General features: G+C 49.9%; 1 protein-coding gene across 5 annotated transcripts; it reads right to left on the bottom strand.

Moving 5' to 3' along the window:
• Positions 1-49,222: 49,222 nt before the first annotated feature.
• On the bottom strand, positions 49,223-129,661 carry SEC16B (SEC16 homolog B, endoplasmic reticulum export factor). 5 transcript variants are annotated; one of them, XR_010072337.1, is made up of 28 exons: positions 129,603-129,661; positions 128,303-128,597; positions 127,099-127,205; positions 126,437-126,542; positions 126,202-126,316; positions 125,316-125,457; positions 124,800-124,957; positions 124,100-124,161; positions 122,691-122,826; positions 121,892-122,122; positions 121,189-121,286; positions 120,423-120,504; positions 120,188-120,305; positions 119,451-119,562; positions 119,099-119,204; positions 118,320-118,460; positions 115,253-115,366; positions 114,503-114,575; positions 112,022-112,276; positions 111,074-111,144; positions 110,580-110,726; positions 110,305-110,412; positions 109,325-109,406; positions 109,110-109,207; positions 108,907-108,975; positions 80,735-81,144; positions 79,527-79,696; positions 49,223-52,099 (listed from the first exon to the last, which is right to left on the bottom strand). XR_010072337.1 is itself a non-coding variant. In XM_063344793.1 (26 exons), the coding sequence occupies exons 2-26, from the start codon at positions 128,569-128,571 to the stop codon at positions 81,022-81,024; spliced, it is 3,123 nt and encodes a 1,040-aa protein (XP_063200863.1). In that variant the 5' UTR covers positions 128,572-128,597; positions 129,603-129,661; the 3' UTR covers positions 79,972-81,021. The 5 variants fall into 5 exon arrangements, 2 of the variants coding, with proteins under 2 accessions (XP_063200863.1, XP_063200864.1); XR_010072339.1 differs by lacking the exons at positions 49,223-52,099; positions 79,527-79,696 and adding an exon at positions 87,451-87,533 and having other exon boundaries at positions 81,080-81,144; XR_010072338.1 differs by lacking the exons at positions 49,223-52,099; positions 79,527-79,696; positions 80,735-81,144 and adding exons at positions 85,675-85,745; positions 87,451-87,533.
• Positions 129,662-134,478: the final 4,817 nt, after the last annotated feature.

The raw sequence follows: 134,478 nt of genomic DNA, 5'->3' as shown, positions 1-134,478 counted from the left end.
AAGCGCTTAAGAAATCCCCACAGGAAGATGACTTGGAACAAAGCATCCCTCTCCCTGTCCCTCTCCCTCCCTCCCACGTCCACCAGAGACTGACCCCAGTGTGTGCTAACAGTTTTCCCAGTGGCGGTTCATCATCTGCCCTCGGGAAGTCCCTTCTGGAGGTGCAGAACCATCCCTTCACCATCTGCTAATGGCTTCCCGACACCCAGGCTGAGCGTCCCCCAGCCTGAGCTAACAGTAGGAAATTAGCATTAAAATGATAGCTTGCTATTAGTGGTGCCTCGGCTCCCCATCACGCTCCAGGAAGAGCAAATGACAGGCTGCGATTTCCCTGCCGCGATGCAGGGGAGAGGGAGCAACGGCAGCCAAAAGCACTGAAGTTACCCAAGAAAAGTTTTAGGCCCATCTCTCCCACCCCAGCGGCCCCTTCCCTTCGCCATCCCCGTCGCACTCATCCACCGCACAGGCAATCCTACAAACAGATGGCACCTGGGCAGGAAAGCAGACAAATTGGCTCCCACCTGCAGGAGCAGTAAGAGCTTTCAAAGCAGATGAGCACTTGCTCGCCAAGAGCCCTGTGGTGTGGAGACACCAGAGGAACCTGCCATCGCTCGCCTTCCCCACTCCTGGCTGCTCAATGGCTGCTGCTGCATCCTTGCCTGGTGCCAGGAGGGGACGGTTGCTGCTCCCCAAATCAGGCGCCTGAAAGACATAATTCAGGCTGAGCATCCATGGAGTGATGCTTTTTTTTTCGCATGAGCACAGTGCATTGGTTTGGAGGGCTCACAGTTCGCCTGAAGCAAGAGGGTTTTCTTGGGCCCCCGCTGAACATCCATCTGCTTGTCAAAAAAACAGCTCAGCTCAAGATGCCTGCTCTCTCCTCCTGCCAAAGCAGGGGTCTGCCCTCCCAGGAACCTCCCCTCCTTGACCAGATAGCTGTGGCAAGAACACGGAGAGACGCATTTTCTGCCTGCCTGCTCCTCTGAGCCCACCCGGCTGAAAGCTTCTTCATACACTGAGGCCAGTGAAGCAGCTCACATACCAGACTGCAGGGAACCAAGAGGCAGGAGGACATGAGCAAATCCACGGGTGTCAAGGCAGGCTGTCATCTCCCTTTGGGTACCCGGGTGACACTGCAGAGTTGCAGCATCTGAGCATCTCATAGCTAGTGCACTCCTCCTTGCAGAGCCCCGTAGCTCTGGTCAGCTGCAGGGAAAGGGGATGCAGTGAGGCCAAGACGTGTAGGAGTGCTTGGGTGCTTGCAGCACTTCATACGTGGAGTCCCACACAACACTGCTGAAAACTTCCATTCAAAATTACATTTTAAGCCACTCGGGTAAGGTCAGACCTTACCCTCTCCTTCACTTCATCCTTACCTCTCTCAAAAAGACCAGCTGGACCAGCAAGTGAAGGCAAGTGTCCTCAAGCCCCAGCCTGGCAATTGGCTTGTAATGGATCTGGGAGGTGAGATACAAAAGGGAGAGGGAAAAGGTTGCTAGGAAAAAGCAGAGTGAAACGTTTACCCCTTCCCTGGCATTCTCATCAGCAGCTGAGATGTGGGAGTGAGGAAAGGACTTGTCTGATGATGGATGGCAGAGAACTGAACCTTGGCAAGGCAGAACAGGAACAGAAGGAAGCACTGCTCCCAAAGGCGATTCTCACACTTCCTTGGGATAAGAAAAACAACCATCAGAGGCAGCAGCAACGAAGGAAGGGAACGCACTCTTCTCCCTGCACGTTTGGTATTCATCTCCGGCCTGCCAGAGGGGGCCACAATCCAACCGCACATTTGTATATTCACTGAGCCGTACACCCAGCTCGGCGGACTCCTGACAGATGCAGATGGCAAAGCCATTTTTCATAAGGTGAGGGGGAAAAGGGAAAAAGAAAAAAAAATAACAAAAAAAAACCCCAGAACAAAGACAGGCTCAGGCATCAGCTGGAAAAGATGCAAGACAGGATCAGGGCTAATAGAGAACCAGAACCTGATTAGCCTCTTGGATCTTTACGTGCACTAAGAGGCCCATCTCCTGCCTCCGTTTTATAGCATGGCCTGGCAGCAGCAGCTACCTTCACTCTCTCCTCCATAACCAGCTGGAAAATGAAAGCTGGACCCAGAACAGCACTAAGGCTTTGCTGAACTGGCCCTCGAGAGCTGAAGGCTGGCAGAGGGGCTGCTGGAGCAGTGCGGGCACAGGCACTCTTCTACAAGATTAGCTCCCGTTTAGAGGAGATGAGAGACAGCCTGCAGAGAACATTAACCATTAACACGTTTGTCTGCCCCTCAGACCCTGACTCGGTTCAGGCCTGGCCTCCCAAGAATACGGATGGCCCCCAGGGCTCTGAAGGGACATCCCTGCCAGATGTCCTGCTGCTATAAGGGTGCCAGTATGACAAAGGACCACTCCGTGCAATGCTCTCCATGATGGCAAACACGGCAGCTCCCAATGGCCCTGATTTGTCTCAGACAGTGACAAAGGTTCGCCCTCTGTCCCTGGTCACCACGCAGCAAAGAGGCATCGGTGACACAGAGATGCTTACCGACACAGCAAGGAGAAGTGATGCTCAGCACAGTATACATCATCCCTTGGGCAGCATGTATGCATGCCCCGCTTGGCACTGGGAGCCAGCAGTTGCTGATGTAAGCCAAGGGGAAGGGAAAGGAAGAAGCACCCTCACGGAGGGAAAGATTTCACCTCTGCCAGTGACATTCTGCTATTGTCACCACCAGCCACAACATCACCCCCCTGATGTGAAATCTAAGTTGACAGTGAGACAGGGAAGGAGTGGAGGGGACAGCAAACTCTACCCAGCTCTCTTTGTAACCCCAAATCTCCCCTGGCTTCCAGCCTCTGCATGATGCAGAGCAAGAACCTCATGACCAGGTTACTAAGCAAGTAGACCCTCCTTTTCCAGAGCCATGGAGAATTCTTTCCCTGCAGTTATCCATCCTCTGGGCAGCTCTGAGGAGAATTTCATTTTGATCTCTGTTGTATCCTCTTCATTTTTGAAATGAGAAACACAAGCAGAAGCCGACACCTGCCTTGCAAAACAACACGTGCATTCCCTGAAGTCACCAAAGCCTGAAGAGTTTCTGGTGCAAAAGTCCAGGTGCTTTCAGACTCATCGGAGGTGCATCAAGCACCATCAAGCCCTGCTACCTGTGGCATTTCCAGCTGACGTTCGCTCCTCTTGCCCCCAGAATAGGCAAGCAGAGGGCTGGGCAGCGAGGCTTGGCGAAGATTACTGCCGGGACCTGGTAGAAATGTCATCCAGCAACATATGCTTCAAGAAAGATTCACTCCCAAGCAGCCTGGCTCCATAATAAAAGTGTCAGAGCAGCTGACTTGCCTCCCCCCAATCTCATTGCCTCCAGATTTATCCTGTCTCAGGTCTCTCTCCCTCCGTAAGCCAACACGTGCCTTTCCTTTCAATAGGCTGGCACCGACACTCAGCCAGCTGAGATGGTAGGAGAAAAAGGAAAACAATCCAGGTGAAGAGATCGGGGGGAAAAATGCTCAGGAGCCAGGTTTTCCTCTAATGTTGGCTGCTCTCTGTTCTGAAAGGGAGGAGAAGGAATTGTGAGGTATCTTCACTTCAGAATGCTCCAAAACCAGAAGCCACCCGATTTTGTGTCCCAAACCAACTCCCTAGCTGCCAGGTTGCGTCGCCTCCCTCTCAGAAAGCTAAAAGCACGTTCCTGATAAAACCCATCCCAGAAGACACGAACATCTCTGAGCCTGTCACCCTCCCACGCAGAGAGCCTCTTCTCAGGGAGTTGCGCACGTGGTGAGCACCCGGAGAGCCAGGTGTGGAGACGAGGTTCCTGCGAGCTGGAGCTTTGGGGAGTGCTGAGCCCTTGCTTACCTTCATCGCAGAGATGTGATCTTAATGCAGTATCACAGGCAGCCCCAAAGAGAGAATGGTCTTCAGAGAGTTTTGGGGTTTTTTTGAAAAAAAAAAAGAAAAAAAAAAAAAAAGAGAGAGAGAAAGGAGAAAGAGATGATCCTTTGCAAAGAGCTAAAAATACCCAGAACGGCCAGAGTTTCTGTTGTTTTTTTTTCCCTTGGGTTTTAGGTTTTTTTTTTCTTTTTTCCCCTCCACAAAGGAATGTGCCATATGAATTAAAACAATTTCCCTCCAACCTGCAAGATAGGACCAGGCAAGGCATCCTTCAGCTGTGAGTGAAAGGGACGGAGCCTGTCTTTGTCAGGAGCACGCCAGCCCCAGGGGGGCAAGGTGGGGGATGGCAGAGGCCAACTGCAGGGATCCTGACGGCTAATTCCCGGTAACCAGCACAGACAGGTCTGTGCCAGGCACCCAGCTGGGGCGCAGGGTGTGTTTCTCCAACACAACAGAGACATCAATGGCAGAAGTGAATCCTGGGCATCTCAACTGCCCCAGGGGACGCAGACTAAGAGCAGGTGCCTGCAACAGTGGGCTGTGGAACAGAGAAAGTCTTCACTACCACACAAAGGCAGCCCTGTAAAATTTGCAAAATGTGTTGCAGGAGGCAGAGCCCGTGACACCCGCTGGAACTATGGACCTCATCACCCAAGGACATCTTTTTCTGGCCCGTGCTAGGGTACCCACTCAGGTACACGGCTCACAACCTGCCACCCATTTCCTCCATTCAACTGACAGCATGGACTGAGCCAGTTTGCTTCCAGCAGCGAGTGCTTGTTGGTAGGCAGGAGAAAAACTAAAGCCACCCCCGCCAGGCTACAAAAGCACTGCTTCGCAGTGTCACAGCTGTTTCTCACATCTGGATGCAGACGGCACTTAAAGTGTTGCAGCTGGCACCAGCTCCTCAGTTAGCATCTCCTCATCCTGTTAATGCCATGCAGGGGAGAGGTCCGGCAGTTGAGGTGAAGGGGCACTTCATCTCTGTCGGGTTCTCCTCTGCTAATGAAAATGTTTCTCCAGCGTGTCCTCGGGAAGGTTTCCTTCGGCTCCAGCCCCCGCGTGATTGAAGGCTAATCTCTGTTACTCTTGGCTGAATGGCAGCCCACGAGGAGGGTGATGTATGCTGTTTCCCTTCAACTCGACATTTAACAGCACTGGCAAAAGAAGAAAAAGCGCCAAATGTTTCCAGGTGGTAAGTGAACTCCCCCCATAAGACAGAGGGAGGGTCAGGGCAGGAACAAGGGCCTCACCGACTGGGACCAGAGTGCACCCCTATAAATGCAAGCCCGCGTCAAAGGGCTTGCCTCCCTCCCAGAGGCAGTCCAGCTGATCACATGTGGCCACAGGAGGCAACATGTCCTGCAGCCACCCTGTGGGACATGGCTGGCCTCCAATCAGCTCCCTATCATCAGTCTGGCCAGTGCAGAGCCCTAGGAGAACGGCCAAGGTCCGGAGTGCACACTATTTGGGTCCAGGGAGGTGAGCACGTGACAGGGGCTCAGCACTCAGTGGTGGTGGCCTTGGCTCCTCTGGCTGGCTTTGAGCTAGTCTCTGAAGCCTCAAGATGTTAAGTTTTCCAATTTGTAGTGTCAGCTTCCTTTTACAATGCTTGAAGACCTACCGATAAAGAACAGAGAGAAAAAAAAATTAGGATTACAGTCCTCTTGCTGGTGTGCTGCTCACACTCAAGGAGATGTCTGGCTCCATGACACGCCAATCTTTCTCCTCTGCTCCAAAGCCACAGCTCTGCAAACGTGCTCCAGACCATCCCCACCAACTGTTGCTCTCCTGCTGTTTCTGCCCTCGCTGGAACAAACCAATTACCCATCATGGCACTCTCTGCACCCTCCACCTGCAAGGCTTTGCGGCTTTCATCCTCCTTTTTTGTCCCTAAAAACCCACCCGTGTTGTTGAGGACAGCCAAACAAAATATAATGCCTCCTGTTTGCTTTCTCTCCTCCCCCCCATCTTCTCCCAGTCCTGTCTGCCCTGGACATGGGGTGCTTACCATGGACCACACAAAATGCATCCTCCAACAGCTAAATCTGGAAGAGAAGAAGGAGAAATGAAGAAAACACACACGATGAAAAAGAAAACCCTTCCAATCACTGGCAATTAGCTCTACTTAATGCTTACTCACTGCGCACCACACCCCAGACACCAGCGCTCTGGTAGGTGAGCACACAGGGTGGCACACCACATACCTGCACGCGCAGCGCACAGGTGCTCATTGAAGGTATTTGAACCTATTTGGTTGCCTATTTGGGCACAAACAGCCATCACCCTTTTGGGGGCCTCCTGTAGCCCAGTCAAATCAGGGACAGTGTTTTCCTCTGCTCTCACGAGCTGTGGCCCAAGCCCTGGGGCAGAGGTGCTGGCTTGGAGATGAAGCCCAGCACGGGAAATCGCCTGAGGGATGTCCATCCTCATTGCCAGACCCACCTGCCCAGGTTATCTGACTGTTTTTAATTCCCAGGTGGGATGCCAGCCACTGACAGCACCACGGGCTGCCTGTTGACACAGTCACAGACAGCACAGCTCTTGCCTTCCCCTCCACGGGAGGACACGCTTTGCTCCCAGACAGGGGGAAGGCAGAGGCACCCAGCACGCTGCCGCAGAGGAGGAGGCACTCAGCCAGCCACTAATGCTTCCTCCTGTCTTGGAGCAAAGGGATGAATTAGCTTTTATTAGCTCTTACGAAGAGCACATCACTCCTGCCCTCTCCTCCTCGCACAAGGCTCATGCACGGACTCAGCTGTGCTGCAAGCGAAGCAGAACCAACTTCCCTCTGTGCCGGCGGCCCCAAACTCCCATTGAGTCTTGTATAAACCTTATAAATCTTAAATCTGGGAGTTAGGATAGAGCGATCCTCCTAAGGGTGCTGCAGGGCTCTTCCTGCCCAAAAGTACTTTAGAAAAGATGAATGCTTGGCTTTTACGTCCAGATCTCTGAGGTGGCACCCCACATGGCCCAAAGGAGGGCACATGCTCCACGCCAGCAAAGCCAGAGCCACTGCACAGTCCCTAGTGCTGACACCCAAACTCAGGGCCGTTATCTGGGGAGGCGGGGGGGGACACAATGACTTGGGGGTGGTCTGTGGTTTCCCCCCCCCACCCCGACCCGAGTACTTCTGCCACACGATGTGTCCCTGACCTCCAGCACCCGCCCATCAGCAGGGCTGAGGGATGGAGCTGCTCCGGAGAAGTGTCTCTGAAGTCGCTCTGGGGCTTGTTAGCGGGGTGATAAAGGGGATGAATGGCCTCAGAGAAATGCTCTGTATCCTGCTGTGGCATTCATTATCCTTCAGCTGGGCGATTCTTCACACCAGCCAGGAGCTCTGGGCTCGCTCGTTGATAGTCCTCAGGGGCCGTTTTCCACAAGAGGCCACACTCTGCGCTCCTGCTCGTCACCCCAGGCAGCTCGAACGTGCCTGCAGAGCCCGCAGCATGGCAGCCCGTGCAAGACGGCTGTGGGCAGAACAATTCTTCTCCTGGGTAGTCTCTGAGCTCATCGCCTTCCTCCCATACAACCAGCTTGCTTTCCCAAACTCGCAGTTTGGTGATCTGAGCCACCGCTGCCCCCCTACCCCGATGTGCAGGAAACAGAGCTGGGCACATTTTCAGCCTGATTTTCTAAGAAGTGCAAAGCATATGCAATCCTGCCACATCAGTCTGTCCTCTGCCCACTCCCCAGCAACTTCTGACACTGCAAACAGATTTCAACCTGATCTGACAGAGAGACAGAGGTCTCTGAGACAGTCAGAGTCTATAAATTTCATGGGAACAGACTGTCAAACAGAGGAGAGACATTATTAGCACCTTCTAAACTGTAGTGTATCATCCCTTATTATACATCAGACAATCTGCGTGGGAGTGAGAGATGCTATAAATATCCTTGTAAGGGGAGATGCTCCATTCAGCACGAGCAGCTTACTAGACACCAGATAACCCAAATTCACGCTATACATCCACGGGAGATGAGGCTTCATGGATCCCTCCGCACACAGTACTAAAAGGAGAAGGCTCTGAACATGTTTGGCTGATGGAAGAGCCAGACAGATAAAATGTCACTTCAGCCTTTGGAAAGCCTCTGGAAAGCCTCTGGAAACGGGCTGTGCGCTCTTCCCTTGCCGTTCTTCCAGTGACCAAGTCAAGGTCCCGCTGCAACTTCCAGCTTGAATTGCCATCCCAGACTTACTTACAGTTCAGATGCTCCCTAAAACGGAAGCTCCAAGGAGGAGAACCGATAGGCAGAGTGGCTCCCTCGCCCCCGCAACCCTCCTATCGCCTCTCCATCACACGGACAGAGATTTCCCCTTCCAGCGAGATATTTCATCCACGGGCTGCTACCAGCAAAAGCCAGAGGCAGCCCAGAGTCGGAGCAGCCACCCAGGGAGCTCACGGCAGTATCAATTACACATCAAGCTACCCATTAGCAGGTTGACTGATTAGCGGCACTTGGTACTGTCAGCGAGAGGGAGCCTGTCCCTCCACGCACAGGTCCTTGCTGCAGACCAGGCCCACTCACCAGCCGCAGTACAGATCTGCAAGCTGGTGCCAGCACAGAGCTGGCAGGCTGCAGCGTGGGCGCAAAGCTCAGCCTTCCTCCGGCAGGACAGAGGGAGCCCCAGTGACCCTTCCTCTTTTTCCTAAAGGGTCTGAAGGGGACGCAACGGCCTCTTTGTTCTCCTTTCAAGTCAACTAAACAGTTTGCACATCATGCGGTGTGATACGGCCTCCGGAGAGCAATTCCAAGGAGCCATTTACTAGACTGCTGGCTTGCTTTCCTTGCTCATCTCCTTTCAGTGACCCAATTAGGAGACCCTCATTACGCTGTTTCAGGACAGAATCTGGAATCACTCTTGTTGGGAACTCCCATCACTCACCACCACTCTCCGGTATGGGAACAATTGGTGGCAAGCATATGTTACATGGCAAAGCAGCAAAGGTGACCAGAGCTTGCCAAGGTTGAGCCCAGCATTTCAGTGGCACCTGACCCCTCTGCAAGAAAGCCAAACCCTATTTGCACTTTGGGAACAGAACAGGGTAATCCCTGTGCTCCTTCAGGATCTGCACTGGGCCAGTCATCATCTGTTCACAGGGTCATTTCCAAACTCAGGCATCCCTGGTAGTAATTGAGAAGTGGGAAATAGCCTTTCTCCCTCCAGCTCGTGTGTGACCATGGCCCAGCTGCTGAGACGCATTTCGAGACTTCTCTGATTCACCTCATAAAGGTCACGTCTCAGGAGGTGCCGTCAGTCCGGTGGATCACGTATCACATGTACCGGTGGGGCTTCAGCTCCACAAAAAGATAATTTAAACATGTGCTACAGCACATCCTTTATTCCAAAAAAGGATTTACACTTCAGGGATGCTTGACTCCCTGTTCTGCCCAACAAAAGGAGTGATGGGGATTGAATCCAGGCTTGCGTTCATTAAAAAAAAAAAATTAAAAAAATCCAGAAATCCAGTCACTCTATCCTAATTGTTCTGATCCAACCTTTCACAGCGTCGCATTGAGCTGAAGGGCCACACCTGAAAATATGCCAAGAGCGGCATGAAATGTTAATGTTGCAATTAAAACAATATGAATATTGCAGCACTGCTCTGCAGCTCCCCATCCACTGAACAATTCTCATTCAATGGAAGTCAAGTTACATATGAGGAAATAATGAAGTCTCCTAATTAAGTCTGGCCTAGGAAGACAGCAGTCTTACAAGGAAAAAAAAAATTCAGATCTCCCCAAAATGTATACATTTGCTGCTTATTACCTGCAAAGGGAAATCATTAATGGTGAGCAATGCCAGGATCACAGGTCAGTACCATTGTCTTATTGCACACATCTAGAGGAAATTATCTTTTTAATGACAAAACGCACAAGTCATGACCTGCTTTGTCCCTAGGAGCAGGAACTGCCAGGCTGACGCTTTCCATGCTCTGAATGCAGAAAGCAGGGACCTGACAGTGAACGCCAAATCCAGGCTGGGCTAGCGAGAGGCAGGCAGGGGCTCCGAGGGTCTGAAGGCAGCAGATTTCATCCAGCTGACACAAGACGGATCCCGGCCTGTACGCAGGGAAGGGGTTTTTCCTCCCCAGACACTGGCTTGAGGTGGTGGAAGCCACAGGGAAAGAGACCACCGGGTCAGTCCTGAGAGGACAAAGACGGGTCAGGATCGTCGCATGTTTTAACTCTAACAAGAGAAGCCCTTTCCTGCCCCTCACATCCACCAGTTGCTGTCCCAAGACACAAGAGTGTGTTGCAATAACATGAGGATACAGCAACAGCCTAGAAACCAGAAACATCAGGTCCAGGGGGCCCACAGGAAATCTGTATCAACACAGCGCACCCATAGCTTCCCCACAGTCTTGTCTTTCGTCATCTTCCCAAATTTCTTCATCTGTGACAGTGGCCGGGGCTGCCACCGTGTGTCCCACATTCTCCCCAGCACAGATAACTGCAGAGGGAGGTCGGGGCAGGGAGAGTCTGGCACCATGACTATTTCATGGGAAGAGGAGAAGGCCGAGAACAGGCCCACCATGTCTTCCTGCTGATTTGGCTGCCTTTTCTCTCTGTCAGTGTTTCAGGTGCATACAAGACCTACTCCTTCTCCACGCCCAAACTTTGCCATTAGACCCAATCCGACAGACCAGCATGGAGTTCTCTAGGGACCATAGAGCAGCTTGTTGCGTAAAGAGCAGTCTATGGCAGGCCAAACCTCTCCTGACACTGGAGCAACGCCCTTCCCTAACCTACTTCCCAATTCTCCAGAAGAAAATTCACCCAATGGAGTGGTGAGGGAGGGAACTCGAGTCCTGGTTCATTCCTTGGCCACTGCTGACACTCCGAACTTCAGCCTGTCTTTAATAGAATCATAGAATGGTTTGGGTTGGAAGGGACCTTAAAGATCATCCAGTTCCAACCCCCTGCCCTGGGCAGGGGCACCTCCCACCAGACCAGGCTGCTCAAAGCCCCATCCAGCCTGGCCTTGAACACCTCCAGGGATGGGGCAGCCACAACCTCCCTGGGCAACCTGTTCCAGTGCCTCACCACCCTCACAGGAAAGAATTTCTTCCTAATATCTTATCTAAATTTCCCCTCTTTCAGTTTGAAGCCGTTACCCTACGTCCTGTTGCTACACTCCCTGATGCAGAGTCCCTCCCCATCTCTCCTGTAGCCCCCTTCAGGTACTGGAAGGGGCTCTAAGGTCTCCCCGGAGCCTTCTCTTCTCCAGGCTGAACACCCCCAACTCTCTCACCCTGTCCTCACAGCAGAGGGGCTCCAGCCCTCTGATCATCTTTGTGGCCCTCCTCTGGACCCGCTCCAACAGGTCCATGTCCTCCTCATACTGAGGACTCCAGAGCTGGACACAGTACTCCAGGTGGGGTCTCACCAGAGCAGAGTAGAGGGGCAGAATCACCTCCCTCGACCTGCTGGTCACACTTCTTTGATGCAGCCCAGGATACAGTTGCCTTTCTGGGCTGTGAGCATACATTGCTGCCTTATGTTGAGCTTCTCATCCACCAACACTCCCAAGTCCTTCTCCTCAGGGTTGCTCTCAATCCATTCTCTGCCCAACAGGTATTTGTGCTTGGGAGTGCTGTGACCCAGTGTCCTGGTTCGTGCGGAGATAAGGTTAATTCTCTCCAGGCTCTGGCTGGGACACAGGTATTCCATCTCATGTGAGCCATGTGAAGTCTGAGCTGCCAGGGGAGGGGGGGCAGGGCACGGAGAGTGGTTCTTTGTTGCTGTCTGAGGCTAAACCACGACACCCAGGTGCATCCCAAGGTGCAGGACCTTGCACTTGGCCTGGCTGAACTTCATGAGGTTCACACGGGCCCACCTCTCAAGCCTGTCCAGGTCCCCGCGCCACACAGCTCAGTATCATCAGCAAACTTGCTGGGGGTGTACTCAATCCCACTGTCCATGTCACCGACAAAGATGTTAAACAGCACCGGTCCCAATACTGACCCCTGAGGAACAGCACTCATCGCTGGTTTCCACCTGGACAGTAAGCTGTTGACCGCAACCCTTTGAGTGCAGCCATCCAGACAGTTCGCTATCCATTGAGTAGTCCATCCATCAAATCCATGCCTTTCCAATTTAGAGACCAGGATGTCACGTGAGACAGCATCAATACAGACAACCTTCCTGGTAAGATCAAGACAGAGACGGAGCCACACTGACCAGATTTGGAAACACAAAGATCCAAATGAGGGGGAGCTAAAACCATCAGGAAGGAAACACTTCAATTGGAAGAAGAGAAAAATCCACATGAAAAGATCAGAAAGGACCTTCCAGGTCCTAGATTGTCCTAAGGGATTCACATAAAATTTCTATCCATCTGTGACCTCCTGGAGATGGAAGAGAAATAAACCTATTCAGTTATGAAGGTTTACCCAGGAGGATGTCCCCACCACCAGCAGCTCCCTGTTTTGTAAGAGAGTAGGTGGTCTCCTCCCTCCAGCCTGCTTGTTGCTGTATTTCCAGACGTACCAGCACTTGCTGCTACCAAGTGTCTGTTCTGCAATAAAGAGCAATAAACATGCCAGAGTAATTAATGTCTTAACAACTTATTACAATCCTCAGATAATTAATCACAAAAGCTAAACATGCTGTCTCACCCTCCTAATGTGTTAATGCTCTAATTATTATGCCTCAATTAAGGGGAAGTCAGCGCTCCTTGCTTAGAAGTGCATGTTTAATAAGGGTGCTTGAATGCAGGCAAGTTGAAGTGGGAAGGGAGGGGGTGACAGGGGTGAGGGAAGAGGACACCATTTTTAATGAGGTTTCACGGGTGGCTCGAGGTGAGGAATTGACAGCCCCTATCTGGGATCTCACACATGGCTGCATGTGGAACTGGGGGCCATTTGCGGTGGCTCTGTTTTCTGCTTCCCACTGGGCTATTTATAGGAGAAGGAGCCTGTGGGCCACAGAGAAGGCAAGGACTGGAGACGAGCATTTACGCTGTGGATCTGGCCAGCGCTAGACAGCGGAGCGGTCGGGGCAGCCAGCAACAGGAGTAGGTGGTCTCCTCTATCCAGCCCACTTCTTGCTGTATTTCCAGGCACACGGGCACATGCCACCACTCCTGTCCCAGGTGAAGCATCCCCGCTGCCCAAGCATTTCCAGCACAGTCCTGTTTCCATGATGCGCTTTGCCTCCAATCAAGCTAGCTCTGGGACACGCCACGGAGAGGATAAAAACAGAGCCCAAACCCCACGATTACTCTTGGGATGTGACAGAGCAGCTTATCTGATTTCAGCTGTTGCTTAGTGGCTTTCCACAACTCCTCATTGTACAAGGGAACAAAAAGCTGTATCTTGAAGAGCACGCTGTTAAAACAAGCATGTTTTATAGGTGGGGAAACTGAAGGCCAAAGAGAGATGTTCTGCAGGGGATTTTGCGGTGGCTAATGCCACTGAATCTGCCTTTCTGGTGCCTGGCTTTCAACCTTGATGGATGTTGGGAAACCTCAGAAAGAGGTTCTTGGTGGTAAGGAGCTTGAGTAGACGTATAACGATGGTGTAGGATCTAAACCCCTCACTGTGCAATAGCAGAAGGTCCCTGCTGCACTCAAGACATAGCTCTGCACCCATATGATCCTCGCTCTTGGGAAAGACTTTCCATACAAAGTACAGTCAAGGCAAAGATGGCATCACCTCCATCCCACTCTGCAGAAGTGGTGGCCCTACAGAGCAAAGGGCTCAACACATAGGACTCTAGAGAGGTGGCACAGCTCTGCAATGAAGCATGCATGGGAAGCTAGGACCAGGATGGCCAGGCTCCAGATCTTGGTACCAGACAACAAGGTGCGACAGAAGAATGGCCGGAGTCCAAGTATCCCAAACAACGCCTATAAATTTTTCTTTTTCCAGTAAAAAGCTTTTGAAACAACTCTGCCATTCAAGTGGGTCTTCAAACACAAGAAAGCTCTCCCCGGACCAGCCTGGTTTATGTTCCACACCAGCTTTTTTAAATTTCTCAGACAAATGAATCACCAGAAGCATTTCCAGCCTAGGTTTGACTGGAAAACGATTGCATTTCCTCAAGAAATAACACACTGTGTAGGCTCGGATGGTTCCCTCTGAGGAATAAGGGAGAGGGAATAAGGAACGAAACAAAACAAAGCAACTTGGAGGGGACATGAATTTTAAAACCCATGAACAGTTTTGGTTTTCAAATAACCAAAATGAAGAAATATTTCACACAGTCACTTCCACAAAAAATAATTCCGTCACTTCGATTCTTTGGCAATGTCTCATGTAAGACAAACTAAAGCTCTCCACCTCTACCCACCTCACCTGCAGCACCTCTGAGTCAGCAACCTGCTGGCAGTTTCACTGGAGAAAAGTTTGACCTACTCCAAAGCATCAAGTCAGTTGAGTATCTGGTGCCAGAAGTTTTGGAGAAGTTGACTGGCTTATGTTAGTACGCTGTGGGGCTGGAAAAAGACATTGACCCAGAAGAGCACAGTAACGCACAGCTCCTGCGCTACGGTGTTTTCCCTGGGATGCTCTGGTCCCTGTTTAGCCTGTACCAACCAGTAACCTGAGACAAGGTATCAAACCTGAGCCTTCCTCCCAGTACAGTTGGCCCACATCCCCAGTAACCCTCCCTCTGCCCAGCCTGAGCACACTCCCATTGGAGCGGACAAAACAGAGAAGGGAATCGCCATTCCCCTTTGCACCTTTTCCAGATGAACTCAGGATCAACTTCTTGGAGCAAGTCACTGTCCCAACAGCCCGAGGTCTACTCCAAAACACGCTCACATAAAACACCTGCAGCCAGCAACCACACGTGGGCACGTTCCCAGAGCCCTCGAGCAAGGCTTGAATGTTGAGGGCAGCCTCTGGAAGATGGCAGATAACCATTACGTGAAGAGATACAAGATGTAATGACCATCAGACGAAACAGCATCAATGCTTCCCAGAAAATGACAGGTGGATTAAAGTGCTGGAGCCCAGATGCCCCCAACCCCAAGCTCACAGCCCCCTCCAACAAGAGCTTTCTGAGCTCAGCTTACACCCTCCCTTTGCCTGCTGCCTTTAAGACAGCACGCAGCACAACAGCTGCAAAACCCAATCTGGTCCAAATTTTGTTACGGCCCTGCTGGTTTTTGTCCTTGTTTACCAGCATTAATTTTAATGGCTTTCCCTACATTAACTTTGTCCTGAACCGGTCGGAGGAAAATTCCTGCTCATTTGCCTTCTGGAAAACAGCCTGAGTAATTTTCCCTTGTCACATAATGGCTTGCCTGGGCTCCTTGGGAATGACAGCCACACTGCGTACTTTTTTGAGGGCAATAAAATTCCCAGGGCGGGGGGAGGAGGATTTACATATTCCCGAATACACTGTCTGTTCTTTGTTCAGTTTGGGTCTTGGCTTGTGCCGGTCCAGCAGGTGGAAATTTCTTCCTCCTGTTCAGCATGGGAGGGAACCACTGAACTCGCACTAAGGAAACATAATGCTTCCAGGCAAAGTGGCAACCTCCCCAAGCCTGGGCAGCTTTGGGCTTGGTTTGTCACTGGCCACCTGAGTCTCATTTTCCCCTGAAATCATTAAAAATGCCTACAAAATGAGGCCTGAAAGAGGTAATGGTTCTAGAACACGCATGGAGAATGTTTCAGAGAGGCGGGGAGCAGGAAGAGAGGACACTTTGTCCTCCGCACCGGCCCTCTGCTCTGCGATACCCAACTCGGCCCATGCTGGCAGAGTTGGGTATCGCCCAACAGGCAGTGCCCCTGTTGGTGCTGTCTCATGTGTCCCACACACCTTTACTCACAGCTGGGGACAGAGGTGAGGATGATGCAATGCCTGAGCCACTCTCTTCTCTCCTGTCCACTCTCCCTGTTCTCATCTCCAGCAATTTCCAGCCACCATCCTGGCTTGGCTCTGCAGGAGAGGAGGAGATCGTTCTTCCCTTTGCTCACCTGATGCTGTGAGCTGTGGTCCCTCTCCTTTCTCCAGCTCACAGAAAGGAGTGATTGCTCAGGCCATGGGAAGGAAGAGAAACACTCTTGAGAAGGAAGAGAAACTCAGGACTCTTTCAGCGCCTTTCTCTCCCCGTTAAAAAAAAATCAGGGCAACAGCTCTTTCCACCAAAGAAATGCAAGGGTTCAATTCACGCATGTTTCCAAAGTTTTCTGTCTCTGATAGCATAAAAAAGGAATATGGTTACACCAAGGGAAGTTATTTGATGTATCACATGACGTCCATACTTTAAAAGTACAGATGTTCCCTCCATGCTCCAAGGGGCAATTTGGAAGACAGAGGGCTCAAAAAATCCCTCTCTCTCCAACCACAAGCACCTGGGCTGCTGTAGAGAGAGTGTTGCCATGGGAAGATGAGGGAGGCAGCAGTTAGACGGTTGGAGTATTCCTACCAATTAACATGAAGAATTTTGACTGCTCTGCTGTGTTTTCTGCAAGAGCCTAGCAACCACCTCAAAAGTGTTATTCACACATCTCAGAAGGGTTTAGCAGGGTCACATGCCTAGAAAGATATGGAAGCAGGGAGAGACAGCTCTTCAGACAAGACCCCTTGAGCCTGGGCACACGGCATGTGTGTAGCTTGGACTCCTCAACTCCAGCTCCAGCAGGCTCACGTACTAGGTGCAAGCAGTCATTGGGTCACACAGGACCCCAGAGCCAGGGAGGAGATGACATGCTGGGGGTAAGACCACAGCCGCAGGGAGGAGAAGACCTGAAAAAGGAACTAGATATCCTGCCTTCATAGGGCAAAACAGGGCAGCTGGTCCTTGCTCAGTTCAGAGGTGCTGGATGGAGAATCCCCGTCATCATCAATCCCTTCTACAAGCAAACTTGTTAGCCTGCTGCATGGACTCGCTTCAGATGTACTGTTTCCACAAAGGCTCCTGCTACTCTGCCCTAATAAAAAAAAGAAGAAACAAGACCTCCAGGATACTTTGCAACATATCTCTACTAGCCACTACAGAGTGACCTGGAGTCAGAGGCCACAGCATCCTACCTTCTTCCACCCCCAAAGCAAAGAAAAGACAGTGCCAGTCTAGCCTCTTCCACAAAAGGGGCACTACAAACTGACAAAGAACAGCTTCTGCCCATTCATTAAGTTGCTGGCATTAATTGATTTCTCTCCAACCAAGCCATAAAACCGAAAGCTGCATGCAAGCAGCATCCTAAAATATCCTTGTAAATCTCAGCCACCACATTCATTAATTACAACCCAGTGATAGTTCAGGCCATTAGTTCTGGATGGTAACTTCATTTATTCCCACGTTAATGCTTGATGTCAGTGGTTATCTCATTACCACTCTATTACTTACCTACTTAATCCATCATTGCAACCCAGGCCAGAAGGGAGGAGCAGGGTTTGCCCTGCCTCTGTAGGAAGACAATGCATCAAGTGTGGAGCACCTAGGAATCACAAACAAAACACTTCTCTAATTTGCAGCTGAAGTTATACCTATTAAGAGGAGGAAACGACACAGATGAGTGTTGTTAGGAACAAAAACACCTTCCGACATTGAAAACTTGTGGATATTGCAGATTACGTTCCCTATTAAATCAGAACCAAAAGCTTTGGCAAGAAGGGAAACACATATTAGCAGTCACACACACAAAAAAATTACCTTAACTCTGCCCTCCTCCTCCTCCTTGGACTTTCCTTCCTCCAAACTCCGGGTTAGATTCAAACAGTTTCTGCCTTTTGCGTGCTAAATGCTTTGAAAACACAGGTCAACGCATGGGCACTGAGAGCCCCTACCTGCTGAATGCTCCAGGAAACATGCAGGCAGCGCTGCAGATACCACTAGCCCTGAGCGCTGATGAAAATAAACCTAAAGCCATGTAAAGACACAATAGTTACTGGCATTTCAATGTGTCCCCAGCTGGAGTTCCTCTGGTTTGGTGAGCGGGCACTTCCAAAAGTGTGCTTCATCGCGCCTGCTGCACTCCTGCTCATCTCAGGACTTACCCCACTTGCTGATCCACCCCCATGGGTTTGATCGGGGTGTTTCAGCACGGCGAGACCAGCAGCTTTCCACGTCTCATTTCCTCCTTCTTCCCCCTAATAGTTGTGCTGGAGACAGCATTTCCGTCTTCCCCTGCTTGACTGAGAAAAAGGGAAGCCCTTTTTACGTTGACGGGCTGTGAACCCAAGATGTGAGCTGGGGAAAGGGTTCAAAGGAACCTTTCCCTTGCATTAAGGCAGGTTCTCTTAAGAACAAGCAAAACACCTCTGCACTGCCCAGATACTATGCCCACACAAGACGGCAGGTGACTGTGTTTTTTACTGCTTCTAAGTGACGTTATATTGAAGGACTGAAATCCTCTAGTGTGGAAGAAGCCGATGCCACAAAAACAAGGTAGAGAAAGAAGACACAGCCCCAAGGTGATGTCAGGAGTGAAATATCAGTGTTTTCCTCTGTGATCAGTAAACCCCAGCCAGCATGCCTGTGCTGGAGAAAGTGGGCTCTAAATGGTGCTGTGACAGAACAACTGACAGGGCGAGCCTGCAAGATGCCACAATCAGCTGTAATTAAAATACCTTTGCAGCTCTGCTCTCCATCCCCTCAGTAATGAAATCCATTACAGGGTGTGGAAAGAAAATTGTTTAAAATGTCCCTGAAGCCGAGTTGTTGACACCAGCGTAGACAGATGGATTTTGATACACCCTTGATTAAACAGCTTCCTGCAGAAGGGAAAGAGGGCAGGAAAGGAGCCAGAGGACCATCCTAGAAAAAATGGCTATCACCCAGGGAAAGCGAGTGCTGCTGAAGGGAAAAGCTGCCCCGTCAACCATCCAGAGGCTAAAACAGCCTCATCCCCCTGGGAAGCAGGTTGCAACCCTCCGCTCCATTGCCAGGCTCCTGCCCCTGAGCTCTCTGCCCCGAGTCAGGCCAGCAACACCACACACGTCACTCTTTCCAGCCTCTCCTGAAAGGCTGCAGTGAAAGAAAGCCTCACCCAGTGCTCATCCAGTAGCAGAGCCTGCAATACTTCCATTTTCCATGGAGTTACACATCATGGGGGTATTCTCCAGGATGCAGTAGGCTATTGGCTTCAAGTGCAGTTTTCCCCATTCATAACGTCTCTCTCATCCTCAGTTCTCTCACACCCAGATGCTCTTGGACTGATAAGGATTGAACTCCCTTGGCATAGAGGGACAAAAATAAAGTCTTCTTGCTGGCCATCTATTTATATCAAGCTGATAGGAACTTGTTATCTTTAAGATCTCTGGCACGAACAGCTGCAACCAGACATCAGGCTAGAAAGTTATCAGGGGTGGGCAAAAGGAGCGATGAAAAAACACATTAACCCTATTTTCTCAGGAAAGAAAACGAAGGGCAAGAAGGAAGGGTGTTACAACTGGGTGTGGGCGGCTGACACATCCAACTCTTAGAGACCTCAGAGGAAGGGACCCCATGTAGGACAGAAGGTCAAACATAGCCCAGGAACTTGGAGCACAGCATGAAGCTACCCACTGTACCCAGAACTGAGGTTAAATACATCGAGCGAGTACACGAGCTCTGCAACCCAGGGTGCTGCAGGCATAGGGGTGGGTCATGGAGCTACGCAATCTAGTGACCACTGCTTACCAGTCCTGTGTCTGCGTAATCCTGGTCTACTCTGGTGGCCAAGAGCTCTGCAGTTGCCGTTACCTGATAGAGAGGGCTCGCAGGCACGTCCCACAAGAAAATGGGCTTTCCCATCAAATATTCCTCGGGCTTCGCATACAAAGATATTTGATAGAAGACTCCAGATCAGGAAGGAACTATAAATCAGAAAGTATAAGATACGCAGCATCACCAGCTCCCGCAGTTGTAAAGCCTCTGATTTTGCACAACATTCACCTCTCATTCCTGATCTACTGCAGATGGTTCAAACAAAGGCTTGAAATTTTTAATTCCCCCTGGACCCTCCCATGGCCTGAAAGAAACAGAGGCAAGCAGCAAGAATCCCATACCTAGCATCCACCTTATTATTTTCCTGTGACTTGCCTGCGAGCGCCCTGTGCAAACCTGGCACTTGGGAACCCTCGGCTGCTTGCTTTCATACACACTTCGAGACTTGAGCTTTTGGTCCCAGCTCTGCCCAATGCGATACTCAGAGTCCTGGCTCATAACCGCAGTAGCACTGATCTTTGGATCTGCAAATAGCTGAGGGGCAGCTGAGCTCCCTTCTGAGTCATCAGAAACGCAACCCCGTGCTAACAATTGCGCGGCCTGGCACCGCATCTTTACCTTCCCCGCAGCCATTTAGTCTGGGTAAGTATAATCACGTCTCCAACACAAAAGCAGGTGTTTTAAAAATGTGTCACCAATGCATTTCAATTAACAATGGTTTTAAACACCATTTCACACCCAACCCAAGTGAAAATGCAACTGCATATCAGACAGAAAGGAGCGCCCCTCCACAGGGTATCACAGCCACTTGTAGCCCCCATTTTTGCACCTGGGAAAGGACCGGCAGGGGGAAGAACCTTCCTGTTAAGGCTGCCTTAAGCAAAGTCTCACGTCTTTTAAAATAGGGCAAGCAGGTCACATTTACTGCTTAGCAATTCTCTCTCTCAAAAAGTCATCACCCCAAACTTACCACGGCTATGTGTACGTAGGCACCCAAGCACAGAGACAAAGAGGCAGCTGGTCCTTGCCTTGGGTCTCCGATAGTCTGTTCAGAAGCTGACATTTAAGCATTTTATTCCCCCTGTAAACAAAACATCACTTGAGCACTCCCAGAGAAGCAGTAGGACCAGAGCAAATTCCCAGAAAAAACCTTGGCAGCACTCCCCCCGCTCTGTGGCTCCGAGCAAGATGGACTAACAGAGCATGACACATGGAGCAACAGAAGCTGAACCACGCACGTGTTACTGCAAGGAAAATTAACAATATTGGGGGGGAGAGGGGGAAGAAAGCACTTGCTAACAAATACTTGTTAAAACACAATCTTATCCTCATCTGACCCTAATTCCCATTAAAGAAAACTAGACAGACTGGCATAGCTGCTGGGGCATTCAGGCGATATCGCTGACCATCCATGTATATGGATGGTCCAGGATGACCCACAATGGCCCCCTCGCCTTTCCTCGAACAACCTTAGATGCACCAGTTTAAGTCACCAGTATTTTTAAGGCCACTCAGCCCCACTCTCCAGGCTGCCAGAGTCCTCTGATGCAGTCAAAGCATCTTCTAGTCACCCCAGACAGACTCCTAAACAGCTAGCTCACTGTGCATCTTGTCCACTGTTGCCTGTCTTGGATACAAAAGGACACTCTAGTCACAAATCCTGCAAGATCTCCTTCTACGTATTTTTAACAAAGATCACCAAGGGATGCTCGTCTCATTGAAGCAAGCCACTGAGCAAGCTGGTATGCTCCGTTAAGAGGAGAGATAAATCTGCTGGCCCCAATAGGGTCTGGACACTTCAAAAGCCATCTAGCTTAGGACCCAAGCATGCCCACCCTACCGGTAGCTACACCACTACTTCACAAGAGCACAGGCAAGACCAGATTTTATTGTGCTTACGGACCATACGCCAAAGAAACCTTGGGAAAGCTAGACGTGCTCAGTGGTTTGACAGACCCGTGCTGACCACCCAGCAAGCAATGGCCTTGGTGCAGCATCCCTATCAGTCACTGTCCATCAAGCCTAATCACATGGCATAATAACATTCCCTAAATACATTTTACATTTAGAAAAGAATGAAAAAACAGGGGAAGAAAAAAATGCTGCAATGGAAGGGGAGTGGGGAAGTTCAACCATTGTAAGAAACCCTAAAGACAAATGCACGTTTCACATTTTGAAATCTGTAACAGCTGATTTTCTGTTCTTCAGCATCAATCACTTCTTTGCTAGTGACATTTGGCACCAACCCAGGTCTCCTGAGGAAGCAGAGGCAACGATTTTCCAAAGGATTTGTCACCCACGTCTCCTCCTGCCACACTCCCTTGGGGATTTTCTCATGAGCAAGGCTCTCCTTTGAAAAAAAATTTGCCTTTAAAAGACTAGGCCATGGCCACGAGAAACCCAAGAGCAACATTTCTGCTTCAGACCCAGCTCCAAGCACAGTGTCTGTCTACAAGCCCTGCTGCCCTCCACCTGTTTAAGGAGGATGTTTTCATTATTGTTCAATTTGCAATGAGTTTAGCTTCACGTCCTTCATTGGATTATTTTTGTATTTAATGTCCTCTCCTCTTCTACTCTTCTTTTTATAGACTGGTAATCCAAGTCCCTCGGTAAGGCTGAGTAATCTTGATCAGATTTTAATCAAAGTAAGCCAGATCCTCAGCTGCCAGTATTGATGCATCTGCCTTTAAATATTTGAACGATGCTGATTTACCCTGGCGAGGCTCTGGCCCCATCCTTTCAGAAAATTTAAATTCCTTCCTATGCATCAAGCTAAAACAACAAGACAGAACAAGCAACCTGCTGCGAAGGGGTTTTAGTTTATAAAACCAATACCCAGGATTTCAGAACTAAATGAAAATCTGAGATAATCCCTCCCCAAATCCAGCCTGGGAAAAGTAGTCTGGACAGATCAGTGTCAAGTAACTTCTTGAAACACACTTTTTCCTCTTGTGAAAGCTACTATCAAGTTGGAGTCAAAGGGAAATTACCCACAATGCTTCACTCCTTGACACAACACAAAGAATTCACGTTTTCCACCCGTATAGAAAAAAGCGTACTTTACACATGCAGGCTTCTTCAGGATGAACCTACTTCTGCTTTGTTCAGCATTGACCCTGTTATCACTGCCAAACCCCAGCATCCAAAATCAGCATATTCGTTGGAAAATAATGAGATTTCTGGAATACAAAATGTTGGCTCCATTTTCCTTACCTTTAAAGATGACATCTGCCGGCTTCCCTCACCAGATCAGAAAGATTAAAAAAAGCACTTAGATGAAAGAGAGTCTCATTCAATCGCCTGACTTCAGGAGACAAGTTTAAGGTGGAGATGGGGGCTGTCCCACAGAACTTGTCAGTATTCGGACTGCAAACAGCATCCAAGTGAAGCCAGAAATAGATGATTGCCTGCAAGACTCCGGTAAAGGCGAGACAAGCCAGTTGCACTGATTTACTTCCACATTTGGGGGTAAACTCCTGAGAAACACTGGGGATTTTGCAGGTTCTCTTTGGTCATTTCCACCAAGACAGAGGCTAAATCAAAGGCAGCGTGTCTTGTACTTACACAAGCGTAACCTGAGCAGTTACACCAGCGCATCACAGTACATCTGCATTTCCACTCTGACTGCTAGGAAGTCATAAGGTCCTCAGGGTTTGTCAGAACCACGCTCTAGTTTAGGGCTAGTCCTGAACAGGAGGAGGAGGAGAACAATTTGAGGACCTCAGTCACTCCCTCCCTCGGGAGGCTGAGGTTTTCTACTCACCCTTTCCAGCTGTTGGCTGGACCTGCCCTCCCTTCTACCTCCAGCTGGCTTAGCTAATGAGCCAACAAGCGGGCAGGCTGGGATCAAATCATAGAATCATAGGGTTGGAAGGGACCTCTGGAGATCATCTAGTCCAAGCCCCTCCCAGAGCAGGGTCACCCAGGGCAGGTGGCACAGGAACACGTCCAGGCGGGTTTGGAATGTCTCCAGAGACAGAGATTCCACCACCTCTCTGGGCAGCCTGTGCCAGGGCTCTGCCACCCTCAAAGGAAAAAAGTTCCTCCCCATGTTTAGGTGGAACTTCCTATGCTCAAGTTTGTGCCCATTACCTCTTGTCCTGTCACTGGGCACCACTGAAAAGAGCCTGGCCCCATCCTCCTGACACCCACCCTTTAAGTATTTATAAGTGTTGATAAGGTACCCCTCAGCCGTCTTTTTTCCAGACTGAAGAGACCCAAATCCCTCAGCCTTTCCTCATAAGAGAGATGTTCCAGTCCCCTCATCATCTTGGTAACTCTCTGCTGCACCCTCTCCAGCAGTTCCCTGTCCCTCTTGAACCGGGGAGCCCAGAACTGGACACAGTACTCCAGATGCAGCCTCACCAAGGCAGAGTAGAGGGGGAGGATGACCTCCCTCGACCTGCTGGCCACACTCCTCTTCATGCACCCCAGGATGCCATAAATCCTCTCCAGGATGCCAGGATGGCATCCCAGGATGCCAAATCCTCTCCTGCTAATGACTGTTATTGCCATCCTGCTCCACAACTAGATGTCTTGGTTTTGCTCTTCACACCCCAAAGTGAAGGTGTATCAAAGCTGGAAGAAATATAATCACCCCCTTGCAAGAGCCCAAGACATAGCCCATCCCCTGAACTCCACTTGGATCCGTACCAAGTCCTTCACACAAGTCCAGTAAAACCAGTGACCCGGTCAACCAAGCAAATACTACAGGATTAGATGCTGCCCTGCAGGGACAAAGCCATGGCACAGTGTCATTAAGATGTTATTACTCATTAAGGGGACCAAAGAGGAGTTGGGCATAAAAAACATGAGTCAGGTGATGGTTGTAAGGAGAAACTACAAAAAGGCAAAGAGCTAGGGATGAGGAAAGAGCGAGGAATTTGTTTCTTTCCCCATAGCTCCTTCACAGCTCTATGAACAGGAGACTGTTCCAGTGGACACAACCCCACCCATTTCTTCACATATGGAAGGAACACTAAACAGGCAGCAAAGCCCCAGTGCCATACCCAGGGACTGACCCCAAACCCTGCAGGGGGTTTACATTCAAGTCCCTAGTGGCTCCTCTGGTCTTTCGACTTGCCAGACAAGCAACCCACATGGCATCGATCCTGCTGCAAGAAGGCATTTGGTAAAGCTACGGCAAATAAGCTAAGGTGGGACTCAACACAGGTTGCATATTAATAGGCATCACATACATATCCACCTGTAAATAGTCTCATGAAGGAGCGCATACAGAGAGCATCTGCAGAGGGGTTAATGAGCTTCAGTTCCTGCAAGCAGACCGCATCTTTTGTCCTTTCATATTAGCTCACCCAAGCATCCCCGATTCAAGACACAGGTTCCTACAACAGATGGTCTTATTGGTGTCTGTGTATAGTGACAAGGAGACAACAACAGGTGGCCTAGACAGTAACTGAAGCTCTTCACCCCACTTGTCCCAAAACAGGTTGAAGATCATGCCAAGGGCAACCAGGATCAAAGCAGAAAAAGATGTCATGCGTAAGTGGTCCAAATTATCCTCACATGCCACTGTTAAGATATCAGCTGCAACACGTTGTCCAGTTTGGGATGCTCCAAGACAGTATGAACAATTGGAGACAGTCCAAAAGAGACAGACTACAGTGACTGGAAATCTATAGGAGATGGCTGGCAAGGAGAGATGGAAAGCATTTGTGATGCTCAGTCTAGAGAGGATGGAGACATGGTTACAGTCTTCAGACGAGCAAAAAGGAAATGGGCGGGGGGAGGAAACCCACCTTTCCCCACCTGTAGAAAGGACAAGAAACCCTACACTTAATTTTAAAAAAGGAACCTTTCAGTCAAACATTAAGAAAAACCTTTCCAAGTGTACGAACAGCAAAAGCACTAGACAGTTGTCAGATCTCCACTGCTTTCTTCAAAACATCCACAGTTAAATTAAACCCTTTGGGCTAAGCTACAGAAAACCCTATAACTCAGCCACGGGGCAGTCAAGAGAGTTACGAGCTCATTCTGCACTGTGACACGGGGAATGGATAGTCCAACACCTGTGAAAAAGAAATTAATTTCCAGCTCACCATAAAATACGCCAAAAAACCAAAAAGCCACCCAGCAGCTGCTGCTTAGAGGGACCTTTAAAAACCCATCCGGTGTGAAAAGGGTTTCCCTCCTAGCAGGGGAGGGAGCGGGTGTGTGCTTTGAGGACTGGCAGGAGCCGGGGGAATAGGGAGGAAAAAGCCACAGCAAAGCTGGGCCTGCTAGGGTTGTTGCAAACGGATCGAGGAGAGCAGAGCAACAACACCCACCTGCCAAAGCAAAGCCCTGATGAAGTCAAGAGGATGCTCCAAGAGCGTTCAACGCTGTACTCTGTTAAGTGACTCACTCACCACACGCTGCTCAGCTGTGCTATCGGCAAGAGGGGCCTCGTGTTGTCTCCTCCAGCACATGCACGCCATGCTTTTAGCGGGTGGCTCTATCATTCACCTGTGCTGAGACAGTCCTGCCTCCAGGTCAGGACATTTCCATGCCGTAACTCAGGACTGAGCCCCCAAGCTGACTGAAGCACTTTATGGGTGCCAACACAAGGCAGGACCATGCAGTTGGGTACTCTCAGCAGCCAAAGGAGAAAGAGTTTTGGGATGTCCATGTTTTTATCATAGAATCACAGAATGGTTTGGGTTGGAAGGGACCTTAAAGATCACCCAGTTCCAACACCCTGCCCTGGGCAGGGACACCTCCCACCAGACCAGGCTGCTCAAAGCCCCATCCAGCCTGGCCTTGAACACCTCCAGGGATGGGGCAGCCACAGCTTCTCGGGGCAACCTGTTCCAGTGCCTCATCACCCTCATAATGAAAAATTTCTTCCTGATATCTAATCTAAATCTACCTTCTTCCAGTTTGAAGCCATTGCCCCTCGTCCTATCAACATACTATCCTATTTTCGTTCATGTCCAACCAAATAAAACAATACATATATTTATACATATCCAATCAAATTAAATTGATATTTTTCTATATCCAACCAAATAAATCCCAAGTACAGAAATTCTTCAAGCCTGAGGCAAACCTGGGTGCCCCCAGACTCTCCTGAAATTTACTTTCCTTGGAACATTGGCAGGAGCCCAGGATTTGCACCATCCTCCTTGGATTTTTGTCCTGGCTGCCTGCTGACCTCTCGCGTGAGTAAAAAATAGAGCCATTTTATTCGCTTCCTCATCATGGGCCTGCCCTATCCCAGATACATTGGCTGGGGCTAATCCCCGCATCATATCTTCAAATTTGTCCAAGCCAAAACTTCTTGTACTCTGTGGCCCAAGCCTCCCTGGATTTGAGCCCTTCATAGTTTTTTTTGGCTGGATCTAGAGTTTAGGGAGCTGAGGGATGCTTGCAGGAACCAAACTCTGCCTATTTGCCTCGGTACTCATTGGAGAACGCAACTTGATACAGGCCCACGATAAAGCCTAACCGAGGGAGGGTCCCCTAGTGACGCAGACAAGGTTTGCAGCAGGTTTTGCTCCAGATCCAGCCGTTCGTGCATGCCAGGCCTAAATTTTAAGCCCAGAAATATTCCTCCTGAGTTTCTCCTCCCACATGGACCTGTGTTTGTGTGAGGCTTGGCTCAGACCCTCACACTCACTGCACTTGCAAGACTGAGTGCAGCCAAAGTCAGCTCACCTGAGAAGAAACTTATTGACGTCTTCCACCACTTCTTCCTCTGTTTGCATCACAGAGAGACTGCAAGACACGTCTGCAGTGAACTATTATCCTCTGCGCTCTTTCTCCCGCTTTGTTTAAAGAGAGTTTGAGGAGATTTGTGGGCCTGGTGATGAATTATAGGGAGGAAGACAAACATATTTTACTGTTCTGGGCAAGGAGTGCTGGAATCCCGCGGACATCTGGAGGAATTATTTGCAGAAAATTAACATTGTTTGTCATTTGCATGACGAACTTCTGGATCTCAAATGAATGATGGGAAGAAACCGGTGGGAGATGTTCATTATCCCTGATGGAGTGAAGCCCCTTGACATGATGCTAAGGTCGCCATGATCTATGGACCTGCTGATTGACAACTCCGAGTGCTCTGGAATTGAACAACAATATAACTGGGGGCGTACGCGATCTGCCACATTAAATGCCGAGGCGTTAATAATTGTTGCTTGCCTCTGATTGCCAGAGTTTCGGATGCACTTGTTCTGGCTGTTTCACAGGGCATGCATGTTAACTCCTTCGTGACTGATTTTAGAGGACATAGAATTCAGTCAGAGGCACCTGCAGCCAGGTATCCGGGCAGCCTCACGGATTAAGATTTCCAGGCTTTCTTGTTTATCTCTTCATGTGGCTTTCAGGAACGTGCTCTCAGCAGCTCCTTGACACAGATTCCCCACCTCTGCCTCTGTAGCAGTTACAAACCCCAGGCGGCAGCAGATGACGTGCCTTCAGCAGCCCTGCAAGGGAGACACTCGAATTCACAGCATGGCAGAGAAGCCCTCAAAGTTTTCCCAGTCCCACAGTGCAGCACACCTCGTTCCTCTGTACATTAATGTTTGCTGGTTGGGACTTAACTTCAGGTTTTTTCCTTGCGGCTCTAACATGCACCGATGCCAGGGAGCAGCTTTTCTCAAGAGCTGGGAGCACCGCTAGATGCAAGGCAGTGTGACGCACACCCAGAAGAATTGTGTCTGAGAAGCCTCGTCTCACTTAGGACGTGGTTCTTGGTCTCTCAGTATCTCGGTTTCTTCCTTTGAAAAGCCGAAATATGCTTTGATCTGCTTCTGAATTGTTGCTCCGAGGTCCCCTGACTCGGTACCCTCTGCTTCCCAAGGCAAGAGGCAGAGTTGGGGCACAGGAGGGACATGAGATCTCTCCAGAGAAGCCGTGTGGGTGCATCAGCCGTGGCAGCCTTATTAGAGAGGGAGGCAAGAAAAGCAGAGGGCACCTGGGCCCAGATCAAATTCACTCACAGAAGCTCTGCCTCAAGTGCTTTTGTAAACTCCTCTAAATTCATTTCCCAGTGCTTTCACCCCCCTACCTCTACGCAGAGAGAGCAGCGCTCCCCTTCCACGCAGGGCTGCTAGGAAGACAAATTCACAAACATTCCTTAGACAAGAAAGCAGGAGGGAAAGATGGTAATCAACACCCCAAATGTTGGCTCAGGACAGCACCAGGACCACCCCAGCGTCACCACACGACAAGGAAAGTAAGGGAAGTCCTCTGCTGTGGACTGCAGCCTCCCCAGGAGCGTGAGGGGGCGGGGATCCGAGGAGAGATAATTACACTGACAATATTCTCTGTGCAAAGGTACTGCAAAAAAATGCTGACACCTTTTCTTACATCAAACAAAGCGCTGCGCCGATTAACATGGGCAGAAAAATTCAGACCTTGCCTTTTCGAAACGTCTCCAGGCCATGACGTTATGAACAAGTGGATGGGGAGATGCAATTTAATTTCACATGGGAGACGGGGGACGAGAGCACCCTATAGATTTGGGGCAGGCGTGGCAGAGCCAGCATTGTACCCACCAGTGCTCTGTGAACGGCGGCCCGGGGGATGGCTCCGCTCCAAGCTCTGTCTCCCCTTCCTGGGACCAGAGCTGAGACAGGGAAGAAAAATGAGCATCTGGAAGTCCATATGAATAAGCTAATGCTGCAGGGCTGTCAGTCATGTGCTAATACCCTTAGCTAAAGAAACATATTGATCCTGATTGCCTGGAATTGCACTTGAAAAGGGCTGGGTGACATTTCCAAGGAGACACGAGCTACTTTCAAGTCAATTAGCGGTATCGGAGGATTCATGCCGAGGGGACACACTCACCTCCGAGGAATGCCAGGAGAGAATGAGAATTGAATTAAGCCTTTTCATACACCAAGAAACAAATCCTTTAATGGCCTGTAACAGCTGACAGGACACCCAGGGTTGCCAAACGCAAGCTGGCAGCAACTAGGTGAAAAAGTTTCCCCGTGATGAAGCCGGGGACTGCAGAGCAGCTGAATCCTTGCTAAGGGCCCAGGAGGGCATGCAGAGCTGCACGGGGTAATCCTCTGATAAGGGAGCAGAGGGAAGCAAAGTGGAAGTTCCAGGTCAACGACACGTGTAAAGCTCTTCACTCCTCTCTGGGTATCTGACCTCCCTTGGGGCTCAACAGGGACACCACCGCCAGCAGCATCTCATGTATGACTGAGCAGCACGCGACCCTTGCAGTACAGGCATTTAGATGAGGTCTTTTGCCTGCCGCCTTCCCCAGTAAAATCCCTTCCTCATGTAGATCCCAAAGACTCCTTCAGAGACAAGGATCCCAGGCAGGTTTGAAACCAGCAGAGAAATCCGAAGGCAGAGAAATTAGGGTAACTCCGCAATCCCTCCAGTTTTTCTTTTTGCAGGTGCTCTGACCCATATTTAGCTTCCATGGCTCCTTTTATGTTCCTATAAACCTGAGGCTTGTACCTGAATTCAAGGCTTTCTGGACAGCTTTACAGAGTCGATTTCCCGCTCTCTTGCAGCAACTGCGGTCATTCTGTCTCACAAGCCAAGGAGCACAGCCCTTCGATCCCTGTGCAGGAGGCCGAGGAGCTCCAATTAAAAGGCTTTCAATCCATTCTGCAAGGTGAAAGTGACCCCACCAGCTACCGAATGACCAAAAAGCCTCAGGCCTGTACAGGTCCCAGAAGTGTTTGAATCTTCGCGGGTATGGCATAGGAAAAAAAAAAAAAAAAAGAAGGAGAAGCCAGGCCGCCTGTTTTCTCCAATCTCGGTCCTGCAATGAGCTCTGCAAACTCTCAGGCACTGTGGGTTTCCGTGTGATAACATCTCTCAGTCATGAGCCCAAAGCTATCTTCAACATACTGGTGACATTCAGAGGCCTCAGAAATGCCAGCGTGTTGTTACGAGTGTTGCACCAGCCCAGGGAAAGCTGTCCGTTACCCCTACCTTCTAAAGTCATGCAGTTCAGCCTAAGCCTAAGAGCCAAATCATGTCCTCAGCCCCTTCCTCAAACACTCACCCACAGCAGGGATGCTGCAGCAAGAGATGGGGCTAATCCTTCTGGCAGGAAACCGCCACTGCAGTGGCGCAAGTTTTACTGGGCATGTAATCACAAGATTTGCTATCCATCCTTGCCACAATGCAGGTTTTCCTAGTTCGGCCCAAACCAAGACCCTGTAAGGGACGGAGTGTAAATTCCCTGCGGAGGGGCAGGAGGCCCTCCAAGCCTTCAGTGGAATGCCTCAAACACTTGCAAGGAAATAAATAATGCAGACCTGGCCTTCCAAGAACTGATAAGGCTCACACTTCTGGCACCTGAAAGTGTGGGAGACCTGTCTTGTGAAGACAGGATAGTTCTGCCACTTGTGTGGTGAGCTCGCTAGTTCTCAGCTCTCAAGGCCATTGTGTCCCACGAGTGACCTTTGCTTCATTATCTGTGAAACGCATGTGAAAGCGCACACCCCTGCATATGCTAATGAAGGTTATAGAGATCATGCTAAACATGTATGACCATGGCACTCGTCTCTCCACCCAAATCATACTACACATCACCTGGGAGAAGGGAGAAACCTGAGCCGAGGCTGTCCTCTGCAAGGGGGGTGGACCATGCTGATTCAGCAAACATAAAAGGGGAAAATAAGTGCCCCTAGGGGGGAACAAAGAAGAAACAATAAAAGAAGATAGTACCTGGGAAGATTCTTCCCAAGAAAGAAGACCATGCCTAGGAAGATTTTTCCAAAAAAGAAGATGATTATGCCTGGGAAGATTCCCTGACAAAGACGCTGGAACCAGGACCGGTGATCTCTTTATCTCTGTCTTTTTTGCCGTCTTTTCCTTCCTCTGTCCCTCAGTTTCTCTTTTCTCTTAGAATTGTTAAGTAACGGTTAGAGTTGTGAAGTAACGACCTTAAGTACCGCTTGCCATAAGTTGTCCTGTACCTGTTGTTCAGTAACACAACGCACACCTCACCACTTCCCATCATTTGTTATACACCTAACCAATTATCGTGGACTTGTTAAAACCTACACTAACTATTTTGGGAAGCTAATAAATGTTTCAATATAGGGACCTTGAGATTTATCTCACCTTAGTCCGCACCGTTGAGAATTTATGAATCTTAAGTCACATACCCCCCATCTTTCCTGGGAGTGGGACGTGACAGACCCTCTCGGTGCTCTCCTGGATTTCCCCACTCCCCTCTTCTCCCCGCTTCTGCAGTCCTGAACTGAGGAAGAGACAGCCAGCTCTGGTCCCACAGGAAATCAAATGGAAGTTGTTGCTTTCAACTCAAGCTGAAGAAAAGAGCCCCTGTTTATAAACCTGCAGGATTCGAGCAGAATAAATGAATCTTCTAACGGCCCCTGCAGACTGGAGCAGAGCTAGGAAATGGATTCTCCTGTATGTTCACCATGGAGCGTCCTCCGAGTTTTTAATCAAGCATTTTCTCATTGGAGATTATTGCATGGCCAGTGATTTTCCAGAGGGGAAAACGACACGCATCCAACAAGTCCTGCAGAGACAAAGCTCCCATTCTTCTGGTGACAGAGACTACACACACCTCGGACCACAAATGTCTACCCAAAGCACAGCCAAAAAGCTTAAGAAACACATTTTCACTAGAGCAACACCGTGCAGGCCGTCAGGCTCATTTTGCAAGGGCTGGTAGGAGCCTGGATCTCAATTAAAGCTAGCAGGGCTCAAAATAGCCTTTTGTGGTATTTCCAGCCTGTACCATAAAGCATGGGTCATATCACTGAAAGCACCTGAGAAACACAAACATCTGAGGCTCAGCTCCAAAGTGACCCTTGTTTCAACACCCGCATATTTTCCTCCGTGGATGGAATATGGTTAAAAGTGACACATGACTACCATTTAATACTAAAGTAGTCAACCAGACCACATTGATGCAGACAGAGGCTAAGCTTACAGGCAGAGAGCAGATGCACAGAAGTGACTTTTCCAAGGCTATACAGCAACTCCAAAGCACAACGGACCCCCCCAGATCTTCCAAACTCACCCTTTCCCAAACCGTTGCTCGTTTCTTTCTGCTTGCCATTAAAAGCCAACTGAAGGGATACTGCATGGACACGCTCAGCAACCAGTCCTCTAGCAAGAAGCACAACCCAGAGAGAGAATCCACTCCCTTTGTGAGATAGGAAGAAAGAGGAGGGGAACAGCAGGGCGCTCCTGACAAGATGGGAAGGAAAGCAAAAGGGGTTTTATTTTTTGCCTTTGCTGTGAAGAGATGTCTGCATTTCCCTTATTAACAGCAAGGCTCTGCCCTAGCTAGAGAACAGCAGGAGAGGCTAAAAAATGGTGTCTTTTCAAAGCTCCATTTCTCTATAAATATCAAGCAGGAGCTGTTGGCCCACGAGAGCAGCCCATTACATTGCTGGGGCTCTCTCACTTAGCCATGCAGGAAGCCAAACTGGTTGCCTTAATGACCATTTCTGGGTTTCAAACAAAAAAACATCATCCCCCTAACCACCAGCAGCCCAGAAAGACCCAGTAGGGTACTAAGCCAGCGTAAAACATGGGACAAAGTCAACTTTGATTGTCCCAGGGTCCGTGGGGGCAGAGGGAAGGGTTCAGCTCACTTCCAGGCCTGAGGGACCATCAAATAAACTGTATGGAAATGCCACTATGTGTGCTGGTGTATTTTACCTCTGGTTAATAAAAAGAGAAGTACTTTTCCCACTGCTACACGGCACCACGTGCAGGAGGGGCTGACCCAACTGCCCTTAGCTCCAGAAAGGAGTGTGCCACGATGCCTAGGGGGTCATGGATGCTCTAGGAAGGGTGTGGGGACAGACGGAGGCACCAGGGGTGGACAGGCTTAATTGGCCAGGTGATAAGCTGCTGAGCTAATGGTGGGGTCTCTGCTGGGTGGGCGGAAGGGAAGCAAGCAGGTGCCTGGGAAAGCTGGAAGGATGGGACAGGGGGAGGACGTGCATCGAGTTTTAAAGCTGTTTGCTCTGGCCCTGGTTGCCATTACGAATTTCTTCTATCCTTGGAAAGAAGATGCAAAAACTAACCTAGTACGAAGTTGGAGGAGGACTCGGGTCATTAACTTTTTTTCACAGCCAGCGTCAAATCTCTTCAAACCCCATTTCACCCCAGCAATCCCCACTGCAAGGGCCTCAGCGATTCTAACGATGCCAGGAGTCCACACCCCCACACCAGGAACGCGCTTAAATACACACACACCCCCGGGGGAAGATCTTCCCTCTGCCTTCTCACATCTCGACCTGAGGGCTCAGCTGTGTCTTCTTACATATATATTTTTATGGAGGCAGAGGAATTAAGTTTTATTAAAATAAGGGCCGTGATTGTCTCTGTCACATGCTCCCATGACACGGGAGTTCAACATGACATGTATCACCAGGAGGACGACCAGTAAAATTGCAAGAGCTGGCAACCGAAAGACCTAGGTTGAGGCCAGAGGCAAGGAAATGACACAACACGACAAGGGGCTGAACATCTCGTATTGCTCTCACGTGCGTCCTCAGGCCAGGTGCGGAGCAGAGACAGTGAGGCAAGGCAGCAATGAAACAACGCCGGTCATGTTTTCCTTGCCCTGCGCCATTCATACTCTAAGGCTGTTACAGCTGCAGCCACGTGCTCCCCACACAGCTACAGACAGAGAGCATTTTATTTTCTCTCTAAATCTAAATCTCTAATCCCAAAACCTATGCTTTTTATCAACAGGGTTTTTATTCATATATCCATAGAATATATGGACATATCCACAGGAAAGGAAACCACGTTCAGCCTTCCCCACCCAAGAACTGGCTGCACAACAGCCTGGGCGCCAATAGGACAGAGATAACGACACTGAAGTGGATAAAATCAATTGTTCTGTAAGAGCTTTCTGGGACCACTAGTTAATTCAGCTGCCAAGAGATAAAGGTCTGTATAAAGAGCTCTGATCACCTTCAGCACCCAAGATTGAAGAAGAGGAGCGGGTTTTGGTGCCCACCCCCTGCCTGCCTGCAAAATGCAAACCTATTCTTTCTCTGATTGCTCTCTACTTTCACAGAGCAGCAAGAGTTAAAAACAAATCCACACTCCTTCAGCAAAAGCAAAGACACTGCCAAGCACATGCACACCAGGGAGAAGGCAAGCACAAGCCGACGGCTTGCAAGCTGCCCAGCTTTATTATATCTTGAAACAAAGACATCACACAGTGCAAATACTTTTCAGGAGGTGCAAGGGATGCCGCACCTGTGATGCGCCCCTTCTGGATCCATCCTCCTCTTGGGAGCATCATTTGGGAGATCACAGAATCACAGAATGGTTCAGGTTGGAAGGGACCTTAAAGATCACCCAGTTCCACCCCCCTGCCCTGGGCAGGGACACCTCCCACCAGACCAGGCTGCTCAAAGCCCCATCCAGCCTGGCCTTGAACACCTCCAGGGATGGGGCAGCCACAGCTTCTCTGGGCAACCTGTTCTAGTGCCTCACCTAGTGAGGGTTCACAGGAAAGAATTTCTTCCTGATATCCAATCTAAATCTCCCCTCTTCCAGTTTGAAGCCATTATCCCTCTTCCTATCGCTACCTGCCCTTGTAAAAAGTCCCTCCCCAGCTTTCCTGTAGCCCCCTTCAAGTACTGGAAGGCCGCTATAAGATCTCCCCGGAGCCTTCTCTTCTCCAGGCTGAACACCAACTCTCTCAGCCTGTCCTCACAGCAGAGGGGCTCCAGCCCTCTGATCATCTTTGTGGCCCTCCTCTGGACCCGCTCCAACAGGTCCATGTCCTCCTCATACTGAGGACCCCAAAGCTGGACAAGCAACTTTTTGCTTTGCCCATCCTCAGCCCACCAGCAGCCACATCCATGCTTTCCCCATAGATGTTGAAGTGGCCTCATTCTTACCCAAAGAACAGTGGACCTATCCTGCCCGTGCTGCGCTCCGGTGGCCTCAGCAGAGTTAAACCCAGGCAGGGTCTTTCTAGAGAGCACTCCCCTCCACAAGGTGAAATGAAAAGGAAAAAGGGATTTGGAAGCCCAAGAACAGACGGAAGCAAAGAGGGACTGTTCTCTAAAGACCTTCAATAACAGGGCATTCTCATGAAAACCACAGAGCATCATGAGGTCCCAGCAAACAGGAAAGCCAAAGACTGCAATTACCTTTTTTAACACCCTTGGAGATGCCACAGGACTAAGCAGTGCTCTCCTCAAATCTTGCCCTTCCAAAAAGTGCTGGCTTCCCAGTGTACCTTTACCCTGCTGGTGACCCACAGAGTCCTTGTAACCGCATTCCCGTCCTTATGTTTAAATCTCACTCAAGAGCTGAAGCCAGAAGTTAAGTGGTTTACACACTTGTGCTGAGATGAGTAGCATCATTTTCTCCTGGCTCCCCACGTGAATTACAGCCCCCTCTGGGCAGTGCAGAATTGCTTTTGAAGAGCAGCTAGAAACACTTCAGCACTTTCTGAATAGATAAAAGGAGAGCTGTCAAATCCAGTACATTCTGGGGAAGAGAGAGATTTTCTTTCCCAACGGCTGTTTACAGCGCTAGCACAGCCCGGCTGGAACAGCATTAACCATCGTCGTGCTCCGGCAAAGTCACCATCACCACCCCACACTTGTATTTGCCATAGGAAAGAGCAGAGCATTACTCCAACAGCCTCTGGTTAACAGGTAAATCCCAGCAAACTCATACCCTCTCTGCTGCCATCCAGGTTTTCTGAGCCTCTGACCCCCAATGCACTCGGGTCAGAGCCAGCCCCTTTTTTACAGCCAGTTGGAGGGCAGAAGCTGTAAAGAGGAGCTCCAGGGGGAAGACACAGGCATGTCCCAGAACTTCTCTGAAACAGAGCAGTGGGATGGGCTCCTGGTATATTGCAACAGCATGGCACGGACCCATGGCAGTGCACCAGCGTCAGTGTGACCCCAACAGGGATAGCAGCACCCCAAAACCAGCAATGAAACCATGGGACTGAGCAGGAGCATTTTACCCCACCTCCCCCTGCCTCTTGCTTATCCCAATCGCACAAAGCCTTCCAGCAACACACAGCTCAGAAACACCTTTCATTACTTTGTTTAAACGCTTTCAAACCCATTCAATCTTTAGCATCCCCAGTATCCCGTAGCAATGAGTTCCACAGTTTGCCTACGCGCCACAGCAAGCAATTTCTCCTTTTGAAGCATCCACAAAGTCATTTCACTGCAGATGCAGAAGGAGATGAAAAAGCGGGAGGCAGTGTGGAGGAGAAGAAATAAAACCGTCACAGCTTTAGGAAGAAGAACTAGCAAGGAAAGGTTAAATGAACTAGGCTCATTCAGCCTGGGAAAAAAAAAAGAAAGGAGACTAAGGCACGGAGGCATAACAATCTTCCAGTAGCTAGCAGGTTATTAAGACAGCAGTCGGTTGTTCTCTGTGTTCAGAGTGGCAGAAGAAGAAGAAATAATTTAACTTGGAGCAAAGAAAGCTTAAGTTTAGACATTAAAAAAAGCTTCCTCACTAGAACAGATACCGGGGAAGTTGCAGGGTTTTTCACTGGAGACATGTACGGAAAGGTTAAACAAACACCTGTGCAGAGGGGAAAGGTGTAATTGATCTTGCCTCAATGCCAGCGTACAGAGCAGATCATCTGCAGAGGCTCGTTCCAGCCCTCTGCTCTGTGATACCAGCAACAAACTTTCAAAATGCTTTCTTCATGCATTTGTAATTGCATTTTAATTTTTTTTTCTTGTATAGCTTGAGACAAGTGTAAAAAAAAGAATCCGCGTCTAATAAATCAGAAATTACATGTTTTCCATTTCTCCAATGTAATAAAAAGATGTAAAAGTTCCAAATCAGAACAGATATATGTTAAGCTATACAGTCGCGTCAATAAATATGTATGGGTGTCGCATCCCCTTCTGCTTTGCCAAAAATAGTACCAAATTATGCCAACCAATGAGAAACTATGTTTCATTAGGAAATGAACTTTAAAATACAAGATTAAAACGTGGTTTTTAAATCAAGATTTCCTGCTTGTTCATTTAAATCATGATTAAAATGAGTGATTTAAATCAACCATCCTGAACAAAACATGCACCTTTCTCAAGTCTTCCGGGTGGAGAAGACAGTGGTACCCTGAAGATCAGTCAGGTAATTCTAGTTTCTACTGCTCTGCTTTTTCTCCAGCTAAGCCGTCCTACCGCGTTCATCTTCTCTGAAGAAAAAGCAGTTTCCATATCCGAGCCTGACACCTTCAGTCCCTTTCATTATCCTTCTCTGGACCTTGTTCCTGCACAGTTCTCCTGCCCAAGGAGCATCATCAAGAAATTTCAAGCTGACACAGAATCCGGTTCAAACAAACTTCCCGGTGACAATTATAATCAGATCCTCCCTGGATGCAAATAGTGTTTCTGAGCGTGGGCTCCAATCACGGCTCGTGAATAATTACGACAGGATTTCAAACGCCGACCTCAAGAACAAGTGGAACGTGGAATCAACATGCCTTCTCGTGAAGCTGGAAGTACGCAGACAAGACAGGAACTGTCTGCCAGCGAGACGTGGACCAAAGACCTCGTTACAAACGAATATTGGATATTTCACGCCAGGCATGCACTGCACCTTCACCAGACCCCAGCCACTTCCAGCGTGATCCTGAACATTTCAGCCAGGGGTAGCTGAGCATCTTGTCTAAGCCTTCTGTCTTCTTATTCTTCTCCCAGCAGGTATCTTTTTTGCTTCTCACCGGACAGGGCAGCCTGACACAGACTGGAGTTGGTCTAAGAGAACTTCAGCCTGTGTCTAAAGGAGCCATGAGGTTTATGGGCTGAAGTAGCTCTGGAAGCCCCACTGAGTGCGATAGCCTTACCTCACACTTTTGGGTGGCACACTGCCAAAGCCAGTCTCCAGCTTCAGGAACAGACACAACCAGGTACTTTCATCTGTAGGTCAGCCTCACCAAGCAAAAGGATGGTCACGGACAAACACAGCAAAAGAGCGCCACGAGGCATCACCTTCCTCAGCCGTGGTCTAGAGGTGGTGGCTCCACTCTTTTGCAGACAGCTCTGGTCCAGGGGAAGGCCACGTCTCCAAGGTCATGTCACAGTCTTCCTGTAGAAGAAGCTCCCCTAGTGTTCTGAGGAGAGCTCCAGACTCCAGAGACCATTTGATTTTCAGACTACTCCGCCAAGATCACCAATAGTGACAGAGGTGCAAAACACTGGTGTTTCAGCATGCCCTTGTCTATCAGAACCAGTTCATTTCCCTGGGGCCATGGACACAGAAGGGACTGAGGTAGAAAGCAAGGTCCCAGCTTTCTCTTTCCTCTCCTCCAAATCCAAGATCAGCCTGTGGTTCTGTAGATTCTCCAAAGGGCTTCCTACATTTTTATTTATTTACTTATTTATTTAACTGATCTGACCTACAGAGGAACAGAAAGATAGGAAGGAAGCTGAACTTCAGTTATTGCAAAGCCAGAATGACTCTCCAATCAATATAAGTAGAGATCCAGCCTACCTGACCGACCTCTATGGTCCACATGGAATACCCCAGTGCCAGAATCTGCCTTTCCATGTATAAGAAGGTGGAGGAAGGTACCCTGAGTTGAACAACGAAAATTTGCCAGTAGCAATGTATGAAATGAAGGCAACTTGGTCTGAGACAATAGATCTGGGAATCACAAAGATCCGAACCCCAATTAGTCCATCCAGGAAGGAAATAACTCATGGCCATTTTAACCATCTTGGTGGTGGAAATTTTAGTGGAACAGGAGTAGAAGAAGGTCATTAACGAGGATGGAGGTGGAAAGGAGAAAGAAAGACAAATCCAAGAAATAACCAGAGCTCTAAGAGGGAGTGGACAACCCAAAATTGACTTGAAATTTTCTCAGTGCATACTGAGATTTCATCAGAAACAAAGCAATTCCAAATGACATTTCAGCAGGAATCCATCAAAATTAAAATTTGGGATTTCACGACCACCAGCACAAATTTAATTTTCTCTGGTTTGCTTTTAAGAGTCAAAAGTCAAAGAATTGTCAAGATTTTAGATGCTTTTTTCTTCTTTATTTCTTTATTTCTTCTTAGCCCAAGCATTAAATGAAACAGAATTAATGACACCCAGGCGGGATTCACCTGCCTTTCTCTTCCCACCTATTCTAACTTGCCGAGACTTCCTTATTTTTTAAACAAAACATAAGGTGTTTGTGAAAGGAAAAGCTAGCTTACGTTAAAAATTGCATTTGCAAAAAGCCAAGGAATCTTTGAGTATGGGTAGAGAATAGAAAGGAAAGACAACAAAAACATTACTAAAAATAAGTTTTTGGCTTCCCATTAAGAGACGTCCCTCTCCTGTTTGGTACAATGGAACCCTTGGCATTTTTTTCTTTGAACCAATTGCTGTGTTGTTCCATTTGGGGTTGTTTACCAGTTTAATAATTTCCCTCTGCGTTAAGTTGGAGAGCACAACAGGGCACTGGGCAAATCAGGCTTGGGATTTCCAGTTTTGGCTCAAAAGCCAAAATCTGTTCTTGATCTCTTGGGGAGAAGAGCAGAGAGAGGCCAGAGTGAGCTTTAAAAACAAATCCAACACCTTCCACAGACTGAGCGGCATCTCTTTCTGTCTGTCATCCCGAGCAACTCTCCTTGCTGCGTGAGAAGCGGGCCAACACCTGAGCATATTTTTGCAGATCCTCCTGTGATTTTGCAAACTCACCCCCACGACACGAGAAAGCCGCACAGAGCTACGGTCTAGTCTGCCTTTCCTGCTCTCAGCAAGCAAACTGACTGCCTGGCCCCGGTTTCTGTCATTAGAGACAGGAGTCGTTAAGAATTCATGCCCACTGCCAACACTGCATTTTTTGGAGAGGTCCTGCACTCAGGCAGAACTAATGAGCAGGCAAAGCAAGAGAACGGCAGTTAAAGCAGAAAACACGCACACAAATATAGCCAAAATGAGAATGCAGACTTATCTGTAGGTCTTCTCCCCTCCGAGGTACTTCAGCAGCATCGCATAATGAAATGTTTACCCGGGGGAAAGAATGATTGTCATACCTGTTATACGGATGGGGAGGCTGAGGTAGGAAGGATCTAACTGTACCCAGACGTACTGGAGGGTCGTGTTCGAACTGGGGCTGGGTTTGAAAGGACTGATCCTGACATACTCATTCAGCTGAGGAGATCGCAAGGTGAAGACAGCGCCATTGCCTCGGTGGCTCTGAAGGCTGCAAATTCTCAGCTGTAAAAATAGGCCAGATAATACCTGTCTGAAGGGGATCTACCCTGCCGTGCTTGCAAAATACTTTGCAGTCATTGGACAAAGGATTTTATCAAAATACAGCCAGAGGCAGGACAAGATATTAACCTCCCTCTCTTCCAGCTACTGCAAAAAAAAAAAAAAAATCCTGCTGGTTTCTGGGAGCAGAAGGCAGCGCTTCTTCCTGTATTTCTGTGCGTAACAGCCATCCTGTGGAGCATGTGCTTACCGCTAATAAGAACCCTAACCGCAATGGAAGAGCAGAGAACTTAATCACATATAGGAATGGGACATGCAGAGACAGGATTCATGGAGGGACAAACCCTCTGCGCCCATAGAGCGATTTACATAACGAAGGATGCTCTTCAACGTATACATTTCCACGTACAGCTTCACTGAATCGTGGCTGCTGGAGAATCGGAACTAAAGCATTTCTCACTCCTATCTGTTTACGTTGTAAGCTGTAATGTTACTGCAGCATTTATTCCCTCTTCCCTTCCCTTTCTCTTCCCCTGCCTGCTTTTTCCCCAAGCATCCAATTTTTTAGGCCTAAAACCCTGAAAGTGATTAAAGTCTCCCATTGATTTCAATTGGCTTTTGTTTAAGGGCTTGATAGGAGAGAGAAAAATTGAATGATCACTCATGGAATGAGACAGATTTGGCCCAGTTCCCCAGCTGGTGCAAATCAGCAGGAGCCTATGGAACTCAGAGGCTCCCTGCCCTCTGCTGATGGCTTAGCCCGCTTTTGCGCACACAAGGAATTTTAATGATGCTGCCCCGCGCTGACAGCACACGGACTCAGTGTGCAGCTTTCAACGCTGCTCAACAGCTCCAACTCGGGGCTGCGCAGGCTCCCCCTCCTTCGCCGTCGGGACACCCCATGCCATGGGCTAGAAGACTGCATTGAAGCTGCCAGGAGTCCTTCCCTGAGGCACAAGCCTTTCCACTGCCGCGCAGGACCCCAGTCTACTGGATCTTCACTTCAAGCAAAAGGTAGAGCGCCCTGCTAATCCCAGTACTCAAACCTGGATGCTCTGGATATCTTACACCAATACTCTGCACTGCAGCACAGGAAAGGCGAGGAACAGGCACCTATTTATGTATTTATTTCGCCTCTCCTTACTCGCCAGAGGGGATTAGCCTACCTGGGATGAGAGGAGGCAGCCTGCACTGGCAGCAAGGTAAAAGGCACGGGGAGGCTTTGCAGCAGCACGTGCCTGAGGCAAGACAAGAGGCACACCAAGCACAACTCCTAAGCCATGCTGCTGCTGGAAATCCCCTGGAATTAGCTTCCCCTCGTGACGCAGGTATTCCTTCACCTTTAGTTCACCTTTAGGCCTGCCCAGCCCAAGCAGGGGGCTGCTGAGAGGGGTAGGAGGGGACCAGGAGAGGATATGGTACACTGCAGCACTGCCAGCTCAGGGCTAGCAGGAGATTTGGGGTCTGAATAGGAGCGAGGAGGTGGCAGCCAGGGCCAAACCTCTGACAAAATGTGTTTTTCCCTGAGTTCTCACTCACGTGATTAGATACATACTCCAAGAGCCAGTCTGGAGCAACAAGAGCCATTTGTCTACAGCCTCCAGCACTGATCAGCTGGATCCTTCTTCCCCCACAGAGGAGATGGCTATGGTAGTCCAGGAAAGGAAGGGAAAAGCCAAAGCAAAGAAACAATCAAGCTAACAAGAGGAAAATCTCTGCTGGCTGGCATGTCTCTTGCTCACCTTGATTAGTTGAGCAGGATATAGACATAAAATTACAATTGCTTCCCCGGTTCCCCCTTGCCCCTCCTTTGTGTGGGGAAGATGTTAAAAACGTCAGGCTTGATTTACCCTGACACTCCGACTGACTCACGACAGCTATAAATCCTCCCCACCAAACGCAATCTTCTCTACCTGCTGCATGGCTGTGGATGGCAGAGGGAGAGGAGGTGGGGAAATGCGGTCTCCTCCTCTCGCTGCGCACATCAAGCCCAGTAACTTCTTCTTTCACCCACCTCAAAAGAGGAGACAGGCAGCTTTTGTTCAGGTTGCTCACGCTTCTGCGCAAGTGTGTTTTAAACACGGCCATGCGATATCTCTTTCGCTTTGCAGCTGTCTGTGTTCATTTTTATTGATGCAAGAATCTGAGTATGTGCTGGAGCACACACGTTCAGCTCAATCTGACCACTGCCAACTGCAGTACAGCTCAATTTCACTAGGGTGATTAGCTCCAAAAGGAGAAAGGAGGAAAAAAGAAAAAAAAATAAACACCGACCTATCTTTGTGCAAACTTCCAGGCAAGAGAAGAACAGACGGCAATAGCTAAACTGTGTTTTGTATAGAATAGCAATAGAAAGCTCTATCCAGGAGGGAAAGAAAAGGGGTGGGTAAAAAGAGAGAGGGAAAGATCTAATAGGAGAAGCGGATCCGGTGCAGTCTGGGATACAGTTCTGGCATGTCTCCAGAGGTCAAAGCAGTTCCTACAGGATGGAGGTTTTCTTTTAAAAATACTAATGGGCTGATTTGCAGAGCTGCCTGGCTCCCAGGTCTCCCACAGAAACTACTCCTCAAACATCATTAACATGTGTGCACTGCTGAGAAAGCCTTCCAAATATGACCCCGCAGCCATGCTGCCTGACTGCGGCAGCCGACTCCAACAGTACCTAAATGAGAGATGAAAAGGATCTGTCTTCCCCTGCCGAGCCATCGCACGCCATCCTCACACGCCAGTGTTTGCCGCAGCACTATCACGTCTCATAGATGGGATGAGATTCACACGTTCAGCTCTTACCTCTTGAGCCTCAGCCTCACGGGCTTGTGGTTCTTCCACCTCTGCCCAGCTGTTTCTGGTCAGGACCACGATGTAGCCCAGCAGCATCATGGCCCTTATTTCATCACCTGCCCCGTGCTTCCTCATCCGGTATTCAAGGCCTCACATGGTGGGAGAGGACTCCAAGCTGGTGAGGGGTCTGGAGACCAAGTCATATGAGGAGAGGCTGAGGGAGCTGGGCACGTTTAGCTTGGAGAAGAGGAGGCTGAGGGGAGACCTCATTGCCATCTACAACTACCTGAAAGGAGGTTGGAGAGAGGTGGGTGTTGGCCTCTTCTCCCAGGTGAATAATGGCAGGACCAGAGGAAATGGTCTGAAGCTGTGGCAGGGGAGGTTTAGATTAGATATTAGGAAGAATTACTTTACTGAAAGAGTGGTCAGGCACTGGAACAGCCTGCCCAGGGAGGTGGTTGAGTCACCATCCCTAGAGGTGTTTAAGAAACGTCTAGATGTGGCACTTCAGGGCATGCTCTAGTGGCAGAGATTGTAGGTTGGTTGTTTGTGGTTGGGTTTTTTTTGTTGTGGTTTTTTTTTGGTGTGTGTATGGTTGGACTCGAGGATCTCAAAGGTCCTTTCCAACCATGAAGATTCTATGATTCTATGACTCTGAGGAGATCCATCCCTAAGGAGAGAAAGACTGCCCGTTGAACCACAGCAGCTACACCCTCTGGTGCTCAGCCCCTGTGCCCATTTCAAGACAAGAGGATGTAGCGGGCAGAACACAGCTACGGCCTTGCCAAGGGGAGGAGGGAGGAAGCAAACGAGTGACGGGATATCTGCGGCCCTCTCCTTGCTGCAAACCCCTCAGTTATATTCAGCATCCCCCTGGGATCTGCCTTCCGTGAGGATCTAGTACCACTTCACATCTATTTTCCTCTTTTGGACTCCAGTGCAGCACACAGTGATGAAACACGTATGTAACAATGCACTTCTGAAAAATGGACTTCCCTTCATTTGCTTCAAACTTTCTGCTTAATGAGTTCACCAGGTAACCCTCAGAACTTGAATCACAAGCCACTGCAAACAATCCTCTGTGCCACTTCTACTCCACTCTGGGCTGTACGTGGCTCTCAAATGCCTCTCTACTCAAGCAACACATCTCAATCTGCTTAATCTCTCCTTGCATAGAAGTTCCCCTCTACTTTTGATTAGGGCCTGTATCTTTTTGAGGTTTCCTATATCATTCCCAAAAGAAGGAGGTCACAACTCCAGTGGTGTCAATTAGAGAGAAAACATAACTCTCACTCTCCTGGTAACATGTCTGTTCCTCTTTCGACCACCATGAACATGGGTGAGACATCTAAATCCCATGCCAATGTTGGCAGGGAGCTAGCCACCATGCAGAGTTATTGACGGAGCTCAGCATCCCCTTGCCACGACTGTCCTGGTTTAAGGTAGAACAAAACCAATTTTCTTTTCAGGAATTTTTCTGTTCATTTAAGTTTCTTCTAACTGCCTGTACTCTCTGAAATTGACGGTATGTTTTTCAGACAGAGACTGCTTCTAGCAGTAATCTGATGTTGATAGTTAATACTATGGAATGGTCTGCCGACAGGCTCCTGCTTATGCTTATTCCTGCAACAACCAAGGTTAGCTTTCTTATTGACCAAGTTGGAGGGTCGGAAGCTGAAGAGTGTAGAGGGGTCGCACTCGCGGGGAGGAGCAGACAGGACAGGTGACACAAAACTGACCAACAGGGCATTCCAGCCCATCTGCATCACGCTCAGTATAAAGCTGAGAGATCAAGGGGGTCAGCTCTTCTTATTCAAAGGCCGTCGCCCGAGGAAGACTCTGTCCATTCTTCTGCCTTTTGATCCCGATCTGTGTGTTCCGCTATCCAATGCTTGAATTCAGTTCCCATCTGCCGCTCAGTCCAGTCCCAGTGCTGGCTGGTGACGTGATCATCATCGTGGGAGCTCGATATGGGGTTTGTATATATTTGTATATATTTCATTATTTTCTTATTAATATTGTTATCTTTTCTTTTTATTGTTAGTATTTCATTAAAGCTGTTTAGTGTTTTCTTCAAACCATAAGTCTCTTTTTCCCCTATTCTCTCTCTCTCTTCCTCTTATGGGAAGGGAGAAGGACACTCTGTCGTTTCTTCAGTGGCCGGCCCAGCCTAAACCTTGACAATGACTATTCCAGATACTGAAGGATCAACAAAATTGTTCATTTTGTACTTTCAGGATGCTGCTGGAAGGATACTTTGTCAAATTACTGGAGGGACCAGCAAGACCTATTCTGAAGCTTGGGGTTACTCCTATTTACTAGTAGAACCACTACTGAGTTTGTATCTTATCTACAGAAACAAACCCAGAAACCTCTCCATCCCAAGAGGGAGAAAACGCCATTTGTACAGTACAATACAACACAACAATTCTCAGTGACATTGGCACACTGAGCTCCCTTTTGCAATCTCCTGACTAAGAAAAGTTCCAAAAAAAAAATGTGTGTTGTGCGATAAACAAAAGCACCACTGCTGGAACTCCTGTGATATGGAAGCCCATTTCTCTGTAGTTATTTATAAATTCTTTCCAATAGTCGGTACCTTCATAAACTAGAGCAGATCAATGCACCTGAAAAGTTAGAGGCAGATCAGAGGGAATTAGATGACATGGGTGTATGCATCTTTAGAAATCAGAAGAGAAGAGCTGATCAAAATGTGTAGGTCAAAAAAGCCTTTTTTTTTTTTTTGCAATCAGGTATTTTCTTCATTTCTGAATAATTTTTTCTAGGTGTTTGACATGAAAAAAAAGCCTATTTTATATTTTATTCTCATCTCCAAACCCAAGTAATTTCTGATCTTTCACGTTGGAAAATGTCAGAAATCAAATTTATCATGGTTTTGGGAGGGCAGGAAAAAACTACTGACGTGGGTTATTGTATCTCAAGCATTATTTTTGTAATTTTTCACTCAACCCCAGTCACTGCCTGACTTCTAAGCTGTTCAGATAAAGAAAAGAAAAAGTTTGGTTTGTTTTTTTTTTTCCTCAGTGGAAGTACTGCAGCTTCTGGACAGATGCAGTTATTCTTTGTGTGCAAAAAAACTTACGGGGCTCCAGGCTGCTCAGACAGACCGGAGATCACCCCCAGCCATGAGAACGCAAACACAGCGTCAGGGTTTCTCTTCCGTGAGGCCAGACACCAATTCCAACTCTCCAAGTTGCCTCCGAGCCACTTCCCCAGGCTGTCTGCAGTCCAAATCAAATCTCATCTGACTTCAGGCCAAGCTCAGGAAACTTGATTATCTTTCTCCCCCTATCCGATGGGAGCTGGAAGGTTGAGGAGAAAGAGAAGGGAGGAGTGAAAAATTAACACAAGCACTTAAGATGTTATGAAACTGCAATATGCATCTCCAGCCTGCCCCCTGGCCCTCAAGCCCATACATTATTTAACAGAAAAGAAAGCATAAATGAGCCAGAACAATAGCTAGAGGGAGGGAGAGGAATATATATATATTTTTAATTCCTTAAACCATGCCCATTAGTTTTGTTTCTTATTTAGGATACTGCATTAATCATGCTAATATTTTACAGCCGGGCTGTACACTTTAGCCATTACTTTAATCAAACCCATCAGCGTACCCAAGAACACGCTACCAGGTGGGAATAGCTGCTACCGCTTGCTGTTAATTACTTTGCATTTTACAGCAATCAGCAGCAGGGGCTGAGATCATAATAAATTCATGACTTATGGGTCCATAAAATCATTACCGTAGGAAAATATGTTTTATCAGGCATTCGTCGGGCTGCTGCTCAGAGAGAGATTTCTTGAAGGAAATGACACCCATGAAATTAAACCAACCCTTGCAGTCAGCAGAAATGCTAATGTGGGCACAAACAGAGCTGAGGCTTGTGCGGAGCAGAGGGGTGGGGGGAGCAGAGGGAGGATTTCTCCAGCCTGGAAGGAGAGGGGGCACTGGGGGGAAGCCAGCACCCCCCGGGACAGGTGGGACGGAGGGAGGACAGAGCACCGGAGGGAAAGGAAAAAACCGAGAGCAGGACGCAGTGCTGCTGTGGGGTCCCAGCACCACCGCCGCAGCCTGAACATGCAGGAACATTGCTCCGTGGGACACCTAAGCACAGGGACAGAGGGAAAAGTTACACTCGCCCTTCTAACAGGAGGGATCCTTCCAGCTAAAGACATGCTGATGGGTTGACATGCAGCAGCTTCAAAAGCCCGGGCTATATTCCCTCTCTGATGGCAGTTTTCCAGAAGGGAATACAACACATTCATGACTAATCACGAAGCCTCTTCACTTACATGATACACCTGTGGTTTTGCACATAGGTAACATCAGCTGGGCCTGAACTTCCTGTCCCCAAATAGGGTCAGCCAAATCCGGATGCTTTAATTCAATCACCTAAAAGCCCACGCAGATTCCATGCGATGTTACAGATGCGATCAGTGCAGGACCCACTCCGCATCAAGCACAGCAATGCCATCACAGTAAAAATCAAGAGCGACAGTGAAATCAAGCAGTGTCAAATTGACATAAAGCAGCAATAAAGAAGCCTCAGGATTTCAGAAGCATGAAAGGAGCCTAAATGAACTTGCTGAATATTTTCTAAGTCTTTTCTGCACTCACAGAAAATCCCATGGCACTTCCAGAATCATTAGCCCTGCCATTTCCTAAAAAAAACCAAATAAGTTCACTTTTAAATTTTTTTCCTTTTTTATTTTTTATTTTTCTCAGTCTAAGACCAACTGAGTTTTCTTTGGCAAGAAGCCACTGGCTTTTTAAAGCTCTTGTGTTTCTTGGCCTGTGAAAATGACAAAGTGGAATGCCAACTAGAAAACACCCCCAAAGTGTTAAATTGTCCAAGCCCTCATATTTTACTGTTTGTTTCAGTTTGAAAATACTAAGGAAGCTCAGTCATAGCTGGTTTGTTTGGTTTATTCGCCTCTTCCAATTACACTGTGCAAACAGGGAACATTATTTAGTGTTATTTAAGCATGAAATTATAACAGATCATTTTAAATATCAAGGTCCTAAAAATAAATCTTTCTATCAAGGCACAGCAGGTCTAGATCTACCAGCTTGTTAACAGCCACCAAGGTGGGCAGATGGCAGGAAAACCATGGTGGAGGAGAGCTCACCACGTACAAGATTTGTTGCTTTCCTTTCCGGCGATCATGAAAACCTGGGCAGCTTGGCTCGAGGACCACACTTCTGGGGCTGGTATCAGAAGGGACAGGGGAGCAGAGCCAGCAGTGTGGCCAGAGCAAGCCTGATATCTCCCAGAACATCATCCTGCAAAGTGCCCTGGGCTCTTCCACTTCTATACAGACCAGAGGAGCAACATCAGCTGAGAGTCCTCCATGAGAGGTGGCCTGTAAGAGGGCTTTTGTTACTCCTTCACCCAGGCAGGTCTTCCTACGAGAAAAGTGTGCCGATAGCACCCTACACAGCTCTGTGTGGTACCTACACCCCCGTTCCACAGAGGATGGGTCCCCACACCCTTACGGTTCAACCAGAACTCTTGGACAGACCACATGTCGTGGTTTAGCCCCAGCTGGCAACAAAGAACCACGCGAGGAGAACTGGAAGGAAAAGACAAAACTCACTGGTTGGGATAAAGACAGTAGTAATACTGATAGAGGAATATACAAAAACGATTAATACACAATTTAACCCCTCGCTGACAGGAACCTGAAATGCCCAGCCCCCTCCCAAGCAGCGATTCCTGCCCCCCCGCCAGCTCCCCCAGCTCTATACTGGGCATGAAATCACATGGTATCAAATGCCACTTTGGCTAGTTTGGGTAAGCCTCCTGGCTGTGCCCCGTCCCAGCTTCTGGTGAAAATTAACGCTATCCCCACCAGAACCAGGAGATTATCCACCCCTTATTCTATACCGTCTATGTCATGCCTGGATCATACGCTTTCCAGTGAATGACCACCACTTTTCCCTGTTTTTGAAATATATATATATACACACACATACATGCACAGAGATCTCATTCCCTTAATCTATGGGCCATACCTCTAAAACGTCCATTGAGTTCATGGACTTATAGCTCCATCTGCCACAACAGTCTCTCAGGGCAGAAGAGACGGTGTGTGGTGCTGGACTGTTGCATGCTGTATCCAGAGCTCGCAGATGGTGTATCTGGTGTGACCCATGCCCACAGTCTGCAGGCTGAAGATGTTGATCTCAAGGGAGTTGCTGGGCGCCAGTTGCTGCAGCCAGTTCTGTTCCCATCACCGCTGCATTTTACTCAGTTGTCATCAAAGTTCATCCTTCATTAGTCTGGGTGAACCGTTCTGTACTACCATTGATATGGCACATGGCAATTGTAGTGGTGACGACACACAGTGGCAAGGTTATTTAGCAATTAACATCCTCGAATTTGATTCATTGGCTATTCTCACCCAAAATCAAATCCCCATCCCCATGAGGTACACATCAGATCTCCCCAACCTTCCGCATCACCCACCAAGTGCACCCATATGCACTATGGGGACTTCATCCCCTTCTACGGTACGTGGAAGTTTTGATTGGGCAGGGGCAGCTCTATTGGTAGATCCCCTGGTGTTAACTAACCAGGTAGCTTTTGCTAAATGTGTATCCCAGTGTTTTAAGGTCCCACCATCCATTGCTCTCAGTGTAGTTTTTAGCAGTCCATTGTATCGCTCTATGTCCCCAGAGCCTGGCGTGTGATAGAGAAGGTGGTATACCCACTCAATGCCACGCTCTTTGGCCCAAGTGTCTATGAGGTTGTTTCAGAAATGAGTCCCATTGCCTGACTCAGTTCTCTCAGGGGTGCCATGTCGCCACAGGACTTGCTTTTCAAGGCCCAGGATAGTGTTCCAGGTGGTTGCACAGGGCACAGGATATGTTTCCAGCCAGCCAATGGTTGCTTCCACCATTGTGAGCTTAAGGCACTTGCCTTGGTGGGTTTGTGGGAGTGTGATGTAACCAATCCGCCAGGCCTCCCCGTATTTATATTTCAACCTTCGTCCTCCATACCAGAGAGGCTTTAACCACTTGGCTTGCTTGATTGCAGCACGTTTCACATTCGTGGATAACCTGTGCAATAGTGTCCATGGTCAAGTCCACCCCTCAGTGACGAGCCCACCTATATGTTGCATCTCTTACTTGATGGCCTAGGTGTCATGGGCCCACCGAGCTATAAATAATTTACTCTTCTGTTGCCAGTCCAGATCCACCGGAGCCACTTCAGTCTTAGCAGCCTGATCCATTTGCTGGTTGTTTTGATATTCCTTAGTGGCCCAACTCGTAAATACATGGGTATCTATGTGATCTACTTTCACAACCAAATTCTCTAGCCGGGCAGCAATATCTTGCCACGATGGGGCAGCTCAGATGGGTTTGCCTCTGCACTGCCAGTTGCCCTGCTTCCACTGCTGTAACCACCCCCACCAAGCATTTGCCACCATTCACAAGTCAGTGTAGAGATAGAGCACTGGCCACTTTTCTTGATATGCAACATCTAAAGCCAGCTGGATAGCTTTCACTTCCACAAACTGAGTTTCTGTAACTCGTTGTGTAGGACTCCACCCAGCAGCCTTCCACCTTTGATGTTTTCCTACAGTACTACAGGACCCAACAGTGAACAGGGCATATTGCTTCTCATTTTCTGGTAGTTTATTGTACAGTGCAGCGTCTTCAGCACGTGTCACCTCTTCCTCTGGTAATATTCTGAAATCTTTGCCTTCTGGCCAGTCCATGATCGCTTCCAGAATTCCTGCGCAACTGGGGTTTCCCACTCAAGCCTGCTGTGTGATCAGCACAACCCACTTACTCCGCTCCCACATCAGTTGCATGATGTGTAGAGGGGACCCTCCCTTTGAACATCCAGCCCAGCAGCGACACTCAAGGTGCTAAGAGGAGCTGTGGTTCAGCACCAACCGCTTCTGAAGCAGCTCAAACCCCTTCGCATGGTGCCAATATCTCTTTTTCAGTTGGAGGACAGTGAAATCTATATCTGGGGATCTCTGTATCTCTGACTCCAAAGCCCTAGGGGTCAACCTCGAGGCCCCCCAGTGCTTTCTGCCAGAGGCTCCAAGTAGGGCCATTCTCCCCAGTTGCAGCATAGAGCACATTTTTAACATCTTGCCCTGCCTGGACTGGCCCCAGAACTACTGCATGAAGTATTTCCTGTTTGATTTGTTCAAAGGCTTGTAGTTGCTCAGGGCCCCATTTAAAATTGTTCTTCTTCCAGGTCACTTGATAGAGAGGACTATCACTAAGACTCTAATTGGGAATATGCATCCACCTAAGTTGTGTTTCCTTCTTGCTAGTCAGTGGAGACATAGCTTCTGTTTTGTTGATCAAATCTATTGGGATCTGATGGCATCCATCTTGCCATTTTATTCCTAAAAACTGGATTTCCTGTGCAGGTCCCTTGACCTTACTTCGTTTGATGGCAAAACTGTCTTTCAGAAGGATTTGAACTATTTTATTCCCTTTCTCCAAAACTTCTGCTGTGTTGCCCCATATGAAGATCATCAATGTACTGCAGATGTTCCCAAGCTTCACCCTGTTCCAGTGCCGTCTGGATCAGTCCATGGCAAAGGTATGGCTGTGTTTCCACCCCTGGGTCAGTTGATTCCAGGTGTGCTGGACACCTCTCCAAGTGAAAGCTGCCAAAGAAACTGAGAAAATACATCAGCACTATCAGTGCTGAAGGGATATTGCAGTAACTGAAGGGATACCTTTCCCTCATGCCTCCGGAGGCTGAGGGCTGGTGTCTTTTTCCCAATGGCCTTGTCAATGTCCCCTTTCCTAGACTGGGATCCCAGCTGCCTGGCTTCCCTACCCTCTAATTTCAAGCTACTGGCCCCGTTATCCCTGCATCGGAGTGGCCAGGTGACAATATGACCTCCCTGAAGACCTGAAATCTTTGTGCATAGCTTGCAGCTCACTCAGGGACAGGGATCGAGTGATTATCTCCGGTTCTGCCTCTTCCTCCTGTTCTCATGATGGCCCTGATCCGTACTCATCCCTTACTATGCAAACCGATTTCTTTGTGTATTTCCTCTTCTCTACAGGGGTGACTGATACCGGCACAGGTTGGTTTTCTGGTTCAGCTCCATCACCTGTCTCAGGGGTTGGAGCAGCCCCAGCGCCTGTCAGTCTGGTTTCCCTCTCTTTCCCCTGAGGGTGCTGCATAATATCGAGCAGCGTTTGGTAGGCGCTGGCCAGGGCCCAGCACAATGCAGTAAGTTATGCCTCTCTGGAATAGCCGCCACAGTGTTTTCCTTTCAAATATTCTATCACTCTATCAGGGTCCTGTAGTTGTTCAGGGGTGAAGTTCCAAACCATTGGAGGTGAAAAGTTCTCCAGATATCTGCTTGTATTCTCCCATGCGCCAGTGCCACCCATGACTATCCAGCCTGGGGGCAGATCTCTGGGTGGTAGTCTTAAATAGTTGTTTAACCGTAAACAAGACCTAAAACACATTCAGGAGACATAACAATAGGAACATGCCAGTTTGAACATCCCAAGGATATTCAAAACTCTCAAAAGCTGTTGGACCTGGCCCAAAGGAGAAAAGGGAGGTGAAGGAGCAGAGGAAAGTGTCTCCCCCTGTTTCCCCCTAGATTGGGTGCGATTATTAATAAATTCTGAGAGATGGTGCCCAAGGTACAGGCAAGACAGCAATGCTGCATAAACATAACAACTTATCCTCGTGAACACTGATGTTATCATATCATAAATCAATATTATAGAGGACAGCATAATGATAATCCTGATCCCCCTCCCAGAGGCGATAAACAGCACCACGGGGAGTACATAGTGCATCTAAGAATTTACATAACACAACCATGTGAACAAACAAAGTGCCATTGTGACTCATGACTATTTACCTAATATAATAAATGCACATAACAAACTTGTTTTAACCAGATCTGTCGTTATCTCAGCCCTTCGAGTCCCACGTTAGGTGCCAAAAAGGACTGTCGTGGTTTAGCCCCAGCCAGCAACAAAGATCACGTGGACGGTCTCTTACTCCTCCCCCCTGGCTGGGATGGGAGGAGAATCGGAAGAAAAAGGTGGAACAGCAAAGGACCAGCAAAACAACAACAATAATACTGATAGAGGAATATACAAAAACTATTAATACACAATTTAACCACTCACCAACTGGAACCCAAAATGCCCAGCCTGCTCCCAAGCGGCGATTCCTGCCCCCCCGGCCAGCTGCCCCACCTGTATACTAAGTATGACATCACATGGTATCAAATACCACTTTGGCTAGTTTGGGTCAGCCATCCTGGCTGTGTCGCACCCCAGCTTCTTGTGAAAATTAACCCTATCCCCACCAGAAGAAGGACACGTCACCATGGCTCCTTCTCCAGGTGTTGCACCTGGACTTTTTTCCTTTAAGGTCTAGGGAGACATGGGAAAATACAGAAAGAAATCGGACGATGATGGCCAAAAGGAGAAGGCATGGACCTACGCCACGGGAGATGCTCCCAGGTCTAGTTTAAGCTCACCAGAGATTTCCACACTATAGTCCAATAAGCCAACACCATGCAGAAATAACAGCCCCAGGACCACATTAGCCTGACGCCAACCTTCATCCAGCTTCCAGCTACCTTGTACTACATCAAGATGTCTTCAGTGCCATACCTGGGGCCTCAGTGCAAGCTCCAGGGCTCAGGTTCTAGAAACGCTTATGCTAAAACCTTCTGTGCGGCCCCATCAGCCGCACAAGACAACCACAACCCACCTCCCCAGCCCCACACAGTGAGCTCCCCAAAGGCTGCAGCAGAGCCGCCCACCCCCTTCTCCTCCTTCTGGACCAGTGGCGGATCAGAGGTGATGTTCAGACAAAAATTCTTACCCATGGCTTGTCTGACACAAAGAGCAGGTTGCGGCAGAGCGCTGCTGTCCCCAGACACACTGCTTTTTCTTTGCAAGCTGTCTTTACCTTAAAAAACCTCAATCACTCTAATCCCTGGGAGTAAATTGCTCCAACCACAGCCCAGACAGCTGCTCACTGCTCAGCGTCACTGGTCTGGCTTCAGTCCTGGCTGAGAGGGAGCAAGGAGGAACCAAGACCTGCAGCCAGATGCTCCATCAGCCCCTCCGGAACTCCTAACCACCCAGGGCAAGCAAGTCACAGCCTCTCTGTGTGATAAGCTGTTTTTCTTTGGGTTCAGCATCTCTAGTTAACCCCTTCCCTGCCTCCCCAAGGGACAGGAATGATCCAGACCACCCCTCAAGATCTCTCTGTGTCATTTCCCCCTGGCACGCCCCAAGTTTCAGAAGGACAACAAAGCATAGCAAGACATAGGTGAAACATTTGCCCAGAAAATGCCCCGCTCTGGCCAAGCCTACCTTAACCCTCCAGGAAATAGGCTGAATTACCTGGGTTAGACCCCTCTGTGTGTCCCAGGGCTGGACCCTCACCTTTTTACTTCCCTGTAGTGGATTCCAGGTTGGCTGTTACTATTGGGGCCATAAGTAACTGCATCTGACAGGTATTGCAGCCCAGAGATTTCCCTGTTATGGTCCTACCCAGCTATAAATATCCTTTTCTTCTTCAGGGAAAGAGCGTCTGACCCAAAGTGTATGAAGCTTCCTGACAGGCTGGGAAAAGAGAAGAGAAGAGGTTTAAATGTCAGCTAAAACAATCTTCATTTTCTTTTCTAAATTTGCAAAGCTCCCCGAGTCGCTGGAGTGAGGCATTTGCCTGTTTGAAGTTCAGGCTGAAAATCCTTTCGCAAAATATTTGCTGAAACACAATAATGTTGGAATTGGAGGGGATTAAAACAGCTCCTGTCCTTGCCCCATCCCCCCTGAAGCCCCTGTTTAAGAGGGTTTCTGTAGAGGCAGGGACTTAGGTCCCTATGTCTTGAAGGCACAATACAAAAGAGAGAGGGAAAGAAATAAAAACGTAAAGCTCCTAACATCACTATTATTGAAATGCCTCATTTGACATTTTGACTGTTTCAATTAGCTAACAAGGAACGCTCCACTTAATCCACCCTCAGATGCTGAAAGAAACTAAGTCTTTCCCTTCCCCCATCCCAGAACCCGCCTGGCAGCTACTTCCCAGCCTCCGGAGAAATCCCAGCCCCTGTGACGGCTCCTGCCCTGGGGGAGCCATCAAGCCAGAGCCTATCCAGCCCATTGCCAGCTGACATTAGGGAGCATCCTTCCCCCAAACCCTTTGAGCCTTCAGACACATCATTAGAAAGCCTGTGGAGGAAGCAAAAGGGGACTCCAAAAAAACCAGCCGGTGCCTGCCTCTTCTTACCATTTCAGGAAGCACAAGAGTAACATAGTACTGTTGGACCATCAAAGAGCTGGCCTCTCTCCCTCATTAGGATTAATCATCAAACCCTTGCTGGTTTGAACTGCAGCAAGCTGAAAAATTACCCGCAATGATTTGATACCTGCAAGAGAGGATGAAATGCTGCGAAAACATTCCCCACCTCCTCTGCATGGTCCTGGGCTAATTCGATTGGGTTCGTTTTATTTCTCCAGGATTGACCTGCCGCTGTGGTTTTATGCCAAGGAAGTTGAAGTGCTGGGAGCTCTCCTGTTGGCACACGTAATGGACAGAGCTTTCCTCCACAAAGCATTTTACCACCTTTAAAGACGCACACATACACTCTCCATCCCATGGGTGAGCTGCTGCATGCTGCTGGTTGGGAGGGGGGACTCATGGCCATTACAGGGAAGACACTACACACTCCATAAAGTCAGGGCAATTGCCTTCAGCTGGGGGAGCTCTCAGGGAGATTGATTACCCTACCGAGAGCACTTTGCTTGCCTTGGGCAGAAAAGCAATTCACCAGCTCTTCCATGGCCTGACTTTCACAGACGGCTCTTCAGGCACAATCAAGAGTATTTTCTCCCAAGTTTGGAAGCAGAGGAGGCTGCAAGGAAGGAATGACAAATGCAAAGCCACACAGAAGATGTTTGAGGTCCACAGGACAACAGTTCACCCCAAAAACTGGGGTCTTGGAGGCAGTAAGCTTTCACAGACCTCAATCAGGTGAATTGCACCTATTTGATGGGGTCGAGGGGCTGAGAACAAGTAGATTTAAGTGTGGAGAACTACCAGTGACTGTGCCTGCTCTAACTACAAGAACCTTCAGGTCCAAACTGGAAAGTCTGGCAGAGAGGAGCAGGAGGTGCCAATCAAGCCAAGCCTTGACAGACAGCAGAGTAAGGTAGAGACAGGGTGTCAAGAGTCAGAAAAAGCTGGGTTTTGGGGCTCTTCTCCCCTCCTGCCCATAAAGAATGCCTTGTGCACATGATGGAACAGATCCTGCCCATTTTACGCCAACCATGACCTCAACCTGTTTGTACTGTCCCAACCAAGGGCAATACTGTCCATGGGAGGAAGGCAAAATCATGCCCATTTGGAATAGCCTTTTCCATTGCTACTTAAGTAACTCCCATAACCCCTGCTTGCCATAACTATGTTAGCAAGAGATGTAATTTCCTCTATGCATGAGGAAAAATCAAAACAAATACAAGTGTTTCCAGGAACATCTTTCCCAGTACAACGTGCACTCCTTTCATGCAGAAACCAGACGCCTTCTTCAGAGCTGTGTCAGATGCCACCAGCTCCTAAATACAAAGTTAACTTCCATCACGTGGCTCTTCTTGGCAAAAGGCTTCTGCCACCGTTCAGGAAAACGTTCAGGCAGCACTTAACTGAGTGTGAGTCTCACGAGGCAGTGAGTCTCAAAAGGCACACGAGTGTGAGTCTCAAAAGGCACACGAACCATCATAAATAAGGCTAGCAAGAAACCCCACATCCCTGTATCCAGCCTCTGAGAGTGCTAGAGTCACATCAAGTAATTACTCCTGCCTAGCTTTGCTTTAAACAGTCCCAGTGCTTCCTACTCCACGACCACTGGAAGCGGGACCACCATGTAAAATGCAGGAGCCTTTTGCTTGTCACCAGCCTCCTGGATTCATGGCCAGTACGTAACTAGCTGTCCTTGTGCCAACATCTTCTTATTTTAAATAGTTCTTCTCCCTAACAACTATTTCTGACCCAATATACAGGCAGCACATCACCTCTCAGCCTTGTTTTTGTGAAGCCAAACTCTAAATACAATGGGATATTCGTGTCCCTGGATTTCTCTGTGGGCGTCTTCATATCTGCTACCATTTGACTTCACTGATGTTCAAAAAAGAGTGGCCAGAGCATCCCCACCATTCCTGATGGGGTCTCACCAAACGAGCCAACAGCAGTGCTGACGCTTTCCCCAGCCCATCAGGAACACCTCACTGGAGCTTCCTACAATCCCGATTACTCCAACCATTGCTGTATATCATTATGCTGGTGCCTCATACTCTTTAGGGAAAACTGACCAGAAAGTTAGGAATGTCCTGGGATGGGACCTCCTAGAAGGAAAATAAAAAAAAAAAAATTAAAAATTCTAGAGGCTGGGACTGGAGTTCCAGCCCATCACAGCTTTGAGACACAGGAGATTTACTGTGTCGTCCAGCTCCACTGGCCAGGCAAAGATAGGGAACACATGCCAGAGAGCTGTGCAGGATAACAAAACACTTCCCAGAGCAGAACCTTGGAGTGGCCCTGCAAAGAAAACAGACTAAAATTCTCATATCCACCTGAAACAGATTATTACTCCGGGACAGTTCTTCTTATTCCCTCAGCGTGGTGACACTCAGGCACTCGCACCTGCGTGCTGAGAAAGCCCCAGGCATCTGGGGCATGAATTTCCCTCAGCTCTTTCCCAGCATGGGCAATACCAAGTTTGTTTAGACAGGGTTGCCTCCTCCTAGCTTTCTTCCTTTGCGTTCCCACTGCAGAAAGGCAGAGTGGAGAGCTGGAAAGGTCCTTAATTCCCGGGAAGGGCAGCTGAAGTCCCCACCAGCTCAGCCCAGTGTCCGAGAGCTACCTTGCCCGTAAATAGAGCTGTCCCTTTGGAGAAAAAAAAGTACCGCTGTACCTGCAGAAGGGACCTGGCAACAACTTCTCCCTTCTAGGCAATTGCCCAGATGATCCACAGGCACAAAGTACCTGATGTATCCCAACCAGAGGCGCCTCTATTAATCACAGCCCTCCACAGTTAAAGTTATTTAATTCAGAGGTGAGAGAAGCTGCTCAGCTGTTTATGTCCAAGGGTTAAACTTGCCCCAGCCGCACACTAAACACATTTTTTACAATCTGGCAGTGATCCTTGCCTATTAAGCATCTCTGGCTTCAGAGAAGAGGTATTGATTTATTTCACTTTTATGGCTGGAGGTATTTATTCCTATTTGCTCTCTCGCTTCTTCACCCCAGCTGGGGTGGGGGGGATGAGCAGGAGAGAAAAAAATTACAAGGCTGGTGGAGCCAAGAGGTGATGACTCATGGTTTTCTGATGGAGGGCACAAAGGCTGGGACAAAGGAGGTGGGGACCAGCTCCTGGGCTATGCCAGTCCTGGACACAGCTTTTATTTTTGTGATTAAAAGAGGGAAATATGTGGCTGGAAGAAAAGGAAATCACATCAAACTTCAGAGGGAAGGCTCCTATCGAAGTTGCGTCCCCATAGGGTGCTTTGTGAGTTAGAGCTTGATTGATTTGTACCAGCTAAGGACCTCAGCAAATCGCTCCTGTGGGAAGAACGTCAATGCTTTCCCATATCTTAAAGCCAATCTGCAAAGGAAGATAAAACTGTACCGCCACAAAAGACAAGCATGGACTAACATCACTGATTTCAGCCCATTCCCCATACCACCGCAGGGACCCGTTCCCAGGCAAGACTCCTGCACGAGGCCCCCACTCCAGTTCCTAACACTGTATTTCAATCTCCTCCTGCTATAACTGATTTTGGAAAGCAGCTGGCTTTGTTCTGCAATGCCAGTACGAACGCAGACTTGCATTTGCACCCTTTACAGATGTTGTTTGCGCACAGGTGACGTGCCATGAGATGCCTGCGGATGTGACAAAAGCAGGAGGAGGACAACTCAGACCCCCCCAAGGCAGCAGATGCTCTGGCTCACTGCACAATCCCCATCTCATGTGTCCAGCCTGTTCTGCCTCCTAGTTGGGGGTTTGCTTCTCAGAAATGCCAAAAAGTCACTCACTATTAAAAAAAAAACAAACACGTTCATTTTCAGCAGCATCCAATGTCAACACATTGGCCTTAAGCTCTGCCACAGAAACTTCTCGCGACACAGGACCAGACATAAAGCATCCTGCTCTCCTGTGACTGCCTGGCCTATTTTGGTAGCAGGCGGGTTTGGGGAGAGGATGTCTTGCACTCCTGTATGCATGGAATGCAGACGCAACACAGAAGCCTGTGGTCTGTAGGTGCCATCTTAGGATTTCTGGAAACACAGTTTGTATCTTGGTTTCTGAAATCACTGACAGAAAGTGAGCAACAGCCTGGTTGAAGCATTGAAATGTTGGGAGAAGAAAGGGAGGTAAGTGCCAGGTGCTGTGGGGGAGAAGAGCCTGGGCACCTGGGCTAACAGAGAAGGAGGTCTCTGGGGTGAGAAGGGTCGGAGGTCAGGACAGTGTACACAGCAGCAGAAGCCCTGGAGCACCACAAGTCAGGGCCTATGATCAGGGACTGGAAAAAAAAAAATCAGTAAGTATTTCTGGGCAGAGTTAGGAGCTACTCAAAAAACCCTTCTTTGCACCCCACAACCTGCAAAACCCAGGGTCTCCTCCAATCAGCCCCAAGGTCCCAAAGACTGTAAATCCCCTCCAGATGCCTTGTACCTCCTCCAACACTTAGCCTACCCCAGGGAAAGGAGAATTTGAGCTCCCACTCTGTCTGCTTGTTTGCCGTCCCTCTCTCTTCAAAGAGAATCCCACATTTCTGATCGTCAAACACAACATGCAAATACAGAAAGAATGAAAGGAAGGAGTGGGCAGGCAGGCGGGCTGGTGGCAGATAGCACAGGAGCCGCCACTGAGCGCAGCCGGTTCACGCTTCATTAGCGTCCTCTCTCACCAAGCTGCGAGCACAGTCTTTCAGTCTGGCTACACACAGACAGAGAGGGAGGGAAGGATGCAAGGATGCACATTTTCCATGTGGAGCGCATCTCCCACCTTCCGAAACCTGGCTAACCCCCACTGAGGCTTCCATGGGCTCAAAGGTGCACACTTCTGCTCCAGCATCTCCTGTACTAGTTAAATATACCTTCAGGCAAACGTCAAGAGTGAGCCCAGTTTGAAACTTATTGTGTTGTCAAGATGACAAGTGCTCTGCCAGGCTGTTAGTCTCTGCTGCCCTTCCCGTGTCTGTTCCCCCTCCCTTTCTGCTCATTAGAAGCTCCCTTGATAAACCAAGGCTCCGTGTTGTTGGTTTGGTTTTTTTTTTTAATCATTTAAATGTTGTCTTAGCTTCAAAACATCAACAGCTGTGGGACAGAAACAAGAAGGATGCTTTCCCCTCTGATACAGACGGAGATTCAGGCCACTGCACTGCAGCGAGGTGGGCTGGTAGACAGGGCAGAGCCCCAGTGTGTTGTTGTCACAAGGCAGTAAGCAGGGGCCCAGCCTGTGGTATGGCTGCTGCCGGTTCATCCCAGCCTGGAGATCCTGCCGAGGGAGCAAGGGAGCCAGCCAGCACACCCTGCTGCAGCCTCACCTCCCCCAGCTCTCCCCATTCTCACCTCCAATATGATCTTCAAAGGGCCCCACTTCTGTCCTCCACGTGATGGCCTTCACAGGCAACCCAAACCCATGTTTACATGAAGCCAGAGCCACGGATGGATCCTGAGTCTGGATAACACTCCTCAGCATCAACAGCGCAAAGCAAAAAGTCCTGACAAAGGAGCCCAGGAGCCAAGCAGGAATCGTAGAATCATTTAGGTTGACTTTTAAGATCACCAAGTCCATCCATCTACCTAACACTGCCAAGTCCACCAGACTTACAGGGGCGCAGGCAGGGCCAGGCTGAACATCAGACATCTGGAAGTCCAAAACACAGGCTATGGGCAGAGCCCAGCAGCCAACCGCTCAGTCGTGGGTCTGCAGCGACCCACAGGACAATCTGTCTTGCTGTCATGAATGCTTCCCCCTACATCTACCTTCAGTAAAGTCTGCTTGCGGCACGTTCCTACCACGTGACCTTGCCAAACCTCAGGGCAAGGGGGAGCAGACCCTCACCCCTTCCTCCAGCGATGGCATGGGACCTCCCTCACAGGGAGAGGCACTGTGGGTTGACTCTGGACTTGGCTCTCTGCAGGACAGACAGAAGGGGAAGATCAATGATTTGGCACATGGCTTTCTCCTTCCTGGCCTGCTTCTCTAGTCCCGGTGCCTCCGTATCCTTGGATTTCTGCTCCCGGTTGCTGGATCCTTTAAGCATATCAGTTAAGGATGGAGTCAACCAGTTTTAAGAAGCACAAACCAAACTCCCCTTGAAAACAAGCTGGTGCACTGAACTTTCCTACAGGCCTTTACTATTGCATCCTCCTGCCCGAGTTCCTCCAGGCAATAAAATAATAACTCTCTTGCCCCTTTAGATGTGCTGAAAAGTATCTTGACTAGCAGCCCGAGCTCCTGGAAGAGCTTGCTTTAAGTCTTGTCCAAGCCACTGAATCAAAACAGTTTGAGAGGGGAGATGAATTAACCATTCTCCTCTGCCTGCAAACAAAGGCCTGGGGGTGAGGGATAGAGCCATCTGAAACAGAAGGAATCCACAAGACTGTCAGATGCTCTTCTTGCCATAATTTACCCTTCCCATCAAGCCATACTCCACAGTTAAAGCTTTCAGTTTTCACTTCTACCCTGGCCTCCTCAAGAAGAGAGGTTTATACAGCTGTGCAATGTGCCTCTCCACCTGCTTCCCCAACACATGCTCCCCATCAGTTCCGGGACCAGCTGGTGAAGGCAGAGGTATTGCAACAAGGACAACAAGTGGTCAGAGGAGAGATTCTGCCACTCAGAGTACTCTTTGCTGAGCAGTATGCTGGCTCCAATGGTCTCAAATGTCTCCAAGCAGCAGCAAGTCCTGCAGCTGGGGCAGAACAGCCATGGGAGTTTGCATGCCTCACCTGGGCTCTCCCCATGTGGTCAATCCATTCTCCGGGGCTGGCTCCCATTCCTTCTGAGGGCACACACAGCATCTGGCACAACAGGTCCCTAGCCTGAGCAGGGGCTTCTTAGTACCACTGACAAATAAATAACCGCTATTAGCTCCTCTAAGCGAGCATTCCCATCTTCTAATAAACATCGTAAAAAAGGAGAAATGAGACTTAATTCACTTTTATTGTCACAACTGACATGTTGCAAGATCTTAATTGGACTGAAAAGAGTTTCCAGTAAGGAGATGCTGCTTAACTTACTCATTAGCAGCAGTCTGACAGAGATGGATGCTCCAGTCGTAGAAGGAGGTGAAAAGGAACAACAGATCCCACCCTGCTCGTGCCCCCAGACACCGCACATCCCTCAGATAGTCTCAGGAAGGGACTCACTTTGAAGAATCTCCTCTTTAATGCAGACACACAGCAGCCAGTGTAGCACACACCCATTCAAACATCTGTCCTGTGTTCCCCTCCACCAATCTGCATCAGTCAATAACAATCCCAAAAAGGCAGCTGTGGGTAGCAAGGCTCAAATTGAAAATATTGAGCCCTTCGCAATTCCCATTCCTGTGCACTACTTACAGGATACTCAAAGGCCCCTGAGCAACATGGGCTCTTCGCAGGCTGTGCTTCAACCTCTTCTCCAGCACCATTTCCACTCTGGGGTCCTCTCAAGGTCTTAGGAAGGAAGACAAGGAGTGTAGCTCCTAACCTTTCTCCCAGAAAACAGGGACAGCTTTGCCTCACGTTTAAAAAAAATAAATCAAGCCATGGACCAAGTCAGATAAAACTTCATGCCCACAAGGCAAACTTTCCAGTAAATTCTGAAACACAGGGAGCTGGAATGGAAAACGTTGTGTAGTTGTCACTGTCACCCCAGCATCAGCAGCACCCAAGCACCTCAGACATGGACAGACAGACAGCTTTGTGCCAGCTGTTCAACACAGCAGGTCTGGAGCAGCTCCCGGCTGGTTTACTCCAGCTCTCTCTGTCCCAATGCAGACAAATTTAGTTTTCTGCGCCCGCTGCCGGGGGAAAAGTAGGGAGGGGGAGCTGACATCTTTCAAATGAGACCTTAAAAATAAGCTGTCTGCACGTCTGGACATTGAAGAATCCCAGGCAGAGCTCCGTCTGGGTAAGAGAGCTTGCTCCAGCACCCGAACCAGGTTGCACCCTAGCCAGGCTGCTACCCACACAGAAACAGCTGCACTTCAGTAGCATAACAATCCTTGATCATAGCGCAATTGTCATGACTAGCATTTCTTGCTGTGCCACAGATGCTCTGGGTGTGCCACCATGCTATGTGCTGCATACATGTGCAACGACAGTCCCTGCTCTTCATTTCTCAAGGTCTTCAGAGAGATCTGGAGTACAAGGGGCCAGAGCAGAGCCAGGAATAAAAGTCCAGATGGCCCATCTTCCATAGCTGTGACCCACTCCAGTCACTAGCCCGGCTTCCCTTCCAACAAGACGCTTGCTTTCCCTGGGGCTGAAAGCTGCTCTGTAAAGGCAAGGAAGCATTCGATAAAGAAAATAACAGGATGAATAAAACCATGTATTTGTACAAAAAAGCTTTTGCTCTGATCTTTAGTGCTGCAGTACGTTTTGACCTACTATTGCAAGACATAGCTACATCTTCCCTCTCTCCAAATGTGACAGAAGGCAAAAAGGAAGCCGCGGCTGATGCCGCAGAGCCCTGTGCTGGGATTCCAGCTGACAAACAGCATCAGCAGAGCTGCCCACGCACACACAGATTAAAACCCACACCCTCCACTCTCCTGTCACCTGCAGGAGGAAGTGCACACATACATACATACATATATACATACATATGGGTCTGATTCTCCACCCAGACACTTGGTGAAATACCAGCAGCCTCCAACAGGTTTGGGCACGAGCAGAAACACACCCACGATATATATTTCCTAATGAAGGCTGACATTTACCAGCTACCACAGATTCTGCATTACCAAGAATAAAACTTACAGGCAGAACCATCTCTGCTTGGACAGGATTGTTTTCTGGTAGCAAGCCGGCAGGGTGGAGGTGGGGGCAGGCTCCAAACAGTCCCAGTAGCGATGTCGTGCAGAAAACGCAGGGACCGCACAGCTGCCCAACACATATGAGGAGCTGAGGCTGATTTTGCAAGTGGCATCTGCTCTTGTGTGGCATCCAAGGGGAGGATCAATGACTCTAAGTGGCCTTCCTCATGCAGCCTCTCCAGGCTGTCTGGCTACCAGCAACCCTGTTGGCTTATCAGCTCTGTGTTGATACAGAGGGAAGAGGGCCACTTAGCACCACTATCAGAGGCTCACAGAGTGATTAAGACCCCAAAAAACACTAACAAACTGCTGGGATCTCACCCAGGACAGGATTTCAACTCAGAGGTTTGTTCCAGAGAGCTCCTCTTCAGCATGGGCAAGCCCTGAACCACACACAAACTAAGTGCATTTTGCAATGGACTCCACACTCTCGCTGGACATGCCTCATCTGATTTACTATCGCTGCCAAGGAAGATGGATGTACTTCCAAGTCATTGTGAGAGTGTTCACATGGGGTTTTGCCACAAGCTTTTGTTAAGCCAGGGCAGGACTTGCACACTGAAGAGCACTTCCCTCAAGAGGCATCAAGCCCACAGCGAGCAGTGGCCTTGCTCCATCACAGCGTGGGTTGCTCACAAGGTATCTCACTCCTGCCTAAATCTAGTGATGATCCTGCTTGGAGCTGGTCACCCACCTTTCACAGATGACACAGTGACAGAAGACAAGGAGATGACAAGTAAAAGAGGTCAGTGCTCCAAATTGTTCTTTTAAACTTCAAGCCTATCTTGGCATGCAGGGTGCGTGGCAGTGAGTTTATTTTTCAGCAAACGAGTTTCCATTCTTGCAATCAACTCAGAGGCAATAAGAGGTGTGTTTCAACATGGCATAAATCTGCCAGCAGCATATCGAGGCTTCGGAATAGCAAGGGCATAGACAATTGTCCGGTGGAAAAGAAAAAAGAGGTCAGAGCAGTAACTCTTGCAGTATTTGTTCCACAAACAGAGAAGGTTTACACAGCTTTTCTGGGCAATTATTGGGCAGGAAATAAATCTCAACAGAAACTCATCTTCTTCTCCCGCTTTGCAGCTGAATCTCTTTGCTTCACGCCCCTAGCAATGTCCCCAAAATGCTTTGCAACAAGATGTCAGTTACACAACCCAAGGCTGTGCCCCAAGAGCCAGTGGAGAACTGTATTAAATTTAATAGCATTGCTCCAGGTAATCTACGACCGCTTATAATCAATTGTCCATGCCCGCTGCAGCATGACTATAGCCGTCTTCCCAGGGCTGCAGGTGCAGGACTGGCAGAGAAAGTGCCTGCGTAGGCTGGAGACAAGAGTGAGCTCTTGCACGGCCTTGAGCACATGGAGAGGCTGGGAGGCAGCTCCCGTAAAGCTAGGGTTGAAGGTCTCTCGGTGGATCGGAGAACCCAGGCATGAGCACGCTGACTCCAAAGAGACTGTTATGCATGCCAGGGGGAAAAACAGGAAGGAGGAGCCACTCTCTCCCCTTTGGCATCAATTCAATGAGGCAAGAAAAGGATCACTGTCTCTGTTTCATGCAGCGGGAAGCAAAACACAGGGAGACAGGAAGAATTTCTCCTCTGCTGTGGCAGAGCTAGGAAATGATAAGCAACTCCTGCACCCCCTGACACCCCATACCCACTCCACGCGCTGTGGCACCAGCATTGTTCCACTGCTCAGGACTGGCTCCAGGGTCCTCCGCAGCACTGGTGAAGAGAAGCATGAGTGGCCCCGGGCGAGGAGCCCAGTCTGGGAGACTTAGGCCAGCCAGGCAGACGGGAGAGGGAAGGGATGGAGAGGAAGGGGAGAGCTTCAGGAGCAGGGCTGGCTACTCCCAGCCTTGCCACGTGGGTAGGACACGCTGTTGCACATATCTCAATGCTTCCCTCAGTGGAAGCGGCAGGAATTAGCTCAAACCACCACTAAAAGCCGAAGAAGAGGTGGCCCCAGATCCCAGGTCAGCTGTTATCACCACGCCAGCCAAGTTCAAGCAAGATCTGGGTCTAGCCTTTATTTCTGGTCCACAAAACAGACCTAGTCCTCCCAAGATGAGGGTATACTTGGATTCATAAAACTCTGAGGAGCCACAACATGTACAAAGGAGTCGCCTGATCTCTTGCTCAGACCTTTGCTGAATATGGTGCTTGGATGCCACCCTGCTCGGCTCTTCTGCAGACCTTGGCAAGGGGCTGTATTTTCTTGCCAGCTCCCAGGAGTTACAGGATGCCAGTGTACATGTGCTGCATTTCAGTGCCCAAAGGCAGGAAGACATTCCAGGCTCACCAAGTCTTCCTCTCCTTTTCTTGACCACAGGCGGGTTGAGCCTCTGATGGTTAGGAGAAGCCCAGTGAGCTCAGTCCCCTGGGAGCTGCACGGACTCCAGGGAAAGGCCAAAGGCACACAGCAGCTGGCTCCTCAGGCAACCCATCACCTGGACTGCTTTTGGAGGGCCCTGCAGTGCAAGCAAGAAACATTTTCCTTGAACCAAGGCTGTCCGTGCAGCCAGTGAGGGTCAGAAGCCTTCTGGTAGGCCTCCAAGCCTCTGTCCATCCTTTCTCCCTTTACACTAATGAACAAAGAAACTACCTGGCACACTGGCATGCAGCAGAGATGATAAACACGGGCACAGCCTCTGAGACGTAGTCTCCACCCAGCATCATAGCAGAAGACCTGGGAAAGGCAGAGGGTATTGAGCCCAGCATCCACATCACTCAGGCACTGAACAAAGATAGGTGCAGGGAGGAGGTAGGAAGTGACGGCTCTGCATGTGCAGGAGCAATTACAGTCCTCTCTCCAGCAACATTTTCCTTCCCTAACCTCCCAGCTCTTCTTCAGACCTATTTCCACACACGCGCCCTCCACACATGCACCCTCTGCACACACTGACTGCATCAGAGGGAGTCGACTCCTCCGCCTGCGTCCTCAAGCACATGTGGGAAACAAGCCAAGCATCAACAACACCAAGCCCTTTACCAGCAGCTCCCAGTCACAGTAAGGGACTCCCATCACGTCCAAAAATCTTGGTGCCCCCTCGGATCAAGGGACAGTTGTCTGAGCAATCAAGCCTGAGCCAATTTCTTCACACTGAGGGGAAGGACAGCCAGAAAACTGCTGTCCAGACTGCTAAAACCACTGGTCCCCTAAGGTCGCAGAGCCACTTTCACTGAGGAAGCGATAAGAGACAGCAGGGTACTAAGCTGTCCACTTCAGCCCAGCGTAAATCTCAGAGCTTCTCCAAAGCTCTGCACGAAAAGGAACATTACAGCTTGCCTGAAAAGCAGCTGCTGGTGTCCTGAACAGAAACATTGCCACCTAGAGGCCCCTTGCCTTGTTTGTGGAAAGGCTTAGGAAAACTTGGGAGGAATTTCCCCCTTCATCAGGCACCTGTGTGGAAGAGAGCTGTCAGCAGGGACAGGGAACCTGAGGTTTAGGAGTGCAGGATGGGCCAGACTTCAAGAGATTTCAATCGACGTTGGACAGAGAGCTTTAAGGGATGTTGCAACACTTGGGTCTGTCTTTTCTCCTTGGGAGAACTTGTCCAGAGCTTAGGCAACTGTTCCGCTGTTCCTCCTGCTTTGGTGTGTTTAAAGGCTTGCCTTGCCCTCAGCAACCCACTTGGAGACATGTGAGCTGGGGAATCTTCCCTACGCCCATGGGCAGACCATCCTAAGGTGACTGAGCTGTCCTTTGGGGAGACACCAGTGGACCCTAACTGGAGAGTCTGTGAAATGCAGACAGGTGTGAAAGTACCTGTTTCAGCTGTGGATCAAAAGCCCTCTCTGCACACAAAGAAGTGCCAACAACCCAGCAACAACCTCCGTAAATGTAGTCTCAGATCCCAGCAGTTCTCACTTTGGACCAGGCCCTGCTCCACAGCAGAGACATTCTCCAGAAGCTTTTTTGGCCCACACTCCTCTACAAGTTAACAGCCCCTCACACACTGCTCTGGCTCCATCACACGTGACCAGAGGCACGTCAGGCCACATAGTGCCATATCAACCAGCACCTCCTGGTCAGCAGAGAGGCAGGTCCATCACAGAGGAGCATGGTTCAGGCAGCAAACAAGTGTCCCCTGCAGGACTGCACATTGAGTGCTGCAGGGATCACACCTACACCAAAAGCCCTGGCAATCTGAGCCCCAGGAAACCTAAAGGACAGCACAGGAGACTGGAGGGGGCTGAGCAAGGTCTGCAGGTGGTCATGCAGGCTGTCAGGGCAAAGAGCATGTAAGAACAGAGAAGGTGCTCCCTCTCAAGCCCTGAAGGGTGCCAAAGCAAGCACTAGGAAGAGGGAGAGCATGGCAGCCTCTGTCCTTTCCAATGACACATTAGCCAGCAGGCAAGACCCAGCGTTGCTCCTGTGGCTGAGATGGTGGCCCTAACAGCAGGGGCAAGCTGGACATGAAGCTGAGGGTCAGCAAGGCAAGGAAAGCAGAGGCCTGAGTAGACCACAAGGGAGAAGATACACCAGGGAATTCAGATGAGGTCAAAGGTAACGTTCTTGTTTCAGATAAACTGAGGCTGGCCTGTTGAAATCAGCTGGCTTGCACCAGCAAAGAACAGGAGCTGGAGCACAGCCTCCAAGCTGAAGAAAACTCTCAGCCCTACAGAGCAGCCTGCATGCAAGATGCAGATTTCTGCAGGCTGGCACTATGGCTTCTGGTCTTACCCTCCAAAATCCCCAGCAACACCAAGGGCTGTGCCACTAGGCAGACGTTGTCATGCCCAGAAAGGTGGCCTAGACACCCTTAACTCTGCCCCACAGCAAGTACACACCCCGCTGCGAACGACCACCGTGTGTAGGATGTGTGTGGGACACATCCTGGTGTTATCTCCCTCTTTTCAAGCTCACCTGGGAGTGCCCTTCTCACACACCATCTGCAACTTCAAGCACGTCCTCAAATCCAGACCAGTGCTTAGTCAAGAAGCTTTTGTCAGCAAAGATTAATTTCTGCAGTTTGCAGCTTTCTACCTGAGCTACCTCGGAGCTTGAGCTGTCTGGGGAGGAAGAGAAAAGATAATAAAATCCCCTGAATGTGTTGATCAGAAAGAAAGTCTGGTCAGGTGTCCCGCGGTCTTCTCACATTTTTAAACTGGTGAATCACTGGAACTACTAAAGAAAAGAAAAAACCGCCCACCCCTGAGCCGAGGAAATCTCATCTGGGAAGGTGAGAGACTAGAAAAAACACATTTGAGCACAGGTTTTGAAAAGAAACCACTCTTCAGTCTTAATTAAGGCTGGTCCAGGCCAGGCAGCCATTAAGGTGCTTGTGCCGGGAGCCGCAGTTATTACCCACTAATGGATGAGTAAGAAGACACCCCAGGATTAAAGCTACCAGCGCCTCTGAGGACCGACAGCTGCTTCCTGGCAGCTTATTCTTCCTCTCCTCTGTGGTCAGCAGGTTGGTGATGGATGTCTGAGTCCCAACCCTCCTCTCCCACAGCACATCATTTGATTTGCCGCAGACCTGGGGCTAGAGGTCCCCGGCAGCGCTCTGCATGCCAGAAGAGGTCACCGTCTCTTTGAATAACATCCTCTTGGAGTGCCAAGAAGTGACATCAAGCTTTGCCCCTTGCCACCCCCTTGGCATCACAAGGACGCTAGTCAGAGTAGGGGTTAGAGGAGGCGTGTTCCCTGCCGTCTCTGGCTGCCCATGCATGATTTATACCTGCTGTGTCAGACAGACATTTACATACGTTGGCGTGATTGCACATGCTGCCTCTCAGCAGCGGTGGCACGGCTTACGGAGACAGCTGGTAAGACTAGTCTGCACCATGCCAACCCAAGACCTCCTCCATCCCAGTCTCCACAGAGGAGAGCTAATCCCCTGTACCCTGGCAGCGATGCTAGGCTTGCCTGGGGTAGATTACTGTTCACACGCAGGAGATGTTAGATGTTTGCAACACAAGATCATCTCCTGGGATGCTGCTCTGCAACGGACCATGTTGAACAACCCGAATTGCTCAAAAGATTTGATGCTGAGATCCTGAGACAACGTGAGAGCCAGCAACATGCCAGCACAAGGGACACAGCCAGGATGCAGATCTCACGGAAGGCATTCCCTCCCGGCACCCCTTTCTCAAACTTCACTCCCTGCCCCAGTACAGGCTTGCAAGTCTGCCTTCTGCTGCCTAACCCTGCTTTGACAGGAACAGCCGCTCCACAGATCAGCAGATCAGACAAACAAGCAAAGGCACGTGGCTCACAGAGCTGGGGAGGAACAGCCAAAACACATAAGAGACAGACCCAGCCACAGGGAGAGAGCAGAGGGAGTCAGCACGGTGAAACGGCATGGGTCCGCAGAGCAAGGACCCCTGGCCATCCCAGGATGTGGCTGGGAAGCTCTCCTTCTCCCAGCATTTCAAGTTACTAAGTGGTCTTACTTTAAAGCAACCCTGAACATCTCCTAGCAGGACAGGGTCTACGGCCATATTTTCTCCTTCCCACCCAAACCCCACCTTCGCCAGTGCTCACCAGCCCAGACACGAACACACGTGAACAGCCACCTACAAATATCACAGACTGCTCTGGAGTGAGTTAATATTTACGGTGGCATCTCTGCTGCCCTCTCTAGCTGGCAGGACTCAGGGGTGACAGGGGTGTTGAGGGCATCACTGCAAGTCACTCAACCTGAAATTGCAAATATTGTCCCACCACTGGGGTCACTCACCACAAGATCTTCCATCATCGTGGCCAGCTGGGACCATCAGTAATTTTTCAGCTGCAAAGTCAGCATTCAGACAGGGCTGGTGCTGCTCTCCCAGCCACAAACTGTGTATTTAAAAACCAAAGCACAGGTAGAGAAGCACCAGGGGGGTGGCAAGGAGGGAGATGTTCATTTGTCCTTGGCAGAACAGCATCGCGGCACCAGCAAACGCTTGGCTTTGAGGGCAGAGGAAAGCACTGGCAGCTACAAATTACTAATCAATGTCGGGTAACAACAACAGCAGCTAATAATGAAGGGCTGATCAGCTTACTACAGCAGTAATTATTCCTGACACCAGCCCTCAGAAGGAGCATCCAGGCTTAGCACGCTGTCTACCATGATGATAACCCAAGATAACTAGAGAAATTTTGTGCTGGAGAAAAGGGGGGGGAGGAAAAAACCCTCAGCAATTAGCAAGACTTGTGGTGCTAATTACACTGCGAGTGGTGTGCAGGCTTTTTCTGAGCTAACTTGAGCCTTCCCCACAACACCAAGGAGGGATGTGAAGTGCCAGCACACCTTTCACAAAGCAGCAGTGACAAACGGTTCTGGCAGCTGGTTATTTTTGAGAACAACACAACTCACTGCTGCTGACACTGAACCTGGCGCCAGATCTTTGCCATTGCAATTGCCTGGGGAAAAGCGCTCACCTCCATAGCACAGAAACGGCTTGGCTCTTTTCCAAATCACCAGGTGGTACTGAATCCACCTAATCTGGGTACAGGATCAATTCAGGCTGTGAGGCTTTTGGGACAAAACACAGCCAGTGTAAATTAGAAATCTTAATTTACTAATGTGCCCGAGGTGCGTACCACGCTGCCTTCACCCACGGCTACTCAGGACCCTGGGGCCACAACACTCTGGAGCGCTGCACAAAGCCCTGACACAAAGATCCCCATCCCTTCCAGCACAACTATTGGTCCTCCTGATGAAGAAAGTTGCCGTCAGTATCCGTTCACCAACAGAGGAAGAATTATTGCACCCGACAGGGGTAGCAGCATGAATGTGTGAACACATGCATGCTTCCCCCATGCACCTCTTACTGCTGGAATAGGTGAGAAAAAAATATAACAACCCCAAAGGCTTGCAATCGCACATGCCTCCTCACCCACTTCTCTCCCAAGCAGGCGTAATTAAGCACACCATTTTCTCGCACCCTTCATTCAGGAGGCTGCCAAATTGCTCTCTCAGCAACGGTATGTATTTTATAGACCTGAGCTTTGCAGGAAGGCAGCTGCTTCGGGGTGTGGGTCACTGCAGTAGCCAGCACACACAGACATAAGTTCTGCGAGTCCAGAGATGAATGAAGAGGTTTCAGCATTTCTCTGCACAGATCAATGCGGTTACAGCAGCAGCAAGAGGACTCTAGCCACTTCAGACCCCATCCTCCCAGGCTCTTCCCTCTGCTCCAAGGTTCGGAGGCTTTGGCACCTTACAGGGAATGGGGGCTTTACCTCGTCCACGGGGTCTTTGCAGAGCACCATGCAACCCACCAGGCACGTGAACCAGACATTTCACCAGCCTGGCAAGATCCAGCAATTCAAGAGACATCAGAGGTGCCCATCGGCTCTGTGTTCATGGCCTAAAAAACTTCCCAACACATCCCAAATGTGAGTTCTGCCACTCTCCCTCCCTGCAAGAGTGCCCCGTGCCAGCCTGCCTCCCCCCAGCCCGCTTGCAATGCAGTGATACAGCCCAATCCTATTACAGGGCAGCATCAGGGGGACACAGCAACCAGCCCTTGCGCAAACAAAATCCTATTACAATGGAGATCCTGATTCCAGCCTTTATTTACAGAAATTATTATTACAAGGGACCCTGAGGGAAATCACGGTTCTGGGCTTTATATACTGAATTCAGCATTGCTAGGGAAGAAGCCTTGTAACGCTTTGAGACACACTAAGATGCAACTACCTCCGAGTGGTATGTCATGGAGTGGGGAAGGAAAAGGAAAAAAAACTGACCATAGACTAAGCCATGACAGGAGAAGAGAAAGGGAATGGCATCCATATTTCTTGTCAGCCAGCCTAAGGTAATTTCCATCTGCAAGGTGCACTAAACCCTTTGTACCACTCAATTAAATTATGGCCGACGTAAGCACAGATGGTTGTTCTGCCAAAAAAGCAGTCCAGTCTCAGCATCCTCCACAGGGTGAACGACTGTGGCCCAGTAGGGGCACGTGGGCAGCCCAAGGAGGGCTAGGAAGATGCTGCAGGGCTGAAGCTGTTTGGAGCTGCCGCCACATGCGATATCGTAAGCAGTGCCGGCACTGACACCGAATGCTGGGCTGAAGCATCTGCTTTCAGCTGAGAGAATACAGATGAGGAAGTGGAGCAAAGTCCCGTTGCATCCTCCTGAGATGCCACGTTTGGATGTGCAGGGAAAAATCAAGGCATCAAGCACCGTGGGACATCTTCCTGCCTGCAACTCATGCATAGCCCAGCAACACCTGAGCTCCAACACAGTCCAGCGGTCAGAGCGTTCCCCTGTCGCATACCTTGACTGGTTGATACGAGCAAAGAGGGAAGGATTTTGATGTCTGATAAGGAACAGAAGAGAGGTCTTCTTGGAGCAGATCAGCCTGTCAGATGCACGATGTTCAGGCATACTGCAAGCGAGGAGGAGGAGGCAGCATCTGACCTTATGCAGATCTACAGGAATGGCTCTTAAAATTTGTCAGTGCGAAGCAAACAAGGCATCAGGGGAGAAGGGGAAGGGATCTGTACAGTGAGGTCCCACAACACTGCAGCATAGGTACCGTAGCACTGTCAGGGTTATAAATCAGAGAGCTGTCACCAGACTGATCGTATGGACCACACCAGGCACCAGCAGAGTGACATACACCCACTACAGAGAGACCTTCTCCAGCAGAAAGGTCTCCTTCACCCTGCAGGTGCTCGGAATAAACAACTTATCATCACTTTGCTGGTACAGAGACAGAAATTTTGACCTTAATGCCAGTTAAGCAGGCCAAGGATGCTCTGACAGTGCCCAACCTGTACACATTTTCAAAAGATGTTTCTTCTGTTGTTCCTATCGACCTGTACCTAGAAATTAGGCATTCCACTTGAAAATATCTCCCCAAGGTGAAGGGCCAAGGGAGGTGTACATCAGAGAAAGGCAAATCCTAGCAGATAACAGAAAAGTCCCACCAGCTGAGACCAACGGGTAACCATGGCAGCTCTGCAGGAGAGAATCAGGAGAAGTGGTGTTGCTCAGGGACAGCTCAGGTGTGACTGGTGTGTCACAGAGGGGACATCAGCATGGGGTGCCATCTCAAACATTGAGCCGGACTTACATAAATTGAGGCTGGAACCAAACTGTTCCTCCTTTGTGTCCTCAGTCAACTCTTATCTCCTGCTGCTGCCTCCACCAGGAAGGGAGGCCATGGTCTTCCTCACCTCTATGGACTGCAGCCAACGCAGCAGCCCTGACAATGCAGGGCAACAGAGGTGCTGGTCCCCGCAAAGCTGTTTGCCAGCATTTCAAGGTGAATCTGAGGACGCTGCTGCTTTCTTAAGTGTTAAGAACATGCTTCGCTCTGGCTTTTCATCTCAAGCAACACACAGCACGCCAAGGGCTGCTTGCCAAAAGCAAACATCACACGCAGGACGAAAAGCATCACCCCTGGGAAATCTGCATCCGAGGAAGGCTGGAAACCTCCTCCCCCCACGCAACTGACAGAAGAGCAAGGTTATTTGAATCCCTCCCCTACCAAGACAGTCTCTTTCAATTTGTTCAGTGGACAGATTTCACACCTCACCTGCAGAATGACTGTTTCCTGAAGGAGGAAGAACCATGGAAAAGTCTGAGCACAGTATAAAGCCAAACGTTGATCATGTCTCTTGGTTTTTACTGCTTCTGCCCCACTGAAGCAGGTTAGCAGCAATATTTCAAAGAAACCAACAATATTGGTAGTGTCTGAGCCACAAGCCAGGAACTGTAAACTGGAAGGAACAACATAGCTTTCTTCACGAACCAGTCTTGTTTCTTCTCTTTTCACAGCACAATTGGAGGCGAAACTCACACTCCAATACAGTGCTGGGGATGAGTCATCTTTGCTGCTGTCAGCTGGAACGATAAGGATGAAATTGCATCACTTATCAGTAATGAGCCAGCAGGGAGGTGGCTGCAGGACCCTCGAGATGGGCTGAGGTTTGCATTATGAAACTGAGCTCAAAACAGAGATGCTCTCAAAAGCCCGAATCTTTTGCCCAATTCCTATGCAAGCTCAGCATTTCTTCAAAGCCTAAAACCAAGTCAAACATCTGCTCGCAGAGACAGTAACTGCTTCTTGCACCTACCTACGGAACAGAAAAACTTTTGGGGGGCTCAATGACAATTTTATCACCAAACTGTGGCAAGTTCTTAATGTTTTCAAGTTGTGAGTCCTGCAGGGTCAATGTAGGTGGACTCACAGATGTCTCTGACTAATCACACCCAGCTCTTGGCTGTCTGCCTGGTTAAAGATCTGGATTACTTCAAGGGAAGCTGACCCTGATTTAAAGCCAAGCCTGCATTTTCCAGCTTCACATTGCAGCTGCTAGGCTCTACCTTACATACCTTCTTTTTGACATGGCTGTTTCCTCTCCCTCTTTTGGCCTGCCACCAAGAAGCAGGACCATTGGCAGGGTCTCATAATTGACAGCAAACCAGTCTGATACATTAAACAGCTGAGTAACTAAAACCACTGCTTAAAATTACTTGCAGCAGAACATCAGTCCTTTGGGGACCTCTCCCTAAGCCACCCACATTAGTATTTATTAATACTAATACCTAATAATACTAATATTAATACCTTTCCACTCACACACTTCGCACTCAGGATACAAGAACAGGCAGCCCATTGCAGAGAAAGAGCCACCCAACATACTGGAGAAGACGTTTGAAGAGCTCCTCCCCAGCTCCAAAAGCAGCCCCTGATGTAGCCCCCTTGGCCTGCAAGACAGATGCCCATGTTCCTATGGCATGTTTAACCCTGAAAAGTTATGGCTCACCAGCATTTTCCTCCTGTAATTTGAAACGTAACAAGCTGCGTAATGCCAGCCCAGGCTCAGTGATTCACAATAGAGTGGGCATGCGAGAGATCACCTCTTACCTAAATATATATAATTTTGGCTGACAGCTATAATGGACATCAGAGCCTTGCTCTCCATGGGAGATGCAGGCAGAGATCACCTCCACAGGATCAGCTATCTGACCAGAATATAAAGGCAGCCGTTGGCACTGAGACTGTTGCTTCAGGGACTGAGAGCTGAAAACGGCAGTTGCCTTCCCAAACAGCAAAGTAAAGCAGATAAAGGAGCTGTAGGTTTATTTGATGATTTAATCAATAAGATAATTATATTAATTCAATAGTTTGATACAAAGCCACTTCCTTTCTGTTTGATTTAACTGCATTTCAGAATTTTCATGGCTTAGTTGATCAAATACATAAAATAGCACATTTGTGATAATTAATTAATCAGATATATTTTCCTTAACTATGAATTGCATGAGATCCAGAGGCAGAAAGTGCAATCACCCAGTGACCACATAACGACAGCCCATAGATTTGCAACTACAGTCATCACGCAACCCACTAACAGTGCCAGAATTCATCTAAAAGGCAGGACAACCATACCACGAGGGGACCTGTCAGAGACCAGAGATGGTGGTGCATCCACATCCTTTAAGTGCGTGCACCTACGCTTAATACAGAGGGGTCCAACCTCTTTTAGTGACGGAGTAAAAAGGACTAGTATCAGGCATATAGTTATCTTCCATTTACAGGGAAAAGGAGTAAAGCATCTTCCTTCAGAAGGGTGGAAGAGTAGGAGTGCATTTTTTAGCCTTGTTCCCGAGGGAAACACCAGAGAGAGAAGCCAGTCAGCACCACCACCACTCCTGCCCAAAGGCACAGTTAACGTGGTGAGCTCAATCCTCAGTAGAAATGCCCCAGGCATAAGAGGCTGAAAAGGCACAGTAGGAATCTCTACCTAGTTAGACTGCAGGGAATCCCTCCACGAGGCAGGGAGCAGATATCAGTCGCTCTCGCAGAGGTACTTCTCATGTTGCTGGGCTCTCACATTTGAGAAAGCATCCTCCCGAGCTAGGGAGGTTGATGCTGTGTGCAATGATCCTTGAGCTTTTTGCCAAAAACCACACACACAACCCCCTCTGCCTGCAACTCTAGCCATACAGTAATTCCCAGTGTTGCCACAACCCGCTTTCAGGCTAATTCTCTTTTTTTCCTCCCCCTTTCTCCACTTGAAAGCTATCCAACCCCTGACACTGCCAGAAGAGATGCAGTAAAAGCAATCGCAGGTCAGCCTCCTTCAAACAATTCCAGGGTCTTCTTGCCAGGTTCCTCTCTGTGTAATACCATCCCTCCAGCAAGAAAGAAAAGCCTCTAAATTAAAAAGACCTGGACAGCAACCCACCAGCTCCCACTCCTGCCCTGATCAATGAAGCTTGCTAATTAAAAGCAGTTGACCTGAGCAATGAATGGCTTGGAGGAGATTAGCCTAAGGGAGAGAAGATTTAAGAATTAAATTACTTGACTGGTCTGTTTTATTTTACTTTACAACCCTAGTTTTTCCTCCTCCCACACGCAGGCAAATGGTGGTTTTGAGCACTCAGTCCCAATTTGTAAGTGCAAAGGAGCAGAGAACATGGTCCTCCTGTTTAATTCACTGTCAAACACCACCATCGCAGTACTTCGGGCTGTCAGAGCAGCTGCTCAGTCTAATCGCCAGGTGACAAGTGAAAAACAGCCGGGTGGCACCTAATTTCTCCATTTTGATTAACTAGTCCTCTGCACCCTGCCACATCAACAGGACTGTGAACAAACACACTTCAGACACTTGCTCTGACTCCACAGCCAGGGTCTCGCTGATGTATTTATCTCTGCCTGTAAACCCTGGGAGATTTATGCCCAGCAATCAAAAGGAGATGACCACCACCCAAAAGCAATAGTGCTTGGGTCAGGTCCCCATCATCTGGCCTGATCAGCAACTCACGGGTTTGAGTATCTCACTGCACAGGGCTGTAACGCAGATGGGAGGTCCTACGGCAAGCCGCCACATAGCAAACACGCCGCTTCTCACAGGATGCGCTGGAATAGCAAGGAAGCAAACAGGGGGCTGGGCTCTTTGGAAAGCTCTTCTATCTAATTTTCAGAGTTGCTTTGCCCTGCTCATGTCAGTATGAGCTGCAGGAGCTCAGTGCCTCTAGACACCCTGTTAACAGGAGGCAGAGGAGCAGAATGTAATACTTCCTGGCTTCAGGAGAATTGGCTAGAAATGTGGGGGGTTTTCCCCCCCAATATGAGCAGAAATTCCAGTGCAAACATGAAATATGTTCTCCTTCAAACACCAGTATTGGAGGGCCTTCACCACAAAATAACTTTAAGGGGATTTGCCCAGAGCATATGCATTTGCACAGACAGAACGCACATTCTTGGGAGAAAAGAGCAGCTTCCTAACAAAACACTTGGGATTTTTTTTTGTATGTTCCACATGCAATCTTGGCATTCATTTTCTTTTAAAAAACCACTGCCTCGGAGTTGAAGGGGATAAAACCAAGAACAGGAGTCACAGCAATCCGGTTTGTATAACTTATTAATCCGCTGCCCTTTTTCCTCCTGCATCCCATTTCTTTCCTCATTCAAGACCCTTCCTTGCTTGGATGCCGCGAGACGCAGCCTTGCTGGGTGAGGAGCTCTCACACACCCAGGCCATGTGCTGTCTGCCACTGCAATGGTATACGTACTGCATGTTGCTTTCACTGGGTGCTGCTCCCTCCTGTCCCAGGCAGCCAAAAGAGACAGCAGGCTGTGCAGGCAGCCCAGAGCGGGGAGCCCCAGGTGGCTCACACACCATATCTCCCAGACTAGCATCTTCAGAGCTCCCTTCTCTGGTCACCGTGCCTTGTTCTTGCTTGTGCAGAATGAGCCATGCATCTGTGAGAGGATCTTAGCTCACACACAAGGCAAGATCGTGGCCCTCTACAATCCCTGCCCCACACCTGGAAACGAGAGCAGGCCTAGCTATTCTTTGCACAATCCTCTCAGCCGGGTACCAGGTCTCTTCTGTGCCCACACTTCAGTGGCTGCTCCAGTGGTTTGGAGACCGGGCCCTCCACCGCGATCCAAAGGCTTTCTACGCCCAGCAAGACTTGCAGGGAGAATTAATGGGTGCAGCAGCACCACAGCACAGTCATCAGCCAGTGTGGGCAGCACAGCCAGCCACAAGTGCTTACCTCCAACTCCTTATTGTATTTGTGGCCATCACACACAGGCACTTACCGAGAGCTGACAAACAGGGCTGCACTGGTCCTCAGCCTGATGCTGCAGCAAACCTGATGCAGCTCCAGCTTCCACCTGCTTGAGGGACACCAGACAAGAGCCAGTGGAGTGACCAGCTTCCTTTTTTGCACGTGAAGAGATTGCTTCTGGATAAAGTGCTATGGAGGTCCCTGTTGAGAAAGCAAGTCGTGGTGATGCACCTGGTTCTGTTCTCTCCCATTTCAGCTCTGGCATAGCTGCAGGGCCCAAAGGGTAATCCCCACACCTGTTGATACCAGATCTTCAGAGTCAATTCTGTATTCAGTCCCCCATCGTTATGCTCTCTTTTCACCTTCATACAGCTTGCAGCAACTTGCTTACGATTTTCCAACCAGCATAGCTTGGACACACCTGATACTGGACTGACCCTCAGAGCAAGACAATTTCTATTTCAGCTGCAATTCACAAACTAAAACAATGCTCTGTTGCTTCCTGCAGTCCCCTTAAACAAACTGATTGCAAGGTGACAAAAAAGGTGACTAGCATAGCATAGCTCCTCTTAAGAGGAGCTGGTCATGAATTAGGACCCTAAGCCACTACCACCAGAAAAAAACAAACAATGCGTCCTTGCAAATGCCAGCCAAAGGAAAAATAATTCAGCACCAGAAATCTAAGCACAGCCAAGCTGTATCTCAGTGAGGCAGTAATTCTTATTCCTCTTCACCAAGGAAAGCAGCACATAAGTGCACAGCAATAGACATGGAGTCAAACACACCATGCTGCAAAACCAGAGATATGTCTCAGAAGTGCCCTAGAGATGGCCACACAGTTTGTAGGGATCATCAAACCTACAGGGACACCGTGGCTCATGCATTGTTTAAGCTGCATAAACAAAGATGTCTGAGATGTTATAATACACTGTTACTCAGCCCTAATTCCCCAGAGCCACTGTGCTGTCCCTGAAGTAACCCCATCATTTTTATTACCAGGAGGGAGCCAACTGCAAACCCAACCACATTTCCTTCTGAAGGGAAGAAATTTCATCAGAGATGCAGCAAAACATCCTCATCTGCCATGTGAAGCAAGAGATTTCTTTAAAGAAATCTCCTCTCTCCAGCAACACCTCCCTCCTGCCCAAAGGCGAGAGAGAAGCACAGGAAGGCGTGAAGAGAAGCAATGCTGGATAGTCCATCAGGAGAGGGTGCCGAGACACAGTCCCTTCCAGCTACCTGGCTGAAATTCAAATGCTGGATTAGTCTCTCTGGCACACTGTTAATAGGAGGCAAAGGAGAGAAATGTAATGCTTCCTTCCGGCCTTTCAGATCTACGAACGCCTCCCAGGTAGCAGACAGCCTGGTCCATCAAAGGGAGACAAGAATCAGAAATGAGACCCATTTGTCACATAAAATTTCCAGGTAGAGGAACCAAGCTGAATTTGTATCAGGCAGAGAAGCTGTAATAACGCAGTAGCAGCGGGAACTCCAGTCAGGTGAAGGTCAGGGCTGCTTGGCATCCGTTACAGTCGTGGGCCACTCAGAAAACCAAAGAAGAGCAGAGGACGAACACTTCCCCTTGGCAAGCTTGCTCTCATCCAGCTGGATATGATGGGCTTTGAAGGTTGGAAACTCAGCAGGGCTGGCTGAAGTGAAATACAGAGGAAAATGGAGATATGAAAGTAGAAAAAAAAAGTTAATCTTCAAAAACAGAAAGTATTTTTGTTTATTTTCCTTTTGGTCACCAAGGCAGCTCCAGCTGTGACTTGCATCCTGGGCCTGAAAGGAAAACGCTAGCTGGAGCTCTTGAGAATTGGAGTCACTTAACGCGTCATCTTTGTACTGAGTTACAGCTCACATAAATGTGAGGGTGGCAAACCCTGAAGGTCCCATTTAGCCACGTAAAGGGAAAAGTGCTGCAAAAGACAGACCTTGATAAAACATGATCCAAGTGGGGACACATTCAGCATCCCCTGGGCTACGTGACAACTGTCCCAACAGCTCCAGGCAGGGTTTGGCGTTGGCTTCTGGCCAGATCCATTCAGCAGGTAAGAATAAGAGGTAAGCAAAGAGACTGACATTACACTGAGATTTGCATATATCCTATTTATCCTATCAAATCTCTGCAAAAACAGCGGTTTTCCACCTCCCCTCTTGGACACCTACAAGGATCAGCAGCTGGAAGCCCCTTACCACTGCCAATCCCAGCACCCAAGGACCTGCCATCTGTCTTGCCGCCTGCCTTTTGTACTGATTTGTCAAGTTTTTGCCCTGATTGCATGCCTCGGGCAGGCGACAGTTGCTTTGTGCAGGACTTAGAGGAGGGAAGTTTTACAGCTTGGCTGCTGCCACCACACAGATGTTACAGGCTGGGTCACGGCAAGGTGCTAAAGGCCTTCAGAAATGTTGCAAAGCATTAATTATGTTCCCGCATCTGTTCTTTAACCCTCACACGCATCTTCTTTCTTCTAGGGGCTGCCAGAATGACAATTGTGAACGGGAAATCAAAGCAGGAGGCTTTGAAAGGAAGAAAATCAGAGACTTCAAAGGTTAAAAGAAACAGTGCTCTGCAAACACAGGGTTTTTTTTAAAGCTGCTTGTCCCTGCCATTTGCTTGAATGTCTCCTCTTCTCCCACTTGGTGCAGTGCTGAACTCCAACAGCACCCAAGGTGAGATGGAAGAGGTCACCCAAATCCTGCTGTATCACAGAGCACATCTCAGCTGGGAGGGTGACCCACGCTGTCATGGTTTTGGCCAAATTGGCCAATGGCCGGCAACAGATGCTCTCCCCCAGCCTCTCGCACATGCAGAGGAAGAGGAGAGATAAAGAGAGTTACAAGTTTAGAAGAAACTAAACTATTTTAAAGAAATATTAATAATAAAGTAAAAAAGAAATAATAAAATAGATACACTATATACAAAACCGCATTAAGCTCCCAGGATGTCGTCACCGGCAGGCAGTGGGGAAGTCCCAGACTGGATTCAGTGCCAGGTGGGAACTGGATTCCACAGATGGAGTCAGGAACCTGTGGATCGGGATCAAAGGCAGATGAACAGACAGGGTCCTCCTCAGATGTCGGCCATTGAAGGAAGAGAGTTGACCCTTTGACCCCTCAGCTTTTATACTGAGCATGGGGCAGATGGGATGGAATACCCCTGTTGGTCAGTTTTGAGTCACCTGTCCTGTCTGCTCCTCCCTGCAGGCGGGACTCCTCTATGCCCTCCCATCCCCGACCCTCCAACGGGGCAAATAACGGAATTAGCTGACCTTGGTTGTTATAGCAATAAGTATAAACAAGAGCCTCTCTGCATAATGTTCCTTGGCACTAATTGTAAACTCTGAGAACGGACCGTTTTCGGCACAACATGCTGTTAATTTCAGAGAGTTAGGAGAGGCCTAGCTAAGAAGTAAAATTACTGAACAGAAAGTTGGTTCTGTTCTACCTCAGACCGGGACATGCGCATTTGGAAATGCTTTGTCTTGCAAGACTGGAGGGAATGGTTTGCAGGCTGGGGTTAACCAACCCGCCTGTGCCGATCCAGAGATGAAAGTGAACTATAGCATCCTGAGAGGGGCAAAGGGTTTCCTCGCAAGTCTGAAACACCCCTTTATGCCCCAGTTGGACCAGAGCCGTACCGAGCTGGAGAGCAAAACTCATATGTACCAATAACCAAACTGCTCTGCTGAACCCAGGCTCAGAGCTTCTCCCGTCCCTGCTCTGGAGGCTGGGGAACACCAAACGTCAAGACAGCATTCAAGCACACTTACCTGTAACAGTGCTGGCAGACATAGGGACCTAAGAGTCTCCTAAACTTGCCTTGTCCTTCAGCCCCCTGACAGCCTGGGCTGTCAACAGAGGTATGTGCCTGGGCTGGCAACACACCTCCCAGGGTCCCTGCAGAGGCAATCTCAAGAGGACTTACACACACTTCTCTGGGCAATCGGAGTATTGGAAAATCTGTAGCTACCGCTGAGAAAGCAGGTCCATCCCTACGGCATGGTGCCATTCAGAGCTGCCACTGTGGGGGGCAGAACTGCTTCATTAAGGAGGTCTGCATCCAGATTCCTGAGCCCTGCTGAATATCATAACTAATGAGTGCCGACACAACGCCAGGGCAGCCCTTCCAGCGCTAAAGCTGCAGCCTGCCTGGGGAGGCATCTCAATGCCCTGCTAAGCAGGGCTTCTTGTGAGGAAAGTCTGCCCATCGCTAACGGGCAGCTGCAAATCGAAGCCCCAGCTTAAACACAGGCATCCACTAAACATATCTGTATGGGCTGGGCTGCAGCTGTGACACAGGACCATGAGTGGTCTAACAAAACCCACCAGGCTCATGAATGGCTTCTCCCTCCCCCATTCCCCGTGCTTTAAGCTGCAGTCAAAGAGCATAACTCCTTTTAAGACTTGCAGATGTTGTGTTTCTGAATCATCCGGCTGGGCGGCTCGCGCTAGCGAAAGGAAACAAGATTGTCTCCGGAATCCTTTGTGCTGCGGCTCTCCATGCACAATAAGCTCCTGCGCACTCGTGGGCTAAATAACTTTTTATGCTAGAAATGAAGTAGGGGGGGAGGAAAACAAAACAAAACCAGACTCAACAACAGCAAACAAACAAGCAGAGACTGAGGTGATGGAAAAGCAGGCAGAAAAAGCTACACTGTTGTGCCTGGACACATCATCCCACACAACAGCAGCTTCCAGCAGCTTCCACATTTAAAAAGGCAGAAAACAACAAAGACTTTAAGTTTTGCCTGACATCTCCTGGACATATCTTCAGCCAGGGTTCATTATGATGCAGCACGCTGGCCAGGACTTGAACTTCTACATAATGGCCCCAGACAGCTACCAATACCCTCAGCTGCTGCTGGCACAAACGTTAGCTCCATTGCAACCTTAGGAGCTATGATAACTAAAAAAAAGACCAATGGACGGACCTTGAAAGAGGATCCACAATAGCATGAAGCACTCTAAGCCGCGGGGCCACGTAACACCCTGACAGCGGGAGGTGAAGTAGTTTCCTCCAGGCAGCTTAGGACCCTCATCCCTGGTGCCCAAAAAGGATGCAAGTCCTCCCACACCAAAGCAGTGGGTGATAGCTTTCCTCCCCTACAGGGACACTCCACAGGGTGCCATGGGGAAGCCTGGCCCTAAGCGCACAGCCATTCCAAGCGGGAGTCGGGGATCAGCAGTGTCACCCAAACTCAAGCTCACAGTGCCCACTTAATCCTTATGCGCTGGGCTTGGGCTTGACTTCCTTGGGCAGCTGTCCTCGGGCAGCCAGGGGTGGGCTGACACCAGATTCCCACCAGGATAGACCACAGCCAAACAAAATCAGATTAAAGGCTTTGTGGGGAGCAGTGTTTGTGTTAGACATTTCTGGAAGCCCTCCATTTTGCTTAAATACGAAGCAAGGAGACGATGTTTTTATCTGCTTAATAGAGCTCTTCAAACCATACGCAACCACGTGGCCTAGGCTGGCTATTTTAAAACAACATTCAGCTGAGACTTTTGTTTCCAACAGAATAATTTAACACCCTGCTCTTGCAGAATACTTTCACCCCAGATATCAGAGTGGTTCAGAAAGTCTATGCTGATTTTACAAACCAGGGGGGGCGGGGGGGGAGAGGAATGCAGCAACATGATTCATATCACCTGCAATCCCAGGAGCAGAAGCTTGTACCTGCCCAAAAGAGGCCCCAGGGAGGGACAGGCAGAGGCAGCTTCTCCAGCAACCTCTCCCAAACAGCATCTTTCCTCCTTCTGCTTCTTTTTCCAGCATTTTTTTTTAATCCCCCCCGAACTCCAAGTTCAAGTTACTTAAATTTCACAGAGGGACTGATATCTTCTGATGAAGATGATCCCATCGGTGTTATTGTCTGGCTGCCAGCTCCCAGGAAACAGGCGAGGCATGAGGGCGGTTGCTGTTTTTAACCAGAGGCCGCATCTGACTCGAGCGTTAGGGGAGTTAATGAGTGCTGTGCAGTAGGAGGGAGGGCTGGGAGAAAGCAAACAGGGAAAGCTTTATTTTTATATTTCATTATTTTTATAAGAAAAATAAGCCAGGGACCTTAAGGGGGGCATAAAGGGGATTTTTTTTCTTTTTTTTTTTTAAGTATCAGAATTACAGGTTTGCAGCTGGAAGAGCCCGCTGAGAGGGACATCCTGTGCTCAGAGGTGAATAGAAGGGAGGTGCCTGGGTCTCCATGCAGGACATTACAGGTCAGCTTGCTCTTCTAGGTCTCGATAAAGTCTGGAAGGGAGACAACCCTCTTAGTATATTAGTAGATCCTGTTGGGGATGCAGCTGCAGCCGTGGTCAGACAGGGAAAGCTTTGACTGTATGCGGTAAGGCCCAGACGTGTTCTCCCCAGCTGCTTAAGGTCCACCTCACCTTCTAGAAATCAAGACCTGAACTAATTTGCACAGTATGAGGAACGGACCACCCCAGCCATTCCTGCCAAGGTGAACTCCAAGGTATTCGCATACACACACTACAGCCCTAGAGGAGAGTCCTCTGTAGCTCACCCCATCTACCCAGCCCCATCTCAGAGACAGGACGGGTCTGCATGATGGACCCTCTCTTGGGGGTAAGAGTCCTTAGGCTGCCCCAAGGAGTTCAGGCACCCTGGGAGCTCCCTCACCAGCTCTGAAGGGGGTTCAGGCCACTTGGTGGGTGCTCAGCACCAGGGAAGTTGAAGCCAAACCCAGTCATCTCTAGAAAAGACAGACAGGGTGAGCAAACCTGACACTATTCCCCTTAAAGCAGGAGGGAAAAGGTTAAAAGAGAAGATTTATGGGCATATATCTCTGCCAGAGCCACCAGGTGATCATGTGTACACATTTCTCTACTCTAAGACCTAATTTTACGCCATTTCCCTTGATTTGCTGTTCCTTTTCTCCCATTGCCTTGATTTAGGGCCCAATTATTTCTTGTCCTCTTGCCAATGAAACAAAATATTTCATAAGCACTCCTGCCGCCTCTCCCCACTCCCTCCCTCCTTTGGACGCTGGTTTCAATGCCTGACTCATACCTCATGTTCTGCAAAATTTAGGGTATTTTAGTGAACACCTAATGATGATTTTACCATTTTTCACAGTGATGCAAATGGGATTTGGCAGCAACGAGCTCGCTGTTGGAATTTAAGTGAGTCTGTGGTCCCCACAGCTTTGGCATGTCTTTGCAAAGCAGTCCCTGGGGATTGCCACCTGGGCAGGATTTCCTTCTGATGAGACTGTGTACTTCACTAGGAATGAGCCACATGCCTTGTGCTGGTGGATACACTCTGTACTAGGATAGGGAGAAGGGCAGACAAGTCAACTCAATAGCTCATCTAGTTCCCGACCATACATATGCAATACCCTGCAGGAGTTGTGGCAGCAAGAGCAGGACTGTACTACCACAAGGCAACTCCCTGGCTGGACCACATCACCCCTTCGACATAGCTGCATGCCCATGTCAGCCCCAGCCCTCCAGGGAAGAGTTGGGGACTGCCATCCATACACAAGTACATCTAGGGTCTGGTCCTTCTCCTTAATGATACAGACAACAAATTCTGCCCTCATTAAAAGGAAGTGCAAAGAGTAAGACAAAAAGGACAATGCCTGTCTCTGGTGGGTCCCCAGTCTAAACTTCCAAGCATAATCAAATGTTTAAAGTAGTTCATCACAAAAGGACACTTGGGATCCACCCCAAAACCACAGGAAAGGACAGACTGACTACTGTCATCACACCGAGCACAAACCCTTGGGAATAGTCCCCGGCAAACTCTCTCCTCTCCCTGTAGTTTTACAATAGCTTTCCATTCTTCCTCCCACTCCTGCCCAGGCTTGCGTGATCACAGCGTATAGCATTTCTATAGCATCCTCCTACTAGTTCCCATAATCATATCCAAACCTGTCACAATACAACATAACCATGAAAAAGACAGCTTAAAGTGCTATTTCAATATTGCCCACCTTTTTCAGGGAGATGGATCCATAAAGCGAGGTGAGGAAGGTGAGGGGACCAACAGCACAGATCAAACCAGGTGTTTCCTAGGCTGTGGGCAGGGAGAAAAAGCTAGTCAACAAAAGCTCTGAATCAAGGTGAGCAAAGACTCAAAATTGGGTCTCCTGTATTCTGAACTCATGTCTCGGACCCTGGTAACCTCTGACTTCTATGACCCTCAGCTGCTTGCCTCTACCTGCACAAAACAATTCCTTTAGCCTTTTTTTTTTTTTTCCCCCAAAAAAGAAAACAGTTCACTGGATATGAAGCCTTTCCATCCAAGTGTCATCTGAAAAATTTCAAACCCTTGAAAGTTGTAGCAAAATCGGACTGTGCTCACCAGCCAGCTCTAACTTGGGTTGCTCTTCAGAAGATAAGAATAGCTCCTGTATTGCCTGGCTTGTCCTAATGGCAGGCATGAAGTACCACCTCTCTGGTTTACATGGTGGCACTACATGGATGAGAAGTAAAAAACACTTCAGCCAGCTAGGACAGGTGAATTCCACAGCTTCTCCTAAAGCCAGTGAGGGGCATCTCCAGCGATTCTAGTCCTGCCAATGGTTTGCAGTAACCAGGAAGAAAGATCTTGAGCGTCTGGAGAAGAGGATAGGGAGAGGTACTCTCTTCTAGTTACTTCGAGCTATGCCTGTTCTCTTCACCCTAGCAGACGATTGCCACTGCACATGGAGAAGTGTCCAAACCTGGCTCCATGCTCAGCCACCATTGATGGGGTCAAGCAGGCAAGAGAGCTGGACACAGCTGGGAGATGCAGAGCCCTGTCAGAAACCAGGTGCCAAAGCAGCATGATGGGAAGCCCTAAGAGAGTTAAAGCAACATTCATGCACCCCAAAGCGGGCAGCGGGATCTGGCCTTCACACCCACCACCACAGTTGTTGGCAGTTCATCCACACATTTCACAGAGCCTGGACGACAAGATGAGTCATGCAATGGTGTTTAGCCACGCTAGACTTTTTGCTGCTCTGTTAATGGACTTCTCTCCGAAAAGATTTCCAAAATAATCGACTACCAAATGCCACAAGAGCAAGACCACTTTGGTCTTTGGTAATACAAGAAAGGACTGATGTTTGTTGGGGGGTCTCTTTATCCGAACCTAAGAAACAGAAAGCTAGTTCTACCTAGAAACAGCAAATAAGAATGGAAAAACAAATAAGTAGGAAACCTGAGAAAGGCTTTGCAGACTGCTTCATCCAAAGGCATCTCCTCTCCACTGCAAGGACTATGTAAGACAAGACATCTCTATTTCGAGCATGCCCTGGGAAAAGCTTCCGGGACACCCTGCCTACCACTCTCTGGGGCATCAACCCTGCTCTGGGCTCCCTCTGATTATCAGCCCAGATGAAATCCACCTGCAGCTTGGGAAGGTTTGGGGATTGGTAACTCACAGATCTGTAAGATCCAGAGTCCTTAGAGGATGCTAACCAGCCCAACTTCATTCCTCTTCATCACTTGGTACGATAAGGTCTGCTGTGTTGGCCTGGGGTTTCCTAGATGAATGTCACTTTGCATTTATCATGTGGCTGTGGCTGGCTGGAAGCATCGCCTCCAGGGGAAGCTGACTCACCGTAAGCACACTGTTTTGTATAGGGCCAGCTAAGTCCTGTCCAGTAGACCAGCCTCCCTTCAAGCTATCTGTCAACCTAGCACAGGCTGGACAGTCCCCTGAAGCTAACATACCACAGTTCATATTCCTGGCGAGTACTATCACAGGACTGAACTCCCCTGAAAAGTATTGGAAATAGTAAAAGCTGGCCATTAGGGCAGTTTTATATTGGACAGATATTCTACATTGTAAAGCATGTTTAGAAAGACCATTACACTCTCTCCCGTTTCCTTCCTCAGAGAAAAGATGATAAGTGTCTAGCCGGCTGTTCATAGCCCAGGGCAAGGGAAATACAACATCCTCCGTAACAGCTAGCAGAAGTACCAGAAAGCACAGACATGCAGGGACTCAGAGACAGCTCAGAGACAGAACGACACTTGCCCAGCGCTGCAGCAGTGCCAGTACACTATCAAACTCAAACCACCTCTGGCAAGCCCATTCCAGAGCCTTTGTACCACTCTCCTAGCAGCCGAGGTGCTGAGATGTTAGGGAAAGAGGTGCTTGTTAGAGAGTCTAGCCCTGACCCTGAACAAAACAGAAGTGCCTGGGACTGCTCTCCAGATAACAAGACTACAGCATGCAAGCAGCGCAGTGCCTCTGCGTGGTTACTCTGCTGCCAAAAGAAACCTTTCCCATTTGATTTGACCATTACACAAGCACAGGGAAGAAGTGTGTTTGGTCCCCAGAGAGCTCGCTAAGCCAGTATTTCTGTAGGAAACGGGTGCCTGTGCACCAGAATCTAAATATAGCTTTAAAAAATAAAATCAGCCTCTACTCCATCTGATCAAGAGAAAAGACTTTGGAGGGTAAACCAAGACAGCAGTGTTTGCTCAGATTTATAGAGATACTGAATAACAACTTGGAGAGGTCTCTACTGAATCCATCCCTTGAGCGGAAGTGTAACTACATAACCCTGAAGTCCAGCTATAGTCTTCTTTGCTGCCTGGCAAAATCCCCAAAGGCAGAGAGGAAGAAAGGGCCCTTAATGACCTTCATCAGTGACTTAAGAGGACAGGGCACAGCAGCACACTATCAGGAATTTTGCAGACAATATAAAACAGGAAGGAATGGGTGACAGACCAGATGGTTGCCATGAAGATGATTAAGGGCTTGGAGCACACAACATACAAGGAGAGGCTGAAAGAGCTGGAACTGTTTAGTCCAGAGAAGACAAGGCTCAGGGGGATCTTATCCATGGGCATTTAATTCCTCATAGGAGGCAGTAAAGACAACAGGTCCAGGCTCTTCTCAGTGGTAACAAGCATAAATTGAAATACATTAAATTACGTTTATACACAAGACCTTTTTTTTACTGTAGGGGCAATCTAACACCTTAACAGGTTGCCCAGAGAGGCATCCATCCTTGGAGGAATTCAAATGCTGACTGGATGTGGTCCTGGGCAGCCTGCTTCAGCAGACCCTGCTTTGAGCAGGCAGGTTGAACTAGACAATCTCCAGAGGTCCCTCCAACCTCAGCCATTCCGTGATTCTACTGGATGCAGGATTCGGGGTACCCTATTCTGATGCTGGGAACAGCAGGAATGTGGTTAGGGCCACAGCAGATCTTCTATCCCTTGTCCCACCTCATCTCATTTTTAACAAAGGTTTGGATTCAAAGAGCTCCAGCACTCTCTCCAAAAGGAGCTGCTAAGAAAAACATTTACATTGCTTCAGCCTTGGAAGAGCAGATGTCAGAGATCAGTTTTTCCGTTCATCCATGGGATGGATCAGATCAAAAAAGCAGGGGCAACAGAAATCCTAAAACATGTAGGTCCTCAAATGCTAGAACATTTCCCAGCCCTTTCTTTGACAGATTGGGGTAAAAAAAAAGACAGCACAGAAGAAAGACGAAACTTGGTTTACTGGACCCTCCTAATCGAGCTCTAGTGCCTAGCATCAAAAATTAGCTGATTAAAATCCAATTTCAAAGCTTATTAACTTTTGAATGAGAAATGCCGCCATAGTGAGCTTACTCCAGCACGCTATTTCTGGCTTGGCAGAAGTGGCTGGCAGGGAAAAGCAGCTCTTTGCTTATCAGCACCCAGCTAAGACCCAGATGAGGCAGGAGAATTTCACCTCCCCAGACCACTTTAAACAAAGACTAAATGAACAAAGGGACTTCCCTTAAGCCAGCTATTAAAAACGGCTGGGAATTTCCCCTTCATGCCACCACAGATCATTTGAAAGCCACAAAGAGCCCTTGTGTTGCATTTCTAAGCTACCCAACATTCACATCCTTGCAAGATATTATGGTCAGGCTGGCAACTGCCAGCTCTGTCATGAACTCTCTGGGTATTTTCAGCCCATGTCCTCCTTGCCCAAGCACAGCAAAGAATGGGGCTGACTCAGAAAAGCAGAGGCTTGTGTCCTTACAGCAGCTGTACCACCCCAAGTAGCTCTATCCCACTGGACAGTGGGATAAGTGGCCTTGCTGGCCAAGGGAGATGGCGAACAAAGCTGAGATCTATTTGCCACAGGGACATAAATCCCACTCCTAACCTGTGATCCCTCCAGACCCCTTTCAGTATGTTTTAAAGTATGCAAGATATAGGGTGGAGTTGCATCCTAGAGTTTCAGCGTTGAACACATTCCTTATCCTAAGGACAAGTGGAGGGTGAAGCACTGCCCCTTGGGGAGCCAGTTCACCCCATCCCCTTCTGTTTGAGGTATACCTCACCATACTGCTTGCGAAGAGTTTCCCAGCTTCTCCCCTCTTTCCCAGGCACAGCAACCGTAAAGATGAGAAATGCAACACACAATTCCATAGCAAACTTTTTCAGATGCTAAGGGTACATTTTTTCTCTCAGGTACACAGTTTTTCAGAACATCTCTCATCTGGGGAGACAGTATTTAAGGCCACCTGTGCCCAAACAAGGGGATTCACCTCTTCTGCTGAAGTACTGACTTTATCAGATGAATGCAGTAGTTGTCTACCTCAGCTATTGACAGGGACTCAAATGCATGTAGCAAGTGTGGCAACTGTGAAGCACAAAGGTCTGGGTCTGAGTCTAACTCTTGTCCCGCTCCCAGTGAAACACACGACATATTCTCAAAAAGCATCAGAACAAGGCAAGGTTAACACCAAAGCATAGGGGGGAAAGGCAATTCATGCTATTGTACATTAAAGAAAGAAGGCAGCAGGTGGTCTGGGTGACGACATTCGCTTTGAAGAATGGCTGGTGACAGCTACACGACAAACACCTTGTCTCTGGGAAGTGCGCCTTGGTATCTTCTTTCCTTTCTCCTGCTCTGCTTCAGTTATACAGATGGGCATGACGCAGGCAGAAGCCATTCTAACTTCTGGAGGATGAACAGTTGTGGGCTCTGCCACCAGTTAGTGATCTGGAATAACCTCCCTGCACATTTATGCAAGCCCTTCAGAAGACTCCTGCTCTAGCAGATCAGGCCCAGGCTTTCAGAAGAAGGAAATCAGTTATTTTCATGCATCCCTTCACAATGACCAACCAGGGACACAAGGGCACATTCCCACTATGCACAGTGCCTCTGGGGAAGGGAGCAGCCTGGACAGCACAAACCAAAGGCCTTCCCCATCAAAGCCAAACCGGACAGAGCATGCCATGATGGGGAGAGAAAATGGTTTAGCAGCTTACTTCACCTACACATGGGGCACCCAGCAGCACACAGCTGGGATCCAGTCTCTGAGACTGAGCTCATTGAAAAATATTGGTACAAAAAATGTAGTAGTATAATACCTCCCTGCTGGCAGGGAGGCAGCTATTGCATTGGGGAAAGAACACATTTCTCCTCTTAAGAGAGGCTGGGTAGGGGTTGGGACAGAAAGGAAGCTTTTTCTATAAACAACAGGTTTTCTCTTACACAAATTACCTCTACCAGCAGAGTCTAGCTCTCCTATTACACAGTCTATGCCATCACACTAGCCAAAAGGAGTAAGGGTCCCCACACAGCCTGAGATGGGGTCAGAAAGTCAGCACAGGTTCTGCAAGTGTCACTTTTGAGCTCCAACTGTACGCTCCCAAGAGCTGTAACCCTGCTCTCTCCCACAAGCTACACCGTGCTACATACTCCAGCAGCAAGCTACAACCAAGCTGTGAAACAACACTTGGAAGTGAAGACAACACCAGGTCACCCAGGCAAACGCTGAGGAGAGGTGACAGTAACAAGGAGAGTTATGTTTAGCCTCACATCTGTGCTGTTTGGAGGCTGTCTTCAGGGGAGGAGGAAAAACATCTTAAGAATAAGTCTTTTACTTGGAAAACACCCAACCTGGGAATAAACTAAAAAAAAAAAACAAAAAAAAAAAACAACAGTCTGAGAGAATAGGTAATTCAATGGAGAGAGATTGTTGAATAGAAGAGGTCAGGAGATGCAGGGAACACACATGCAGAACGACCAGCCCAGGGAATATTTGGGGAAAGCAGACATCTTTGGCGCGGACAGGCATGCTCCTGCTCCCCCTGCCTGGCTGTCTCACCAGCATCATCTTGCAGGGGAAGGAAGGAAGCCCTGTGCCACCTCCACTTCTCACAGACTCCCCTCCTATAGCAGGGGGAACTAGCTCCAGTATTCCCTGAGCTCTTCCATCCCAAAGCCTGTCAGAAAGCCAGATGCCAGGCAGGAACTGGTGAAGGTAGCCCAGTGTGGAGGACCTGCAAAATCACTGAATCTGGGCCTCAGGCTGGAACTAGCAGCCTAACATCAGAGCCCTCCTGCACCTCCTCCGAAAAGCACTGGTACTTCTTTCCTTAGCCTCATTCAGCCCCCACCACACCATCTCTCACCACACCATCTCTCACCACACCATCTCTCACCACACCATCTCTCACCACACCATCTCTCACCACACCATCTCTCACCACACCATCTCTCACCACACCTGGTCCTGGACCACATCCAGGTTGCAACAGCAAGCGCCCACAGAGGAGCAGAAAGGCACACACTGCTCAGGGACCAGCTCAAGCACACAATTGCAAGCACATTCCGACCTAGAAGGCTACAGAGGCTACAAAGTCCTAGAAGACTACAAAGATGTTGTAAGGCTATGTAGGGAGAAAATTAGAAAGGCTAAAGCCCAACTAGAACTTTGGATGTTAAGAACAATAAAAAGAGTTTCTATAAATATATTAGTAACAAAAGGAGGACTCAAGAGAATCTCCACCTTTTATCAGGTGAGGGCAGTTAGAGTGATAAAGGATGATGAGAAGGCTGAGGCACTTAGTGCCTTCTTTACCTCAGTCTTCAGTAGCAGAGTTGGTTGTTCTCTGAGTACCCAGACACCTAAGCTAATAGATAGGAGCAGGGAGCAGAATGAAGTCCCCGTAATCCAAAGGGAGATAGTGAGGGACCTGCCCCAACACCTGGACGTACACAAGTCTATGGGGCCAGATGGGATCCACCTGAGGGTACTGAGGGAGCTGGCAGGAGTGCTCACCGAGCCACTTTCTATCATTTACCAGTAGTCCTGGCAAATCGGGGAGGTCCCAGTTGACTAGCATCTAGCAAATGTGACGCCCATCTACAAAAAGGGCCAGAAGGATGATCCGGGGAACTACAGGCCGGTCAGCCTGACCTTGGTGCCTGGGAAGGTCAAGGAACAGGTCATCCTGAGTGCCATTACGTGGCACACGAAAGACAAACAGGTGATCAGGCCCAGTCAGCATGGGTTCATGAAAGGCAGGTCTGCTTGACAAACCTGATCTCCTTCTATGACAAAGCGACCCGCTTGGTGGATGAGGGAAGGGCTGTGGGTGGTGTTTACCTGGACTTCAGCATCTTCCTGGAGAAACTGACTGCCCATGGCTTGGACAGAAGTAGCCTTCACTGGGTTAAAAACTGGCTGGAGGGCCAGGCCCAGAGAGTGGTGGTGAATGGAGGTAAATCCAGTTGGCGGCTGGTCACGAGTGGTGTTCCCCAGGGCTCGGTACCAGGACCAGTTCTCTTTAATATTTTTATCAATGATCTGGATGAGGGGATTAAGTGCACCCTCAGTAAGTTTGCAGACAACACCAAGTTGGGTGGAAATGTTGACCTGCTTGAGGGTAGAAAGGCTTTGCAGAGGGATCTGGACAGTCTGGATGGATGGGCCAAGGCCAATGGTATGAGGTTCAACAAGGCCAAGTGCCGGGTCCTGCACTTTGGTCACAACAACTCCATGCAGCTCTACGGGATTGGGGCAGAGTGGCTCGAAAGCTGCCTGGCAGAAAAGGACCTGGGGGTGTTGGTCAACTGCCACCTGAATATGAGCCAGCAGTGTGGCCAAGAAGGCCAACAGCATCTTGGCCTGTATCAGGAGCACTGTGCTGAGTAAAACTAGGGACGTAACCGTCCCCCTGTATTTGGCACTGGTGAGGCCCCACCTTGAATATTGTGTTCAGTTTTGGGCCCCTAACCACAAAAAAAGACATTGAGGTGCTGGACCGTGTCCAGAGAAGGGCAACGAAGCTGGTGAGGAGTCTGGAGAACAAGCCTTATGAGGAGCAGCTGAGGGAGCTGGGGTTGTTTAGTCTGCAGAAAAGGAGGCTGAGGGGAGGACCTTATAGCTCTCTACAACTACCCGAAAGGAAGGTGTAGAGAGGTGGGGGTCAGTCTCTTCTCCCAGCTAACAAGCAATAGAACAAGAGGAAATGGCCTCAAGTTGCACCAGGGGAGGTTTAGATTGGATATTAGGAAAAATGTTTACACGGAAAGGGTTATCAAACATTGGAACAGGCTGCCCAGGGAAGTGGTGGCATCGCCATCCCTGGAGGTATTCAAAAGACAGGTAGACGTAGTGCTTAGCAACATGTTTTGGTGATGGTTTTTGGCAGAGTTAGGCTGATGGTTGGACTAGATGATCTGAAAGGTCCCTTCCAACCTAGACAATTCTATGATTCTATAATTCTAGTCTTCCAGTGTCCCAGCATCTGCCAGACCATGGTGGCAAGAGGTGCCCACTGCATGGTGGCAAGAGGTGCCCTCCCTGCCCACTGCACTTCAGTCCCAAGAATGCAGCACCGTGCTCTGTTTGACCAGTTATAACTTCACACAACCAACCACCTGAGCCAACAAATCTAGACAGACTCCCTAGGGTCATTTTCCCTGTCACTGTTTCAGCAGCAGGTGACAGATCTGAGCCACACTGCTTTACAGAAGGCTACAAATATGATTTCCTCCCCCCCAAAACTAGACCTGTTTCCATCTGTCTTGACCCCCCTGCACCCTGCCTAAGGATTGAGCGACTGGCAGTTCAGACCTCACTAAGCATTAATCCACAATTCAAATCAGAAACCCAAATCTCTAATTTGCTTCATCCTGAAGTCACTTAAATGTAAGCAAGACTCATGGTCCTACTTCTGTATTTATTTTTATGATTGCAGGTATTATCATTGTTGTACTAACAGTGCTTTAGTTGTGATTATAAATGTACAAACTCACATGCCTATATATGTGCAAGCATGCATCCGCACACACTCACTCTTCTACCTCTTGAGAAATGGGTCCGTTACGCTTTCTTCTGCTACTGATAAAATATTGATTAGGGAATTTGAAAATTTGAAATGATTTAGGAGTCCCTGGATGGGAAACGTAATGTACTGTGCCGGTCGCATTATGAGCCATCCATCACCTGTCAGCAAGCAGCAAGAAAGTGACAGAATCAATACAAACGTGTCTGAAGATGGGTTTAACTCATTTCCCTTCCCCCTCGGGCAATGGCTGGAGCGTCCCAGCTGGAGGAGAAGGGAGGCTTGGTAGCTAACACCAGGCCAACCTCAGTCCACCCCAAGTGCAAGGAGGTTAACTCCTTCCTCAGAAGTCCACCCACACCAGGGCCAAGAGCCAAGGTAAGTGACCTCAGACACACTACTGGGGAGCACAGCCAGGCCAGCCAGCCAGGAATTGCTAATTTGGACCCTGAGGGCTGCGTTCAGCTGACCCTGTGTCAGCACAGAGAGCTGTTGGAGGCGGTCCAGGGTACTCGAGACCTCCATGGGGATCACAGCACCTGCAGGGCTCTTACTGAGGCAGCTTCTACCAACTTGGGCAGGTTGTTATTTACCCCTAAAGTCTCCCACAGCTCGTAAACATTTTCAGCTCCTGCCTCTCCCAGCACACCTTAGCACATAGAACATTCCCAGAGAAACACATAACATCATTCTACTTTCAGAGGGACCAGGCTGAGCAGTGCCATGGTATACATTCCTGCCTTACTTCCCTAGCCATTGCTGCCTGGTTCCTCCCATGTACATATTCAGCACCAATTTCCTTTCTGCATTGCCAACCTTCAGTCAACAGGACCTGATCCAGCTCCTTGTTACACCACAGAGCATGTTCCTTAAGTACCTGTTTTTCTTACTAGGTCCAAGAGTCTTTTAAAATAGAAAAAGAAGTGGGAGGGCAGGGGGAATCCATCCATAGGGTGATATATCGTCCTCCCATACTTTGCAGATGGATTCAATTGGCCTGTGATCCTATTTTGCAGATTCCCTTAGAGCACTGTAATTCATCCTGCAAGGAATTTCAAATGAGACTGGACAGAGCAGCAGAGAAATGATAGGAGCTGAGCACCCTGACTCGCTCCTCAGGGCAGGATGGCCAGGCAGGCTATTGCTCATATGTTATTAGAGTTAATTATTCCAAGGGTACACCGCAGGAGCTGACAGCAGCACAAGGCCAGCTCAGACAAGGCCAACATAGTGTCCTTGGTCCAGAGAGGCTGTTCCCAAAAGTTGCTCCTCAACTCAGGCCAGCCCACCATAGGCCACATATGGCAGCAACATGAACACTGGCTGCAGAGCACGTGGCATGGCGCAGGGGGTGGAGCAGGGGAAAAGGGGATGTTCCACAGCACAAGACACCTTTTGACCTGCCAGCTGTGGGGTGGGAGGCCCAACAGCCTGCTGGGCGCAAGCAGTGAGGATCTCCAAGCTCGCCCCCTTGACTGACTCTTCTCTGTCATGACAGAAGCCTGACAGACACCTCCTCCTGATGCCTTTCAAGGCTCCAGGGAGGCAGCACTGGCCAATGGATATGAGAGCAAGCACTCCTCTTCTGGGCAGCTCTTTTCTCCTCTGTTCTTTCTGCAAGGGTGAAGCTTCAGCCTTCAGTCAGAGTCAAGTCACTGCCTTGGCTTTAGGAGGTTCAGCCCTTCTACAGGCAGCAGAAGCAGCCAGAAGGGTGCCACAGCCCAGCGCTGCCATGTTGGCGGATGATGTGACTGCAGGTAAAGCTCCTTGGCAAAAATTTCTCATTTATTTTGCTTTTAATTCCATTATTTAATAGACTGCAAAACCCTTAATGTGGGAGTCTCAACTACTGCCTCTGTGCAATTCACTCTGGATACGTCTCCTCTACCTTACCATTCCTAATAGACTCTATAAATGGTTTCCAAATCCAGCAGAAGTGGTCTATTTGCTGCCTAGTATACCATGTAATCTTTTGCAGAGGTGGTATTGATCTTATTAAACCTGCAGCCATTGAGTCCTCAGATGTGCCTCAGCATTTGCTTTCCTACAGCAAAGTATAGCACCTCTTCTAGCCCCACAGCAACACCAAGGTGACAGCACCAGCCTACACTGACCTGGAGACGAGACAATCACTGCATTTCTGAGAACGATTTAATAGTCAGTAGAGCCACAGCTGTAGGGTACTTAGTCAGAAGCAATACCCCGTCTCAAAAAGGAATGTCTGAGTCATTTTAACTGTAAGGGACAGAAATTAGGGACTAATTCAGCCCGTAACAGGCACTGAATGCTGAGCCCAGAAGCAGCTCTGCTCGTGGCTAATGGATTTTAAATAGTAAGACCAGCTCGGGGCTCTCAGCTCACCGCTCCAGGACACTCTCAAGACCCATTTGCAGCCACCTTGCCAAATTTTTCTCCCCCATCCACAAAAGGAAAAACTCATGCAATTATTTGCACAGCCCTCTCCAGACAACTAAGCCTTCCCACAGCACACAAGCTGGCTCCGGGTGAGAGAGGAGAGGCACACAGTCCTGAGGCTGCAGAAACCCAGGCAAGGGAAGAGGCATCAAGCCACAAAGCACAAAGTTGGAGCTCTCTAAAAAATATCTATATACACATCTATATGTGCAGGGACATGAGGCTAACCTTTCTGAAGGGAAGGCAGCACCATAATGTGCTGGGAAGGAAGAGGCATAGAGCACAGTCTAACCAGACGCTTATCTGACATAGCATCAGTGCAGGGTTATGTTCCCAGGCTGTCTTGGCAGCGGCATCCAAGGAGAGGACAGATGGCAGCTCCACAAAGCAGCGTTAGGACCACAACTAGTGTCTTTCTTCTAGACGAGGCTCTCATGCTGCCAGCTTACAGGAGTCACTGAAGAAGATGGTGATAAGTGGCCACCGTCTGGCCCAGAGGCACTGGGGTGCCAAGCAGAGGGGAGATAGAGACGCGGCTTCCACCCCTTTGATATTCGTGCTGACCTAGTTGTGTCAGCCCCGCTTGTCAGCCCATCTGTCATGGTGCTGGTTCCTGCCGGGGCCTCAGGACTTGCAAAGGTGGCTTCACATGTTGGACTATTCATCTTCTTGGGTTGCTGGGACAAGAGGTCTGACAGCCCTATTAGTTATCCCACAAAGCAGAGCCCAAACATATCCTCAGAGAGGGGGACAGGGAAAATCCCCAGGGAACACCAAAAGCTACATGGCTCCTGGTTTCCCAGGCCTCAGGAAAAAGGCAAAGCAGCAGCACAGCCTGAGCACTGAAATCCTTGCAAGAAGTACGTGGGGAAAAGCCCTGGAAGCTGAAGCTTTCACCCATCATCTGCCATCTTTCTTTAGCCAAGAGTAAGTTACCACTGTTAATGGGCAGGGATCATCCCCATTTTTGGGCTGACCTTTCAAGCACTGTCCTGGGATGTCCCCAGGCTGGAGGGTGGGACGTCAACATTTTAAACAAAGCTACACACTGCAGCTCCAGAGCTCTTCCAGGAAGAAGCACAGGCCCAACGCTCACTTGTGCTAGGACCAAGATAACATTGTGCCTTCGCTGGACTGGTATGGAGATCTAAACTATTCCTGCACCACCCCCAACTAATCAGAGTCTTCAAGGCAGCACATCAGTGCTCCAGGAGCTAGCCACCCACACACACGCTGCTGTCTATGAAGAGGAAGAAATATTGCTCCAACAGCCCAAAGAAAGAAATCATCCACACCTACGTGATGCCCACATGTTCTGGAAGCAGCAGTTCAGGACCTGCATCTCTCTACTCCAGAAAAGAACTAGAATGTATACAACAGCTCACCAAGGCACTGAAGGAACCAGGTACAGGTATTAGCAGTTGGGTGACTAAGAGAAACAGTGTCCTGCAAGTCCTCAGGACACATCAGTGGGAAGCATTGCTTCAGTAAGATAGCGAGAAGTGCCCTGCTCCCAAAGCTGCCAAACAAAGAGCTCCTCCAAACCGGTACAAGTGTTTCCAAGTGGCACACACAGCCCCAGGCTGTGCATCAAGGCAGCTCCTTCCTCCCCATCTGTGCTGGCTTTTGGGTAGGGATCTCCACATGAGTGATTATAAGCCAGCTACTCACCATCACCCAAGGCTGTCCACCTGCCCTGCCAACACCTCCAGCAGAGCAGGAACCCAGCCAGCACTAGGTCCAGAATCAGCCCCAGCAGCTCAGAACACAGCCAGGAGCCAGAGACAAAGCAAAGGCTTAGTAAAATGGAATGTGTCGTAGGTGGGGAGGAGGGGAGACAACTCTTTAAGCAAGTAATTTCAATTGCCTTGAGAAAACAGGTTGTTAAAATGATGGAAATAAATGGGTTGTTTGAGCAGCCTCAGAAATGCTTTCAGAGAAAGCTTCCAGGTAGGAACGTTGATTGCAAATACTTATTAACTGCTCCTTCATTATCAAAGAGATGTGATACATATGTTTACATATTTTGATAGGTTTTTATTAATCCTACTTACTGTTTAATTCCCTAAACCTGCCCAGAAGAACTGTCACTAAACGACTCCCTAAGCACAGCCTCAACTTCTGTACAGGCAGGCGTGGGCATTAGAGGAGTCACTCAAGCACCTGCCTTTACTGAGGAACACGCGTTGCCAGTGCTAGACCTGAAATGGCTCTTTTGATCACAGCCTCCCAGAAAGGAGAATCTTCCTTCAGATGGTGCATGGTAGGGTCACTTGCCTGCCTTTGTCCACTCATGACAGCCATCAGCCAAGAAAGCATAAGTCCCTCTAATTCAGCCTCCTGTCTCCAACAGCAACCGAGCTTGATGCTAATGGAAAGAGCTGAACAGAAGGTGGAACATGGAGGTGTTTTCCCAGGACATTTCTCCAGCTCCTAGCAGCCCAGCACTTAAAAAATTCCGAAGCTGTAAATTGCTCCAGGGCTGTGTTTGGGCCCATCATCAAGAGTTATCTGCCATGAAATTGCCAAATTTCTTTTTAAAGGTTCATGATAGTTTTGGCCTCCACAACATCCCAGAACAACAAGTTTCTGGGGTTGAATGACTTCCTCCCTACTCGTGGCTTGTAATACTGTTTGGTTTAAACATGCAGCCCGCTATTTTTGGTGGGAAGCCCCGTCTTCTTGCCCTGAAGGAAACAACAATTGACTCCTTATCACCTTCTTGGGTGATTTTATAGGTGTGTCTCAAGTTCTCCTCACTCACATCTTTTCCAAGCTCGTGAGTCCTGATCTAGGCTACCCTCAGGTGGAAGCTGCAACACCATCGAGTTACATAAAGCACAGCTCCCTGTTCCAGCCAACATCTTCTCCAGCAGCAACATCAGCGCGAGCGATGCACTGTGCTGGGACATGGGTTCTCCTGTGGGGCTCCTCACTGGAGTTGTTCTTCTGATGAAGAACCTGAAGGTCAGTTTATTTTAAGCAGGGCTTGAGAGATGCACAGGCAGAGGATGAGTGAGGAGGATCCTTGCCCCTACACGACTGCACAGCCTGCCACAGGCCACTGCTTCAACGAGAGATAAGATTTTTCCCTGAGGAGGCCTGTGCTGGAGAGATGCAGAGACTGTCACTTCCTGGCCACTTGGGCAGGGGTTTCTGTCCAAAGCAGAGGCATCATGCTGACGGCCAGATGCCTGCAGGCTTACACAGCCTCCATCACCCCACTGGGACCCCACCAGCCCTCCTTCTAGCAATCCTGCCTGGGGACTGCAATGTTCCAGCTAGAAACTGCCCTCTCAGTACACAAGAAGCACAATGATGTCGGTATGACCTGCAAAGTCCACCTACCACAGAGAGTCAGTCCACAAACACATTTCATTTTCAACAGGAGCAAAGTACTGCTGAAAACCCTGGTGTGCCGCCAAGTCATGGATTCTTCATCATTAGCACCTTGCCTTAAGACTGCACAGAGCATGGCTGGTGTTTGCAAGAGAAAATGGGAAATATCCTTTCTCCACATACAACCATTACAAAACTCTTCATCAGAAGGGTAAACCCATCAGGACCCAAAGCAGCCAGGCTCATAAGTACAAATTGGCAGGCACAACGTATCTGATGGCCTTCATTCCCTGGCAAATATCTCCTATCAGCTCAAGCACTGAAAAAAACCCCCAAAAAATAATAAAAAGCAGTTGCAGCTTTCTATATACAGCCAGAACATTGGCTCGGTGTTGCAATTTTCATGCCGTTAGAGCAAAGACACTGGGTCACAGCAACCAGATGTGTTTTGGCATCCAAATGTGAGATCCACAGAGCTCTAGGCCCTCAGCATCTCTGCAGAGTCCCAAAACGGAACCACACGTTTTGGCACAAAAGCCAGTCCCCAAGTCAACTGTGGGCAAAACCCAAATTCACCTCCCAGCCACACACACTCCATACACACCTCCACCAGATGGGCCAACACAGCAGTCCTAGAACTCCATACCCTGTTTAGTTCAACCCTATCCCAGTGCCTGCAAAGCCCACTAAGAAGCTTTCTTTTACTAGCATCCAAGTAGAGCCCACACGCCCAAAGCTTTGGGCCTGTCTGTATACCCCATATAGTATTTCCACCACAGAGAGAAAACAGCAGCAGGACTTCCCACGTGCACAAACCTTATCCCTCCCTCATTGCAACTGTGTGGTCCCGGAGGCCTTAATTAACTGGCATGCCTTCTCACAGGGAGCTGCTCTACGGGAACATTTACATGTTCAACTCCTTTGGACAAGTTCACAGACAGGCGGCTAATCCTCTCCCAGGTCTCAATGTCATATCAATTTCCTGTTCGAAGCTGAGCTCTCTCCATCAGGGTTTTTAGACTAATGAGATGTACCGAGGCCTTCAACTCTGGGAATATCAAATGCAGTGGGATTCAATTTCACTTGACTTTCATGTGGTTTTCCCTTTGCAATTAACACCACACAATATGCAACTTCTCCTCATCCTACCACCAGATACAATCTCCGCTCGAGACAAACATGTCAAGAAAGGTGACGCTTTCACTTTATACTACCAAAGGCTTCTAACAATTTTTTTCGCTTTTTTCCCCCTCCATGAATATAATCCACATCCTCAAGGTGATATTCAGAATGTCAAATCTCCAAGAGCAGTGGCATGGGTCCCTGAGGGCTTGCAGGTACAGCAGCCCTTCCTGCTTCTTACTCACATGGATTATACTCCAGAAACACTGGTGCGTGGGCATAGGCTCAGAGAGGATTTTGTAGGTCAGCCTTTCCTACCATCATTATAGGGCTAAGGATCTCCAGTGTGTCTGAGCAAAGATGGAGAGGCATGAAACCATCCCGCATCCTTCACAAAGGCAGCCTGTTAGTCTTCCTGACACAGCAAACGTCCCTTTCCTCTTATTTCTGCCACAATCCTCCAGGCCGTGCTAATCAGGTCACAGAACTGATTGCCAGCTCCCCGGGCACATAATGCTCCTGCACCAGCCAAGGTCTTCCACAAGTTTTTGGGGAGCTGAAGGGAAGGATGAGCCTTCTGATCTCTTCACACCTTGCTTACTGTAAAAGGAAGCCGGCTTGACTGGGGTTGCCGGACACCGTGAAAACAATTAATACAGCCAATCAGCTCCCACCTTCGAATTTCATCCCTGGGTGTTAAATGAAGGAGTTGAGCAAAGTTGGGCCCTGAAGGCTTTCTACGCTGCTAAGACATGACAGCGTGCAATAGCCATAGCTCAGAGACAACACAGACAACAGCCAACACTTTTTCTTTTAAACCTGCATGAGCTCAGCTGTACCATACCTGGCAGGAACTACAGGAAAGGTAATGCCTCTTTTGATCAGAAGAGTCTGGAACAGTCCCTCTGTGGAGCAAGGACAGGCTGCACAGCAATATAGCATGGTGCAAAAACCTGGTCAGCAAGGGGCAATTCTTGCAGGCACTGGTATATGAAGGTTTTGAGGGAGGATATGTGTATTTTAATGTCCATTACTACAACCAGACGCTGCCAAAATCCTACAGCCCCGATCCACCAGAAATCCCTGCAGGAGGGCTCCTGCAACCCCTGTGGCCAGGAAACACCTGTGGTGGGAGGGGAAGATCATGCCCTAAGCAAAAGCAGGGTGAGTCAAGTCTGCATCATTCCAGGAGCGAAGCAAATTCTTCTCCACAGATAAGAAAATAAGAGTCACCAACCATCTACCCCACACAGCTTGACCCTGGGCTCCCGTTTCAGAAGACACATAGGAGTTCAGAGCAAGATTTGGGGTTCTCTCTCCAAATTAATCTCTTGGGGAGCAATTTTGCTGCCATTCAAGCACAGATACTAAATATACCCTGTTTAAAGGCACCGTGCACTGTGCAATATATTCCAGATTAGTATGTAAAAAGCCTCATTTTTCCGAAGACAACTGTTTTATTTACAAGACCTCGGTTGCTACCCTGACTTTTCTGCACCGGAAGGGACTTGCCTGGATTAAACAGCAAAAACCCACTTCCCACAGATTCAAAATTATGCTCTTCCGTTGTACATATATAACTGCTGCCAGACCATTCTTTATGGTGATTCCCAGCTGGTACCAGCAGCCCAAAAAGGCCGCTTTAATAGATGTTGTTTTGCATCTGTCCTCGTCCTGATCCCACTCCAGAGCCTCAGAGAATGTTAGGTTCCATTAACCAGACTGTTTGCCACCTGAAGTTGCAACCAACAAACTCCCATACCTGCAGCACCCAAAATGTCCCCGTGAGTCCCTCCCCTGCTAATGCTCACACTGCTGTGCAAGAGCCTGCTTTAGAAAACACTGAGCCAGTCTCATAGTGCCATGCCAGAAGCCTGCAAGTTCAAAGCCCTGAGAAGCACCTCGGAGCAGAGTTCACAACCACTTTATTATCACTCCATCACAGAGTTCCCCGCACTGCCCGGCAGCTGCAAATGAGCCCTCCACAGCCGTGAAAGTCAGCACCACAGAACCACTGAGGTTTCATTAATATTTATGTCCCATTGATACTCAAGCAAGCAATGAAAGCTTGCTTTCTACAGCAGATCATTAAGCGAGGCGAAATGAGTGACCTCTTAAGACCAGCTGTATCACAGATGTCACCAGGAGCTGAAGGGACAGAGACAGGGTCATCACCCAGCACTTCTTTTAATAAATAACTGTTCTAAATGAGCATAGCCTTGCTGTACCCAGCGGGGCCCACATGAGACTGGAAGCACCTGGGAAGCCGATGCCTGAACTGAGAGCTGGGCAGGGCAGTGCCTCCTCTCAGCAAGCCTGCCCTGGAGATGCCGGGCAGCAGGATGCTGCTGTGTGGCAGGAAAGTGAGGAAGAAACATCTCACCAGCAGATCAGTTGTGTAATTCTGAAATAAATCAGTGTTTCAGGCACAGATAGCCCAGTTCAGTGGGAACACTCAGCCTGTGTAGCCCAGACACACTCACCTCCTTCTACAAGCCAATCACGTTTAAGAGCATCCCAATGCTTCCCCAAAGCATCCCAGCTCAGGGTATTTAGCAGAGAGCTTCCCAAGGCAGTAGTTACAGCCACATAGCAGAGACTTGATCTCAGATTACAGACCCTAATTGCTGCTATCAGTCAGAGTAACAATTAGCATCAGGGTAATGCGTTCCCAGCGCTCTCACGAGAGAGTGGGGAAAGAAAAGGGAGTTTTAGTCTCAGTTTACCTTGAGTTCACTGGGAGGCCACAAGAAAGCAACTCATGGGCAAACTTCCCAGGCACCCAGTTTCCCCAGGACATTCACCACCTCTGAAAGCAGCACATTAAAAATAAGCTCCTCCAGCCCTCCTAGTCCAAGCAGACAGCTGTCCTACCCTCTACATTTCCACAGAAAAAAGCTAATGGAAGGTCACATCTCACCCAAAAAGAGCCACCCTCCCTGCTTTGAGAAGCCACCAACATCACCCACAACCTCTCCCTTTTTTAGCTCCTTCATTAAAGCCTGACACCCAACTCACGGGCATCAGGTGTGCACCAGACAAGGCAGATTCAGCCTGTTAAGTCCTTCATGACTCCCATCTCCATACCCCCACGGTACTGCAACTATAAACAGTGCAACAGGCAACATGCAAGCAAGCAAACTCCTGTACCCTTCCACGCATGGCTCCGCACTGAGCTGCCTCTCCTTTGGGGCTTTGCAGCATGCTCTACTTCAGAAAAATTTTGCTACCTGACTCCTTACAACCTCAGGGGGATCAAGAGTAGTGTCAGGAACTAAAAGTCTGAAGAGTCATCCCAAAACCACAAGATGTATTTCTAGAAGTATTTGCTAGACCTGCAAGCTTATACAAGAAGTTACCTGTGTTTATCATTTTCCTCCAAAAAAGAGATTGCCCAAGGACCAGGACAGACCACATTCAATCTCAGAAAAGCAGGACGTTTAAGGGCCAAAGCGAGAGCTTGGCATACTGCTCAGCCCATTTAAACCAACTCAAAAGACTAGAGAAAGGCAAAAAGCCCTTACAAAGCCAGGGAAACAACATATTGACCCCTACAAAGGGTTGCCCCACAAGCACTGCTGCCCACAGCATCCTACAGCTAGAATGGAGGGACAGAAAGGTGTATGGGCACAGAGCTACTGCACGCAGCTGTGAGGAAACCCAGCAGGGCCACAGCCCCAGCGCGGCCTCCGAGTCCCTCTCCCCACACCCAGGGAGGGAGAAGCATTCCAGCACTAATAGGTTGTATCCCCAGGAAACCTGCTGGAATTGCGTGCTGCAATCAGCCAGACTCACCCCAGCGTGGCATTCCAGGCCTCGGCCAGTCGCTTCTGCCTGAGCAGCCCTGTGAGCTGAACACTCAGCCCTGGAAGGAGGGAGAGCCCAGTCAGCAGCACTCAGGGCACTTTCCTGCGGTGTCTGAGTTTGCATTGGCCCTGAGAATCGTTTTTTAAAAAGAAAACAGCCCCAGTGCTACAGAGGCTCATGGTTCTGGAGGCATTTCGAAGCAAGCTGCCCACGTGCTCACCCACTGCCCCCGGGCCTGCCAAAGGCAGCCTGGACCTGGCCCACAGCCTGCCACAAACACGCCTTGGCCTCCCAGCCTGTCACGACAGGGCACCAGCCCCACAGCCTGTCACAAGCGGGCCTTAACCACACAGCCTGTCACAATGGGACATCAGCTCCACAGCTCGTCACAACGGTTCCCGACCCCACAGCCTGTCACAGGTGGCAAGCAGCTCTTGGCCCCACCTGTGTCACAAGCAGGGGCCCCAGGCCCACAGCCTGTCCCAGGCAGGTCACGGCCTCACAGCCTGACCCGAGCGGGACCCAACGCCACAGCCCGTCACAGGCAGCTCTTGGCCTCACCTGTGTCACAAGCCGGGGCCCCAACCCCCACAGCCTGTCACGAGTGGGACAGAGCCCCGCTCACCCTCATCCCACTGGGTGCCGGGCGGGGAGCGGGCCCCCGCCGCCAGGCCGCGCTTTTACCTTTCACTCGGGGGGGGTGGAGCGGACACCTCCCCCCTCCAACGACAGATGAGGGGGCGGTCCTAAATTAGCATGCAACGCAGTGCCCGCTGGGTAGCGCCGGCGGTTCACCCTGACCTAGAAGTTGCCTGAAAAGCGAGTGTATATATAGGCACGAGGAAGGAGAATTTTACCATGTCCGGGGGAAGCTCACCGCCGAGGCCACGCACGGGGTGTGCGTCACCCACGCCCCGCCTCGGGGAAGGTCTGAGGGAAGGGCCGCCCGCGGCTCTAGCAGAGCCCCGCCCGCGAGGGGGGCGGGTGAGCCACCAGCAAGGGGGGGCGCCGCGATATCTCCTCGATGGGCCGGTCTCACGGGCAGGAGAAGCCGACGCAGGTTCCGTGGGGGGAACCCCGGCGGATGCTCGTGGCCCCGCGGTGCTTTGAGACAGACTCACGGCCGGCGCTTGAGTCCAATGGGTGAGGTGGGGCACCGCCCTACAACCCAATTCAGACTACTCTCCCCCGGACGCCCCTTTTTATGACCCGCCCAACACCCGCAAAGCCGGCTCCAGGGCCGTAGAGCCCAAGCTCTACCCACCCACCAGCCGGCAACCCCCCCTTCAAAATAATCACACCGTTTTGGTTAAAAACTTTCAAACTTTTCTGTTAATTTCTGCAGCCCCCCACCCCGTTTCTGCTCACAGGGCATTGGGGGGGTAGCGACGCTGGGAAAGCAGCCGGGGTTGGTTGGGTCGAGAAGCAGCAGCCAGCTGGGGAGAGAGAGAGATGGTGTAGAAGGGAGAGTTGTGCCCCAAAACGTGGGCCCCTTGTCCTGGGGACACATGCCCCACCATTTCCCCTCCTCCCCCACCCCCCCTGCCCTCCACCAATTTATTTTCTTATTAAACACCAAACTCTTATAACCCAGGGCTGGTAACCCCTGCCCATAGCAGATGGCAAGCACTCTGGTGTCACCCCAAAAGCCAGGAGCCAACCCCAGTCCCTCCAGCAACAGCCCAGGAGGATGCTCTCACCTGAGAGACCTGGGCAGGGTTGAAGAGCGGGACTGAACCCACCGGTGGGGGAGGTTTGTGGGAGCCAGTCTGGAAAGGGCGAAAGGAGAGAAACTTAGGAGCCACCCCCCACAATTTCAGATCCATCTGAAATTTCAGATCCGTCTCCAGAGAGGTGCCCTGGACCCCCATCACACACAAATGCATCTCCCTTCTCTCCTCACCTTCTCTCCTGCTGACTCCCCGCTTTCTGCATCCCATGAGCCTCTCACCTCAATGGACACCGGAGTAATAAGAAAGGTATTTTCACCTTGCATTCCTCCTGGGGCACACAACCGGAAAAAAAAAAAAAACCCAAACCCCAACAACTTAAAATTCAGAGGAGCAGCTTCGAAAAGGCTGTCAGGGAGAGGGGTGAGGGGATCCACGCAGTATTTACCGGGGTTTCTGGATGGAGACTGAGCCAAAGGGCTTGTCCCAGCCGCAAGAGGAGCATCAACTGGGGATGGTGACGTCCGGTCCTGAAACCACATCCACCCATTCAGAGCAGAAGCTCTTCGCATGGTGAGAAGACCTCCACACCAGATACTACACCATGCTTTCGGGGTTCCACTCTGCACCCATTGTTCTGGAGAGGTACCCCAAGAGCTACAGGCACCCACGCTAAGGGGGAGTACCGGGTCAGGGCAAGCAATGCCTGTGACAAAGCTAAACAACCCGGAAAGCTCAAAATTAGGCAGGAGGCTGGACACTAAGCCTATATACAGTGTGAGGGGCCACCAGGGTTCATTCATCCGCTTCTGTTCCTCATCTCCTGCTAGTTTTGGAAGAATATCCCAAAATCTTCTGCTTCACAACTGTAGGTCATTCTCAACCACGAGGAAACTTCTAGGGGAGGATGTTGCTCCAACATCTGCCTCCAAGCCCACCATCATTCTGTGGTTGGGGTTGTGACATCCTCTGAACTCAGCCAGGAGTGGGATAAGCACACATGGCTGCTTCACCCTCTCTGCTGCTTCCTCATCTCTGTTGCGCTGCCAATTAGAGGTTTTCCTTCCCTTCAACTCCTAAAACCTGCCCAAGCAGTTCTGCTCACAGCTGCTACTTTCTGCTCCGGCAGAGAGCAAGCGATCCCTGCAGAATTTCCCAAGTGCTTGGAGGGCCTCCCGGATCAAAGAGGCTTTATAAATTTACAATTATTATTAATCAATGATTCACTTCCAGGCTAAAAGGGCTCCCAGTCCCACTTTGTCCCCATACAGAGCAGCTACAGTCATGATGAGCTGTGCAATGGCACAGCCCAGCCGCCTGCATGAGGACAGAGGGAGAAATAGTAGGTGATGGGAGAAATGTGTCACCTGTCACCATGGCTGTAACCCTGGGTGTCACCCAGGGACAGGACAGCCCTTCATCCCCTACCTGCACTTCCGATGTGGGGGAGTTCAGGGCTGTCTCAGAGGTGGCTTTGGAAGGTGTTTCCTTGGTGGGCTTCGACCGAAACCAGCCAAACCACCTGAATCCAGAGCTCTGGGAAATGGAGGTTGTCACAGTCAACAGAAATGGGCGAGAAGGAGAGGATGCCACGGCCACCCAAATGCCTCCCATGCTGGATGGGGCGCACCATTTTGCCCAGTAGGCATCAGGGACAGGCAAACTTGGAGCACGAGGCTTCACAGCATCTCTGGCACACTCACCTTATCCTCATCTGGCTTCGCTGCCTCTGCTGGTGCCGGCTCTTCACTGGTGTCTTCGGCTGTACTCTCCGAGGAAGGCTGGCTGTCATCTCCCAAGGAGACAGTGGAGGTCTCTGAGATGGTCCGAGCCCTTGCCTTTAACTCCTCCTGGCATTGGAGATCAGAGCTGCCACTTGGTGTTCCCAGAGGAGCCACCCCAAGCATGATCAGAGCATCACTGGGACTCCTCCGTGCCAGGTGTAATGGATAGAATCCCCAGAGACCCCCACGTCCCTTACAAAGCAGATAGGGAGGGATAGCATCCACAGTGCGGTGCAGTGGTCCCAGAGGTAGGAGGCTGGAGAGGGCTACTTTAACCTGTCTGGTCCCCAAGGGGACAGCTGGCACCATGATGGGGGTTTCCTTGCGAGTTAAGCATGTGAAGGATGAGCCAGCGAGTCTCAAATTCCCCTGGGGCCCCCAATGGTACGGTCTCCCTGACCCCTCTGACTCACCTGCTCTGCTGGGAGGGATGGCTGCACCCCACTGGGGGACAGCGGGGCACCCCAGGACTCCCCAGCTTCTCCTGTGGAGCAGATGGAGGGACATAGTCAGGGGGGTTTGGCCCAAGGAGTTCCTGCCGTGTTGAGATATTTTCAGTACTTCTATCATCCCAACTCAGAGCAAGGCTGCATGGCCAAGATGTCCCCCCAAGAGATGCAAAAGACTGTTCTGGACCCTGTCCCTGCCCACGCCAGCACCAGGGAGTCAGCCACAAGGCTGCACTGGTGCATCTCGAAAAGCTGTCCAGTGCTGCTGGACGTGAAGCTGATTTTCCCATCTGGCAGGGAAGCGGCAGCAATCCCACCGACCCGTGGCTGGCCTCTATTGCTGCTTTGGGCAAGGCCTTACAAAAATGAAGACCCACCTGCCCAGGGCAGCCAGCATGGCTCTAGGGCAGGCATGGCTCCACATCTGGGCAAGGTTGGAGGGAAATAAGATGCTGTGTGAAGGCAGCGCTGGCAGGAAGCAGCGTCTGAAGTGGCACACATAGAATCATAGAACGATTTAGGTTGGAAGGGACCTTAATAATCATCTAGTTCCACTTCCCTGCCCTGGGCAGGGACACCTCCCACCAGACCAGGCTGCTCAAAGCCCCATCCAGCCTGGCCTTGAACACCTCCAGGGATGGGGCAGCCACAGCTTCTCTGGGCAACCTGTTCCAGTGCCTCGCCACCCTTATCATAAAAAATTTCTTCCTGATATCTAATCTAAATCTACCTTCTTCTATTTTGAAGCCATTACCCCTTGTCCTATTCACTACAGGCCCTTGGCAAAAAGTTCCTCTCCAGCTTTCTTGTAGGCCCTCCTAGGGATCGTGCTTCCCTTCAGGGACACCCCATTCCCACTGCTTATAACTGAGGATGGGCGTTTTTGCAGAGGAACAAGGCTGGAGCACCTACCTGCCGTTGGCACCACCTGTGGAGGGGGCTCAGCAAAACCCCCTCCTCCCAGAGGGGTGGCCATCCCTGGGCCCAGCGTGGGGGGCTGCAGCTCTTGCCGAACGCCAGGCAGTGGCGATGCTGTGACCTGAGCAGGTGCCTGGGGCTGGAGGGACACGTCCTCATGGGAGCTGGGTCCCTGGGGTGGCACGGGCTGGTACCACTGGTCATACTGGTAGCCTTCACTCTGTGGAATCTCACAGCCAGGCTCTCCATCTGAGAACACAAAAAAAAAAAATCAAAACCCACACCTCAGGAGTTTACTCCAGTGTTTGTAATTTCATTGCGCTGTTGCACAGAATTCTCCCCTTTTCCATTATACATCAGCAGAAGCCAGGGAGGTGAGGAGGGATCCTGGGGACCACGCGCAGGCGAGAAAGGAGGTAGGGCACGGCGGGGCAGCGGGCACCTTTCAGAGGCTTCAAAGAAGGTAGCCTGTGAAAGACAGGGGGGAAACCTCCCAGGAACATGCCTGAAGTTGCAAACGAACTCGGAAGGGGAATGCTATGGAAGCAAAGAGATCAAGCGCAAGCAGCAAGAGCCCAGCAGTTCAAAAGAGCCTGGGGCCTCCAGCCTTTTCTTCCACTCCTGCTGCACACCCCGAGCAGGAAAGAAGATTCACCAGAAAGCCTCAGCCTTCGTTCCTGCTCCACAGGAGCGCCTACAGTTGAGTGTCTTGCTTTAGGCAGATTTATTTGGGGTTGGATTTTTTTTTTTGTTTGAAAGGCAGGTTGAGCAAGTGGTGTTTGTTTTATTTAACACACAGAGACATCGCTCTGTCTGATGTTAGGCACAGCGCGGGCAGCACACTGCCATTGGTACTTAGGTGCATGTCCTGCTTTTTCCATCTCTGCAGCCTCTGGCCAGAAACATGCCGGGCAGTAAGAAATTTCCTTCCCATCGCCATGAGATGCAGCCAGGCGAGACCCAGACCCCATGGGTCTGAGACTGGGGACAGACTATGGCACCTCTTGGATGTGGTGCTACAAAACCCCTTTGCTTTGCCTGCCAGCATCTCTCCTCCAGCCTGCTCAGGGTTGGCTTTGCACCAGAAGCTGCTCCCGCATGGCCCAGAGATGCTTGAGATCCCCAGGGAGGAGGATGGATGCTCAACTCCATGCTGCCTGACAAGCACAGCTGGAAAAAGTCAGGGAGGACAGCCCAGGCTGTAAGGATGGAGAGGGAGATTGCTGTGACCACATGGATCCCCAGCTTGGCACCTTGATTCGGGCTTTTTCTTTCCAAGATGGATGAATTCAGCACCAAGCCAGCTTTCTCCACGTGCAGGTCCCTCAGATGGCGACTCTGGATGGCCTTCTCAACAAACAGAAGGGCCAAGCATCGGGAAAGCGAGCTGCGGAGACCACGTGGAGCAGACCTGACTGCTCAGAGAAGCCATCCCATCATACCTGCAACTTTTTTCCCCAAGGAAAGATGATCACAGCCTCAGCCCTGATAGCAGCAGAAGGCAATCAGGATTGATGATTCTTTTTACTGCCTGGGAGAGCTCTTTGAAGAGGAGTTTGGCAGCAGCAGGGAAAGCTGATAGGAGGAAACGGCTTGGAGGAATTTGTCATGTTTTATCCTGTCTGCACCAGCCTTTATTCTCCACCCGTCAGTGCCAGCATTCCCAGCAGAAAGTTAGATCTGAGCAGAAGTGAGGAGCAGCAGGATGTGCCAGGGTGTCCTGCTGATGGAGGTGGCTGTGAAGCAACGCCAATGGGTCACCTGCCCCTGACTTCTCCTGGATGGGACATCCCGGTGGACACACTGCCCAGCTAGGAAAGGAAAGGTCTCCAGCCCTTCCCTTGACAGCCACCTAGGGGAGGCTCATGTCCCTCATCTTGATGTCCCTTGACCCTCTGGGTGGACTGTCACTGGAGGGGACTCTTGGGGTCACCAAGAGGCAAAGCAAAGGGATGAAAGAGGCAGCAGGGAAGGGGAAATGCTGAGGCGTCACCAACAGGCCTGCTCCAGCCCGGCACGCAGAGGGACGAGCTCCTTCCCAAATCTTTCAGTGTGAAATCTCCTTAGTTCAGCTCCAATTTTCATCCTCGGAGGACTGCCCAGGAACGGGGCCATCTCCCCCGAGGCTCTTTCGGGAGGCACATGCTTTGTCCAGCCGCCTGCCCCCGGCTCCCCTTCTCCTCCCACAGCACCCACGGAGACTGCAGAAGCTGTGGTAATTAGGCCCAATTACTGAGACTTCCTACGGAGGGCAAGAGCATCAACCCCTCTGTTTGCAGCCCAGCCCCCAGCAGCCCCAGGCCAGAGGGATGCATCCAGGCAGGAGCCAAATTCTGAGCTCTGGGGGAATGTAAGGAGCAGCTGCCGGGAAATGCTCCGGGGAGCAGGGAGCTGCCTCCCAGCCCACGGCAGCACAACTCCACGCAGAGAGAAGCCTGCTGCGGTGATTGCAACCTGCTGCTTCGTTTCCTTTACCTGCCATGGATGCAGCAGCCCAGGAGAGTCCTGGCTGAGCAGGTGCCACCTCTGAAGGGACGTCGTCTTCCACCTGCAAGGAGTCAGAGGGAAAACACGATAAAACAGATGGGAAAAGGGACGACGCAGGGTAAAGACTAAGGAAGCCATGAAGCCAACGTAAAGGAAAGCATGGTGCTCATGGGTTCTGGGGCTCACAGCCCACCCCAGGCTGTGGGACCCCAGGTTACTGGTGAGCCCCCTACCAGCGTGGGTCACAGACCTTTTCCAGCAAGTGAAGGGGGCTGCAGCACCGCTGCCTGGCTGAGAGCAGGCAGGAGGAGAAACAGGAGACAGAAGAGGGCACAAAACCAAAAGCAGACATGAAACGTGAACAAAGAGCATTAATCAAAGGACCAGACCAGAGTTAAGGGATCCAAGAGCACATGTCTGCAAGGTGATGCCCTGCTTGCGTGCTCTGCAATATCCTCACCACAAGAAGAGACCATCAGACCCTGACTGCTCCAAGACAAAGAGCGTTTTGCCCTCTGGGAAGCTCTGCAGCCCTCACTGCTCAAACCTGCAGGTGCAACAGCAGGGACCACATCTCTGAGCTCCCAAGCCAAGGGGAAAGGTGCCTGGGTAAACAACGCCCTTTGAACCCCCATACCTGGGATGTCCCCTGGGATTCGGGGCAGAGGAGGAAGATGCTTCCGCAAACAGACTACAGTGCAGACTAGCTGCCCCCCCGCCATCCCCACTCCTCCTTACCTCCCACTCCCGGCAGCAGGCTCGGAGCTGTACCAGCCAGTCAGGCTCCAGCGTCTGGTCCTGTTCTGGCATCTCCAGGAGCAGCATGTCGGAGAGCTTCAGCCGCTCAGCTAGCTGCAGAGTCAGGAAGGCAATGGGGCTCGTCACAAATCTCAACCCCAAGGGGGAAGAGACCAACCCTCGCAGCAATTGCACATGGCTGGGCACACTGGCCCGGGGAAAAACAGCGCCAGAGCTGCACTTCCAACACCAGCCTCTTGTGCAAGATTTATTCCCTCTCCTGCATTGCTGCAGAGAGGTGCTGGCCCATCTCGTGCCCCGCGGAGAGCCTCCCAGCAGGGCTACCTCAGCCATCTCCGCAGAAACGTCAACATACCACTGTCAAAGACGCTCTTCGCATCAGAGAGACAGGTAACTATTACCATCCTTTCCTCTTTCAAGGTAAATGAGCACCTTTAATCCCACTTGACAGCTAGCCCAGGGCACTGGTGGGTTTGCAGGACAGCCAGCGGGAGCTCTGGGAAGAGCCCAGCCCCCAGGCCTGCCCACCAGCCCCATGCAGGGCTTGAGCTAAGGGCTCACCTGGCCGTTTCCTCACCCGGCTTTGCAACAAGCATTACCATCACTGATAACCACACAGAAAACAAATACAGGGCTGGGAGGGACCCTCTGATGTTCCCCGAAAACTCTGTGTGCCCACACCAGCCCGTGCAGCTTGTGTTTTTCCAATTTGCACTTAAGAATCTCCAAGGAGAAGATTTCACAGCCTCCCAGGCCTGTCCTGATGCTTAATGTCCTTAGAGCTAAAGAGGTTTTGGTTAATATCTAAGCAAAATCTTCCCTGCTGCAAATTAAGCCTCTCGGTTCCTGCTCCTGCGGAAGCTGTGGGGACAGACAGGCACCGTTCCCCGAAACGCAGACTCCTGTGCGCCGGAGGGCTGTTATCACATCCCTCATAGCCCTTCCTCCCCCAGCATATCTTGCCTGGAAAAAAATAACCCAGAGGCCCTCTTCAGAGGTCATTTTCCCCTCAGTCTCTTATCACCCCTGCTCTTACTCTTCTGCACTTGCTCCAATTTGGCCCTGTCGCTGAGGGCAGCATCCCCAACAAGGCACAGTGCCCCAGCCGAGACCCCTGAGACCTGAGCATGGGGGGATTATCACCTCCTTGTCTCACACATGCCGTTCTTGCTCTCACAGCCCAGAATAACATTGGATTTCTTTCTTTTTCTTTTTTTTTCTTTTTTTTTTTTTTTTTGGCAACAGCATCCTGTTATATTGCTGCTTGGTATTTTTTCCATGCTCCACTATCTCCCCCAGGTCCCTCTCTGCAGTATTGCTGCTGCGTGTTCAATCTCTCCTGCAAGAGAGGGGTCCGTGCCGTCCTGGCTGCAGCTGTCTCAATGTCGCAGGGTTCCAGCTGCTGTCAGCAGAGCAAGAGGCTCTTCTGGGGTGACTCAACACACCTGGGTGCAATGGAGGGCTCTCCACAGAGCTAAATCAGTCTGGACAAATTGCTTAGACAAGGGTCCAGTTTTAAGACAGCTGGATAAGGGAAGATGACATTCACGTAAAGCACCGCTCTTCATCCAGGCCTTTACTGAATTTTCTCTTACTGGTATTGACCCACTTCTTGCGACTTTATCAAGCTCCCTCCCAGCTCCTTCACACTCATTTGTCTTCCACACTTTGCTACTGGGCTGCCCCATCAAGGGCCACCAGAGCCATCCAGAGGTGACTTGGCAGCTCAGCCACCCTCTGCAGCCACACAGGTCTCGGCTATCCACCCCATCCAACCCCCCCACCCCCCATCAGCTGCTTCTTTCTATTCCCAAAATTGTTCAAAACGGCCTAGACTGACACAAAATACACTTCCCACCTCCAGGAGGCTACAGTGAGACACAACCCACGCAGCCAGGCCTGGCTCAGGACAGGGGCCAGCCACAACCACCAGCGTAACCCAGCCAGAAGCTTGCACTACAAGAACCCACCATCCCATCTCGTTGCAAACACACATGTTCATCCTAAATCAATTGCAGGAAAGAGGAAATTATAAGCATGATTACTCCTAAACGGGGGGAATGTTTAATCCAAAAGCTAATGTGCACTTTGATCCAATATTAATGAACCAGCACCTGGTTGTATATCGTCCCCAGCTTCAAAAGAGGGGAAGTCTTAATCAAACACTAATGTGTATCATAATTTGTAACACAGTCTAAAACATCAAAGACAAGAGTGTCTACGAATGCACTAGTTTTTCAGATGAAAGTGTTTTCTCCCAGGAGAAGCATTATCCCCAGCAGAACGGTAGATCTGAAAGGCTGTTAGCCAGTAAATAGGTTTCGACAATGGGGTGGGGGGGGACTGCACCCACCGAGTTTTGGGCAATTTCTACAGCACCTGCTTCAGACAGGCATCCATGCTGCCCCTCATCTTACAGCACCACCGCTTTTGCCCCCTCCCCGAGGGAGGAAGGGTTCAACCAGCCTCAGCAATTGCCCCAGTGACGCACACGGGATGGGCAGACTCGCTTTCCTGAGAGCCCAACCCGCTCAGAAGACCTGGGACGCTTTCCTTCTCCCCTCCCTGCCCCAGCATCCCACTCATGGAGTGGAAGAGCTGGGCTCAGGGCTACAAGCTGGGACACGCTCCTCTTCACCATCACCCCAAGGGAGCCCCCAGCAGGTAAATGCAACCACGGGATGGTGTGCTGGAGGGGAAATGTCAAACACTCACACTTCAAATTCTTAGGTCTGTTCTGTTTAAAAGTTCAAAAAGCCCCTGCAGAATAGAAAACATCCTTTGCTTCCAAATAACTCTGTTCCTACTTGGTAGTCAACACAATTCCTTTGTTTTCTACCCTAAATCCATGGGTATTAGAGACCTCACGGAGGTGTTGGCTTTGCCGTGCTTAGAACAGGCTGGGCAGCAAAACGCGGGGGTGGGGGGGGCTACTCAGAGCTGCCAAGCACCCCCGGCCATGAGGAAACCCCAAGGATGCTTCCCACCACACCGGGTCCTAAACGGACATCAACCTGCCAAGGATGAGGGGAGGTACAAGACTCACCTTCATCACTTGTTGGGCCAGGACAGGGTGGCTGGCCGGATCCTGGTCCAGAAGCGTGGTGGCAATCTGCTCGCAGTATTGCAGGGCCTGGGCTGGGAGTCCATAGTCGGCGAGGCGAGAGGCATAGAGGAGCTTGTACACCTCAGGAGAGGGAAGCAGAGCAGATGCAGGTGAGTGAGGAGGCACTCGTGCCCACAAGTGCCCTCTGCCTTGGTACTGGCACACCATCTCAGCGTGACTCAGAGCACCCTGGGTCATGGGTCTCATCAACCAGAGGTCACCTGCAACTTCATAGAATCATAGAATCTTCGTGGTTGGAAAGGACCTTTGAGATCATTGAGTCCAACCATAACTTGTCACCATAACTTGGTGACACCCCAGCCATCATCCCCATGGGGCAAGCCCAGCCACGCTCCCCAGACTGTGGTGCTGTCCTGAGGCCAGCCCTCCATCTTCATTTATCCATCCGATTTGTGCAGCGCCCATGGCGGCAGCAGCCGGGTGCTTATTTGCAATATGAAAAGCCTATCCATTACCCAAGGGAGCAGGAGGGGAGCCAGACCTGAGCAGGCACCAATCAAACCCCCATGCCCCAAAACCTGCCCAAAACCCTGCCCTAGAGGAGCCCCTTGGCTGGGGCAGCCTCCCCATCGCTCCCGAAGCCCGAAGAGGGGACAAGCCTCGGAGAACAGCCTGAATCCCTGGCGTCAGGGGGATGGACGCATGTTTTGGGGCAGGTCTGAGCTGCTGCAGCAGATGTGCTTGTGCATCTCCACTACCTGGAAGGGGAGTAGGAAGGATTTGGGCTGTCGTAGCTGCTGGCAGTACTCAAAGATTTCCATCCGCTGGATGACCTCCGTCCTGGCAAACTGGGCGAACGCCTGACTGCAGAGGAGAGGGGTAGGTTCAGCAAGCGGGAGCAGAGCTCTCTCCCCAGACAGCCCCACAAACAGATTCACAGCTCCATCACTGTGCCAGCCTGCAGCTGGAGAGGCCCAGAGCAAAGCTCACATTAAAAGCAGTAAAAACCAACAACCGGGATTTGCTTTTGCATAAAAGTGAGGTCCTGGGGATAGGGAGAAGGTAGGAAACGTCGCTCTGGCAAGAACACCTCCTCCTGGGCTCGCTCACCGGTGGCTGCTGCCCAGCAGAGCCATGCGGTCTGCCTTCACCCCGAAGTAACCGAAAGGAATATCTGCCATCAGGTAGCAGAAATGAGCTGCTTCGACTGCTCCCTTGCCAGCTGAATGGGAAGAAAAAAAAAAGGCAAACACTTAGTCCTAAGAGAGAGGTCACCACGTGGTCAGGGTCGCTTTGGAGGCCCCAAACTCCCATGAAAGCCCAAACCCAACCACCTCACTTTTCTTCCCTGCCCATGCAGACCCCTATCCCTCCCTTCTCCCTGTTTTTTTGCCTGTCTTACCCAATTGCTGCTTTCTATACCTAGAAGGGGGTTTTAGTTCAGTGGTAGGACCAGGGGAGCCTGAGCAGGGTTTAGCTCCAGCTTCAACTCCGTGAGGTACCATTGCTGGCATGAAATCCCCCAAAGTCCCTGTCACTAGGAGCAAGTCACAGTCCCTGCAGTTACATATGCCCTGCCTAGGTCCATCCACTACAGGTGTCTCCAAAATAGCAGCGAATGGATGTGCCTGAGCCTGACTCATCTGCCAGCACGAAGGGCAGCAGGATCCATCAAAATCTCATCCCTGCCACTGCACAGACACTGCAGCTCCGGGGGCACAGGCATGTACACCCACCCCATCTTGGCACCATCCATGCCAGCGTGGACATGCATGGTGACACTGCAGGTGTCTACTCGCTGTTACAAGACAGCAGGAACATAACTGCTCACAGTGGCCTCAGCTCACCCAAAGTGTCTCCCATGGTGACGATGGCTCGGTGGTTCAGCTCCATGTCTCCAACCTTGTTGGACAACATCACAGCCAGGTGGGGCCTCCAGTCTCCCCATGTGGCATCCCCGCAGCACTGGAGGGAGATAAGAGTAGAGCGAAGGTGAGCAGACACAGTCACCACAAAGTCGGTGTCACAGACAGGTGACAGCACAGGAGTACACGTGCCAGGGCCAGCCTCTTGCTCACGGACCAGCGCTGCCTGAGGGATCCTTCCCGACATGAGCTGGAAGAGGGTCTGCAGGGGGTCATTGGTGGCCAGCGTACTGGTGAACCTGTGAGGAAGCAGCAGAGATAAGGCCACTGTGCTGGGACGCCAAACCCTTGTTCATCTCCAAGAGCACATCCCAAATGCCCCAGGAAAACAGTGTCCTGAGGGACTTGCTGGAGAAAGCAGAAAGGCATCAGCCCACCAGGCTGATGATCCGCACTACCCTCCAGAGCAGGCAAGTCTCCAGAACAACGCTGGATAAAACCTCCTTAAAAGGATTCAGGTTGCACAAGACAGAAAATTTCTGCTTAGCTCTCCCTGAAGGGATCAACCCAATCCAGACTAAGTACATTAATTCCACTAGAAAACCTTCATACGGATGGGATGAACAGCTCAGACCAGGCTGGATCACGGTGAAGATGGTTCAGCTCCACCTACCCTGAGAGCTGCCTTTGCTAGCGCAGCAAGGGCAAAGCCAAGGACAGAATAAATCCACCCCACATCTGCAGGGCACGGCTCTCGTTCTGCTTTCCAGACCTAACTTGGTTTCTCCTGTCCATCAGGAACCCTGAAGGACTCTGACTCATCTGGATGGATGCCCCCTCTCCCCTTTGCCCCCTCTCAAAGGGTCCAGCTGAAATCAATGCTCTTGTTTCAGTGCACTGGGGCTGAGAGCACACAAAGGGATAACAGGCTTAGCAAAAACAGTCACAGGGCATCACACCTTGCTTTACCTTCTCCAACTTACCCAGTGAGCACCCAGCTGTAGGTCCGAGGGTCCATCTTGCTGGAGAGGAAGAGGGCATGACCCCACAGATGGTTTCTCATGGCCCAGACCAGAGCATCCTGCAGCCAAGGTGGAGGAGAAAAAGGGTTTCACTAACTCTGTTTTTCACTGCCCTCCTCCACTGCCAGGGAACCCTCTGCTCACCCAGCTCAGAGAAGAGACCCAATAACTGCTCTGGCTTTAACTAATACCCTCCCAAAAACTCTTCCACATTCGCAAAGGCCCCTTTATCTTTCTACTTTGCATAATGACAAGAACTGGGATCTTCATAGCAGTATTATATTTCCTGGATTTCCAGGTCTGTGCTGCCTGTTAACTCTCAATGCCACCGCTGTGGGATTCCAGCCTGGGCACCCAAGCTTCTCCGCATCCAACCCTCCTCTCTCCCTGTGCCTTTGGTATCCCTTAAGATCACATACCTGCAACTAAGCCTACCCCAGTGCTCGTAAAACCTCTGCATCTTGTCTTTGCTTGGGGCCCCATCCCAGTTCCCAGTGCTGGGAAATCACTGCCATAAGCCCTGTTGTAAAAACACAACTCGAAGGGTTGATCCCACAACCTCAAGGCACCTCTTGACCATTCTTCCCTTTCAAAACCTGCCTGAAGAGGCCAAAGGGGCCGAGAAAAAAAGTCAGCCCTGTCCTGGATCCCACTCATCACTTACTTTCTTCCTACCATAGTAGAGGAGCTTGGTGAACTTCTCCACTATCTGTGCCTGCGTCTCCACGACAGGAGGGACCTCCCCCGTGATGAGGTCCAGTGTCCCTGGCTGACGCGACATCCACTCATCATCCGTCAGGCCAATCAGGTTTGCTGCAGGGTTTTGCCTCTTGTACTTCTCTCGGCGCTGGCAGTCTTGCATCAGCAGCTCAGCTGTGTCTGAGCCCACCATGGACTGTGAAAGGGAAGGCGGGGAGCAAGGCCCTCAGAAGCTGCCCCATGAGCAAAGGCTGACAGCACTTATAGTCAGACACCCTTACACTTGTACCCTCATCCTAGCACATCTCCCCCACAACACCAGCCTTGGCCACCAGCACGCAGCTTAAGAGGGCAAAGAATTCAGCACAACTACCAAGTCCTTCACAGCACGCACTCTGAAGGTCTTATTTATCAGTTTGCAACAAGCAGCCACAGATTAGATTGGGTGGATTTCATTGGGTTAAGGGAATAATCCCCGTTCAAGCATAAGTGCTGGCTCCTCGATGAAGGTGGCACCAGTCCCTTTCACAGCTGCTATAGCATTGGCCTATTGATAGTTCACAAGGATGAAAAGCAATCATGGAGAAGGGTTTGCTCCAAATACCCAGGCGGTAGCAAGCTGATTGATAGTACTATGGGAATGGGATGCTTTTAAGGTACATAACCCCTGAAACTAGCAACTGGATCAAGAGACACCTAGGGGACATATAACTTGTCTCACTTCTAAGATCACAAGGGCCAGCACCTTCCATGAGACACCTTACCCCATTCTGCCGGCAGAGGAGGATCAGGAGTTTCCAGAGAAGAGATGAATCTCTGCCTCTCTGTGTTGAGAGATCACAGCTCGTGGCTATCTTCTGCTGGCAAAATGTCATCACATCCACCTTGTGCAGATCTTCCCTACAGCAGCAAAGAAAGGCATCAAAAGAAACCCAAGGCAAAGCAATTTCAGACATCATTCAGACTCCAAGCACTCCCATGTTCACTGATGGGGATGCCAAAGATTCAAAGGGAGAGATGGAGGAGAGAAGATCCCCAGTGCCAATGATCTCATACCACATTGGCCACACCAAGCTCAAAAATGCTTAAGTTTTATCATTATTATGACTTTTTGCAGATTTCTGTGTTTCAGGGATGCAGAGTACATTTCAAACCCTCTCTCTGCCCTTCTGATAATATTCTCATCCATCCATCTGCAAAGAACCTCACTTTTGCTTTGCTGTGCTCCTGTTACAGCCACGGATGTTTGAGGCTGCAGGAGCAGGCACGCATACAGGCAGTATCTTTTATTTAACTGGCGTAGTGCAGGGAGAAAGACACGCTTGTGACCACATAAACCCTTTGGGTCTGAAGCAAGCACAAGGAGAAAGCTCTAAGCTACTGCAAGCCAGGCAGAACTGCTGCCTTACAATAAAATAATCAGACATTTGGAAAGAAAGGGTGGCTGAGACACGAGATCAGCCAGGGGAGAAGGACTGGGGGTGGAGATGCCGATTCTGACTCAGTCACACCGACATATCATATGGAGATTCTCAACGTCCCCTCTGGCACAAGGAAGACCTTCTGGTCTTCCACCCAGCTTCTGGGCATACACAGCTCTTCTGCTCAGTAAATGGTTTTCCTCCTTCTACACACTCCTTTTCTCTCCCCGCTTTGGTTATAAGCGACCAGAAGACATGCTGGTGTAACCAATATGTTACAGAGACAACCTGATGCAATATGCCATGATTCTTCCCCAGGCTCACGCTGGATGAAAGCGCATACTGCGTCTGACCCTGCCGGGCTCAACAGTCTCAAGGGACAAAAACCTTAGGAAAAGCTAAACCGCCGGTTGATCCAGGGCTTTAGCCATCCAAAGACATCTTCCAAAAATTAGTTTTCTGCGATATGAGTACAAAAGAAGGTCAGACATACAAACCACACTAAACCCACACCCTACGAATATTCAAAGAAACCATCTGCCACAAACTCCATCCAAACCGACCTACACTGCGGCAAAGGGGCTGGGCTCCCAGTCTGAACCTAGACTTGGCCTTTGCAGATATCTCAAAACAATGGGGACCCTGAAGTCTGCCTTGAGTTCATGTCTCCTCCCAAAGGAGAGGTGGTCCCAGGCCAGCCATGCCAGCACAGCCAGGAGGATACGGGTCCTGGACTTGCCAGTGCGACATACCTGGCCAGGGGCCCCGGAAATGCCTGTAGCTCCTCCAGCTCTTTCGTGTCATGAAGGATTACCTAAAAAACAAGAGAAAATTCAGCAGCTGGACTCCAGCAATCAGGCCAGCCCCAGCTGGGCTAGCTGAAAGTCAGTGCCTTGGCAAGGGTTCAGCATTCCTGGTGAACACACTCTCTGTACTGTCTTAAGACAAACTCAAGAGCCTTGAGTTACCTTGAGACCCTAAACTATCTCATGGATCCCAATACTAAGGTTCAGGAAAGAAATGTCTGTTCAGATGGCATTTGCTGCCTCTGTGAGGCAAAACAGGAGACTGAAATGCTGTGGTAGACTCAGGGGATGTATACAGCCTCTATATTGGAGCACCTCAGAAAAGTGAGCAGATTTATCTTTTGGAGACGTATGGACCACATCTGTCCCTATTGGAAGGGATCACTGTGAACAGGTCACAGATGACAAGGGTTACAGAGCTGAAGGAGCGGGATGCAGGGCCTGAAGTCTGAAAGCGATGCCCAGGAACAGGCTTGGCATCATGCAGACTCTAGAGTCCATGCGGGATGGAGATAAGATGGCAGCAGGGGATGGGAAGGCCACTAAGGAGGCTGTTCGGGTGACAAAAGGCGTTTGCGTCCCTCAGGGCAAAAGGAACCCCCTCCAGCAAGGGGGCCGAGGGTGGTCTGGGATGCCAGGCGCATACCTCTAGGCTGTGTAGCTCAACGTGGGCTAGCTGTCCCTCGGCAGGGTGGTGGGGACACACCACCACCAGCTGGCCTCCGGCTCCAAAGCACACGGCCATGTGCGGCAGTGAGAACTTGAGGGGTACCACCGGGGCTGGGGTGGATACCGAGTGCCCCCCTACAACAACACACAGGCCATCGTGAGTCCCCTCACCCTGGCCCCACACCACCTCCGCTACGGAGGATGCAACCAGGTCCCAACCTGTCTCCTCAACTTAAGTAACCCTCCACTGACACCCACCTCCCGTGCAAGAACTGTCCCCTAAAGCAGAAGGCACGCACGGCAGCTCCTGCACCTGCCAGGGCAGAGCCCACGGACCACGCAATCACCCCGCAGCACCCTAAGTCATGCCTTGAGCCTGCACAACCTCCTCCAGGAAAGGACCAAGCTGTGAGACAGCAAATCTCCTAACGCCAGCCATTTATTTCCTTTCTTCCCACTTGTCAGAGGGAGCCAGGGCTCCGTCAGACCTCACCTGCTTGTGCCAGGCTCCAGGTCCCTGAAAGCATGGGGTCGTAGTGGTCGGCACCATCACGGATGTACTGGCTGAGCTCGTGGCTGCTGGAGCTGAGTCCTGACTCACGGTACTGCAGGAGCAGGCTGGGCTGGCCCGAGGGCTGCAAGGCAGGGAGAAAACGAAAATCTGGCTGAGAAACTAGGGACACCACTGCTTTTCTGCTCCCAGGGCAGTAGGACAGGCTCTGCTGCTCCATAGAAGTGCCCAGCAGGAACAGCACAGCTGATTCCCATCTGAGCAGCTCACTCTCTTCAGGATCTCAGGCTCATCATGGCACGTACCCTGGTCATACCCAAATAATTTACACCAGCCAACGGTCTAGCCCAACAGCTTTCCTAGCCGGAACACGAACTCCCCAACACAGTCACAGCGCTTGGGAATCCAAAAAAAAAAAAAAAGCTCTGCCCAGGAGCAAAACCACCAGAGCAGCTTTGATTTGATCTTTTAATTTGCTCTTTGGCAAAACACAGTGCTTGGGACATGAGTGTGGTGGAGCAAATCTTGGTGGACAGAGCTGAAAATGACACACAGCTTTCAGCTACCTAGGGAGGATGCAGGAGAGCATCCCACCAAACCTAGATTTCTGTCCTGTTCTTGGTCCCGTGTGGGAGCGATGTACAGCCCTACGCCTGGGGGAACAACAGCCCAGCAGAGAGTTCACAAATACCAATAACCCACTATAATAATCCCCAGAGGCTGTTAAGCACCGAGTAGAACGTAGCAAAGCAGCACTTTTCTCCTCAGCCTCCTTCCCAGCTGGAGGAGGGAGACATGGATTGCTCCTAAAATCTCTAGGAGATCCCCACGCCTTTTGTCCTCCCATCCCAGCCCATCTTGAGGTTACCTCTTGGGGCTGGCCACTGGCTTCCCCTGTATCACTGCCAAGGGTTTTTCCCCCGGTCCACTCAGGCCGGGCAGCCGAGATGTATCTCTCCTCAGAGGAGTCATAGGTCTGTGCCCTACAGAAGGGAGCAAAAGGAGATACCCTGAAGGTCAGAAATTTTTGGGACCAGCCACAAACCCACTAATTATGCTGTAGATGGTTTTACCAGGTGATGGCCAGACGCCCCCACTCTTACCTGTCCTGCCCCAGGGGGGTTGTGGCGAGGTCGGGGTGGTAACCCCTGTAGTAGTGCTGGTCCTGGTAATTGGTACTCTTTCTGTAAGGCTCACCCTGTCCCAGGCCTAGAGAGAGAATCAAGATTTAGTGTTGCCCCTCCACAGCAACAAGCCATAATGAAGTTGCGAAAGTAAAGCAATGAGTCAGACAATTTGCCATGCACACCCCATTTGCTTCCAAATTAACCCAGGAAGTTGGAAGTATAATAAAGCCCTGCACATGTTTGCCAACACAGCACTGATGTCCTTTCCTCTTTCCTCCCTCCCCTTTTCTTCAGCCCAGGAATTCCAGAAACAGCAAAAACAAGACCTCGACCACTCTGGTCGCACAGCGCCATCGGCATCATTGAGTTCAGTTTGGAACCAGGAATGACGCAGGTTTTTAGCCACACAGGTTGAGATTAAATGTTCCTTTGGGTGCACCTACTTCCTGCCCGTGTCTCCCAAATGCAAACTCAGGGCAGTGCTGCATGGGGACGACACCACCGATGGCCGAGGAGCGTGGGCAGGAGCAAGCCCTGGAGATGTGCAAGCCTTAGGAAAACTCGTGCTGGAGAAAGTATCACCTCTTCTGCAAGCAGCAAGTTGCCTCCCTCCGTGGACCCAAAGTTGAAGCCCATACCTCTGTCATCCTGCCAGGCCACCGGCTGCCACTGGTGGCTTTGGTAGGCATAGAAATCTCTGTAGCTGGCTGATGGATACTGACAGTGGGGGTCCTCATATCCTTGCCTGAAACACAACACAACATTCTTAATCTGAGAAAGAAAGGGCACCGCTGCAGGTTATGGACCACATCTAGGGTTAGACTCACACCTGGACAGGATCTTTGGAGGCAGAAAGGGTGATGGAAGCAAAGCCAGGTCCCCTGCCCAGGTGCCCTGCTCAGCAGCAGGGCCAGGAACTGGTCCAGCATCACAGCTGGAAGGAGCAGCAGGAGGTTTGGACCCTTTCCCATACCCATCTACAGGACAGCTGTGCTCTCCAGTTTCAAGAGATGCCCAATTTCAGCTCGATGGTGTGGACTTCTCACAGGGATCAACTTTCAGACACATCTTAGGAGAGGTCTCCCACAAAAGCAGCTTCTCCATCAAGTTCCGGAGCTGCCGTGTCCACCGCACAGCTCAGTGCAGGTCTCCCCTTGCCCCGGAGCCCAGCTCCAGCCTAAGCCACCTGCCCAGCACCCACACACCTTAACCCTTCACAATTTACCCAGTGATTTGGTCAGCCCCACGCAACACCACCTTTCCCAGTGTGGGTATCAAAGAACCTCAGCACAAAACCCTGTGTATCCACACTATAAATTGCCAAGGGCAAGAACTCAAGCAAATCAACCCAAATTTGCTGGAGCGCTTGAAGCTCGCTCAGCACTGAGAGCATCCTCGAACCCACATTTTATCCTTTCACCCCCCACTGTTTCAGCAGCTGAGCTTGCAAGCTCCCTTTTGCTCCTATATTACCGCCTATATTTTTATTGTTCACCTTGCACTTAGTAAAAAAGAACTGCATTTAATCAAACCTTCAAGAAAAACGCACCTCGGGACCGAGATGAAGCCTGTAAAATGGCAACTGCAGAAGCCACAGCTGTAGGAAGAAATTGGAGCTGCAACTGCAACTTAAATATAGAAGTTACCAGCTGCTTTAATAGCTGGGCATCGCCTAACCGTGCATTACCTCCTTGAGGCTGCTCGCTGCTTCCCCTGTGCAGTTACAAGGGCGGGACTCGTGTCACAAGCCCACAAGGGAAATGAAATGGTCAAATCTTATTTTAAGAAGGTTTACAAGGAGGGGGGCTCAGCATGAGCATCGCAAAGCTGGGCAGCTCTAACCTGGAGTGCAGCCTGTTGGGGTAGCTGCTGTCGTAGTACTCGGCCCGGGAAGCCGGTCTGTGGGCGTCCCTCCGGGGGTGGTGGCCTTCGTCCCAGGGGTGGCCGGGGAGGTGGCTCCCATCCCAGGAGCCGGGCCGAGGCGGGGGCCCCGTGCGGAGGAGCTGCCGCCGGGGCTGCGGTGGGGGACCACGGGGCGCCTCTCCCCGTGTCCCCCAGGCTGCCTGCCTCTCCTGGGGCTGGGGCGGCCAGGCAGGGGCCCAGGGCTCCATCACAAGTCCCAAATGACTTTAGTGGCCTGCAAGCAATGGGATAAGTCACAGTGCATTTAATCAGTGGCTTTTCACCCCCCCTTAAAGCCCCCCACATGAAGCCTGTTGCCACCTACTCTCCACTTTTGTGACCGTGCTGGAAACCCAGCGTGCTTTCCAAAATGCCCCAAGTCAAGGAAAAGCCATCTCCACATCTGCTTGAACTTGAAGCTCCCCTCAAAACACCAGGATGAAACGGTCCTTCTTTGAAAGCAACAGGCACGCAGCCCTTCCCAGAGCGAGAGGTAGCACCCCCATAGCCTTCTTCTGCACCCCCAGCCAGCCCTGCAAAGCACCACCACTCACAGCCTCCCTGGGCAGGTAAGAAATCAGCTTTACCTCTGTGACAAGTCAGGGAAAGCCCATTTTATACACAGTAGGGGAAGGGATATTGGCAAAGCTATAAGCAGGACCAGAAGAGTTATTCTCAAAGAAATGAGCAGGGACAGAGGCAGGGATAAATGGAGATTTGCTCATGTGAGCTATGAGATGGGGTGGAAACGGGGATTTCCTCCTGCCTTTCAACTCCAGCAAGAATATAGCAATTGAAGCAGACACCAGATTTAGTTATAACTGTCCCAATGCAGCAGAGGAAACCCTGAGTAGAGCCCAGGGCAACGCGTGGGTGAAGCCCCAGCTTCTGGGGGGAGGGATGCCACCCTCAAGCCCCCCATGTCTCCCTCTTGCGCACCAGTACCCAAAATACCCGCCACAAACCTCCCTGATGCGGGCAGATGCTGTCTGAACCACTTGTCACCCCTCTGACACTCAAAGTTTGAGGCGTTTGGGGGCCATTTCAGGGCTGGGGGTGGGGACACGCTTGGGGCTGAACAGAGGCAGCTCAGTTTGTGCCCCTGAAATCAGGGTTAAACCCTTGCCCCCAGGCACAAGCACCCAGACACCCATCATTTTGGACCCACCAATGCCCCCCCCCCCAAGTTTTGGGCCAGGGGTTCCCACCGCTGTTCGCCCCCCGCGGCGGTCGCACACACCTGCTCAGAGGCCACCGGGGCCCTTCTTCCGCTCCCCGGGCGCCGCTGCCAAAGTCCACTGCCACATGGGCCGCCGGCCGCCGCGGGGGGCAAAGGGCAGCTCCCGCTCCTCCGCCCCTCACTTGGCCCCTGGGGCGGCCGGCTTACGCTGCCGTTTGCGTCCCTGAGGGTCACCTTGCCCATCACTTGTGCCTCATCTCACCCAAGAGACGGAGCGTGCAGCCCTCCAAGCTCAAAAAAAAAAAAAAGCCAGATATTTCTCCTGTGGGTTTGTTTTCTTTTTAATGCCATGAGATAATTATCCTCCTTTATACACCCTCACACTTCCTAAAACAATAATAAATAAAACCTGCTGGCTGAGTTGTTGGGTTAATCCAGACCCAGGCGCAGCTTGAGCAAATAATATCCATCCCACCCAGCCACTGCCCGGGGCAAAATTTGGGCAGGATGGAGCCGAGGTCCATCCCAGCGTTGCCTCATCTAAGTCCTTACAGTGCAATAACAGCCTCACTTCACAAGTGACCGCGGATTCCTGCCTGGAGACCCTCTCCCAAACTCCCCCAGGCACCTTCAAAACTGAAAAAGGAGTAAATTAAGGCAAATGGTATCATAGAAAACGGCAGTAAAAGCTAGGTATAAGAGCCAGTGCCTTCCGCCCAGCAGCCTAGCGACATGCCATCTCCTCTCCCTTCGCCAGGGAAAGCACGCGCGGCTTCCTAACCCACCAAGCCTCCAGCTGCCGAATGGGAGCAGGCAGATTTCAGCCCCAGGGCAGCACAGGGGAACACAGGATGACTGGCAGAAAAACAGCCCTTTTTTTTTTTTTTTTCCCCTTCTTTTTTTCTTTTTTTTCTCCACACCCTTGTAGTCCCAGCTTTCCCTGAGAAATTTCCTCCAAATTACCTCTACTGTGATACCACGGCACCGATTGATTTGGAATTTGCAGGCAGGATCTTATTCATTGCATTGTGGTGGCACTGTCAGGCAAAACTCTGTTTTAATGATGTTGGAAGACTACATATATTATAGCTTCAGAGCTTGAAATTTCCACCCTACTGGGAGAATAAGAAATATTCCCCGGCGATCCTAAGAAATAAGAGCTCGGTCTCTGCAGAATTGAAGGCTTCAAATAAAAAAAAAAAAAAAAAAATATCCTTAGCACTCAGCCGTACCGAGAGCCGACTGGAAGAAATGCAAACCAGGGAAGCGCTGCCTTTGTGCTGCCAAGCTGCTTCGGCAGAACAAAATTAAGCGTCTCCTATCTGTTTCACAGCCGCCCTTCAAAACTTTGGGAGGCTTTGAACAAAGTAAAAGGTCTGGTCTCCTGGGAAAGCTAGGAAGGATCCCTACGTACCGTGGGGTTTTAATATAAAAATATATATATATGTATCATACTTCCACTTGGCTGCTGGCTAAGAATTTTTGGCTTCTAGCCAAGAGGTGACTGCTGGGTGTTTCCAACCTGTTTTCTAGCAACCGCACAAATTCATACTGGGACCTTGCACGGGTTCAACCGGCATTGCATGAAGAGGCTGAGAGCAGCTCCAGCTCCCCGGGCTGCTGTCGCCCGCCAAACTGGGAGGATCTGGGTTGTGAGGAAGACTTGGGAGCTTGACTTGCCTAAAAGCAGCCGCAATTCGTGGTGCTTGTGTTTGAGATGAAACTCTGCACCTGTCCACGCTAGGGAAGGAGATGCAAGAAATATGACCGGCAACATCAAGCTTCGAGCACAAGTGGTTTAAAATGGACAGCTGGGGAAACAATTTAAAGGAAAAAGCAGAAAAGTGCGTTGGAAGAGGCGAGATCCTGGGGAAGGAGCTGGAAAACGAAAAGCAAAGGAAGAAAAAACAGAGATAAAAGGACCAGACGGGCTAGAAAGAGGGAAAGAAAAGGGTAACCCTTTAACTACATCCCTTCTAGCCAAGAATTTTCTATTTTAAATGGATTCATAGCTTTCTTGGAAATACAAGCTTTGTGCCATAGGACCACCATCGAGCTTACATGGCTATTGCAAAGCAGACGCTACACGCCACAGACAGCATTTGTCAGACAGAGGTGAAGGGACAACAAAATCTCTTTAAAAAAATCCTAGTTTTCCTCTTTAAAAGGTTTCACCGCTGTTGTCACAGTAACAAGATTAGGTGGAAAACATTTTTCTTCATGCCCTCCAGGTGTTTGCACAGTGTGCTGGGGCTCTGCTCGCAGCCAGCCCCAGACACTGGGGCCAGTCCCCCCACCCCAAACCCAACGGGTGAAAATAATTAGCAAAGCCTCATCAGAAATCTTTGTAACCTAAGAGGAGAAATCCAGGTGGCTCCAGTACCTGAAGCTATTTTTAGGTGATTTATGTTGTTTCTAATTGGTTCTGAGATTAGATGATTTTTTTTTTTAAATGGCATCAATAGGAAGCTTTGTTCATCTCTGAGCTTTAGCCCCCTAGAAATGGGATAGATATATATACACACTGTTCTTGTGGAGATGTCCGAAGCATCATGTCACAGCACCAGGGAGTTTGAAAGGGCTGGCTACAGTCAAGAGGAAAAAATTGAAACTAGCTCATCTCTCATCACGTCTGCAGGGTGGAAATACAAGCAGTAAATGAGCTACATAAAACGTGAAAATTCATCTTAAATATTCTATACAGTGAAAACACCAGTCCTGAACACGCTGCCAGCATTCGAGACGTTTCACAGCACGTTACGCGTCACACACAGACCAAGAAAACTAAAGCCACGCAGGAGCTCAGGTCCCCAGGCAGGCTGAGCACCCGCACCGGCATGGGGAGAACCCCCATCCTCAGTCAGTCTCAATGCCAGCTAATTAACTAGTTAGCTTGATCGCTCTTCGCAGGCTTACACAGGAGGAGTGGGAAGAGCCCCTGCTCCAGCTGGGGGTGGCATCTGGGGCCTTCCTGGGCCAGGGACGCCCCAGTGGGAAGAAGGTGGTGGCTCCCGAGGCAGCTGAGATGGTGTTCCCTCCCCCCTGCAGCCGCTACGTTGGCACCATCATGTGGGTTTGATCAGGCCAGCGTGGCACCGCTTCACATTGTCCTGTAGCCAGTTTGTGTGCTTAAGTTTTCACCAACGGTTTTGCACCTTTCTTCCCCACGTTAGGTTGTTTCCAGCTCCAAGGGACTGAGCCATCCCTCCCACCAGCCCCCCGCGCACACACAGTCACGTTTAGCAACATCCAGACGCGCCTATTAATTTTTGGAGACTTAGGCAGGAGTATTAATTGCTTTCAAGAGGCATTCAGCACACAGAGAATTTAAAAAAAAAAGGCATTTTACACCCTGTATCATATCCTATGAAGAAACAGAGCTGCAAAAAGCTATTATTTGTGAAAATCAAAGCATGTCTGTATGGAGTGCTGTACGCATCCCCAGTCTGGCTGCAACCCCAAGGTAACTCCAGCCTTCAGCGTGAGCTCCTATTACAAAGAAAGTCCAAAAACACTTTGAAGCCGTCACCTTACTTCATTCCCACTTCAGCAAAGCCTCTTAACTCTTCGCTGTGAATACTCAAGTCCTTGCTTCTTGCATCCCCCACCCCTAAAGGAAAGGCTGTGCTGCTCCTGCATCCCATCACGGCAGGCTCTGCCACGGCATCTCACCTGGCTGGACCCACCATGGGAAGGGATTTGGATGCACGAGGGCCAACGGAGAGGCAAGAGCTAAACCCAACTGTGCTGAAGAGGTCAAAGAGCTTTCAGTATTCAGGTCCTCTCGTTTTTCTGTGCAACACCCCTTATGTTTTCCCAGCCATAAAATTGATGTTTATCTCGCTGCTAACTGCCTTACAGAGATCATTACACATTGCAAATTCAACCATTTGCAGATAAAACGAGCACGAGCAGCCTGGAAACTGTCACACCGCCCCTGTTGCCTTGCCACATTGCAATGCGTTACAACCTCTAAGCTGAAAATTAACATATAAAACCAAGAGGCCTGGAAATATTCGCCAGGCAAATGCTGAAAGCCAAGCAGAGGTAATTCCTCCACCCGCCCCACACACACCACCCTCTGCTCAACCAGGGAAAACTAATTTTTAAGTGAGTCAAGTTCTGAAGCTATTCTTGTGGCATTAACCAATAAATAAATAAATGAACAAGAGGAGGTTATTCTTCCTTGTATAAAATATCTTTGCTATATGAAATGTCCCTCTGGTTTGCGTCTGTTGGAAAATATGGAGGGGACAGAAGGCAAAGAGAGATGTCGTGGTTAAACCCCAGCCAGCAGCTAGAATAAAACAGCTGCTCGCTCAGTCCCCCTGGTTCGGATGGAGGAGAGAATCAGAAGAATAAAAGTGAGAAAAAACTTGTGGGTTGAGATAAAGACAGTTTAATAGGTAGAGTAAAAGCCACGCACACAAGCAAAGCAAAACAAGGAATTCATTCACTGCTTCCCCTCGGCAGGCAGGTGTTCAGCCATCTCCAGGAAAGCTGGGCTCCATCACGCGTAATGGTCACAAAACACCGTAACTCTAGAAGACCCTCTCTTCCTTCTTCTTCCCCAGCTTTACATACTGAGCATGATGTCACATGGCACAGAATAGCCCTTTGGTCCGTTGGGGTCAAGCTGTCCTGGCTGTGTCCCCTCCCAACTTCTTGTGCCCTCCCAGCCTGCTCAGCGGCAGGGTGGTGTGAGGAGCAGAAGAGGCCTTGACTGCCTAGCAACAACCAAAAACATTAGCATGCTATCAATCATCACTGTTTCTCATCCCAAATCCAAAACACAGCACCACACCACAGCTGCTAGCAAAAAAACTCCATCCCAGCTGAAACCGTGACATGGGGAGGCCGATGCCAAAACAAGCCCCAGAAGAAACATCACCAGCTACAACTGCTGCATCTCATGGCACAGGTGCCATGAACAAGC

This window comes from Chroicocephalus ridibundus, chromosome 8, assembly GCF_963924245.1.
Source record: "Chroicocephalus ridibundus chromosome 8, bChrRid1.1, whole genome shotgun sequence".
Taxonomy (NCBI): domain Eukaryota; kingdom Metazoa; phylum Chordata; class Aves; order Charadriiformes; family Laridae; genus Chroicocephalus; species Chroicocephalus ridibundus.
Note: the sequence above shows the minus strand (reverse complement) of the source record. Positions and strands in the feature narration are given on the sequence as shown.

Excerpts from the sequence above, each read along its gene's own strand:
- SEC16B (XM_063344793.1), bottom strand. The coding sequence starts at position 128,571 with ATGGAGCCCTGGGCCCCTGCCTGGCCGCCCCAGCCCCAGGAGAGGCAG. Across the intron at positions 114,576-115,252 it reads CCTGCTGCCGGGAGTGGGAG|GTGGAAGACGACGTCCCTTC; the intron begins GTAAGGAGGAGT and ends GACTCCTTGCAG. Across the intron at positions 109,208-109,324 it reads GTCTCCATCCAGAAACCCCG|GAGGAATGCAAGGTGAAAAT; the intron begins GTAAATACTGCG and ends TGTGTGCCCCAG.